The sequence below is a fragment of the Talpa europaea genome (assembly GCF_964194135.1).
Source record: "Talpa europaea genome assembly, chromosome: 10".
NCBI classification, from domain to species: Eukaryota; Metazoa; Chordata; class Mammalia; order Eulipotyphla; family Talpidae; genus Talpa; species Talpa europaea.
The window spans coordinates 110,282,543-110,426,307 of record NC_140077.1 but is presented as its reverse complement, the minus strand read 5'-3'; the positions used below and the strand labels follow the sequence as shown (position 1 = coordinate 110,426,307).

Here is a 143,765-nt window from a genome sequence, read left to right as displayed (position 1 = left end):
AGAGGTCACCACGGCGGCCTCCGGCCAACTGGACATAAACCACCATCAACGAAAGGCATTTTAGACTCAGAGTTCAGTACTGACTTGAAGGAAGCCACTCCATTTTTTAAATAAAAGAGCTCTTTGATCATCTGCCCTACAAAATCTGGGGAAGATTCCTCAGTGGGTCAAAGCTGATGCATAAATAAGTTGCAAAAAGAAATGTGAGCGGTAACAGAATAAAGGGGACAGAGAGGCACAAAGAAGAGAAGGTGGAAAGAATGAACAAGCAGGGAAGAAGGAGAAACAATCTAAGACCAAGGCTGAGACCAGGTTTTAAGATTATTTTTTCTTTATTTATACAATAGCTGGGGTACAGGCCAGAGGCACAGGACGGTGAGAGGATTCACCAGAGACAGAGCAGGGAGCAGAACAGACAGATGGACCAAAAGCACTGCTGAGGGGAGCAGCTGGCAAGACAGAGAGGTCTGCCGCACCATGTGGGTAGCTCCCTGGCTGGCCCAGGATCGAACCCGCACTGCAGAGGCTGCACACAGCTTCACAGCGCTGCACTCAACCTGCTGCGCCATCAGGGAGGCCAAGACCAGGTTTTAAATTAAAGTCATAATATCAGGCACAGCCCCCAAGGGAGAAACAGTTATGAGTCCAGATAAACTCTACCGGATTAATATCACTGATGTTCCTTTTGTCTCCAGCTCCTAAGTGTCTTGTCTGGCAATGTTACTGAGCCTGTGTATTTAAAAACTCAAAATGTTGTTCACATTTTGGCTTTTTAATATTGCTTTAAAGTATAATTTACCTTGATCACTGAGTTCTTGGCATTCCTTAAATTTTATACCCAAGGCAAGTATCTTATTTGCAGTATCTTAGTCCCAACCCCATGGGTCACATTTTTCCTCAAAATTTGATTTGGCACTGTCAGAAAAAGGATAGAGGAACAGAACTATTTCTTTCAAATGTAAAAGCTAAGTGTCTAGGTTCAACTGAACATGGATTTTGAGGCTGGCATCTCTTAGGGAGCTATTTTCACAAATTCTGGGGTTAGAGAATTGGGTGTACCTTGAAGGATTAGCTTCAGACTTACTGTAAAGAAAATTTTTCCCCCATTTCTCACCCCCTGATGCTCACTGACACCAACTTTGCCAACGTCAGACAAAAAATATTCTGCTGGTAAGTTCTTGCTCGTCCTAAACACAAAGCCCTAAAGCGAAACCAAAGCCTCTTGGCCTGCCAAGTCTGATGAGGACAATCCAGAAGCACAGTAATTCCTCCAGTTCTTCATTGCAATTTGAACCTGACGAGCTTCTCCCTGGAGCAATGTACAAGGGTTCAGGGAAAAAACATGTTTTCAATGTCAATTCATCTGTTCTTGTGGGAAAGGATAGGCAGATGGGAGTTGGACATATTAAGTCTGGACTTGCAGACTGGAGCAGGAGACCACAGAAAAAGAAGCTCCGTACGGAATGAAAATAAAGTGACCCACTTGAGAAAACCTGATCTTAAGTTACCTGTCAAAGAAATATGTCATGGTATGTTCACAGTGCAAACTGGGATGACTCAGAGCTGGTACACAACTAACCACAGTTTTTATTATCTCGTTACAATTTGTTAAGGAAGAGCAGACAGTATCAGGCATTTTATTCAAGCTGCCTTTTTTAATACTCAGAACAACCATGAATGGTAGACTTTACGATCCCCATTTTCATATGAGGAAACTGAAGCTTAGAAAAGTGATTTGCTCTCAGCTAAATCAAACAACTTGTTAGTCATGGGTGGGGCCATATTTTCCACCTAATTCCAGAATCCTATTTTCCTCTAAACCAGGAATCTGCGTGTGGGAAGCCTGCCTCCTCTGCCACCTCAAGGTCTGAAACTAAGATAGTTTTTACATCTTAAAATGGTTGAGAGAAATCAAATGAAGAATATGCTTTTGTGACATGTGAAAGTCATGTGAAATTCAAATTTCAGGATTCACAAAGTTTTATTGGAACTGTCCTGTCCATTCGTTTTCTTATTCATTAGTTTGCTTATTTGCCTAAGTTGCCATCATCCTACAAGACAATGTGTATCTGCACAACAAAAGCAGAACTAAGTAGTTACTACAGAGACCAGGACAGCCTGCAACCCGAAATATTTACCAGCTGGCCCTTTCAGAAAATGTTTACAGACCCCTGTTGCATATCACATTGCATCCTAGTTTGGTAGTAGAATTTCCTTATGATGTCATTTAAAAAATATAATAATAATCCCAACATTAACAGGCTCTCATTCCCCACTATAGATTTAACCAGTACTCCTGGAACACATTTCTCTCCTCTTTTTCTACAACAATTGAATCTCCCTGTGTGCACCTCCAGCCTACAGGGTAAATCTCATTCCTACCTAACCTTCTACCAAAGACATCAATTCACTTTCTTCTTTAATTTCATTCTGGTCTATAGGGATGAGAAAAATCTAAACAAGCACTACTTGTGACTGCTGGCTTCTTGATAAATCACAATTTTCTGCCAACCCCATGACTGGTTTCTGGAATCATGTGAAGCAAGAGAGTGCTCACACTTGAGTAGCAGCAAAAGATTATTTTCTAAACTATATAATTTTATGAAGAAAGGCTACCACCATACCACAATGCAAACAAAAGGAAGAAACTGATGCAAAATTCTCTGTTTAAATATATTGCTTTTACCCTTGACTTCCAATGGATTTCTACTGTCTGCATTTTTCTCTGACAGTCACTTTGCTGACTTGGCATTGTACAAAATATTCTGGGAATCCAGCAGGCAGTTCTCAGCATCCTAGCTAGGACTAGCCCCCAAGCATTATTCGTAATGCTAATGTCATCACCCTGAGCTGGTTGTATTCCCATAATCCTCTTCCAACAACGACAGGAAGAAAACTAGAGAAATGTCCATCCCAGGACCTCAAAGGCAAGCCTGAGAGCAATGCTGCCAATCAGAATGTGGACCTCAAGCAAAAACCATCAGTTTTCCAACAACTGGCAGGGATTATTCAGAAACAGAACCACAGAAGAGAGGGCAGTTTGGAAAGTGTATTATGGAGATACCCACACACACCTCCCTGAACCCAAGGCTAACCCCTAAATAACATTCGGAGGGCAACACCCCTCCGTTCAACTAGAAGGGGTACAGCATCTTTTCTTGACGGAGTTGCAAAACTTTTGGGGTCCTGTAGTTGGATGATTTTGTGCCGGCACACTTTCTAGCCTCCCGACCTCATTTAAATAGGGTTCTAAAGATTCGTGTTTGCAACAGTATTCCTTGGGGAGCTTATTTCTCAGCTCTTGTCTCTCCAGCTCATGATCTTCCTTGGCTCCTTGGCTCTTCCTTAGTGCCTTCCCATGAGCCTTCATGATCAGGAGACTTTTTATGGCTCTTGCCATCCACTGAAGGACTTCATTGAACTAATAAGCAGGGTGGGCAGGATACTCTTCTGAGTGATGGGGTAGTAGTTTCTGTGCCAAAATAAATTTTCCTAGGTACAAACTCTATTCATCTGCCTGATCTTCAGTGCGTTAATTTCCCCCCTAATCTTTGCCATAGTTAAGTCATCTTTTCACAGGGAAAATATTTCAGCCACCTAAGTACACAACTGACTTTCCATGAAAATAAATGCATGTCTCCATTTCCCTGACCTCTCAGAATTTCTGACACATTTGATATTTTCTAGAGTTTGCCAAAGTGAAAGGAATCCCAAAAATATCTCATGCACCAATCTGGTTTTGAGAAGAACTTGATATGACGCAGTTGAATTTTGACAGGCTAGCACAACGGAAGTGACAGAAATCAGAAGCAGCCTGGGTTTAAAATTGTCTCCTCTGTGTGGTTGCTTTCTTTTTAACTAGATGGTTCCAAAAAAAAAAAACACCAAAAACAAATATGATTCTTGTGTGTCTACTGTGGAAATTGTTTCTTTCCTTTGTCATTCTCTGTGTGAATCCCAAGGGGCTGCTGAAGAGACTATTCTAGAAGCAAAAAGAAAAGAGTCCGTGAAAGACTCTGTGTACTCTGAATAGCTTAACTCTTTCTCATGTTGGGTGAGCTGCTGAATCAGCCAGCAGTGGGATCTGGGTAGAAGGATCCCTGGCCCCTGACCTCAGCAAATAAGCTACTCTTTAGTCTAGAACTAAGAACAGTTTGGAAAGTTCTCCTTAAGAATCCTGATAACCAGGCAGGAAATGGCCTAGATAACTAGGTGGTTCAGGACCAACCCTTTAAAATTTAAAATGTCTTAGGAAAGCAAGGGGAGGCAAACCCCAATGAGAACAGAGATAACCCTTTAAAACATGGGAAGGAGCTGAGTCAGACCCTGTCAGCACACTTCACTGAGGTCTGGGGACTTGTAGCAACATGACTTTTTTTTTTTTAACGAACACAGCAACTTTTATCCAAGGATATCAAAGTATTCTACAAAAGTAAAATCATGTGACATTGCCCTGGAGGGCAGAGTTCAGGTAATTTCGTCTCATTAAATCACTGTTTCTCAGCATTAGCACCATGGACATTCTGAGCTGGAGGAATGTTTGCCGAGGGGCAGCCCTACACACAGTAGAGTGTTGAGCAGCATCCCTGCACTGTGCCTGCTCGATGCCAACAGCCATATCTTCCCTCCTCACAGTGTGACGACCAAAACTGTCCCCAGACACTGTGATGTGTTCTTTGGACAAAAAGATTCCCCCTTGAGAAGCGCTGTTCTAAATGACCAGAGGCCAGAGTGGGCAACACCTTCATGCCATATACACACACTGATGCTCAGGATGAATGCTGGATACTAATATAATGTTATGAAGCGAGTTTACTTCCCACATTTAACAAGTGAAGTCAATAATAAACTTAGCATAGTGCCCACCAAAAAGCACGTTGCTAAACTAGAAGAAAACAAATTGCCGAGTCCCAAGCCTGAGGCCTCCATCCCTATGGCTGCCTACAGCAGGAGAAAGTCAGGCTGGTTAATTCTAAAAACACTTTGTGGGCCTCGGACATAAGCAGCCAGTTATTTCAAGAACAAAATGGGTTTCTTCACCAGCAAACCACAGAAAGGGTCAGATTGGAAAGCGCATGTTTTCTGGGCAGGACACTCGCCTCACCCTGTCAGAGGCCTGCCATCCCCTCCGTAAGTCCACAGGGGACCTCCTTCTTCCTTCCACGGGGGCGGAGAAGCCACAGCACAGCCCCAGGGAGCTGCAAGGCATGTTGGGTCCTGCAGTTTGCCACTCACACGTACGTGGGCTCTCTCTTCTAGCCTCCTGACCTCATTCAAGTGGGGTTGTCATCTATTATTTTTCACAGCATTCACTAGGACATGGTTGTCAGGATAAATCTGCCCTCACTCTGCCCTGAATGCTGAGTTGAGTTATGTCGGCTTGGTGTGACTCTTTTGGGACTTCCCAAAGTGAATTCTGAGAATAACTCCTCTCTCCAAGGCGGCAGGTCCACAGGGCACCCGAAGCAGCCTTGTGAGGGGACGTGAGGAATCATTTGTAGTTTAAAGCCTTTGCTGACAGCAGAGCTGCTCCCGGGCAGGGCGGGCGTGACCAGGAGCCCAGGGGATACTGACAGGCCGAGCAGATGAATGCTTTTAGATTCTGTTATCTGTAAATCCCTCAACTCCAAAACTTTTCTCAGAACACTGCTTGGAAATGATTGCAACATGTGCTTGGATTAATTAATTTATTTAAACAGAACATTTCATTTGCATATACACATTTGATATGCCTGTGCTTGTCTCCATGCATCTGTAAATGCCGGCCCTCCCTCTTCTCGATCCACTTCGGCGTGTGAACTTGTTGATCTCCCCACATGAGTCAGCGGACTCAGGCACAGATTAATCTGAGTAATGAACCACCTCCAGCAGTTTGGGAATCGAGACAGGTGTAAAACACTATTTTTAAATCTTGAACTCTGAGACACAGAGAAGGAGAGGGGTGGCATGCTGGTGTAACCATGACACGAAGCTGGTCATAAACCCGCAGCGCCCAGCTCTCTATTCAGGGACCATAGCCTGTGTCCACTGGCTTCAAGGCCCAGTGCTGATTCTGTGGAGAGCCCGAAGAAGCTAAGGGCCAGGCTCTGCTCTGATGTCTTTCTTTCTTTCTTTCTTTCTTTCTTTTTTTTTTTTTTGTATAGCCTACCTGAAGAACTATTACATATGCATAAGTAATTATACTCAGAGGCAGAAGGTAATCAGTGCTTTAAAGAGGGAAAATGTGTGCTTTTGGCATACACAATCTTTGGTCCCGTGATACCACAAAGAATTACGTCTTCATCACAAGAGTGTGGCTTACACGGAGTAAAAGATGCCCTAAATTTAGGGTCAAAAAATCTGGGCACATTCTTAGTTCTTTCATTTTCTAAATGCATACCTGTGAGAATGTTACTTAACCTCTCCTGGCACTGCATTCTCTTATCTACAGAAAGAGCGAGAAAACACCTCAAAGTGCAACTGTGAAGAGCATAACTTTTGCTAAACTTTCCAACAAATGTTACAATTTCTAGTGCAGCATTAGGATTTAGCCGTAACTATGCCTCTTTTATTGCTGACCAGGTGCAAAGCCCTTTACTATGTTATCTTTAACCTACATGATCAATCTGTGAAATTACAGGGGATAATCCCCTTTGATAGATAAAGAAATTGAAGGCCAGAGAGGTTAAATGATTTGTCTGAAGTCACACAGCGTCATTCAACAACTCTGTTCGGTCAACTGCACTCAGGCCTGCTGAACTGAGAAGCAGGCCTCGCTCTACATCCCATACTGTCATTTCACCACCATCTCTATTTTACATAGAAGACAAAAAAAATTAAGGATAAATAAATATTGCACCTGTTGAAATACAGGCATTGATAAAATAACACACAGGAAAATATTGATAAAATAACACCCAGGAAAATATTGATTTACTGTATTTCAAGAGGGGAAAAAAAAAAAAAAAACAAATACAAGCTATCCTCCCAAAGATTCTTAAGAAAATGAGATTCTTAAGAATTTGAGACAGGTCTGGGGATTTTCCAGCAGTCCTGGCCCTGCCCTTTCTTTGGATTGCTCATGTTTCAACATTTGAGCAGATTGAGGGCCTGGAAGCCTGAGAAGCTTCTCTGAGCTCTTGTTTAAACTCAGAGCCTAGCAGCCCCTCTTGTACCTAGAAAGAAAGAAAGGCTCAGCCAATGATTGTACTGGGAAGGGGAGGGACCGTGAAGAAGGAGATAAAGATATTGTCTTTTGGTCATATTTGGCATATCCGGTGGCCATCATCTATCTATTTTTGTGCTTTGCAGATTGAAAGTGTTGCTTTTTCTAGGAAAGAACTGGACATTAAATCAGGAAACCACTCAAGACCAGCGAGGATTCAGCAGGACTCTTAGAAGGTCGTCGATTACTGGCTGCTCGTGCACAGCTATCTCATTTACTCCTACGGGACAATAATGTCGAGGACCATACCACTATTTTGCTGATGAGATAACTGAGGTGCAATGACCTTTGTATTTTTCCCAAGGTGTCTCTAGAATAGTCATCTGTGTTGCTCTAGGAGACCGGCTACCATCAACTGGGAGTCTCTACTGGTTCCACCCAGGTCGCCTTTTCCCAGAACACAGACTCACTCAAGTTGCCTGCTCACCCTCCCACTGTAGGGAACAGCAGCTCTCTACATGAAGGTCTTTCCAGTAGCCTGCGACCTTTGAGCTGACAGACCTCTGACATGCAACTCTCAATTATCTGCAAAAGGCTTGTATGCCTTCTTGGCAAACGCCTGCCACATGGGTGGAGTCCCAAATACAAGGGAGTAAATCCACAATGTCAGGGAATTTTCACCTTGACCTAAGCAAAGAATTGGGAAGCTAAGTCTGCAGGGGCAAAAAGAATCATAGGTGCCTCCCAAGTGGAAAAGAACTTTCTCTTTGGATTATCTGTTGCTCTTCTCCATCAAGACAGATAATTGGGGTTACCGAGAATCTCTAACCTTACAACACTGCTAAAAACTAGTCTATTTTCATAGATGATGAAAATAAGTCTCAGAGGTTGAGCAACTTGCCCCAGGCCATACAGCGGGTCGGTGCCAGGAGTGAGGCTTTTCACCCCCACTTACCTCTGGGAAGGCACTCCCCTCCCAATAAAACAAATAGCAGCGTGAAATGAAGAGGAAACACTCCTTCTTATTAAAGGCGTGAGTACAAGTAAAACTTTTGGCTGCACTATCCAGCCTTACCCTTTGTCACTTACCTACCGTGCATGTTACATCTTATTCTGGTCCTTTCCTTCTAGCCAGAGTAGATCTCAAACCAACAGCCAGTTATTGCACCAGCACATGGATTTATGCAGAAGCAATCATAGCCGTTAGGAACTGCAATCTCGTGGCGAAACTTCCCCAGAACAACAGAAAATACCCGAAAGTCCTTTCATACCTTTGGAAGGGGAATCTCTCATCGACTGACCTGTTGTTGGCACTTCCTCCCAGCCTCCTCCTCTTGGGGCAACAAAGCAGCACCCCTTCTTGTCCCAAGATGCTCGGTTCTCACTTCCCGCGGGGCCTGCAGTGGGAGCTGACTGCACATGCATGAGAACGCCTCTCTGCCCACCTCGTTTAAATGAACTTTCTGTATAGAAGTTTCACACAGGTCATTTTCAGACTTCAGCGTATGTGCCACTTGACTCAAAAACAATTGTGTTAGCCCAAAAATATGCACCGCAAAAAATAAGAAGTGCGACACTGAGATAAGTGATAGTCTGAGTCAAATGGATGTCCAACTTGCAAAAAAATACAAAACAGGGGTCTCCCTGGTGGCACCAGGGGTTAAGTCTCAGCGCTATCAAGCTATTAGCAGCCACTGCAGCACGAGTTCAATCCCCCAGCTAAGCTTCTTAGCTGACCCACATGCCGAGCAGACCTCTCCTGTCTCGCCCACTGTTTCCCTCAGCAGTGTATTTCAGTCAGTCTGCCTGTTCTGCTTCCCACTCTGTCTCTGGTGAATCCTCTGGCCTATACCCCAGCTCTTGTATGCATAAATAAATAAAATAAATCTTAAAAAAAACTTGGGACTATCTGTTTATGAATACCAATAAAAAATGTTACGACTATGTTGTTTTTTTTTTAAATAAATTTTATTTTTATATTCCCCATACAATTGCAATCCCCTTATTTTGACCCCAATCCCTCCCCTCCCTGCCCCCACCCCTCATAGAGTGTCTCTGGTTCATAGTTTTTTGTTGATTTTGATTTTCACTTTCTTATAGTTATTCTTTTTCCTGGTCCCTTATTTAAGTTTTCTAGATTCCTGCTATGAGTGAGACCATCCGGTATTTTTCTTTTTCTTTCTGGCTTATTTTGCTGAGCATGATCCCTTCCAGCTCCATCCATGTTGCTGCGAATTGCATGTGTTTATCTTTTTTGAATGCTGAGTAATATTCCATGGTGTATATTACCACATCTTCTTGATCCAGTCATCTATTTTTGGGCATTTGGGTTGTTTCCAAAGCTTAGCTATTGTAAACAGTGCTGCTATAAACATAGGGGTGCAGGTGCTCTTTGGAATTGATGTTTCTGTGTCCTTTGGGTAAATACCTAGGAGTGGAATTGCTGGATCCTATGGAAGCTCTATGTTTAGTAGGTCCAGAAATCTCCACACAGCTCTCCATAGTGGCTGGACCAGTTTGCACTCCCACCAACAGTGCAGAAGAGTTCCTTTTTCTCCACACCCTCGCCACCATTTGTTGTTGCTAGTTTTTTTAATATGTGCCATTCTCACTGGTGTAAGATGGTATCTCATGGTAGTTTTGATTTGCATTTCCCTGATGACAAGTGATGTTGAACAAAAAATGTTACTACTATGCGCTGGTCATATTAGATCTAACTTGGAAAACTGAAATTATTATTCCCATGAGGCCCTCAGTCTGTTATAAACATTAGCTGGTGGGAAGTCACACTCTGCATGTGCACCTCTCAGCTTAGAAATGGCCCCACTGCAGCCAGCCCACCAGTTGAGTTAATTACTTGCAAGTGCAAGCCGGAATAGGTAGCACAATAACCTGTGACTTTGCGGGGGGCGGACTGAAAGACACTCAGTCAAAAGAGTTTTCAGTAACAGGACTGAGAAGCTACACACAGGAGAGACACCAAAAATGGCCTCAGCCTCTCACATCAACCAAACCAGGGGAGCAAGCCTCGCCCTGCTGGAAGTGCCCCTCATGCGATGCGAGCAAGTGGCTCAGAGTGGACTTCTCAACAAGCAGTGCTTACACCAGAAATAGGCTCAGAGGGCCCAACTGCTAGCACAGACAATAAGATGGGAAGACAGCGCTAGTGTCTAAATTGTGTCTTCCAGAGGCAAATTGAGCCAAAATCCTGATTCCTCTTCAGCCAGATTCTTAACTGCTGATGCAAGGCCCCAAAGGGCACAGAATCACCCCGTGCCTGCACGATCTGTCACCAGCTGAGACTCTGACCCCAAAGCTCTCCTTCTCCATTGAACTGGGAGGCACAGGCCCTGTAGCTTAATGAAGGCCCAGCGCAGAAGTAAATTGAAGCTTCCTATTCCTCAGACTTTAGCCTGCGTCAGCCATCACCACCAGGGCTTGTCAGAACATGGAACGCTGGGCTCTACCCACAGAGTTTTTGATTCAATAGGTCTGGGGAGGGGGTGATGATGTGGTTGGTCTGGGAACCAACTGGTCACAACTATCGTCCCACACTCAGGCCGGGACCAACAAGTCCAGAAGCAGGAGGAGTCAAGGCAAGTTCAAGAAACCTCTATGATAGGGAAAAGCTGGCAGTGCCTCTTTGCCCCAAAGCCTTACTTGGGGCCTTCTAGAACTTTCAAAGCTCCAACAGGCCTTTTTGGGGTGTTCTAAAGCCCTCTCCAATGTCTGGAAGAATCGCCCTACATACCTACCAAGCAAAGCTTGGGCACCAGCTAGCTGTTCTCAATTCAACAACATTCTAACACCATCTACCCAGAGGTAGTGTCAGCTGCCCCACACTTAGGATTCAGGCCCAGAAGACTGCCGGCCCCTTGCCGCTGCACTGTTCAGACTCCAGCCCCAAGCCCAGGCTGTTACCTGAGCTTCTGCATGATTACAAATCAGAAGTTCCACGACCTGCTCCTTGGGATTGATTAATTTGCACAGCATCTCAGAGTAACACTCTGTTTAAGGGATTACCAGTTTAGTATAAAAGGATTATAGTAAAGGATACAGATGAACAGCCAGATGGAAGGGGTGCACAGTCGTGGGGCGGGGGGGTGGGTGGTGGCGTGTGCACTGGGCTCCATGCCTTCGTGCCCCCTCTAAGTGCACCATTCTCCCCAAATCTTCACGTGTGCTCCAGCTGGGCATCTCTCTGAGCTCTGTCTTTTTAGGGTTTTCTGGAGGTTTTGTTACAGGGCCGATGAAATCATTGGCCACTGGCAATTGATTCAACTCTCACACCCTCTCCCCTCCCCAGAGGTGGAAGGGAGAGTTCCTTCCCTCTGACCACGTGGTTGGTACTTCTGGTGACTGCCTCATCCTTAGGTGGGTCCAAAAACCACCTCATTAACATAACAAACACCACCTCACACTTAGGAAATGCCAAGGGTTTTAGGAGTTATGAGCCAGGACCTTTGGATTAAGACCAAATACAAATAAGAAATATTTTTGGGTCATCTTAATGGCCAAATATGTATTGTCCCTATAAATCACAATATCACAGGGGCTACCAATTGACAGGCTGCCTCAGGCCCATCCCCTCAGCCACCTGGAGCAACAAAGAACAAAATGGAGGGCCTCCCCTGGTGGCGCAGCGGTTGAGTGCTGGGCTGCGAGGCTGCCCGCAGCCTCTGCAGTGCCGGTTCGTTTCCTGGCCTCCGGGCGAGGGTCCCACAAAAAAAAAAAAAAAAAAAAAATGGAAAGCACAATCTGAAAAGAAAATAAAGGGCCCTCAGCTTCCAAAGGGAAGTAGGGAAAAGATGCTCTCTTTTTTGCTGCACCCCCCCCCCGCCCCCAGAAACTCTACTCCTTACCCTCTCAACCCAATTTTTGATCTACTTCTGTGGGGGTAGCCACGTTAAGTTTAAGCCATCAACAAGGTTTGCAGCCTCCTATTGCATCAGATGAACTGTATTTTGCAAAGGCCTTTACCATCAAATAAAGGACTTGACACAGCTACTAAAAATATCCTTTCAGAAATTTTCTTTGACCATTCTAGAGAAACAGGCACACAAATGAATCGACTCATCAACACATGGGAACACCCCCGTCACTTTTTTCTCTTTAGATCTATGGTTTCTGAGAGTGCTTTTAACCATGTAAATGAGCAAGGCTGGCGTTCGCTCTGTAAGGCCCCAGATGACTGCTGCAATAAGTATTGATTTTTTTTTTCACCTCAAGCAACATTCAATTAGGGAACATGTACAAGTCATCATTGCTTCCAGTTGAAATGGTAATTTATAAAGCTTTAGGGGCTAGGAAATATATTTTTAGCTTGGGAGATATGTTCCAGGCTGGAATGTTTGTGGGAAATATCCTCTACATGCTCCAAAATGCCTTGATTAATTAACATAAACAGCTTTGAGAGGAAAGGGAACAGCATCTCCCGTGTGGCAGGACCCTGGCAGGGTTCTTTGGAAACTCCAAAGCCAGCCAAACACCCGGAGAAGCCAGGCCTCTTCCATTCGTGGCTGGTCCACTTCCAAGGAAACGCCTCGGACTCGGACACTCTGGAAAGGCTCTGCTCTACTTGGCGGTGAGCCAAGGGCCGTTTCTTTTTCTGCTCCCAAGTCTCCTGAGAGAATGAGTCAGCTGATGGGCTGGAGGTGCAGACTGTGGCTGAAAAGACCTGGAGCACCCTGTCAAGATAACCCCAGTGCCCTGTCAGCTAATCATCCGGCGCCTGCCCATCCAGAATTCCCAAATGGAAGGGAGCATTGTGGGTAAGAAATCCCATCTTTACCGAAAGTTAAAAGCCCAGCCAGCTTTTTAAACTTAGATTATTTTATTAAGTTCTCACAACAACCCTGCAAGGCAGAGATTGTTGCCTTTTGTATGACACATGGGGAAGCAGGTGACCAGGGAGGTTGAGTCATACGCCCAGCATCACACAGCACATTAGTAACAGGACCAGCACAAGAACCAGAGCCTGTTGCATTCCAAAGTAACCATCTTCTCACTCGGTGCCTCTAATTAATTACAGGGAGGTGATGGAATTCTAAACAGCTCCACAATATTTATTTTAGGCCATACAGACATTGAATGGGGACCTTGTAGTCTGTAGGATTTTCTCAGTGTGAACGATTGATTCCCTCCACCAGGTCCTTGGACAAGAAATTGAAATAGGTGATGTGGGGTTCTCAGTCTTCCCGACTCCCAATCTCCCTGTCCTTCCAGTCAGGGCCTGCATGGTCCCCTTTATCAGAGCTTTCCTCCAGCTCCTGGAATTTTCCAGAACCGTGATGTGGTGTCCTAGTTGATGTCATAAACCCATGTAATTGTAATGGTGTCCTCTCCTCTGTACAAGAAGAAACACATCTAGTTACAGCAGGGAGGCGAACACCCCTTAAACATTAACCCTCCTCCTCCCACGCCAAACTCTTGTCAAAACTTCCGGTGCTTCCATATACCTGGGCTCAGCTTGTGAAAACAGAGTAAATTAAATCTGGGTTAAAGCCACTTTCACCACTGGAATGACAAATGAATTCAACTCTTCAAAGAGATGTTTGTATTCTGGAGTGCTTAATGAATTTGTAATGCTATGTGGGGAATTTTACGAGCTAGGAGCATGTTCTAGATGTGTTTCTTCCCAACCCTATCACTTCCATCCATATTCCCCAAGCAGTTGGGGGAAGACAGAGACTTGGCATCTCGACCCCCTGAAAAGTTGTCAAAGTCTGATCTAATATTTCCAGGTTTTGACTCAGCTAGCTCTTTCTGCTGCTGTGGTTTCTTCCCGATGAAGAGATTTAATCTTTCCATAAACAGTCTTCTACCAATGGGTGGGATAATGCAAGAAACCCACCAGAATGTAGGCAGCCACGAGACTGACCCAAACGGTGTTGTTTCCGCCAAAATATTGTATTAATAGTGAATGTCACAAGACATTTACATTATTTTATGTAAAGTAGTCAAAATATTGTTTCTTCAGACATGCTACTTGCTGATAACTCCTGAGCACATAAGCTATAGGCACAGCAATTTTGAACTGGAATGTTAGGCTTGATTCTTACCTTCAAAGCAAAAGTTACATAGAGTTGTCTTTCACTTATTATTAAGGAAAAGATGCCTATGTATTTAAATAAATGCATTGCTATATTTTCCAAAGCAGAGACATCCTCCCTGCCCCCATTTATGTGGAAGGTTATACTGTCTTCCTACACTAGTTAGAAGGAGAGGTGTCCGAGAGGACATGGACAACCATGACATTTGTTCTTTTTTTTTTAAAGATTTATTTTTATTTATACAAGAACTGGGGTACAGGCCAGAGGCACGGGAGGGTGAGAGGATTCACCAGAGACAGAGTGGGGAGCAGAACAGGCAGACGACCGAAGACACTGCTGAGGGGAGCAGCAGGCGAGACAGGGAGGTCTGCAGCACCATGTGGGTATCTCCCTGGCTGGCTGCGAATCAAACCCGCGCTGCAGAGGCCACGGACAGCTTCACAGCATGGTGCTCAACCTGCTGCACCACCAGGGATGCCCCATGACATTTGTTCTTCACCACCTATTCTATATTCTGCACAATCATTTGCTCTTAAGGCACCATGATGGGAGACAGGCTATGTCTGGAATGTCAGGTTATTGCAGACTTTACACACTATAGACTTCAGTCCCTCACACTCCCAGCTGGTCTTTTCTTAGTCCTCCTCCGGGTCCTTCTGTTCTTGGGCCTTTGCTTAATCTGTTTTCTCTTCAGTCTTCCTCTTGTAAATGCATGATGGAGGAGTGCCCAGGGACCCCAAACTGTTAAGGGGTGCATCCTATAAACAACAGTCTGTGAAAACAAAGGCAAAGAAAGACAAGGGCAGACTCTGAGTGCGAAATATTTTAATAGAATTTGTGTGCATAGAGGGAGAGACAAGGAAGAAAGGATTTAAAATAATAGATTTCTAATAAAACTCCAAAAAGTAACCATCCCCTTGTGGGCAAATGCCCAGGCAAACAGGCTCCACCTGCAGCAGGGTGGCTGAAGTCCAAAAACTTGCCACAAGTCTACAGCACTTTCTGGCAATGGGCCACAAGGAAGGGGTTAGGCAGGTCCGAGGGAGCTGGGACAGAAGGAAAGATCTCAAATTCTAAACACACCACGTAATCCGCCATGAGAGCAAGATAATGGCTGCCATTTTCTCGGCCAAAAATGCTAAAGTCTCAGAAGCAGCTTTTCCACGTGTCTCTCCTTCTCAAGGCCCTCCTAGGCAAATGAGGCCCCTCCCAAATGAATGATAATGTCAGTGGTAGAAGCCAGGCTCATTTTTTTTAAACCTCAGCACAATGTCAATTTGGGTAACAATCAAGAAAGAGTCTCCATGTTAAGCTTTTTTTAATGTGGCCGGATTACCCTCGGGGCATCCTATTTGACGAAATCACTTAGTTGTTCTGTTCACATTACAAGAGTGGACTTCCCAGCCACATGGCCTCACCCAGGTTCTGTGGCTGAGGCTGTTCTTTCCATGCCACCACTGCCCACCGGGGGCAGGCACCAGCTTTCTGTACACAGAGGGGCAGTGTTCTCAAATGGCCTGACTGCTAACAACGTGGAGAAGCCCCTTCCGGGCAGTGTGTCGTATCCAGGAGACTGGCCACCCTCCTGGGGTGATGGGAGGTGAAGTTGGCCTTTGGCTCCAGGCATCTGTCCTGGCCATGCGGGGCAGTGTGTTCCAACACAGCCTCCTCCTCTTCTTTCCCTTCCGTCCAGGGTGCCCCACCAACCACGCATCCAGCCAGTCCACTCTCTCTAGTCCCCCTGTATTAAGGCATAAACTCTGGACTAATCAATTTCCATTATCTAAGGTCTAGCTTGGAAATATAAAATGGAGTAGCACCTGCTGCTTCTGCAGGCTTTTCACTAACTCATTCAGATTTTCTTATTGCCCACACATCGTGATTTGCCAGGGAAACAGGCTGTCTGGAGGCTCAGGAAGCAGAGTTAAGGGAACTCAATGATATGGTGGGCCCTTGCTGGAGGATCCAGCTTATAAGTGCAATCCCCACAGACAGGGGAGGTTCCAGGTTCCCTGCCCCACCTGAGGGAGGGTAGAGCTGAGCAGTAAAGGGGGAGCTCAAAAGGACTTGGGAGAGAAGGCTGAGGAAAGAAGGCAGAGGGCAACCTGGAGGAGGCCCATGGAGCAGAGGCATATGAAGAAGAAGTTGCACTGGCTTCTCATGAACGTGGAAGGAGACACTTGAAAGAGACAGAGATGTGGATGCGGCTGACAATGGCAGCCTTTATCTTCACTTGTATTTTGACTTTGCTTTTACCCTTCCAGACTCACTTGGCTCCTTCTGCCTCTTCCCAATGGTTCCCGGCCAGAAGGTACCTTAGATTGTATAAGCGTTTGGACCTCAGTGGTCCTGCTTTGGGCCAACCTTGCTTGGCAGGACACTTACCCACGAGGGGATGGGTAACTTTGGGCATTGTGTGGGGAAATTGTTTTAACTCTATTCTTTCTTCTCTTTTCTCTTTGCTGCGCACTAGTTGTATTAAAGTTCTTTCCTATTGAAGGTCTACACACTGAGAGTATGTTTTGTCTTTATGTGGTGGATGGCAGGACCCATTAAGAGTGTACAGGTTTGGGGGTCCCTAGGTGCCCCTCTTTCTGCCTGCTAGCAGATTCACCCTGAATGTCCTCAGCCATGTGTCTTCTGCTCTTCCCCCGTAATAAGAGCTGGTCACCGAGGTGCTGTCCCGGGAGCATCGCGCCCAGCACACACCAGTGGGAGCACGGAAGAGCCCAGAAGGAAAAATGCCAGCTCCCTAACACCCCCAGCTTCAGCTGGGCATGGCCCTGGGCTGGGAGGAAGGCTAAGAGAGCTCTTCCCCAACCATTTCTCTAATAACACTGACTTTGACAAACTGGCAGGACAGAGAAGCTAAGTGAGAGGGTGAAGTACAGGATCCTGTAAGTCAGAAAATCCTGGTTCAGATGGTGATTTTGCACTTGGCAGGTTCCACCCCCTGGAGCTGGTGGCTTTAGCGTTCTAGTGGTGCTTTCTTCCAGCGAATATGGAAATAGCCTCTAGCCAGCTGGTGCTGTGGAGATGACACACCTCTTCAGCACAGGGAGGACTCAACAATATCAGTAACTAGGATCCTGAAGGAGGTCTGAGCCCGCCAGTGAGGCGCAGGAATTGTGTCCTCCCCCAGTAACCCCAGTGGCCCAGAGCAGTGCCTTCAGGGATGTGACACCCTGTGCTCTACAGGGAGGAGTAAAAGGTTGGGGGGGGCTGGGGGTGGCGTTCAACATTCCCCATAAAGCTGAAGTTGGACAGGCGGTGGCAATTCTCAGCAGCATTAATTACGCTTTCCATTTTGCCGAAGTGTAAATTTGTTTCAGGGTGATTCTAGAGTTAGGGAGAAGAAATTCTTTTTTAATTCTTTTTATTTTTTGTGTATCAAGGGAATATACTGCTATATTGCAGTACTTAAAGGAGAGACTTGCATTTCTTTTTTTTTTTAAAGCTTTATTTTTTTTTAAGATTTATTTATTTATGCATAAAGAGCTGGGGTACAGGCCAGAGATGCGGGGGGTGAGAGGATCCACCAGAGGCAAAGTGGGGAACAGAACAGGCAGACTGACGAAATACACTGAGGGGAGCAGCGGGCGAGTCAGGAGAGGTCTGCCTCGCCATGTGGGTTTCTCCCTGGCCAGCTGAGGATGGAACTCGTGCTGCAGAGGCTGCGGATTGCTTCATAGTGCGGTGCTTAACCCTTTGCTCCATCAGGGAGGCCCGAGACTTCCCTTTCTAATCAAGCCTTGGACTTCTTAAAACAACACTAAAAATAGAAAAGAGCTTTATTACTGTAAGTTCACATCAGGAAGCACTAACTAGAATTTCTGAGTATGTGATGGGGTATTAGACCCAACAGGAGGCATGCTGTGCAATTGGACATAATTAAACACAGTGAATCAACAGCATCTAAACCGTCAAGGAGCATCTAGTATGAAGTGCAGGGATTTTTCACCTGAGGGTAATGGATGAACTTATGAACCTCCTGAGATTGAATACAAATCCTAGATGCATTGTGGGCAATTTCTCCTCAGGAGGTTTCCAGAGCTTTCTTCAGATTCTCAAAGGGATGTCATCTTCCTCCCAACACCCCACTAAAGCCCCACACAAAGAAGTTAAGAGCCTCAGATCAAGACTAAGGAATCAAAACACTGCTCAGCTATTCTTTTAAAAAAGATTAAATCCTGTCATTTGCAACAACATGCGCAGAGCTAGAAGGTATTATGCTTAGTGAACTAAGTCAGAGAAAGACAAACACAGTCTGATTTCACTCACATGTGATACACAGAGAAACCAGCCAGGCAAATGAGAGAACTAATCAAACAAAAGCAAACCTCTAGACTATAAAGTGAATGTCCTATTAAAAAAGACTAGGGAGTCATTTCAGTATAAGATTTCTAGGCAATTCCACAAAGAGAGACTCAGTCCCGGCCATCGAATTCTGCATTTAGATCAAGGACAAGCTCAATTCTTAGCCTGCTGAATTTACAGATAGTCTCAGTTTTTCATTCCTCTGCCAACCTGTGATTTTTCAGTACATTTGGATTTCTCAGAAATCATTCACAAAACCTGTGCCAAGATCTATGGTCCCCTTGGTATTTTGCTGGGGCTGCCCAAGCCTCCCAGTAATTTACGACCAGTCCAAGTGATGTGCCCTCCTCCCGCCGTGTGACTAACAGGAAGAGAAGTTTGGCAGCAACTCAGCCTTAATGAATGAAAAACGCAAACCTTGCAAGTCCCTGTGCATTTCCAATCCCCAGAGCTCTGATGCAGACACATTTCTAAAAAGCCTGCATTTCCAAGATGCAATTTACCACCTTAAGTTTTGCTGTGGGCCACCCAAAGTTTAGAGGCCTTATTTAAAACAGATTTTATCAGATAAACAGAGCGATTTTTATTGTGAAATGGGGAAATCTGTTCAAGTGAGAGCTTTGTGAGAACGGTGAGTCACATGTCATTGTTGCCTGTTCCGATCTGACTCACACTCTGGGTCAGGAGAGAGTAGATTTTGATTCCATGCTGCTTCTCTGATTCTGCCACTGCATCTAGAAGAAAGGAGACTCCCTCCAGCTGGTTGGACCCTGTAGGGTTTTTTGTCATTGAAACAAACCTGTTCCACAGACAAGTTCCCATTGAGGTCTCCGGATAGGGAGCAGCTAGAAATTCCTTATTTATAGAGTGAACTCAGTGAGGTGAAGCCCTTGGGGAGATGCTAGTTACAGAAGGTGTTTTTTAAAAATTATTGATGTAACATTAGATGATAACCTTATACAGGTGTGCATCCTTGTAAGTCAGCTTCTGTGTATAGTACTTTACGTTCATCACTTAAAGTCCATTCTACCCTTCACCATACAATTGACCCTTTTACCTGATTTACGCACTGGAAGTCTGCTTTCCTGGAATGTGTGGGTACTAGTCACTCTAGAAATGGGATTTCATTACCCAATGCAGGATGCAAATTATAGTTCAGGTCCAGGCTCCATTATTCAAAAACTCTTGAAACCAGCTGTATTTTAGAATTTGGAGTCTTTCAGATTTTTAAAGGGTTAATATGGGGCATATATACTACACCTCAGAAGGGATAGGAGCACCCCACTATGGAGCAGACCCCATTTTTTCCCTTCTTCCAAGGTTCAAGTGTTGATCACGTCTGTCCCCATGTTCCCATCAGGGTCATCAACCACAAGAATGTTGTTCTCATACCATGGCCATCACAAGCAGGAAGAGAGGGAGAGATATTTTTTTTTAAGATTTATTTATTTATTTATAGAAGCACTGGGTACAGTCAGAAGCGCGGGAGGGTGAGAGAATTCACCAGAGCCAGAGCAGAGAGTAGAACAGGTAGAGTAATGAAATACACTGCTGAGGGGAGCAGCGGGCGGCAGGAGAGGTCTGCGCACCATGTGGGACCCACCCCCAGCGGCGGGGGATCGAACCGGCACTGCAGAGGCTGCAAGAAGCATTGCAAGCCAGCGCTCAACCGCTGCGCCACTGGGGAGGCCCTGGAGAGATGTTTTTCCTCAGTCTTTCTTTCTGATCAAAGAGAAAAGTTCTTTCCCAGGAACCCGAGAAAACTTTCCCCAAAATCATTGCCCAGAATTGGATCTGAGATGCAGTCTGTGAATCCCAGATGAATATTATTCCCTACATTTGGGAGAGGGGCAGTTTCAGGAATGAGTAGGTTTCCTCAAATGGAGAAGGTCATTTGGATCAGAAGGATGGAGCACACATATGTCCCTCAATTTCAGTTAACATACATTAAGGACAACTTACACACAGCATCCTCAGCACCAGAGCTGGCGAGCAGGAGGACTTCAAGTCCAGGTAGGGGTATCTGACCACCCCACCAGCGATCTTTTTAGATCCCGTTTTACACGTGATAATTCTTGTGTAAGGTGCTCGATTTTCTGGGGGACATGTCACGCACACCTGTCCCACTGAGACCACTAGTGATATGTATGCACCACAGGCACAATTTAATACATGTGAAAGAAGCAGTGGAGAAATTGGTTTTCTTACCGGAGCAGAACAGTTACCAGTCACGGGCCTACGATGGCGTGCATACAAGATGGAGTCACTTTTTTTTTTTTGAGTCACTTTTTAACACAAAATGGAGTCACTTTGATTTTCCTACAGACCCCTGAGCCCAAGGCAGCCATAGTTGAACAGAAGAGTCAGGGCTCTTATTCAAGGACTAAGGAAGCAATAGTGTTGGATGAGGCAACTATTAGTGACTACCACCCGCATGGTATCAGAGTCAAAGTAGGGTCCTTGTTCTTAAGGAAGGTACAGCAAAAGCTGCCTAAGTGGCATCTGATTATAGTATTGCTGAAATCTATATGCCTCCTCTAAGAAGCCCCATGAACACTGAAACAGATTTGTTACTCAGGCACACAGGCTATACTAGTTTTCATTGGTATAGCTCATAGTAACTACTGACTTATCTGAGGATTTGACATTAAAACAAGGAGCTTTACTCTCAGCAATCTAAGTAGAGGATCAAGGTAGAGGAGATTAGAATAAGAGAGTAGAAAATGAGACCACACAGAGACAAGTTAAAGACTAGACTAAGGAGTCAGCAGCCTGTTGCTTATTTTTATAAATAAAGATTTATTGGTACACAATCAGACCCATTGGATTACACACTATCCATGGTTGCTTGTGTGCTACAACAGCAGTTGAATAATTTCAGCAGAAACCATATGACCTGCCAAGCCTGAATGCATGCTCAGTAGCTCTTTACAGGAAGTTCGCTGATCTGGGGGTTGGGCCAGCTCCCCAAAGCAAGGTGATAAGACAACAAATAGGACACTGTATTCTGAGATCCTGATAGGCGGAAAGGATGTCCTGAGCAAACTCCATACAGGCTTTGTGGACTCCACCCCCACGACACTGTGAACTACAAATCCCATGATCCCCAAAGGGAAGGTTGTGAGGACCTGGGGGCGGAGTTAAGCAACTAGGCTCTGGGTTTGGGTATTTAACTGGCCATGTGGCCAGGGGGTCGCAGGCTTGGCCACAAGGCGAGCTAGGTTTTTGCCAGCTCGGTGGGTCATTGGGATTCCAGGTCAGCAGAACAGGTAGGACACATTTACGAACTTATCTCCCTCTTTTTCTTCCTGAGTTATTCATTTCCCATTTCCCCTTCCCTTGTAAATAAACCTTTTATCAACCTTTTGTGTGTTTGTCTGCAGTTTAGCATTCATAAATACCCTTTAAGTGCTCGCGTGAGGACCCACAGTCAGGCAGCCCCATGTTATATGGGGGTTTGTCCTGTAACAATCCCAGAGGAATTAACAGAAATCCCAACAGCTGGGTGACTTCAAGACACTGGCCACTAGGAAGAAGAAAATAGCCAAAACAAAGTCAAAACCTAGAATTCACTGCAGGACTAGAGGATTAAACAGATGACTTGGATGGGGATTCAAAATAAAAGACAAGGTAGATACAGGCTTTCTGCCAAGTGGGCTTGTGAACCAGGGGAGTGGGGAAGTGTGTGTGTGTGTGTGTGTGTGTGTGTGCATGTAAATTTCAAAATTTAAAGGTGACAACCCCCTAATTAGGTTGAGAGTCCCGTAGATGAGCCAACTACAAAATGGGAGCCTGGTAGGTAGTTAGCACAGATTGTCTCTCAGAACCAGAGCATGGATATTAAACTTGGAATAAACCTGCAAGAGAGCTAACTAGTAATCCTTCCCTGGCTTGGGGGCCACCTGAGGTTATGGCAACAATTCCCGCTTTGAAGTAGAATTGTTCTGGGAGGGACTAGAACTGCCTCTTGGGACAAGGCTCCAGCTCTTCTGGAAGTCCCCGGAACAAGTGAGGCAGCTGAAAATGCACATCTTTTTCCACTGGGGCTAATTACCTGACTGCTGATCAAGAACCACCACCCTCTACCTTTGGTAGCACTTAAGCAAAACCCATTATTTTCCAACTCTTTTTTTCAAGGTTTTTTCTACTTGTGTAAGTACAATACATCAGCCACACCCCTGCTCCACTCCAAACTGATGTTGATGTAACACGATGCAACATTATGTTTTAAGCTAATGTTTCCTGGTCTCAGCTGGAAGGCACCTTAACATCAATATTAAAAAAACTTGGAAATTGCATGGTGTGATGGGCTTCCTGAACAGTGAATCTGCCCCAGAGTATGAGGATTTCACAGCTCCTTGAAGAGGGTGTTCCCTTCCGGGAGGAGATGTCTCTGCCTCTTCCTGTGCTTTTACAGCCCAGATACCACAGGGAAGCTTCCCCAGCCCTTGGAGATTTAGGTAAACTTGTTTTGAACTCCCAGAGCTATAGCTTGAGCAAGTTCAAGGCCTCCGAACATTTTCACAGGAATCCCTGGCCTTTTTACCTCCTGGTTCCCTCTATCTTTGCTTCTACATCTGTTTCTGAAATCTGGGTTTCATTCAATTATGGGTTGAATTACATCCCCCAAGAAAGATTTGTTGATGTTCTAACTCCCAGTACCTCGGCATGTGACCTTGTTCCGACATGATGTCTTCGCAGACATAGTCAAGATGAAGTTGTAAATGTGGGGCTTAATCCAGTAGCACTGGGTCTTTCTAGAACAGGGGAATTTGGACACAGAGACCGATGGACACAGAGGGAATATGATATGAAGAGATGCAAGAAGAACACATCCACCTACAAGACAAGAAACACAAGGCCGCTGGGAACTAGGTGCTATCCTTCCCTAGCTCCCCTAGAGGAGATCCGCCGGCATCTTCATTTTTAACTTCTGGATTGCAAAGTTGTGAGACACTACATTTGTGTTGTCCTGAGCTATATGGTTTGTAGAACTTTGTTAAAACAAAGACTCAAGTCCCACAGACCTGGGGCCAAAGCTCTGCCATGTCCTTGGAGCACCTAGAAAGCTGCCCCCGCCAGGCATCCCAGAGTGGGGACCGCACAGCATTCACACTGCAGCCTCTGCTCCACGGCCTCTCCCTCACACACCATCTTCAGCGACCCTCACACTTCAAGGAAGCCTGGGATGTGTGAGCTGGACCATGCCCAGGCACACTGGCCATGGTGAAAGCTTCTAGAGTTCTAGAAAACTCCTCATCTCATTCACTGTCATGTTTCATCGTGGGCTCTAGGGCAGTGGCTGCAGCTCCCACCTGTGGGTCTTTGTCCTCCCTCAACACAGAGGAGCACCATGAAGACCTCAGGCAACACTTGTGATGCAGACAGAGGAGAAAGGCAGGAACTTTCCTCGAATTCAGAATCTCTGAGCCACATGCAGTGCTGTGACCACAACAGATCTAGGCAGGCCTGGTCCTCAGCTTTCTGAACAATAAACTCCCAGCATGTGTAGGTGGGCGCGATCTTGGTGCCAAATGTTAATCCAAGATCTTACTTAATTTGCAATAGGAAATAGAATTGCCAGACACACTGAAATACTCGGGTTATCCCCAAAGAAAAGTTATTTTTTTTCTTTCTCTCTATATAATTGCACTGAGACAGGCTGAGCCAAGATATGACCTGGATTCCAGATAAATACCAAATAAGCATAATAGTGGGCATGGAGCTCATGGAGCTCAAAAGCATGACCTCTAGGTACAGACAGATGGGCTGCATCAGAATTTGACCCCTTATTGACCATGTTCCTACCATCAGGCAAGTCCCAAAGTCTCTGCTTCTTTATATTAAAACAATTATATTACATTAAAATAATAATGTTTAAAAAATAAATAATAATGTTTCTCTCATAGAATTATTATAAAATCACCTAAGCTAATGCATGTCAAGAGCTTAACAGAAAAATGCCTATTTCTTCTACAGTTATCTAGAGTATCTATTAATCACTTTAAAAGACTATCTCTCTAATTCATGGGGTGGGGAGTTGCCAGCTGATGTCAGGACCTGTGTTTGTTTGCTGAGAAAAGGAACCGAAATAAAAGTTTAAACAAAATAGAAAATTTCTCTCTCAGAAGAAGGAAGAGGAGAAGGAGCAGAGCACTGGGCAGCCCAAGGCTACGCCATCTGGGCATCTCTCCTCTGGTGAGGCCTCCTTGTCGTGCTGCCTCCTTCCCCAGGATCCCACCGTCATACAAGATGGCAGTCCGACCATTACATTCATGTCCCAGAGAACTGTGTCTCCTTGAAGGAACCGGATCCTCAACTAAAAGCTCCTGCTCTTCATTTGCTGCATAGTCACCTGTCCCCGCCTCCCTGGGGGTGTGCGTGGAGAGAAGGTTTTTTAGGTGCTCACTTAGCTTTTCCCAGTAAAATCAGAGTTCTCTTATGGAGGAGGAACAGGAGAATGGGTTTTTATGGGCAGTGCTGGTCTCTGGAAGAGGAGCCTTTTTCCTTCTCCAATTAAACTTTTAGGTTTGATGTTGCAAAGGACCTGGGATTCCGCGGTCCGGAGATAAAGAAGCATCACGCAGAGGCCCAAAGCGCTAAATCTAGGAGACCAGCCAGATTACTTTTGTGTGACCACACAAGGTTTCTAGAGAAGCATCCTCTCCTGTTTCCTACTGGGGTTGTTGTCTTGGTGATGAGGGGAACATGCAGATGCCGAAAAAGGAGGCATCAAAGTGAACTGCTTCTGGAAAGCACAAAATCCTGCCTAAATACTTTAGTTTCACTTAGTTCAATGCAACATGTTTTAAATACTCCATTTTATTAACTGTCATAGTCTTCCATCCAGTTACCCACATGGAAGACTCTCAGACATTCAACACTCCCTCCCCACACACCTCCTCACTGGCCACCACCCTAGCTTAAGTCCCTGGTGTCCCTCATGGGATTTGCAGCTACCTCATGGGATTTGCTGCTTCCTATCTTGCCCCATAAGGCCACTTTCCATATTGTTTTCTTTTTAAATAATAAATGTTTACCTTTTTTATTTTAAAGATTTATTTTTATTTATTTATACAAGCACTGGGTACAGTCAGAAGCACGGGAGGGTGAGAGAATTCACCAGAGCCAGAGCGGGGAGCAGAGCAGGCAGAAGGACCGAAGTACACTGCTGAGGGGAGCAGCGGGCGGCAGGAGAGGTCTGCGCGCCATGTGGGACCCTCCTCCGGTGGCCGGGGAGCAGCCAGGGATCGAACTGGCGCTGCAGAGGCTGCGGGCAGCTTCGCAACCCAGCGCTCAACCGCTGCGCCACCAGGGAGGCCCACTCTCCATATTGTTGAAGGGCAATCTCAAAATATCTAAGTCATGTCACTAGGCAAACCCTTGAGACATGGCTCAACATCCTTCCCTTGGGCCTTTCTCAGCCTGACTTGCTAATGCTACAGTCCAGCCACAGGGAAGCTTTATCAGGTCTCCGAATGTTTCATCCAGCTCTCCTCCTGGCCTTTGTTGGTGGTGGTGCTCGCTGTTTGGCCTAGTCTTCCACTGCTTCCTCTCTGGTCAAGTCTAACTTTCTTCAAGTCCCAGCTGAAAATTCCTTTCCATCAACCAGGGCATTCCCGGTACTGGGTTCCTGGCTATTCCTCTTGTCTGAACTTCTCCTGGCAGAGCATTATCACTGGAAATACTTGGTTTAATACCTGCCTCCTTACTACAACAGGACAGGTACCCATTTACTGCACGGCCCCACCCCACCTAAAGCCCGGCGTAGCCTAGGCACTCACGCCACATTTGTAAGATTTTGTCAATTGATTCCATTCATTTGACAACAGACATCCTTATTAATTAATTTATTTATTTGCATTAGCCTAGTCATTTTAGGAACTAGTGCTCCATGTGTTACAACTGAACCAAAACCCCTCTCAGATTTAACCTCTCCCGTGGAGCCTGCCTTGCCTGTATAACTTTTACACCAGCCTCTCCCTTCTCTGAATACTGAGTAGAGCACGAAAAGTCTGTACTAGCAATTTCAAACCTTCATGTTCTTGGTCTTCTTGTTTGCCAGCGGCATTTTTCAAATATCAACCACCATTCTCCCTGGCTGTTCCCACTTCTTCCTTCTCCTTGCCTGCTGTGGGCACACAGAGAGACCTGCGGGCTGGCCACACGGAAGGAAGCAGGAAAAAGCAGTCTCTGGGGCTTGTTCCATAAGACTACATTTCCAGTGTGATGTTAAAAATTAGATCAAAGCGCCAAACAGATGAACAAAGCGCTCCCCCAGGGCTCCCTTCGGCAGCACATGGACTAAAATTGGAACAATATGGAGGTTAGCACGGCCTGCCCCAGGATGACACGCTCCTTCGGGGAGCGCTCCTCACTTTGCCTTGGTAACATCCACGGTGGGGGCCCCGAGATTCCGATAAAGGAGGTCCAGTAAAGGACCTTTCCTGATTCAAACCTCATCCCCAATTCCTCCTCCCAGACCTCCACCCACCGGACTGGGGACAGAGGGATTCCAGAAAGGAGACAGGATACTAAGCCAAGAAACCTGAGTGGGCTCCAGGGCTGAAGCCTAGGTGGGTAGCAAGGCCTCTGAGAGGCGTGGGCACTGGAGCTACGGCAGCTGTGAGATGCTCGCTGCGAAGGCTCCAGGGAGACACCGAGACCCCAGAGAAGTCTGCAAGATGCATCCCAGCAAATAAAGACATGAAATACGAATACTTATGTATTCATTTGGCAAGAAGGAAGCAGAATAATTCTGGGCCTTTCGGACGCTGCACGGGAGTATGGCCAAGATGGACAGCGCCTACGGGGCAGTAGAGACACCCTTTAGGAATGGAGGACATCTGAGGTGCCATCTCTACGCCTAGCAACTAAAGCCAGGCCTGCCTCCCAGACACACCATTTGAAAACAGATGGCTCCTTGCCCCACACCTTGGTGCTGTGTCTGCCCACTAGAACTCAGACAACTCGGAGACTAACTCCATGAGACTGCATGCTCCTTGGTGACCGAGATTTCTTAAAATTTCCATTCAGCATCTCCCCACACAGTGGTCTTTTCTAAGAAAGATAAATGAGTAACTGAATAAAGCACGTTCTTTAGAAGGGAATTCCTGTTCTCAAACGGGGATTCTAAGAGAAATATATTCCTCTCAGCCAACCCAGTAATATTCTGACTCTAGGTTATGTGCACCAAGTGTGGGAACTCAGGCGGGAAACTGGTTCACCCCACTGTGGGGGGGAAAGGCTGTGTCAGCACTGAGTGGGCCCCCAAGTGCTCCATGGAACGGGGGATGATGAAGGTATCTGGTGCCTTAAGTCACCTCATCACAACAGAATCTTCATCATGGGCAGTTAGCTGCGGGCCCTGCGCCCTGGCAGCCACATTACGGAGGCCTCAGGGTTGCTACGCTTGCCCCAGGCCCCTGAGGAAGTGGATGGTGCGTCTTTACTGGCTGTTCTTCAGTTTTCTATATGTTGGTAATGGATGAGTTTCTATCAACTTCCTGGATTTTTTTTTACTGCGGCATCTAAGTGTAGGGATAAAAGAGAAGAGGGAAAAAGATGATCTTTATTGAGATACATTAGTGCTTGAGTTTACATGATTTTAGGGAAAAAAATTATAAAGAAATCCTGAGACAACATGAACAGGTTCTAATAGTTTTATATTCCACTGCAAAATCACAGCTAGTTATGTAATAATTGCATGGAAACTCTTAAACTAAGAATTTCATGATAAAACCTTGACTTCAAAGCAACGCCAGTTTTGGACTTTGCAGGTAGTATGCACACTTTAAATATGTTAGATCACAATTGTAATAAATAAAAATGATAGATTTGTTTTACTCTTTGTGTATCATCAGCTTCACCTTTTTGTCAGGCAACATGGTTCCTCTTAAGGAGGAACTCAAAGATGCAAGCAACTGTTTCTGCATATGCACATCAAAGTCTTCCAACAAAGAAATCTCTGGACTTAACATTTCATGAAAAGAAAGAAGAAAAGAGAACATACAGAGAAACACCTGAGTAAACCATTAGCTATCATTTTCGCAAAATAACTGACATCAAATACCAGTGGAAGTGAGCTCAGGAAACCAGACTTTTAAACCCAGGGCTTGGAAGTCTGGGTGCAGGAGCCATACAGCACATGTACCCCCACAGCTACAAAACTGTCAGGGTCTCCTGTGAGCACTTCTCAAACTATTTTGATTTGGCATCTCGGTCTTTTCTGTCAGTCTTCCTGATCTCAGCTTTTTGCAAATTTCTCGGGCTCACAATCTTTTTTTTTTTTTTTTAAAGATTTATTTATTTATTTATACAAGCACTGGGTACAGTCAGAAGCGCAGGAGGGTGAGAGAATTCACCAGAGCCAGAGCGGGGAGCAGAGCAGGCAGAAGGACCGAAGGACACTGCTGAGGGGAGCAGCGGGCGGCAGGAGAGGTCTGCGCGCCATGCGGGACCCTCCTCTGGTGGCCGAGGAGCAGCCAGGGATCGAACCAGCGCTGCAGAGGCTGCGGGCAGCTTCGCAACCCAGCACCCAACTGCTGCGCCACCGGGGAGGCCAGGCTCGCAATCGTCAGGTCTTTATTGGCTTTGGTTCTGATGCTGTCCTGATCAGCATTTTTATCAAACAACTTGGAAGAAGGCCAAGGAGAGGGAGTGGCTACTCTGGGTGACCAGCCAGAGAGGCCAAAGAGGCAGCAAAATGTCATTTGCTCACATGGACAACAGCAGCTTGGAGTCGAGCCCAGAACTCTGACTCCATACTTTATCAGTAGAACCAGGTTCCCCATCCTACCTTTCTGGGTTGTTCGAGACCTGGATGTGACTACGCTACCACATCTACAACCCCCCTGACATTTCTATCTGCAGTTGCTTCCAATGCCAGTAATTCACTTTGCAACTCAGCCTGGCTCCTGGGTAGGCTGATTTTGACATCTCCTAAAACCCATCTCAGCAACACTCACAAGAATGCCTATTGCCAACTCAGCTATCAGACCACAGCCCATCCTTCTAGATATTGGGCAACATCTGACACCCAATTGAGACACCCAGTCTCTGACTGAGTAGGCCCCAATACCGAATTTCAGACAAGTCTAATCATGCTAGGGTAGAATAAAATTTCCAAATCTGTGAATAATACAAAACCTGTAGAGATGGCTAATGTGATGGAGACTTCTAGAAGCACTTGAAAGGTTGGCAACCTGGTTGAAGAGCAACAGGACTAGATTTAACTGCCCTGAGTTTGGGTTCCAAATACTACTCCATAAATACAGATGTTGGGAAAAGTGACTTATTTTATAGCAAAGGCCTGGTTGTTTTTGTTGATCTTAAGTTCAGTGTGATGTGACTTAGCTGCTCCTCAAGCTAATCCTCTTGTGGGCTGTGTTAATAGGATTGTGTCCAAATCATGCAAGGCAATAATCTCTGTAGACTCACCTTTAACTGGTCAGGCAACAGCTGACTGCTGGGTTATGACCTCCACTCCACAAGGGGGTTGTGAATGACCACAGACGAGTCAGGGGAAGCCATCCGGGTGAAAAGGTCTGGGCTCTCCAGTGCACTGGGAATTGTCAGGACAACTGTTTAGCAAGAGCAGTGGCTATATCTCAGTTATAACTCTTGTTTCAACAGAAAACTCAGCTTGCTTAGGGATGAAGGTGTCGTGAGTTCTGATGCTATGGACAGGGCAGCCATTCAGATAAGGCACCTAGATATGGCCGAAAGATCTATGTTTATCTCTGGCATCTGCTCTGAGTCATTGGTTCCCATAGAGTACCAACTTTAAATATTTTGAATATCCCTGGAAACAAGAGTGCCTCATAGATTCCAAGGGTAGGAATACAGCTGAGCCTTAAGAAGGGCTAGAGCCAGGAAATGGGAAATGTCACTGGGAAGTATTGACTCTGCTTCGTCCCTCTGTTTCATTCTTCTTTGGGAAAGACAGCTTTCTCCAACCCCTCGTCCACTTGCCAGAAACTAGCTCTGTCGCCATCCCAGCTCCAAGTTCCTGATAGGAGGGATTATGCTTGGCACAGCGTGGGTCAAATGTCTACCCCATCTTTATCAATTGTGGCCAAATGGATGGAGTACATTAGATAAACATGTCTGGCTAGAAAGCCACTGTATGACTTAAAGTGGGGATGATTAACAAGATCATTCTGTGACTAAAAAAGCCCAAAACATTTCAGATCAGGTTCTTCACCTTCTTTGATGTCAAAGGTTCCTCTGAAAACTTGGAGAAATTTATCGTTTCCTCTACAAGAAACATACAGATAAATTTTGTTTATGCTTTAAAGAGGTTCCTAAAAACTTGGTATGTATTCACTGATGCCAAAATAAGAATCCCTAGCCTGGGGAGAAAATAGGAATATCTGTCTTTGATGGCTAAAAAGGGGATTAAATTATGCAAATGTATGCATAGTAAACAGACTAAATGCTATATAAAAATGGATAAGTGGTTCTCTCTGGATAGTATAATGGATAATCCTTACTTTAGTGTGTTTTCCAGTTACATATCTGGTTAGTTTTATGATCTGATAAAGCTTCAGATAGAGTTCAGAATAGTGCATGAAACTGATAAGGACACAGATTTTTGGCTCAAAGGTACTAATTGCCTTAGGACTAATCACAGTGTGCCTGAATTTATCCCTGCATTCTGTAATCTGTAAACAGAGGCCGGTTGTGCTAAAACACAGTCAGGGTGTGTCTCTCTGCCCAAAACCTACAATGGCTCCCCGTCTCTTTCAGAGAAGAGCTACTAGTCCTGCATTTGTCTACAAGGTTCCATATAACCTGGCTTCTGTTATGCCTCCACTTCACCTCCTACAACTCTCTAATTCCTCTGTCCTCAGATTCCATCATCTCCCTAAGGCTCCGCAAATGGCCTGTTTTCAGTAGGGCCTACCCTGTTTTAAATTGATTCCTCCTACCCCTTCACCACTGTATCTCCATGTTGTTTAATCCTACTCATTTTCTTTTAATCATAGGACGTAGCACCATCTAACATAATGTATAAATTTCTTACTTATGTTCATGTTTGTCATCTAGTTCTCCTTGAATGTAATTTTCATGAAGGCAGAGGATTTTGTCTTACTAATTTTTTGACTAGTTTGCTTAATTCCAAGCACCTGGAGCAGGGCCTGGTTTGTAGTAGACACTCAATAGATATTTGTTGTTAGGAGGGAGGGAGCTTAGGCAGGAGGAAGGGGGAAATTAAAGTGGCCAAATAGGTGAGTGGCTCTTTCATGGAAGAAATTCCTGAAATGGGGGAGACATTTGACTTGCACAATTTGAAGTGTTACTGCAATTTCATATTCTCTTTCTTTCTGCCACCATGACCCAGATTTTTACTTACTTAGATTATGTAAAGAGTATCTTAGGAAGCACGTGGTTGCAAGGAAGAGAAACTATCCAAGATACATTAAACAGAAAGGTAAGTCCTCATATAAGGCATCATGGCTACATTCTCAAGGTAGCCCCTGGAGAGGCTGAACCCAGATCATCTCTTTCTTTCTGCTACTTCATGAGCACTGTCTCCCGGCCCCTTAGCAGACATCTCTTTCCTCCTAACTCACCTTGCAGCTTCAAGACATCCCAGTTCTAGGACCCAAGCTAACTAATTAGGGTTTTTGTCTCAAATCTGAAGTCTTTCAGATTAAACCTCTGAAAGCACGGCCTATCATTTGCTTTTCCATTTGTCTAGGGATACCATCAGCTATTCCTGGAGCCCATAGCACTTGAGAGTATAGCCATGAGCGAAGAACCCATGCTGGAGGGCCTGGGAAGAGAGGCAGTTCTCAGAGAAAAAGCATTGAGCTAAAAGGGCAGATTGGCCTGCACTCCCAGGCACCACCCCCTGGAATTTAACTGCATTAACATTCTGAACAATCTAATTTCATTTCCCCAGCAACTTCCTGTCTGGAAGAGGTGGCTGATTTCTTTGAAGCTAAAATAGGCACATCCCTCACTTATAAAAATAATAAACAGCTTTCTGAGAAACTTCTGAGGAAATTTTTCTACCACCTGGAAAAGCAAAGTAAGAGGATGCATCTCCCAGAATCACAGCAACACAGACATTACCCTGAAACAGAGCTGCAACATGATGAAAAATTCTGCACAATAGTCACAGGTGTTTATAGAATTGTTTTTTTAATTATAAATAAGTTTTTTAATTGAAATATAATCTCAATATAGAAATGTGCACAAATCATAAATGTCCAGCTGTATGAATTTCCAAAAGTAAACACACCCATGTGATCAGCCTCCAGATGAAGAAATCAACATTCCATCCTACAAGAAGCAATTCCTTCCCCCAACATCCAACAAAGGTAAACATTCTCCTGATTTCCATACTTTAGCTTTGCCTAATTTCTAAATTAGCTCTTTTTTTCTCTTGGGTTGGCTATCTTGTTGTTGCTTTTTTAAAGCAACTTTAGTCAAGTGTAATTGACATGTAATAAAGAGATCATATATAAAGTGTATAATTTGGAACTTCTGGCTTGGGGAATACATGGAGGGGCTGATCCTCAGAACCAGCATGGAAGTTCCATGTCCCTCCCCCATACCTTGCCCTACTCCTCTCTCCATCTGGATATCATCTGTATCCTTCAATGTTTTTGTAATAAGTCAGTAATCCAAGTTTGAACCTCCACTGCCTCAACAAGATTCTGCATGTCAAAAAGCAGTGTCTAGTAAGTTTGAGGACAGTGGGAACTTTGGGTAACTCTGTTTCTCTACATGAGGCCTCTTACAAAGATTGGCAGAGAAGACACTGGATTCCTTAACAGAATTTTTCAGATAAACCTTACTCAATGTCTCCTTTGAGAGTAGTGTTTAAACAATTAAAATTGATAGAGATCAAGGAACCTACATGATCAACAAGCAGACCCCCAACAAGCAACTGTCTTGTTTTAGCTAACGCTCCAATTTTTTTTTCTTTTGGCTTGTATAATGGACTATTTTTCAGAATGTAAAACTGTCATACTGGACATTCATAGACAATGCTGCTGACTAATTGTTGCTTCTCTTACACACATTGTAACCCTAAAAAAAGACTGTCTCCTAAGACTACACCCTGAGATTGTGCCACCATAGATATGGTGGAATAAAAATTAAAAGGGGGGATTGTAACAGGGTGGTCCCCAGGAAAGGGGGAGATTCCCTGCCCCACCCAAGGGAGGGTGGAGCTGAGCAGGAAGAGGAGAAGCTGCAGAAGAGACTGAGGAAGAAGCAGGATGGAGCCAGGAGACCTGGAGGAGGCGCATGGAGCCTAGAGACATGTGAAGAAACTGCCCTTGTCTTTTGGTCTTGGACTGGGTGACACAGATGTGGGTGAGACCTGTGGGGAGGTGACAATGGCAGCTTTTATCTTGATGTTGATTTTGCTCTTTTCCTTCTGGGCTTGTCTGATTGTTTCTGACCCTTTGCTGTGGGTCCCCACTGGAAGGTGCTTTAGACTCATGGCAGGCTTTGGGGCCTTGCTCTGGGCCAATCCCATTTGGATGGACTTTTACCCACGAGGGGATGGGTAACTCTGGATGCTTCACTTAGAAACTAGACTCTTTGCCTTACCTGTATTGTTTCCTAGTTTTATTAAAGTTCCTTCCCATTAAAGTCTCCTATGTTTTGTGTTGATGCGGCGGATGGCAGAACCCATGTAGAATAGGCAGGTTTGCGGGGTTTGGGCTGCCCCTCTCCCTGTCCTATAACACTCTGCCCATCCAGTGGACTCAAGCATTATGACCTACTAGGAGAAAATGCTTGCATTCCCACAATGGAATGTCCCTCCATTTAGCTGCTGGTTACAGAGCTAAGGAAAATCATAAAAACCACACTGGACTGATATTACTTGACCTATTCTGGAAAAGGCACTTGGCACCCAGCCCAACTGTAAAAATAAAACACTAGATAGCCAAGAACCTAGCTTTTTCTCTGGCAGCTGAGTGTCTACTTTTTTCCATTCCTGCTTTTGAGGACAGTTGCAGTGTGTGTAGTAGATCTGTGAGAAGACCATGTCACCTCCCACCCTGCACCCACATTCAGATTTTAACTCCCACAGGATTTTAATTTTGGATTTATTGTGTGATTCCTGCCTTACACGATAGCCCTCATCTTTTAAAATGCCATATATTCATGCCTTTACATGTAAACTTACAAGAAAGAAAAATAGTAAGGAAAAATTCTGAGAGGGGAAAGGATTTGGTTTCACTATTCATTCTTTGAAGGATTTACCACAAAACTCCATGAAGAGAGCTGGGTGACCTGACTATTCTGTCTCAAAATGAGACTCACTAAAGGCTAGCCTGTCAATGTTCCTCTTGAAAATGTAAATACTTCTCAGCCTTTAAGTACTTTTTTTTTTTTTTTTTTTTTTTTTTTTTGGTGGGACCCTCGCCGGTGGCCGGGGAACGAAACTTGGCAGCCCAGCGCTCAACCTCTGTGCCACCAGGGGAGGCCCATCAGCCTTTAAGTACTAAAGTATCAACTATAACTTGGGAATTCTCAAAAATGAAAAAATTAAAAGATTCTAGTATACAATTTGATACATTTTGGCAAATGTATAGAACATAAAACCATCACCAGAATCCATACAGGGAACATTTACCTCCCTCCCAACCAACCACTTATTGATCTTCTGTCATTATAGTTTTATTTTATCTCTCTAGAATTTTATCCAGTGTATCTTTATTTTTATCTGGCTTCTTTCATTCAGCATCAGTATTTTAAGATTCATACAGGTCATCACATATATCCCTAATTCATTCCTTGTATGGGTATATGACACTCTTTATCCATTAACGTATGGATGCACATTTGAGGTGCTTCCATTTAGGCGCTATTTAAAATAAAGCAGCTAAGAACATTTGGGCACAAGTTACTGAATGGATTTATGCTTTCATTTCTCTTGGGTAGATATTGAAGAGTGGGATATCAGGGTCCTATGTTATTGAAAGGTCCATGCAGGAAGCCAGAATGCAGGAGCCAACCAGGAAGCCCACCTGGGGGGCAGGAATGCAGATACCTGCCTGGAGGACTCAGACAATGAGCCTCCCCCGTCCCCCTACGAGTCTCATCTCAGACAAAGAACCTCTACCTGCCCTACAAACTTTTCCCGCCATATGAGCCCAACTACCCACCTGACCTCTCCTCGCCCTATAAAACCCTGCTTCCCCCTAACAACATGCACGGCTTCACTGACCCCCACCTTGGGTGCGTGAGGTCTGCCCGGGGCGCAATAAACTTTCCCTCCCTTTGAGAAATGTAGCCTGGCTCTCCTTTTCTTTACGGCGCCGAACCTTTCAGTTATGTGTATGTTTAACTTTATAAGAAGCTGCCAAAATGCCCTCCATTTCATATTCTCACAATGTGTAAAGTTTCAGTTGCTCACTAACATTTGCTATGATCCATCTTTTTAATTTCACACATCTAAGTGTGTCTAGTGGAATCTTACTGTGATTTTAACTTGTATTACTCTCATAGTTAATGACCCGGAGCATATCTTTAGTTGTGCTTGTGATCTTTATTTCTTATTTTTGGTTAAGTTTCTGTACAGTATTTACCCATGTTTTAATTGGGCTGTTACTTTCTTATTATTGAGTTTAGATGGTTCTTCATATATTCTGGGTACAAGTCCTTTATCAAATGTTATGTGATTTTAAAATACTTTCTCCAAATTTTTGACTTGTGTATTCATTCCCTACATTATCTTTCAAAGAATAGAAATTATCAATTTTGATAAAGTCCAACTTATCATTTTTTTCTCAGAGATCTTTGTATAACTCAGTCACAGATTTTCTTTTGCTTTCTTCCAGAAGTTTTGTTTCTATCAAGTTTTACATTTAATTTTTAGATGTGTTACAAGTACATTTGTGCTTGTATTGCAAGGTATGAATCAAAGTTGTTTTGATTTTGTGGGGTTTTTTCCATCTTCATATCCAATTAGCATCAATTATTGAAAGATTCTTTTTGAATGACCTTTGCACCTTTATCAAATATCAATTGATTATATCTGTGTAAGTTTATTTCTGGATTATCAATTCTTCTCCATTAGTCAATGTCTGTCTTAATGCTAATACTACACTGTCTTGCACTATCTTTATTATTGCTGCTCTGTATAAATCTTGAAGTCAAATAGTGTAAGTTCTCTAACTGTTCTTTTTTAAAGTTGTATGAATTATTCAAGGGTTTTGTATTTCCATATGAATTTTAGAATCAACAATTTTGCAAAAAGAAAAAAGCTTGCTTGCTGGGGTATTATTTGGGATTATGTTGATTTTACAGAGACTTTGGTGGAAAACTGAGAACACAATATTGTCTTTTTAATTTTTCTCAGCATTGTTGGCTTAACTCTAGGGTTTTATAGTTGCAACAAATTTGTATAAGTTTTGGTTGTTATTGCTTTTAATCTTTCTCTGTGTGACCCACCTTAGAGAACCGGGCTATGGGTATATTGGGGCATTAGAAGTTGCCAAGTTTTGATGCTTTATTGATACCTTCTTAATTTTTTTCAATTTTGTTTCTCTGTTGTTTCAGTTTCTTATTGTTCTGTGTTCAGATTCCTCATCTTTTCTTAATGTCTAATCTGCTGTTATTTGCATGCAGTAATTTTTTCATGTCAGTCATTGCAATTTCCATCTCCAGAAGTATGATTTAGGTCTTTGTGTGTGTGTGTGTGTGTAGAAGAACTGGAGTGTAGGCCAGGAGTGTGGAGGGTAGAGGATTTACCAGAGGCAGAATGGGGAGCAGAACAGGTGGATCTACTGAAATACATTACTGAGGGGAGCAGCGGGGAGACAGGATCGGTCTGCTGTGCCATATGTGGGTTAGCTCCCTGGCTGGGGATTGAACTCAGGCTGTATGGGTGATAGTGCTGAGACTTAACCCCGAGGCCAACAGGGAGGCCCCATGATTTAGGTATTAATAATCTCCCCCAAGTCTTTCCTTAATATGTTAAGTCATTCCTCTACCTCCATGAACATATGGGATAGAGTTACAACTGTAACAGGGTGGTCCCCAGGAAAGGGGGAGGTTCCCTGCCCCAAACTGTTCTTCTTGTTAGCTAAATTTACCAATTGTGTCATTTGTGGGTTGGTGTCAATTGATTTTTCTCTTCCATTGGGTCCTCTATTTACAAATTCTGTAATTCTTTTGTTACTGGAATATGGTTGTTTGATGTTTCTATCAATTAGTCTCTGGTAACTTTGTTTCACTTAAAGTCACAATTTCCAAGAACTCATCCATGACCTTAAATGAGACTATACTGTATTCTTTTCCCTTAAAAGGACTCTTAAAACTGTATAAGGTTTGGGTCCTATAAACCAAGATCTACCCTGGCACTGAGGTCACTCACTGAACATGAATTTACAGTGACACCACTCATTCTGTTGTATGACTTGTTCTAACAGCAGAAGAAATAGTGGGGTTCCTTCAGATTTGGGGGTTTGTGATTTGGGAGTATGTTATTAAAAGTATGGAGCACACATTTAAACCAGGAGTGAAGAAAACAAGGTCTGATGACTCATGGAAGTAGACTTGTCGCTGGGCTAGAAGAGCTGTCGAGATTACATCGGAAGAACTTTAAAGAAAGGTAGTTAAAGACCCGAAGAGACAGGGTTGAAGTGCGATCCTAGAGATGAAAGACCAAGTCTGGAGCAGTAAGGGATTGAGGTGAATTAAAGGTCAGAGGAGATGAAATGATCGCTTGCTCGAGGGAAAAGACTAAACTGGAAGATGATCTTCAAGCATCTGTCCCCTGTCGCTCTTACTCACCCAGCCCCCTGTGTCCCTCTTACTCACCCCCCTGCTGTCTTCATTCAGGTCCCCAGAAACCCATTCCAGCCTGAGGACTTGGGCACCAGTCGTTTCTCTTTTGTCTGGAATATTCTTCTGCACCAGGTCACTAGGCCACTTCTACTCACCTTTGGCTAAAGTCTTTTCCTCATATAATCTCTCCTCATCTACCTGCTCTCCTCCCAGGAGTAGATTCTATTTTTCTTTCCAGTATGTATCGACTGCATTGCAGAAGTGGTGGGTTAGTTACTTGTAAATTGTGTTTCTACAACATGGGTGGGGGAGAGGTCAAGATTTCTTCCTATCATATCCTGGGTCCTCAGGACTTGCACATTCTAGATTCCATAAATATTTGTTGTATGAATAAAATTTAAGATATTTATGTGTATCCGGGTATCCTGCATACCTTTTTGTGTATAAAGGTACAGATTTAATAGATAATCTAAAAATGGTATATAATGTAAAAACAATGTAAATTTCCTTTCTAAAATGCAATGAATCTATCTTCAAACCCTCTTCAACCCTTATCTGATCTCTAGAAATACATATTTAGAACAATACAGATGATAAGGGGAAATATTCAAAGATTTCTTATATAGAAATGAGATCAGTGAGTATCTTACTTGAAATAAAAAAAAATTATTGCAACTTCCAAAAGCTGAATAGTACAAGTTACATTATAATTTTCCATTAGTAAAGACTTTATAGGGCCTCCCCTGTGGCGCAGCGGTTGAGCACAGGGTTGCGAAGCTGCCCGCAGCCTCTGCGGCGCCCTTTCTATCCCCGGCTGCTCCCCGGCCACCCAAGGAGGGTCCCACATGGCGCGCAGACCTCTCCTGCCGCCCGCTGCTCCCCTCAGCAGTGTCCTTCGGTCCTTCTGCCTGCTCTGCTCCCCGCTCTGGCTCTGGTGGATTCTCTCACCCTCCGGCGCTTCTGACTGTACCCAGTGCATGTATAAAACAAAACAAACAAACAAACAAATAAATAAATAAAACATGCCTCTATAAAAAATAAATAAATAATATTTAAAAAAAAAAGTTAAAAAAAAAAAGACTTTATAACAGGATGGAAGGAATGGTAAATCTGCTAAAACCAAGTCACGCGAAGTTGGGCTAGTCTCACCAATGTTAATTATGAATACTTTTGATAGAATACAGACACACTGCTTTATTGAAGTAATGGAAAACACTCAATTATTTATTAAAATGTTATTGAAGCCACTTTGGTTGATAACGTACAGGTTTCAGATACTCATTATACTTTGACATCCTGACATACAGCTTTAAGTGCACCCCCCAAAATCTAGTTTCCATCCCCCAGCACATGATCCACCCCCTTTACCTGATTTACTGATTTACTCCCACCTTCTTCTCCCTTCTGTTCTGGTAACCACTATTTGATTTTCTTTTTGTTTGTTCATTTATTTCCTGATCTTCCACATGAGTGAAACCATGCCTCACTGTTGCATGAAACATACATACATCTCATCTTTTTCACTTAACATAACACCCTCAAGGTTCATCCATCCAAGTTGTTGCAAATGGCAGGATTTCAGTTTATCTTTTTTTTATAACTCAGTAATATTCCATTGTATAGTCATCACATCTTCATCTGCTCATCCACGGATGGCACTTAGGTTGTTTCCAACATGGGCTATTGACAACAGCTGAAATGAATATAAAGTTGTGTATCTTTTTGAATCCGTGTGTTCATAGTCTTTCTCAGAAGAATAGCTGGATCGTATGGTATTTATTTCTATTCTTGATTTTTGAGAAATCGCCACACTGTTTTCCACAGTGGGCTGCACCCGCTTGCATTCCCACCAGCAGTGTAAGAAGATTCCCTTTTCTCCACGCCCTGGTCACCACTGGTGGTGTCTGGACTCTTCATCCAGGCCATTCTCACAGGAGTGAGGGGGTATCTCACTGTAGCTGTGATACACATTTCCCTGATAAGAAATGACCACCAACATCTTTTCATGGGCTTATTGGCTCTTTGTGTCTCTTCTGGAGAAGTGTCTATTCAGGTCTCTGCCTAAATTTTAACGGGGTTGTTTGCTTTTCTGTTGTTAATGGTTTGTTTTCACTTGGAGGACTTGTGGCAAAATCTTTGCTCACATACTAAAGAAGAATTGCTTTGCTTTATTAGCTGCCATAAAATTTACACCCACATGTTCTCAAAAGTCTTAACATTCAAGAAAAACAACAACAAACAGCCTCACCTGGTCTTTTTCTCTACCCCCCTGATAGGACCTTTGTCTTTCCACAAAACAAGTCTGAGTGTCCTTTCCAGACATTCTTTGAGACCCCTGGTAAATGCCTCCTCCAGGAAGCCCTCCCTCTCATCGGATTGACCTAGTCTCACCACAGTTGTTCAGTCACTTACTGTTTTGCTTTGCCCCAGGAATGACCAGTCACAATCCGTTTTGCGGGGACCCTCCGCTTCCTATCCTAAGCCTCTGCTGGAAGGTCACCTCCACCAGTGCAAGACCTTTGTCGCCACCGCAACCCCCACTGAAATTGCACAACGAGCTCAAGCCCAGGGACTTCTGAATGTGAAGGTTGGGTTCATCTGCAAAGGTGGAGATTATTTATCTCCTAGTATTTCCAGTGCTTTTATCTGCTTTATTGCCGACTAAAATACTTATTTGGGCGGCTTGCTTTTTCATTGAGAAATTAGAAAAGATTTCTCTTACAGGATCAGGTTAAACGCAGGCCCAGGTATCACAACTGCAAACACACCCAAGTTGGCAAATGCAACTAGGCCACCCAGTTAGTTTCCCTTTTCTAGTCCAGCATCCCAAGGGGAGAGGTTGAGGCACAAACACAGTCGAGGGGGAAGAAACTGGCAACTCATGGAGGCAGCGCGAGCCTTTACGGTCTCCAGAGAGCGGCTGCCCCCCAGCCCCGGCCGCGCCGGGCGCGCCCTCCACTCGGGCCGGGGCGCTGCGGGGACCCGCCCCGGGGGTCGCCCTGGTTCTCCGCGCGGGCGGGTCGCCATGGCGCGCTCCCCCGGCGCGCTCCGGCTGGTCCTGCGGCGTGTCCTCCACCGGGGCCGGCGGGGTCACCGCCTCCCCAAGGCGCCGCGATCCCCCCCGGGCTTTGCAAGCTGTCAAGGAAAGAGCCCCCCCCCCCCGACTCCGGCCTCCGGCCCCCGACCGGACCCCCGGGCGCGCCGGGATGGCAAACCCGGGCGCCACGGCCCAGCCGCCGCGCGCCCCCCGCGCCCCCCGCGCGCGCCCGGCCCGAGCCGAGCCGAGGCCGCCTCCCCGGCCAGCACCGCTGGGGGCTCCCGCCGCCGCCCGGGCACCCCGCTCGGGCCCCGGACTACAGATCCCAGGGTGCCCCGGCCTCGCGCCCGGCCCTCCCCCCGGCCCTTGTTGTTTTGGCTGGAGCGCGCGGCGGAGTTTCTGAGAAAGTCTGGGCAGAAACCCGAGCCGGCCCGAACGTGGGAAGGGGCGGGGGATCGGGAGGAAGCGGCGCGGGAGGCGGCGAGGGCGGGACCGGGCCGGGGGCCGGGCCGCCCAGAACCGCCGCGCGCCCCGGGTGGGGGAGGCGGCGCGGGAGGAGCGAGACGGGGCGCGGGACGGTCCCGGAGTCCAGTCCCCGGAGTCCGGCCGCCGCCTCTGCGCTCGCCGCTCCCGCCCTCGCCGCCGCCCAGCGCCGCCCGGAGCCGCCCGCGGGACCCTCGCGCGCCCCCGGCCCCCGGCCCGTGGAGGGGCCCCGCGCCCCGCGGCGGCGGCGGGCGAGGACCGCGCGGGGCGCAGGAGCCGGCGCGGGCGCGGGGCATTGTGTGGCCGAGGGCGCGGGCCGCGGATCGGCTCGCGGGCGCCCGGGGAGGTCCCGTGCCCCGGGGGCGGAGCGCGGGGACCTCGGCTCCCGCCGGCCGGGCGCAGCCCCGCGGACCCGAGCGCGGCCGAGGCGGGCGCCCGAAGCCAGGCCGGGGCGGCCCCCGACCCGAGGAGCCGGCCTGGGCCGCGCCGCCCGCGCCCGCCCCGTGCGCGGACCCGCCGCGCCGCGGAGCCCGCCCGCCCCGCCCGCCGCGCCCGCCCGGTCCGCCCGGTCCGCCCCGTCCGCGCGGCGGGAGAGCCGGGTCGGGACCGTCGCCCGCGGGCAGCCCGGCGCCGGCCGGGTCGGGAGCGCGCCCGCCGCCCTCCGCCGCCCGGCGCGGAGCCCCAGACACGCGCCATGAGCGGCGGCGAGGTGGTCTGCTCGGGATGGCTCCGCAAGTCGCCCCCGGAGAAGAAGTTGAAGCGTTATGTAAGTGCCGCCGCCGCCGCCCGGCCCTCCCCGCCGCCCCTTCCCTCCGGCCCCGGCGCCGGCGCGCGGACCCCCGCGCCCCCTCCCCGCGCCCTGCGCGCGCGGCCCCGGGCCCTCGGCCCGTCGCGGGGTCGGGGCCCGCGGGGCGCCCCGGGCTGTGCGCGCCGCGCCGGGCCCGGGTGGGGAGAAGCCGCGCGCTCGGCGCCTCTCGGCGTCGCCTCTGGTGCTCCGCGGCCGCGGGGTGGCCAGTTCCTGGCCCCAGGAGAACGGCCGCGGGGTGAGGGGTCTCCAGCTCCCCGTGGATCCGCGCCCCCGGTCGCCCTTCCCGGGAGGCGGGGTGCGCAGACCCGCCCGGGACCCGGGGAAGCCGCGCTGGAGCCCGGCGCCCCCCTAGCCCCCCCAGCCCCCCCGCGCCAAGGGGAAAGAATGAAAAGTCGTCGTGCGTCCTGCGGCCGCTCCGCCGGGTTCGCCTTTTCGCGGGGTGCAATCGAGGGACCGTGGGGTTCGGCCCCGAGCCCGGGCAGCTCGCTGCGGGAGGAGGCGCGGGGGAGCCTGCTGGCCGCGCTCGGGGCGCCCGGGGCGCGCGGTCGAGCCCCGCAGGAGGGCACCGCGGAGACCAGCAGGGACTTCTCTGCGTGCCAGCAGGGTCGCTGCCGCGGTGTTGGTGTAACTGGTGCAGGATGCGGATTGTGTGAGATTTTGGAACTGTTGGGAAGAAAAGATTCCTTGAAAGGATCCACCTCACTGGTCTCTCGCCTCTTCAGGGGCCTGGGGTCCTATCCCTTCTCTACCCCCGGTGCCCCCTGCAAAGGAAAGCAGTGACACCTTTGCCCTGTAGTGGAGCAGGTGTTTTTTCTAGGAAAATGTGATTTGAAAGTAAAATGCATGCCCCCTTACATGTCAATGCCTGCCAGGGACCAGCACCTCTCACGGAACCTGTCCCTGTTCAAAGGGTTGTACACCCAGTGGCGGAGCTGAGCGTAAGCGGTTAGTCACTGTCTGCTGGTCTCCAGCCCGGGAGGTGCAGTGTTCAGCTTCACCTGGGGAGTCACCAGTGAGTTTCTGCTTCACTCTGCCAGAATTTCTTATAGACAAGGAATTCTCATTTAAATACGTGTAGCCACCAACCCTAAGAAAGTTCTCCAGGGTTTTCGAATTCTTCCAAAGCCTGTCTCCACCTGTCGCAGGTGACCTGAAGATTCTGGTGAAGATGCTAAGCTGACTTTATTCCAAACATTGGGCAGAGGCAGTCGTTGTTTTGTCTGCTCTTAGTTCTAAGAGGTTGAGGTCTGGGGCGTGAGAACAGGGAGAAGGAATAGCATGGATGGGTTTGGAGAAGGCACCGTGTAGATGAAAGGTCCAGGTAAGTGGTTGAGTTTTTAGGGGTGCTGTAGGGTCCTGTCGCCGCCAAAGTAGCGATGGAGGTTTGATGGGTTCTTTCACATGATGATGGGTCTCAAAAGATGTAACCAACCACTGAACCAGGCACCATAGGATTAGAAAATACAATAAGGAAGGGGGCCCGTGGGGGGGGGGGGAAACTCTGCCTCTTGGACTTGGAATTGAATGGCCAAAAGGATTGTCTTAACAAGGACCAGTGAAGGGGTAAACCTGGATTTAAAAAATACTTCTGTTGATCATTACAACAGTTTTATGAGGTGAGCATTATCTCCGTTTTACAGATGAGAAAACAGTCTGTAACGAGAGCGTGCCAGAGGTAGCATCTGAACTCAGGTCTGCGGACCTGCTGGGCCATAAAATCAGGTTGATGACTCTTATCTGTCCCCTCCCCACCCCAAATGGAGCGCTGATTTGCACATTTTGAAGGTCTTTTCAGAGTCCCTGTGACTGTGTGTTTGTTGAGGGTGCTGGGAAGAGATGTGGACCCACCTGATCTTTGCCTTCAAGTAGCCTGAGTCTTCAGGAAGATGAGGCACGTGTACGTGAAGAAGCAAAAGGCTCTATGATTGTTGTCCAAGATGAATGGTGGGGTTAGGGTTTTTTTTTTTTTTAATAGGTGATTTGATGAATCAGTTCAGCGTAGACTGAACGTGCCGTAGAGAGAAAGCAGCTCCCTAAGTTGGAGGAATATGCCTGGCAGTAAGGGAGGGGGGCGCTTTCTTGCCTGGCTGAGCCCTGTTTCTTTGCACACCTGTTCAGTTATGGGGGCTTGGCCCTGGAAGACATTGGGCCGGGTGGCTCTCACAGTGGGCTCTCGCCGCCCAGAGGGCACCTGGAGAGTTCTGTGTTAAAGGGAGGCTTGTCTTGTAGTTCACCTGTCACATTGACTGGCCAGAAGACTTTGACACTCTGCTTATTGGTCTCCTGGCTTTGGTATCCAATTTAGGTTGTTTTTGCTAAAGCAGCTTTGACCTTCCAAGACAGAGGCACAGAGGCATTCATTTCCAATGCTTGTTTTCTTTTCATGTAAAATCTTTATTTTCTGCATGAAAGGAAACATTGTTGGCCTCCCAATAAGCAAAGTGTTGCTTGATAACGGTTTTCAATGAATGGATTCGCTGTGAAAAGCCATGTTGGAGCCCTGGTACTGTAATTGTTCACTGAGACTTCAGGGAGTTTGAGTGTTGATTCTGTTGGGAAATCTTTGGTCCCCTGAGACTTTGACAGTTGGCTGTTTACATTATTCACAGGGTACTCCAAACAGTGATGAAGATGATCCTTATGAGCTTTCAAGTGACAAAAAATTCTAGCTTTTAAAGATGTGTCCAGGGAGTGTATTTCATCCGCCTGTGTATTTCATCCGCCTGTGTATTTCATCCGCCACTCTATTGTAACTTTTCCTGTTCCTTTGCTTTTGCAAAACAAGTGTTCATCTGATACGTGAAAGGTTTCCTCAAATTTCCAAAAGAGAGTGAAAGTGACATAAAAGAAAGTGAGAGAAAGACTGGGCGGGGGAGCAGCTGCCCTAGCCTTTTTGTTTAATTTTTTGATATTGACTACAGAAGGCAAAGAGCCTCTTCTACCACATGTTTCTTCCGCTGACTCTTCAGTCTCTTAAAATGGAGGTGAACGTTGTCATGCTTGCTTTCCTTTTGTTACCACTGTGTTGCTGCTCTGTCCTGTTATGTGTTAAACAGCAGCTGCTTTTTCACTTTGTTAAGGACCTGAGTGGACTCCTGGAGGTCAGAGTTCTGAGGGCTGCAGAAAGCAAGTGGACCCCTGGCGGTCAGCACTCAGGGGCAGTCCTCAGGTTTGTAAAGCATTAAAGGCAAATCAGCCATTTGAAGTAATGGTGGACTTTTCCTTAGGACTTGCAGTTTTAGCCAAGATAAAATGTAAATCTGAAAACAAAGGATTGCTTCAAGCCAGCTGGCTCGCCCCATAACTCTGCAGGAGAAGTGTCCCTGCTGCTGCCTCAAACCTGGACACCGAGTTTAGGCTCCTCCAAGGCCCAGCTGTCAGCACCGGGTAGGGGCGCAATCTCAGCAGGGACCTGCCTCCCAGACCAGGGCAGGGTGGCCTGTGAGCTGCCAGCGCCCCAGGAGCAAGACCTCAGCTGGTTCTTGGGTGTATAATCTGCACCCGGCGTGTGCTCTCCTCTTCAGCTGTCAGTTAAATAGGCTGGTTGTCTGGACTTCGAGAACACATTCTCGTTCTGGAAATGGAATTAGAAATAACCTCCTCCACCAGTGGGCATCTTGTATTGGGCGGGGGCGGGGGTGGGGTCCAGTAGGCAGATATCAGCATCTCCCTGGTTCAAGGACACCTGGGGTCTGCCCTGCAATGACACTAAGTCCTGGCTCAGTGGTGTCACCCCAGAAAGAGGGCTGTGGTGGTGTGGAGCCTGCAGGCTCGTCTGCCCTTTTTGGGCAGTTTCCAATAGCAATTCACTTTGCTTCGAGTGACTGAAGGAGTGTAATGATTCCGTTGAAGGCAATTTCTTCTTGCAATCCTCATGCTTGTAAACATTCTGTTCCAATTCCTGCTGTTTTTCCCATTTACCTTTTTCTGTGTGGCAGGAGCAGTTTCTATTAACAAGATCATTGACTAGCAATTACATTAAGCCTTTAGGATAGTTATAGATAGTTCATTCTTTCCTTGTGCTTGGGCTTAGTGGTAAGCAAAAAACTCTCCATGTGAAGCTGGCTGACTCCCTACACCTGACTGTTGTCTTTGGGGATTGAAAATCACTATTAGTTTGAAAGGTAGTTTTAGAAATTTTGCTGTTTCAAAAAAAATTTTTTTTAACTTTTTAAAAGATCGTCTTTGAACAAAATACAATACAAGCAGGAGTTAGACTTCTGTAATCTGTTGACAGCTGAATTGGGTATTTCAGTGTGCGAGGCTGTAAGAAGACTTAAAAAAAAAAAAAAGGAAAGAAATCAAATGATAAAACACCTTCTAAAAGACCAAGTAAAATTCCATACTTTGGAGTCGACATAAAAAAATAGGTAGATAAGATCGTGAGTATTTGGGGATTAAGGAATTTCAAGAGGTGATAGAATCTGCACATCCAGTGCCCGCTCTCTTGATTTTCCTGCAGTTGCACACAGGATGGGGGCTTGGTCACAGGTGGGCCCATACCTTATTTGAAGGGTTTTGGGTAAGTTTGTGCTACATTGGCAGGAACCCTGGACTGAGGGTCAGGACCCTGGCTTCTCCTTGAGTGTCCCTCCACCTCTTACAGGGCAGCGAGCCGGGCAACCCAGAACTCTCAAACCTACCCTCTCTAAATAGCTTCTTGCCATCCACTGCATCAAGACAAAACACCTACAACCTTTAATGGAAAGGAGCTTTAATACAATTAGTGTGCAACAAAGAAAAGACAAAGAGCATGGTTTCCAAATCCAGTACTCAAAGTTACCCATCCCCTCGTGGGTGAATGCTCAGCCACACAGGGCTGGCCCAAAGCAGGGCCACTGAGGCCGGAAAGCCTGCCGCGAGTCTAAAGCAACTTCTGGGGCGGGGGGTGTTGGGAAGGGCAGAAGGGAACAGACAAGTCTGGAAGGAAAACAGCAACATTAAAATCAATATAAAAGCTGCCATTGTTAACCTCCCCAAGGGCCTGTCACCCACATCTGTTTCAAACAGTCCAGGACCAAAAAACAAGTGCAGCTTCTTCACATGTCTCTGCTCCAGGTGCCTCCTCCAGGTCTCCTGGCTCTGCATCCTTCCTCGTCCAGTTTCCTCTCCAGCTTCATCTGCTCCCTGCCCAGCTCTACCCTCCCTTGGGTGGGGCAGGGAACCTGGAACCTCCCCCTTTCGTGGGGACCACCCTGTCACATGCCCTCTTGATCTTTTGACCTTTTGATCTCGGGTTTTCTCATCTGTAAAACGGAGAAGGGGTGGGTAATACATCCAAATAGACCTACGCATTCTGGCTTAACCCTCCTGGGGCGTTTTCCTGGGAGGGTGAGCAAATGGGGAACCTCTCAGTTGGCCTCCTTTTTGGGAAAATAAATCTTGGTTTATTGTTCATCTTAAGTAGTTTCGTGAACCTATTAGGAAGGGCTTAAGCAGAATTTGTGAGAAATTCTAGTCACCAGCACCCTGAGCAGTGCCCGGCTTGGGATTGACACGCTGAAGAATTTGTTGACTGAAAAAAGAAACAAGTCTTTCTGGAGCTTTTGCAATATGCCCTGCATGGAATACAATGGAGGGAACGGCCCACTCCCCGCCCTGAAGGAGTTTCTAGTCGATTTGTGAAGACAAGCTGGGAATGCAGGGCCCTCCTTTTCCAAGAGAGATGGTGGTGGGTCCTCCGTGATTAAATGCGGAATTAGTGGCACAGGTAATGATGGCTCCAGAGTGCAGGCTGAGAGGGCCTGCCAGGGAAGACCAGGGGTTTCAGGCGCTGCTCTTGGCAGTGCTGAGATAGTGCTGGCAGAAAAATCAGGGTTTAAAGGAAGGACAGAGACGGGGCTGCATTCAGATGTCAAGTGAAATGAAGCGCTGGAAGCACCTCTGTTCCCCGCCCTGAGTGTGGATGTCAGCTCCTGCTTCTTGTTGGATGGGTTTCCAGTTCTGCCTTGATCCGGCTGCTTCTGAGGGGCTCCTGACCACGAGCCTGGTTCTGTACCAGCCTAGAGAGAATCAGACACCAGAGCAGTGGGCTTGGTCACCTGAACTGATTAAGATTCCCAGGGCTGTGTGTTCTTCACAATTTCTTGATGTCTGTTTTGAGCTAAATAATTCATTCTGGCAAGCACTTCGTTTACAACAGAGAGGGGGCATGTTCAGGGGGAGGAAGAAGAAAAGAGCCTTTGATTCCTTTGAGTTCCAGCAGGAGGGCCAGGCTGCCTTGGGCTAGCTTCTTATTTTGGACTTTGGAAACCATCTTAGCCCAGCTGTGGGAGTGCCAGCCCGCGCTGGAAGGAAGAGAATATGGCCCTGGATCGCCTTCACCCCCCTCGGCCTGCGGATGGCCAGCTTCCCCTTCTTGCCCATCCTGTCCCTTGTCTCTTGCGTGAACGGGGTCGCTGACTTCCCCCAAGCCGGGGACCCCACCCATTGGAACTCCACTGAAGTCATTCTTATCTTGGTGGCTCCTTTTATCGCAGCCTGAACTTTTCAAGTCACAGGTCTCTTTATTCCAGCCCCTGCCTTGGGCTACCAGCATGAATCAAATTCAGTTTTTTTTTTTCTTGTTTAGATTTCTGGTGTGGGCTTGTGGGAAAATGGCTCACTGTACCAAGGATTTCCACTTTTATTTAAAAAAGAGGAGCCTCTTCAGTGCCAGCTGGGCCAGGAAAGCTTGCAGAATTGTAGCTGGCCACTTAGGGCTGCAGATTTACTGGGAAAAGTCATTTTAAGAACTGAAAGTTTTGCACGATGCCAGGTTGGTAGGTGTGAGCTCTTTAAATCTGCCTTAATGGAGAAAAAGAATCATCAGTGTTTTAAGCCATTCTTTTGTTGTTTTGCCTCTCACTGAAGGGAAGCGTTTCCAGGCTGAATGCATATGAAGTCAAACCCTGACCACCTCCCTCCTTCCACAGCCGGCTTTGTAGAAAGTGGTTAGTTAGGGCTGTCCCGAAATGCCTGCTGCTCTCCTCTGTTACTCTTCGCGCTTGAAGCCTTCTGATTACAGCAGTGGCTGCCAAGCCCAGGCCCTCAGTTTTATCTGGAACAAAAATTTTCCATGTGATCGTTTTTTTAGCAGCGTTCCGACATGCAAACCGCACACGGAGAGGTGAGTGGCCAGGGACAGGGCTGCGAGAAGGGGAAATGTGATTTTTTATTTTTTCTACCACCTCATTGTTCTTTTCTTCTTGTGTGTTTCAGAAATTTTTATCATACTTCTAAACTGGGTTCACTTATTTTTACATACTGGAAAGAATGCCAGATTTGCCCCGAGTTTCTCTAAGGGGGACTGTTTTTTTGCTTCCGAGCTTTTCACTTTGAATTCAGACTTGGCCTAGGTAATTCCCTGTGTGTTCAAAAAAAACAGTGTCCTAAAAGGAAAAAAACAAATGGCTACATTGTTCCATGAATTAAAAACAATATACCTAGGGTCCAAACATTTTTCAATGTAAAAAATCTAGGTCTTTTTTTTTAAAAAAAAAAAAAAAAAAGGGAAGAAAAATACTAAACTTTGCTCTAGCTAGCCTGCTCATTGTTTTCCCTTTCCTTTTAAAATTTATTTTCCTCTGTTTTGAGTCATGTAGTTGAATTTTGTTTTGAAAACAGTTTTATGTTTTTTTTTTTTTTAAGATTTATTTATGTATACAAGAGCTGGGGTGTAGACCAGAAGTGAGGGTTGAGAGGATTCACCAGAGGCAGAGTGGGGAGCAGAACAGGTGGAGCTACTGAAATACACTGCTGAGGGGAGCAGTGGGGAGACAGGAGAGGTCTGCTGTGCCGTGTGGGTAGCTCCCAGGCCAGGGATCGAACTGGTGCTGCAGTGGCAGCTGATAGCTTGATAGCGCTGTATCGTGTTGCTGTATCGTTAACACCTGTGCCACCAGGGAGAGCCTCCATTATGTGTGTGTGTTTTTTTTTTAAAGAACATCACCCATTGGGGGTTGGCGGGGACAACACCAAAATTCCATTTTGCATTTCAGGAGAAAGTGAGAGAACATCCCCTGGTCTGGACAGGGGAAAACATGTCAACAACAGGCCTTTGCAACTTCCTTTCTTGTTGCTTGTGTGAACTGGGTAGTGTGTGATTGATCATCATTTTTCTGGAGATGTTTAGCTTTTATTACACATGGAGTAAGCAAGTGAATATCCTTTTAGTCAGGAGGCGTCTATGACATGAAGATGCAGGAGAGGGTTGTCAGAGTTGCTTATTCCGTGTTTCTTGTTTTTATTGTCACCTTTAATGCATAGCTTAGCCAGCTGCCCTAAACTTGTTTGCTAACTTTTTCAAGTGGGAGTTCACAGCTCCCTTTGGCCAGGGGATGTGTTCCCTTCTCTCTGTTTTTGCTCTTCTCCATTTCTCCTGGGTCCTCTGTGTCACAAGCCTGGCCAGCGACTTCACAAAGTGTCATGTCCAGTTCTTCACACGGGCATTTTGCCCCCTCTTCTCTAGAAGGGGGGAAGTTATTTATGCCCCTTATGGGGTAATTCAAGAGAAGGACTAATAAGGTTCCACCCTGCTCGGAGGTTGTTTTTCCCTGGTGAAATGCAGTTTTCAGTCCCCGCTGGATTGGGCAATGTGGTTAGGCCACTTTCTGCCGAGCAGAACTCCTCCCTGAGATGACTGCCTGATTAAAGAATTAAATACCTGGTGTGCTTTCCCAACCCCTGCCCATCACGCATTCCCATCAGTGCCCTGGCCAGAGGTCTTGGCAGCCCCGATGGAAGTTTCTAGGTGGAGGGATGAGCACTTGATCTGCGGAGAGAAGGGCTTTCATCTCCCACTCTGGGAAGAGAAAGAAATACCTGGTCAAATGTTGCCTTGCGTGTTTTGAATTCCGACAGTGTTACGGAGCGATTGGTCAGGAATGATCGCCCCATTCTGTCAGGGAGATATTATCTGAACCCCCTGCTCTCTGGCCAAATTATAATTGACCCTAAAGTTATATAGAAGGACTGGATTTTGCAAGTGCTTCCTGACCATGTCAAGTTTAAATATTTGAAGTTCTGAGAAAAGGTAAAAGGAAATATTGAACTAGTAAGATTTGGGGGCTTCCCTGATGGCACAAGAGTTAAGTCTCAGCGTTATCAAGCTCTCCCCAGCCACTGTGGCTTGAGTTCCATCCCGGTGCTGGCATGAGTTCGATCCCCTGCCAGGGAGCTGACCCACATGGCGAGGCAGACCTCTCCTTCTCCCCACTGCTCCCCTCAGCAGTGCATTTCAGTAGATCCACCTGTTCTGCTCCCCACTCTGTCTCTGGTGAATCTTCTCACTACCCCCCAGCCCCCGCACCTCTGGCCTACACCCCAGTTCTTGTATGCATAAATGAATAAAAATAAATCTTTTAAAAAAAAAAAGAATATAAGACATTTGAGAGCATAATTTTTTCATGCTGATGCTGCCACGTAGAGCCAGCACCTTCTGAGTAAAATTCACTGGTCCTAGAGGTGGGTTGTCTCCAAAGAAAAGGGCATGAAATTCAACCCGGTATATTCGTTTTTCCTTTCTCTTCATTTGAACATCCAAATAGCCAAAACAGGAAAAGCAGCCATAATGTGTTTTTATTTTTAATATATTTTTCTAGGTGATTTTTATCATGAAGTGCAGTATACACAGTCGAAGGTGTACACAGATGCTCTGTTTATAGAGAAAATCATGGCCTCATTTATCATTCTTTGGTGTTTGTAATAGGATATTAATTTCCCAGGACAAAGATGGCATTTGTTCTTTGTGTCTGAAATGTACCATGTGGCACCTTACTCAATCCCTTAATCAGCCTGACCAAATACTGGTAAAATTTTAAGCTTAAAATTATAAATCATCTCTTACAATGTTTCTCAACCTTTCTAACCCATTTCTGTCTCACGTTGTTTGAATGTTCTTTGGCTTTCCAGCCCATTTTTCTTTCTGCGGTTTGCATCACAAAAATAATAGCTAAATTGAATCTCTTCCAGTTAACACAGATCTCCTTCCCTAGGCAAGAGTCAGCCTCTTCATTTTACAGGGAATGAAAATCAGCCTCTGGAAAGCTAAGTGATTTGTCCAGGTCATACAGTTAACCCCTCACCTCTCAGGTCAGGTCCCCACTCACCCAGGCTGTGAACCCCCCACTTTGTGAACAAGGGCCCCAGGAGAATTCAAAGGAAGCCCCCCAAGAGGGCCCTGTCTTCAACCTTCATGAGACATGTGCGACTAGGGACATAGGCACATAGGCAGTCGGCCCTGCAGACTCACTGTGATCCGGGGTGTGGAGCCAGCAGAATTCAGCAGAGAGAAGTGAGTCAGGGACCCCACGTATTCTCACTGACGGTGCCAAGAGAGATGGCACCAGGGCCTGAAATGATGATGCCAGTTTTCAAAGATGAAGCCGGAATCAAGGTCTTTCTATTCCTCCCTTCCCCGCCCTCTCGAGAGGGTGGTGTACACTCAGCTGTTCCCCACTTCCTTGTCTGACACCCCCAATTCATAGGGGACTCCACCTGGGCTTTTCCATCGCCCTTGTCTCCTCGACGCCCACTGAGGTTCTCAAGGGCTCCTAGTTCCCAAGTCCTGCAGAACAAGATTGGAGCCTTTTGCGGCTTTCTTTTCGTGAAACTCTAGACTGCGCTGGTGGACACGACCAAGCCCTCTTCTCAAGACGGGCTCTCTCCTGTGCCTGCCCATCGGCCTCGTCTCCCGTCGCAGACTGTTGGTGGTGCTTCCTCTTTCCTGATTCCTGACCTCTCTGCAAATTTCCTAAAAGCCCTGGGATCTCCGTGTCCGCGGAATTCTTACAAACCACGCACGCGTTATTATAACTTTACATCCTTTGTAGCCTTCAAGGCCGTGCAAGGATCTTCAGACCCCGCTGAGTGCCCCTGAGTTCTATGCTGATATTTCGAAGACCCTGTCGCGACCCCTTTCTAACTCTGCGCCTGTGGATGTAACTGCTTGGACCCCTGACCCCAGCCGCCCAGCCAGCCTCTGGCCCTGAACCCTTGTCTCCCTGAATCTGGTCCAACAATAACGTGCCGCTCCCTCTCAGCTCATTCCACCGCCACCCCTCGTCCTGTGGCCTAAGCCAGAGGTTGTGTGTGGCGTCCCACCCTCGTTGGCTGCACCCAGCAAGCAGAGCCTCTTGGTTTTCCCTCCCCAGGTCCCCTCGTCCTTAGTGATCCCTCTGGTGCCTCAGCTGCCCTTGCTTCCTTCTGGCTGCTGCCGGGCCCTTGGTCTCCCCACTTTCATGCCTGCACTCTCCAGACTGCCTCCAGGCAGCCAGCACTTGGCCTTTCTGAAGCACATACAGGGTCACAGCATCCCCAGGGTGCCGCCTTCCCCAGGCTTCCCTTGCTCTGCGAATGCCCACACCCCTGCTCTCTGCCCCTGGCGGGCGCCGGTGAGGGAGGCTGCAGGGGCCTGGTGTTTGCGGACCCTTCTCCCTCCTCTCCACGAAGCTCTGCTGAACTCTGCAGAACCAAACCAACCCCAGGATCTCTCCCTTCGGCCTGGGCCCCTCTTCTCTCCCCCAGGAGTTCCTGGTACTTGCTTCCCTGCCTCAGCCTCTGGCAGGTTCTCTGCATCCCTGGAGCCTCCCAGAACTCCCTCCACCACTTCACTCACACACGGAGCCCTCTGACCCTGCAGAGGTGCTCAGGCCCCTGCACTGTGGTCACCAGCTCCTCCTTGCTTGTTCCCTGCCCTCGAGTTGGGGTGGAGCGGCGGCATCCTGCCGCTTGCACCCACTCGGGCCGCCTTCTTTACAAGGAAAGTAATAACTCTTTTGCAACTGTAGAAAGATGAATATGTATCAAGCTAGATTTATTATTATATATTCATTACCATAATATCATTTTTTAATTCGGGCTTTTAAAAATTAATACCAAAGCACTTTCTGTGGGCTCCTAAAAGCCTTCGGCCGCGCCCGGCTCTTGGCCTCCCATGCCCGAGTGGCCTTGACCGTGGCAGGGATCTGAGCTCTTTGGAGCTGACTGCGGACCTCACTGGGCTCACTGACCAGCCGGGGGTGCGGGGTGGTGGGTGCGTTGGGCTGTTTTGTTTGGCAGCGGCTTGCTGGTCCACTAAAACCCTATTTTGTGTGTTAGTCCCTGGGAATGGAAACAGGTAGAGAAAATAGGGTGATGGACTTCACAGGTGTGGATTACAGATAAGTGAGTAATTTGTGTGTGATACGTAAGAGCACAAAAGCCAGAGATATCGTGTGTCAAAATGGGATCCTTAGCTGTTGGGATGTGACTATTTCTTCATGATTTTCTGAGAAGAGCAGTGGTTTTTAGTGGGGTGGGGAGGTGATGTCGCCTCCACAGGGGACCGTCTGGGGACATCCTGGGTTGTCCCAGCTGGGGATGCGCCTGGTGGCTGGGGTGCTGCTCTAAGCCACCTGCAGTGCTCCTGGCAGTCCCCACACAAATGATCCGGCCCCAAATAGCAACGGTGCTGACCCTGGGGACCCTGGCGTGGGCTCCTGACGCCCGGACCCTACATCTGCATTATTTACTCTGTGTCTGCGCCCTGGTTTCCACTCTAAGTCAGCACCCAGGCGCGGTTGTGTGATAGCGCTGGAACCAGACTTTCATTTTTCTGAGGTTTTGAGCGCAGAAGTGGGTGCTGAGTAACCTCTCCCCTTTGTTGATGTGATAAACCAAATCTCTTTCAAACGTCGATTGTTATTTAAATCATTACCCAAATAAGCGTTTTTTCTCTCTAATCCTAGGGAGAGTACAACCAATTGTTGTCTGGGTGGGAAGGGGGGGGGGCTGCTGAGTCATTTATTCATGCTTTTTATTACCTCTTGGCTTGAATCTCACCATTCATTGTTCGCAAGCCACCCAGCTTGTTTACTTTTTATAAATTACATGTAATCGGGCCTCTTGCAGGTCTGGCTACTGTCATTGGCAGTAGCCACGGAGCAGGGCTGACGAGTCTGGGTTTTTGCTGATGTCTCACATTCACTTTGGTTCAGTCTCCAGCCGGCCTGCCTCTGCCGTCTGTGTTTTAAAAGGCAGGTGAGGGAGAACTGCCTCCTTGCTCTCCTCAGATGCTTTGAGGTACTTATTCACCGCTCGCTTAGTAAGAGCCCCTGTGTGTTTTGGTTGGGGAAGAGTTGAGGGTTGGGGTAGCGGTTCCCAAACTCCAGGGCCTCACCTGGTAACTTCTAAAATGAAGAGTGCTGGGTTCCACCCCCTCCTGAGATTGGTAGATGGAAGTCCAGAAAACTTCTTTTTTTCAATTGATTCTACTATAGGTGGGTTGTCCTTATGTTGTGTTTGGAGAACTGCTGAGTTGAGTGTGGAGGTGGAACAGAAACCTGGTGTAAGTACCTGGGTATAAAGAGTGGGAGGGAGGCAGGAGCCCAAACTTAGGAGTGTAGCCTCCTTCCTGTGAGATAGGGAGAGATGTGGTGATGCTTCTAGTGTTTTCTAGCTGTGTTTTCAGCCAAAGTGTCCCCTAGAGAGGGCTTATTAAAGGATGATAGAGGTGAACAGGAAAGGTTCAGAAAGGTTAGACTATGAGAAAGGAAGAAACTCAAAAGACTTATTGCAACAAAAGGAAGGTATTATGCAGATGTATCGGTTTGAAAAAGAGTGTGTGTTCGTGCATGGAGTTTGCGAATGGCTTAAGGATGAAGACGAGAGATGAAAGAGGATTAGATCTTCCAGCAAAGTTCTGGTTATTCTGGTTATTGGAGCAGAGAGCATGTTATTAAAGTCCATTCCAGATTTCCTGGAGTAGTTCTGATTTCCTATACTCTTTTCATATATTGTCTTTTTAAATGCACTTCTGCTTTGCCTTCACTTTTACTTGAGATGTGGTTGGCGTGTAAAGAGTACCCAAGTGTACTTCTGCTTGACTAATGAAGTTCTCTTGTTTTAAAAATCTCTCTCTTCCCACCTTTCATATTGTATTCTGATCTCTTTTAACCCAAAATTTTATTTTAGTGCATTTCAGAGAAAGAGAGCAAGAGAGAAACAGACATCTATATTATTTTAGAAAACTGAAAATCCCAGCAGAAAACTAAAGCATTCTTATTTCCATTGACCAACTGAACTTAACTCTGCTTCTAGAAAGCTATCTTTTTTCTTGACATTATTTCTTTCAACTTCTTGGTAGAGAGATCTTGCTACCCTCCCTCCTGTTTCCGCCCAAATAAAATAATTTAGGGAATCACTTATAAAACGACAGATGGCATCAGCTTCTGCTAAGTCATTCTTTACCTGCCCTCACCACCTCCACGTGCTAGGAACCCGGGCTACTTTCAATTTTCCGACATCGTGGCATCTGCATGCTCCCTCCTTGCTTTCTGCCACCCTTTCTAGTCTCTCCCTTCCCCATGTGTTGGCTCCGAATAATTCAACCTTTTAGATACTATGCCCATCTGTCCACAGAATCTTCCAGAATCTTCATATCTGCTTTGTAAGTGTTGAGTATCATCGTTATTATGGGAACTGTCTACCACACCCTCCTCTCGCACCGGCCGTCCAGGTCAGTTAGACTGGTAGATCTCTGTGCTGCCGAAGCAGCTGGAAGGGCTGCTGTGGGTGCATGGGACCCAGACTAGCTCCTGCCTTTTACTCTGGGAACGAGGCCCCTGTGCCTTGTCCCCTGCCTGAGAATGGAAGGATGAGCTCCAAGCACTGAAGATGCCTGTCTTCATTACAGGTGACCTCCTTTCTTTGCTCTCCGGGATACTTTAAGTCATACGCTTGGTAGGTCTCTTCTTAGGAGTCTTAATAGTTCTAATTCTTTTTTCACATTTTTTTATTTGGCAATTTATTCTAATTCATATGCTATCTAACATAGTGATAGATTTTTCCAATATTTATATTTTCTGAAAACAAGTGCAAATGCCCTTTGGGAGAACCATCTCACTGAGTGGTGATCCATGCATTAAAAAGATCTCTGCCTTATACATTTTCAGGAAAATACTTAAATTTTTCTGGTTTGGGCTTAACATACAGAAAAATAGTTATAAAATACACTAGAGAAGCAGATTAATTGCCCTTTGCATACGTTACTAGAAGAAAATGTAGAACACATTTATATGATTTATCATTAAACTGACTATAAGTATTGTACTTTATAATATTTTTATGTTTATAGTTGAATAAAATGCACACAGATTGACTTAGAATTTATAGTAAATTGGTACTTCATTTTTGTGTTTCAGATTATAATTTTTAATACAGATATAATTTAAATATTTAATATTGTCCTGCTTATTATAAGAATTATACTAATTCTTAAACAACTAAAAGATAATCTTTTAAGGAAGGTTTTATGCATACTGAATTTTTTAGCAATGTGTTCCCCTGCCCTCAAGTTGGAGAAATAGTTGTAGGTTGATAAGTCCTTGCTCTTACTAATCGAGGGAAATTGGAACGTGGGTGTTGAAATATTTTTAGTCTTTCTTTTTTTTATTTTTAAGATTTATTTATTTATGCATACAAGAACTGGGGTACAGGCCAGAGGTGCAAGGGTGAGAGGATTCACCAGAGACAGAGTGGGGAGCAGAACAGGCAGATTGACTGAAATACACTGCTGAGGGGAGCAGCGGGTGAGAATCTGAGAGGTCTGCTGCGCCATGTGGGCTGCTCCCTGGCTGGGGATGGAACTTGTGCTGCAGTGGCTTCAGAGTGCTGTGTCTTAACCCCTTGCGCCACCAGGGAGGCCCTTTAGTCTTTGAAATAAGGATGTAGCCTTGAAAACACTCATGTCTCTTGTCCAAAAGAACCTGTTGTGTTTCTAAGGCATGTGCTTCCAGAGCAGAATAGATTTTTTACAACTTTTGAGATTTTGGTTGAAACACTGGAGAAGAACATGACTTGATAAGATAATAAAAAAGTTTTTCTTAAAGTCATAAAAGGAGAAGGACCTTTAGGATTCTTCCTATTTTTTTTTTTTTTTAATAGAGGCATGTTTTTATTTATTTATTTATTTATTTGTTTGTTTGTTTTGTTTATACATGCACTGGGTACAGTCAGAAGCGCGGGAGGGTGAGAGAATTCACCAGAGCCAGAGCGGGGAGCAGAGCAGGCAGAAGGACCGAAGTACACTGCTGAGGGGAGCAGCGGGTGGCAGGAGAGGTCTGCGCACCATGTGGGATCCTCCTCCGGTGGCCGGGGAGCAGCCGGGGATCGAACCGGCGCCGCAGAGGCCGCGGGCAGCTTCGCAACCCAGCGCTCAACCGCTGCGCCACCGGGGAGGCCCCAGGATTCTTCCTATTAATGAGAAAAACAAGGCTCCAGAATATGGGCCACAGAAGTGCCTGGGTCCATGGCCAGTGGTATTGTAACAGGGTGGTCCCCAGGAAAGGGGGAGGTTCCCTGCCCCACCCAAGGGAGGGTGGAGCTGAGCAGGGAGAGGAGAAGCTGCAGAAGAGACTGAGGAAGAAGCAGGATGGAGCCAGGAGACCTGGAGGAGGCGCATGGAGCCTAGAGACACGTGAAGAAACTGCGCTTGCCTTTTGGTCGTGGACTGGGTGACACAGATGTGGGTGAGACCCGTGGGGAGTGACAGTGGCAGCTTTTATCTTGATGTTGACTTTGCTCTTTTCCTTCCGGGCTTGTCTGGTTGTTTCTGACCCTTTTCTAAGGGTCCCCACTGGAAGATGCTTTAGACTGTGGCAGGCTTTGGGGGCCTTGCTCTGGGCCATTCCCATATGGATGGACTTTTACCCACGAGGGGACGGGTAACTTTGGGTGCTTCATTTAGAAACTAGACTCTTTGCCTCTCCTGTCTTGTTTCCTAGTTGTATTAAAGTTCCTTCCCATTAAAGTCTCCTATGTTTTGTGTTGATGCGGCGGATGGCAGAACCCATTTAGAATAGGTAGGTTTGCGGGGTTTGGGCTGCCCCTCTCCCTGTCCTGTAACAGTTTCAACTGGGCCCAGGCTTCTTCCCTCCCAGCTCAGAGCATTCCCATCTGCCCCCCCAGCCTCCCTTCTCACTGGGTTGGGGTAACCTCTAAAATTTTCAAACCTTTTCGCAATCTGAGAGCATTTTAGCTGCCCCTCCAAACAGGGACAACAGCATAAGTTCACCTCAACTTCTCTTCTTAAATTTTTTATATTTCATTGTAACAACATGCGTAACATGGAAGTGACCGGCTCCCCCATTTGCAGCACAGTTCAGTACTGGGCAGTGGTCACTGTGCTCAGCTGCAGCTCTGGGACTTCCACTCTCTTCCCGTGCCCGGAGCATTGGGGATACTTGAAGGGGCATCAGACTAGCACCTTTTGGAAGGGCCTGTGCCTCACCTGTGTTTGCTGCAGTAGGAAGTCAATTATGTGGGATTTGCTCACCTGATGAAGATCCTCCTTCATTGCACATTTGGAAATTCCACACCCCTTTCTGCCCCAGGGAAAATTCTTTCCTGGTCCCAGATTCTGGGCTCAGTTTAATCTCCTGCGTAGGAGAGTGACTCATGGGGGTGGGGGGAGGGGACAGTAGGGGAGTGAGTGTGTGTGTGTGTGTGTGTGTGTGTAATCCCATTTATACCTCCTTCCAACCTCCCTCTCATTTTTAAATTTAAGGTGCTGGATCTTGCTTTCCTGCACTAGGTCTGGTGATCTGGAGATTAATTGAAGGGTGGGGAGACTGAGTTTTGGGGGAACCAGCATTTTCTGTTCCACTGAAAAGGAAGCCGAATGGCCTGGGTTTTAAAATTCAGACTATGTGTGGAATGTCTGTGAGAGTGAGGAAACACTTTACTGTTGGGCGGGCGGGATGGCGCGGCAGGAAAGGAAGAAAGAGCAGTGCAAATGTAAGGAGAGGGGTTTTGTGACGTCAATCTGGAAGTTTTCAGAAACTGTACAACTCCAAGCTGAATAACGAGTGACTTTGTGATGGATTTGTGTGTACACCAAAGAAATAGTTGATTTGAGGCCAAAGAGCTATTGCCCAGCAGGTGTGCGGAGATTTAACAACTGAGTTCAGCCTTTGATTCCAGTACCATTGTGGATACAAGGTGTGACCATTCCTTCCATTTATTCATCTGTAGAATGAAAAAGATTTCACCGGGAAATTATTTTTAAAAGACGACTGTACCTTTAAGCATCTTCAAGTGACTTTGAATATGGTATTTAGAGAATGTGCACCATTAATGCCATGTTTTCACACCAACAGAGGAATATGGGCTCAGGCGTGACTTGAACATCGATGGAGCTGTTTTATTTTTTTATTTTTATTTTTTTAAACTTTTTTTTTTTAAAGATTTATTTTTATTTATTTATTTATTTATTTATACAAGCACTGGGTACAGTCAGAAGCGCGGGAGGGTGAGAGAATTCACCAGAGCCAGAGCGGGGAGCAGAACAGGCAGATTGACGAAGCACACTGCTGAGGGGAGCAGCGGGCGGCAGGAGAGGTCTGCGCGCCATGTGGGACCCTCCTCCGGTGGCTGGGGAGCAGCCGGGAATCGAACCAGCGCTGCAGAGGCTGCGGGCAGCTTCGCAACCCAGCGCTCAACCGCTGCGCCACTGGGGAGGCCCCGATGGAGCTGTTTTAAACACAGCATCCTTTTCAGCAAAACCGCTCTCCCTAAATTTGTATTTTCAATCAGCAGGGGTTCTGACAACACTGGGTAATCTCCCCTCGCTGGCGTTTGGCACGCCTGTCTTAACCTGCACAGGTTCGGTTCACACAAACAAAGGGAAGGTGGGGCTCCATGGAGGGAGCACCACATTAGCCTCATTAACATATTTTGAATAACTGTATTTGAATATTTGCCAGCTCAGTCAGGTCTTGGAGGCCTGCCAGATGAGCAATGGGAATTTCTGAGAGGCGTGTCCAGATTTGAGCCTGTAAACTTGCTACTTTTTCTTGGAGGAAAAAGGCCCTGGGAGGTGCTCTGTTAGGTATGGTCCTCACCCTCTGAACAGAACCACCTTTTTCGTTTTTTTAATTTCATTCTGCAGAAATTTTGAATCTTCTCTTCCACCAGCCCTTTTTCTTTTTCTTTTTTTAAATAGCAATGCCTTTGACATAGGACATTATTTTCGTTCCAGATGTACATCACCACCTGTTTGCTTTTTTTAGAATATGTGTCTTAGGACTGGTCTCAGAAACACCTTCTGGTAATCTCTCCTGGGTGAGTTTTCGTTGTTATTCAGCCTGTTTGGGGTCTTTGCAGAATTAGCCCTGAAGCTCCTCCTGTGAACCAGCTGAGCACCTCTTCTGCAAGCTTATCCAGCGAGCATAGTGTCTAGAACCAGACAGACAGGATTAACTAGGTGGCTGTAGAGTCGACTCCTACCTATTGGATGCTCAGGTCACGAAGATGCAGTCTGGCTCAGCTGTGTCATAAAGAAATGATCTTTCTGAGGCTCTAGTTTTGTGGCCGGTGCCTTTGTCTGCCCAGAAGTACTTTTTTGACTTTGCATTGACACTTGTATGGCTGAAAGTACTTTGGATTTTAAAACTAGGCAAGGGAGTTGCTGTTTAAACCAGGGGTTTTTGGATATTTTGATGTCCTGGGTTTTCAGGGTGAGGGGATGAGAAAGCAAATCTACTGAGTGTCATTTGGGGGAACAGGTCAGGGACAGGGTCATATCAGATCACTGGGGAGCTTTTAAATATCCATGTACCTGGATTTATTTTTCTGATTATGTATCTCAGTGAAGGGTGGGAGGTGGTGCTTGAATCTGGAGGGGCTGAGCTCTGGGTGTTGTAGCAAGTGGCACTCCCTCCGGTAAGGTCATTTTGCAACCCTGCCTTCTGCTTACCCTGTGGGATGGAAAGACACAGCTTGGTGACACCGGCTCCCTGGACTACTAGCGAAATTTTGAATTACCTTGAATGTACAATTGGTAAGATTACCAAAAGAGGGCTTTTTTCCCCCTTTCTTGAAGTTTTGTGGGTTTTTTTCCTTTAACTTTTCAAATATAATTCTTAAGATTTGCTTTAAATGCACAAATATTGATTCTCCATAGCTTTTTTTTTTTTTCCCCCCCAGTTGATTTGTAACAGCCTGTTTAAAAGAAAGTAACTATAGATGATTGTAATCATGTAATTCATGAAGCAGTATAGGGTCATATCTTTGGTTATCATTTCAGCATTTTTGCTCTTACTGTAAAATGTTGGATATTGTATTTGTAGAGATATTCTACTGTGTTGGGTTGTTGTGTTGTAGGAATACTTATGGGGTGTTGCCAGTTTCACTGTTAAGTACATCTTCAACATCTTTGAGGGTGGTAGATATAAAATCTATTTCTCAAACAAGTACATGCATGAAACAATTTTTTTAATTCATGCAACGCTAGCACTGCTTGTATCCCTGTGCTAGTTCCACATGTAGGCAGATAGCTTATGCATGTGGGAAGAAGATAAGAATTACTGGTGATCTTTTTAGGGTGAGTTAGTATTTTTAGGTCCAAATGCGAGTCATTCGGGAGGGTTACCTGATTTTAAAAAATGAAATGAAGTGTAAATAAGGACTTTTGTGTCCCTTTTGATTAATTTTAGTGACTTAAGCGTTGGTCTTTGTAGGGGTACATAGGACTGCTTTTTTATTGGCTTCTGTGTTCTCTATATTTTAGTTACAAAGTGCTAGGACCGAACAGTGAACAACAGGCTGCCTTCAGGTGTTGTGAGGTTTAGCTCATTTCGCCATTGCTCCAGCCTTACACAGCTGCCAGCCCGCTCCTGGCTTATTTACATGTTATAAAATCCAGACTGGCTTGTCCTGTTTGGTAGGTTTGTTATAAACTGCAGAGTGAAGTAAATGTGTGATAACATTTTAAATGGCATCAGAAGCTCAGGAGTTCTTGAGGAGGGATGTAGCAGAGCCCCTAGCTGTCAGGTGCCCCCACGTTGGCCTCCTTGGTAGCCACTTCTGGTTTCACTGAGTAACAGGAAATAAATGTGAAACTATAGTAACAGCTGGCCAGGGGACCACTCCTTTATCCAGATGACATCCAGCTTGCCATGTTTGATGTCAGCAGTGTTTGATACTGAAAGTAGATGTTAACTGTGTCCTTTAGTGAGTTTTGTTCACGGGCCAAAACCAACACACCCAACCGGTGGAACAGTTTTCATCTCACTGTGCCCAGGACCGACACAGTGCAGGGGGACGGTAACTAGCGCAGTCTGTTCCTCTCCTCCCTCCTCTTGCTTTGTGGTGACCTTTCTCCTGTCTGCACGCTGCGGGGGCAGCTGACATCGTGCACCTAACTCACCACTAACTATAGGGTCACCTGATTTCTAAAGCATCCCCTGTCCTTATCTGTTTGACCTGTGAAAGATGGGCCTTGTTCATGAGCAAGCCTTAGCGCTCAGGCCTCTGGGGCCTCTGGTCCTGTTCACAGTTGAGTAAGTCCTCATATTCACTACCTATCATGCCCCCAGCTAGAAATCGGGGTCCCATGTGGGTGTGGCTGTATTTCCAGAACTAACTTCCCCTATTCTCTTGCCTCCCCAGAGCTTCTCAGACTGGCAGGGGTTCCAGTCCCAAAGGGTGTTTGTTAAACCGAGTCTTAGTCTTGAGTCAAGTCTCCGTGACATCCCCTCCCAACCCTGTCACACCTGCTGTCTCTCATCTCACCTGTTCCAATCTCCACGGAGACTGGGAACCTGACTTAGAAGTTCTCAGGTTAACAGCAACCTACTTTTTCCCCATGAGTCACTCTTGGTTCAAATATTCCCAAAGTGGTTCTCACTTCTCCAGGTCAGGCAGGTGGCAGCCTGCGTGGTTTTTGTGTACCTCTGGTTACTAATGATTTTAGGGAGAAGAGGAAATGGCTCTTTATGAAGGCTGGTCTAGACTATGTGGCTTTGTGCAAATGATCCAACTTCAAATGAATCCTGGCTCGCAGAAACTTCTTTGTCTAAGTGGATCTGCCACTCTGTGTCCAGGCTGACATCTTGAGATTTCACATACATTTTCCCAGAATTCAGAACTGGAAAAATTTCCAATAGTTTGTTCTTATTCTGGTTTCTTTTTTCTATTTGCTGTTTTAAATTTGCTTTTAGTGTTTGAGATTTAAAATAGCTTTTCTAAACTGACGGTTAAAAAAACCTATCTTTGTGGGCTTGCCATTTCTTCAGTGGTTAACTCCTGGAGTTTATATTCAGAAGATGATAAGTTGGAAAATTCAGGAGAAGGAATTCTACTTGGAAAATGCAAAAATAGCAACAAGAAAATAAAAGGAAAGGAATAACTGGCAATGTAAACATTTTTCCTGTAAGTTCCCTTTTCCCAAAACCCTTGCCATCATGCTAAAAAAAATTATTTGTGGGTTGCTTTTTCTCAGAATCCTGTTGCCTACTTTTTGTAAGAAGTTTTTTTTTGCATTCCAAGGTTTTATTTATCATGTGATTTCTCCAGCAATTTGTGGCTAACTGCAAGTATGTTTTTAAAAGCACAGTGGCAAAAAGTTATTGATAATAAGCCAAAAGGAAAATAAATAAATGATAAACTTCTGTACCATTTGGTTAGAGTGACAAGGGGAAACTAAATTATCCAAGGAGGAGATTATTGTAGGAGAAATACCAATTCTAATTAAAGATCACATACAGGTACTTACTTCCAGTTTCAGAGAGCCCCTTTTTCAATTCCTCCCTCATCTTTTCCCCAGGGATGCATATTTTTAAGATTTTATTTTTACCAGGCTAAGACAAGGCGATACTAGGCCACCTCTTAGAGATGAGGTCCTCTATTCCCTTAGGAATAATATAGTAGAGAGATAAAAATTCAAGATTATGGGAGGGAGCTGTTGACTTCTGGAGCAGCCTGCTACTGTAGGGAAAGCATTGGGCAGTAACTGTGGTTGCTGTGTCAGGGATCACCAGTGTCCTGCACCTCCCAGCCTGCTAGGAGAAGCTCAATTGCATTTTAGCAGTGAGAATAGCCTGGTGAAGAGTGCATCTTATCTTTTTTTTTTTTTTAAGATTTATTTTATGTATGCATACAAGAGCCAGGGCGTAGGCCAAAGGTGTGTGTGTGGTGGTGGGGGCGGGGTGACAGGATATCCCAGAGACAGAGTGGGGAGCAGAACAGGCAGATCTACTGAAATACACTGCTGAGGGGTGCAGTGGCGAGACCGGAGAGGTCTGCTGTGCCTTATGGGTCAGCTCCTTGGCCAGGGATCGAACTCATGCTGCAGTGGCTGCTGATGGCTTCATAGTGCTGAGACTTACCCCCTTGTGCCACCAGGGAGGCCCTCTTATCATTCCTTTTAAGAAATGATTTCAGAAATGCTCAGTAACATCTTGTTTGCTGCTCACTCCGATTCCCTGACTCATCTGGAGGATCTCACTGTATTTGTTTGCTCTGTAAATCCTGCAGTGAGTGGCCTTTGACCAAAACTAATAAAATGTTACCTGACTTGGTAGCGTGATCAGGATTTGTTCATTGTAAGCAGCAGAAACCTTGGGCTCATAAGGAGTTTATGGAGGATGCTAGTTAGCTCCAGGCTCTGCAGAAGCTGAGAACTTAGTCAGCTAGGAGCCCAGGCTCTGAACCCGCCAGGGGACTCACCCCGGCTGGCTCCTGGGAGGGACCAGAACCCTCCATCAGGCACCAGGGACACTGGGCTGGAATGCGACCACTGCCTCCCCTAGAGCCGCCTTCCCTCCTCATAACCTGGACCCGGGTTTCTGTGGTTTCTTGTAACTGCTTGATATTCAAAACGGGATGAATTTCTTTGGTGGCACCGGTGTACCTGGTCACGTGCCTGCCCTCTGTTCCACAGGCGGCTAAGAAAACAATGATCTGGAATTTTCTGCTTTTGTCACGTTAGGGTTAATGATTGCCCCAACATCAGAAAGGGAGTTCCCATGTAGAACAGCCCAGAGGAATCCTGTGAGTCTCTGCTCCATGGGCTCTGAGGTGGTGGTGAAGGCATGAAAAGCCCCACCACGGCTGCCCTTCTGCAGTACTGAGAAGCTCTGCTATTAATAGCTATTGGGGGCAGGGAAATGTCCCCCAGGACCCATGATTTCTCAGTATTTTCACTGCAGCAGCCTCCATGACATCCTCAGAGCAGGTGCCGTTTGTTGAACAGCTGTTCCACGCCGGGTGGAGGGCTTTTGTTGCGTTTTTAAAATTTCTGATGCACACAGCAATCTTGAAAAGTTGACACTGTGCCCTCATTTTCACAGGTAAAGACCTGTGTGGTCAGGGCCCTTCCCCCAGGGCATAGCAGTTGTGCCCACCACACTTTGCTGTGAAAGACCCCCCACCTCCCCCCATCTAAAGAGGACACGGCCTGGTGCTCTGCACTGTTCCTGGGAATAATCCATACAATCCATTATGAGTCGGAGACCCGTGGTTCAGCTACAGATTCGGGGCTCCTGAGAATGCAAGTCCTGGACACCTTGGGTATCCCTGAGGTCATCTGGGGGAACGTTGCGGTTAGAGGAGCAGGGCACACGGGGCACTGGTTTTGGGTATGGACCAGGAGAGCAACCAGCCAAAGACATGGGTGACTGTTCCTGAATATGAGGCCACCCAGATGGGGTGATCCAGATAGGGTGATCCAGGTGGGGTGGTTGCGAGCCAGGGGAGCTGAGGATCATAGTGGTAGTGGGAGGGTGTGGTTGGGAGCCAGGTGCTCTGGAATCAAAATAGGATGAGGTAGCAGACAGGCCGTGGGGTGGACCGGCCAGCAGGAGGTCACCCAGGCCAGTTGTGATTTGTGGCAAAATTCTTGGAATCTCCCTCTTCTCTGTAAATGTGGGTGAAGTCCAGCCGCGGCTGCTAAGAGCCCTGGGATGCACTCGGGGCCACCTGCTCAGTGGACACAGGCAGGTGGGTTGTTTTTATTTATTTATTTATTTTATTAATTTTTTTAAAAAGATTTATTTATTTATTTATACAAGCACTGGGTACAGTCAGAAGCGCGGGAGGGTGAGAGAATTCACCAGAGCCAGCGCGGGGAGCAGAGCAGGCAGAAGGACCGAAGGACACTGCTGAGGGGAGCAGCGGGCGGCAGGAGAGGTCTGCGCGCCATGTGGGACCCTCCTCCGGTGGCCGGGGAGCAGCCGGGGATCGAACCGGCGCCACAGAGGTTGCGGGCAGCTTCATAATCCAGCGCTCAACCACTGCGCCACCGGGGAGGCCCTGTTTTTATTTTTTTAACTTTTGCTCTCTCACCTTTTCCCTTCTCCCCCCACATGACCATCCCTTACGCCCCTTTGGCTTTGCCTCCCTCTTCCTCTCAACACAGGAGCCGCACTTCCTTCACGCGTGCCTGCTGCCTTATATAAGTATTTTGCTTTGTCTCATTGTTCGCTATGTAAACAGCCAGTGTTTGTCATTCTGACTTGCTTTACTAGCATTTCGTCATTTTTTGTAGCTGAATGGTATTCCATGGTGTGTTTAGCTCACCTCTTCTTGATCCTGTCAGTGGGCATTTATGTTGCACTCTTAGGATTTTGTGTTCACTTCCTTTTTTAATGATGCTTTGGTGTGGATGGCCTTTGGGGCCACACCCATGTGTGGCCAGGCTAGATGGTGGCAGCGTTTCTTACATCCCCTGTAGAGTCACATTTTTGATTGTACACTTTTGTACATTTTTGAATGATTTGATCATTGCTCAAGAATGACCTGATCCTTTCCCCCTGTTGTTTGACACCTGCCCACATGGAAGCTGACCTGCCATTTCCTTCCCACTCGAGGGACCCTAGAACTCCTCCAACCACTTGTGCTCTTGTCTTTTTGCAAATCAAAGGAGCTTCCCCTCACCTTGAAACTGTCATTGTAATTAAACTTCAGAAAGGATGAGTGATTAAAATCGAGCTATTTATAGAGTATTTAATTTCTCCCCCTTTAGAGATCCTTTAGACCACACAAACATAGGAGCAGAAATAAAAGTATTCCTCAGTGGGGAAACAGGAGAGTTGTTGGACTAGCTTTTAGTGTCTACAAGGTTGGCTAGAGTCTGCCTCGGGTGGGGCCTGAGCAGGATGCCCTCTCCTGCTTTGGCTGCAGCCCTGCTGTGCATCCCTGAAGACATCACTCTTTCCCCTTTGCTCGGGGGCTATGGGACTTCCCCCTCAGTCCTGCTACGCCCCATCGTTTTCTAGTCTACTCCACCCGCCCCACACCCACCCTGTCATCCCTGCCCTGCATCACTGGGTCTGTAAATAGAGGTGCAAATAAGGGGAGTTGAGAATGAAAGTTCCCCCTGCATTTTGTTTTAGTTATTTGTCTCTGTTCCTCATCTCCTGTCCCCCCAGTGATGAAATGAATGCACACGGAGGACAGAGGAGGCAATTTCTAATATTCTCTTTTTTGCTCATCATCATCTTTTTCTTCCACCTCACACACCCTGCCCCATCCTCCTTCCTAACCCTTGCCATCTGTTAGACTGTAAGCTCAGGGGGATACAGACCACGTTGGTGTTGGTCTCTAGAAGATGCTCAGATGTGCTTGTTGAAGGAGTGGGGATGGGAGTCAAGTGGGCATGGAGGCGGTGATTTCTGTCTATATCGTGCTTGACAAATTGACCTGGTCCTAGTTCCTATTTCTCCCACCCCGATCTCTAATCTTGAAGGAACCTGGGCAGCCCTCAGAAGATGGTTCCCACATCGGGATGCTGGACACACTTGCCCATGGCATATTCTCTGCTTGGTGGTCTGGATCCTTAAGGAAACTTCTGAGTCTGGACAGAGAAGGAAACTCTATGTGCAAACTTTGTTTCTGTGGGAAAAGAAATGCATGCTGAGTTCCGATGAGTCCACTTACATGCAAACCTTTGGAGTACAACCTTCCCGTCAGTTGGGGAGTGTCGAGGCGCATTCTCTCCTCCAGGCTTCGATTCATTGCTAATCTATAAATGAACAATAAGCCTTTTCTTCATAGAAGGAGCGGAGCCAGAAGTCTTTCCTTCTGAGATTATAAACTATTACATTATAAAATGAATTTCATTCATCCAGCAAATGTGGTCGTTTATGGCAAATGTATTTATAGACTGCCTGGCACATGTTGGGATTAATACAAAGTCACACGTGAATAAATTAGGGACGCTGGCTCAGCGAGGTCATTTCAGTGGGATCTGGACTCCTATAGCCTGCAAGGACATTTTCGGCTCTGAAACTCAGTCATTCTGTTGTTTTTGAATTGCTCTATTCATCTGCTCCTTGTCATATGTGATTCATTTATAAAATGTATTTTGAGATAGTGATGGAGGAGGCATATTGACATTCATGAGCAACAGTTCATAGCAAGCAACCCCACCTCTGTAGCTTTTAAGTAATTCTGTATTTGTCTCTATTATAAACCATGAAAAACCCAGGAACGAACAATTTGTTTTCATTTTAGCTTTTTATCATAAAATGAATGAAGCCAGATACATCATGAAATTGTCATCAAAATAGAAGGATAGTGGCTTTACTTGAAAGTATAAATATTCCACAAAGATAATATATGTGGGTGTTGGGGTTACAAATATTTTTGTTAATTCTGCTTTTCTGTCATTTTCAAACCTTTTACAGTGAAGGTGTGACTCCCCCCTCCCACCATCACATATATACACACACATGCACATGTGTACAAAACAGAAGTTCTTCAGATAAGTAAAAATAATTTGGCAAGATATGCTTAATTCCCCCAAATCATATTCTATGTGTCTTAATAAATATTTGATGCACAAAGCCTAGTTTCTAGATGCTGGAATTTGGGAAATCTGCATGTTTATATGAAAAAAATTTCTACAGGCATTTATAAAGTATACTTAGGACTCCCTGGAATGAAAAAATAAGCCTTTGTTGAGCTTGCTGAGTCGTGACTTGGGAAATAGTGGGAATAATCTCATTCTGCTTTGTAACTTGGAAAAGTTACCTGGTAGTTATTTTCAAATCTATTTTGAAACACATACTTCTTTATTGGTGGATCGCTTTTATTTTCAAAATGAAGTCAGTAATTCAAGCAATATATTAACTATTCCTGCCAAGAGAATTAATTACTGTTTCCTCCCACGACTTAGGAAGAAGCAAGTACTGAATCTAACTTGTAGAATTCCAGTTAGTGATCACTGTAACAGAATAATCCCTGAATTAGTACTTAAACTTGAATTTGCCAATACAATTTAGAATACTATTTTTCTTCTCTACTATAATTAAAAATAAACTAAATATTTAAACGCCTTGTAGATTTCTTATTCATCATCTTAGCAGTGTCTTTAAATGTGAAAGTCAGTCTTTAGCTAGAATCTGGTCCCCATAATTATGGAAAATTAAAAACCCACATTTGGTAGTTCAGCTGTAGTGAAAGAACAGTTAATAAGCTATTCAATAACTTGCCTCTGTGGTCCTTTATTCTTTTCTGTCCTATTTAGTACAGATCAATATGTACCAGTGTTTATGTCAGTATATACCAGTTTTTATAGTGACAAAAATAGATCACTATGTAGAGTTGGGCAGAGTCCTGAATTATTAAAACAGAGTGGATGCACATGAACTTGGTTTAATCAGTACTTGTGATTATATTATCATTATAGAAATTAAAAGTATAGAGGCACCTCCTCAAGATTATTAGAGGATTGTTTTTAAAATTTCCATTTTAGGAGAAAATTGCATTATTGCTAAGTAATGGATCAAAATTAAGAATGCTTTGCTTAAAAATTGGCACACAGTAGGTGCACAACAATAGTTTCATTGATGATAAAGAAGGTAAACATTCAGGTATAGTGTTAAGGTTGTACAGTGGGGGGAGGGGCACTTTCTACTTTTGCCTTAAGTGATGCATCTTGTACAGAATTATTGTTTTATATGATTTGATGTGCAGTTGTATCTTTTTTCACTTGCATTTGAGTTTCCTCTTAAACATTTAATTAAGCTAGATTTTTGTCTGTGAGAGTCATTTGGATTAGATTTGAGTTTTTCCCAAGTTCCTTATGTATAGCAAATTTATGGTATATACAACTCAGAGGAAATTATTAATTTTTTTTAAGTTTTAGTTTTTCTCAAAGACAGAATAAATGAAATACTAATTTCAGGTTCACTTTGTATAGTTACAAACAAATAAATGAACCATCCACAAGATGAAAACCAGCATTTGGAAGTGCAGAATTGGTCTCTTATATATGGTCTTAGAAAGCATACTATATAGTGGAAGCCAGAGTTTAAAAAAATCAAGGCCATTTGAAAATTATACCAGACGTCATGTGAAGGACCCTAATCCCTTGTACTCAGCTCTTTGCTTGTGTTCAAATATTGAACTTCAGGTAACTTGTGTATATCATTTAACTCTTTTTTTTTTTTTTTTTATAGAGGCACGTTTTTATTTATTTATTTATTATATTTGTTTGTTTTGTTTATACATGCACTGGGTACAGTCAGAAGCGTGGGAGGGTGAGAGAATTCACCAGAGCCAGAGCGGGGAGCAGAGCAGGCAGAAGGACTGAAGTACACTGCTGAGGGGAGCAGCGGGTGGCAGGAGAGGTCTGCGCGCCATGTGGGACCCTCCTCTGGTGGCCGGGGAGCAGCCGAGGATCGAACCGGCGCCGCAGAGGCCACGAGGAGCTTCGCAACCCAGCGCTCAACCGCTGCGCCACCGGGGAGGCCCCGTATATCATTTAACTCTTTTCTAAAATTTATTTATTTATTTAAATTTTATACATTTTTTACATCATTTTTCATTTTTGCACAATGTATGCATTTTCATCTTGGTTATAGTCCCCATACAATTCCCACCCCCCTTGTATACCTGATGTGAACCTGGTGGGGAGTTAAGGAGAGAGCAGATTCATTTCTTCTTGGGAAGTTCTAAGGGAATGAGTCTTAAACTCTTGGACACTTAACAGGATTGAGGTCTTGTGTTCTGCACAGATGGGGCATTCTCTGTACATAGTCCCTACATATTTCTAAGTGGGGAATATAGGCTTCTAGTCTAGCTATTCAAATTCTATATAAACAAATATTAAAATGAGCTAATTTCATTTTTATAGATTTCATATACTGTAAAATTCACCATCTTATGTGTACATTTCAGTGGATTTTAGCTTGTTTTATTCTAGGTGTTTCATAGGATGCGCTTATATAATATGTAGCCTTTTGTATCTGGCTTCTTTCACTGGGGATAAAATATTTATTTATTTATTTTTTGTTTTGGGGATAAAATTTTTAAATGTCCTCTATGTTGTGGCATATATTAGAACTTCTTTTGTTGTTATTGTTGAATGATATTACATTGTGTGAGCGTATTGCAATTTATACAGTAAGACATTTGTTGTCGAATTGGGCATTTCTCAGTTCTCAGGGCTCTGGAATTCCCAGGCTCTGTCTCTGTCCATCCTGCGGCTTTCAGGCTGAGTCTTCTCTGTACCAGCTTCTCAAGGGCTGTTTCCTTTCCCAGTTTTCTCACTTGGTCCCTGGAATAATATGTAACCTCTCTTCTCTCCAATTGTCATGGTTCTTTATGCCACAGTTTTCAACTTTTGCTTTTTGCTTGTTTATGTACTTGTCTCTCACTTCATATTTTAACCAGAGTCGGGATCATGTCCATTGCTATCATCAATGGCCTTGCAAAGAACCGAAAGTCAATAGTTTTTAAATGAATGAATGAGGTCTGGTCTTTGCAGATCACTTGCATGTCCTAAAACTAAGACTGTTATTGATGGCTAGCATTTCTAGTTGGGATGCCAAAAAACCATCCCAGGAATTGAGGAAAATCTACCTTTTGGGAAAGGCCTGTCTTCATTCTTAGCACGATGGCCTAGTGTCTGGCACATAATTGAAACTCAGTAAATATCTGTTGAGTTAAACTGAGTGTCTGGTAGCAGGACTGAAGACATTTTCAATGTCTTTAGAAAGGAAATTCCAGATTTATTTATAAATATACTTAGAAGCCCTGAGGTTATGAGAGAGAGAAAGTGAGAGCATATGTTGGTCAGATGAGAAAAATGTTTGGAGGGAAACTCTTTGCAGGAGAGCCCCGAGCAGCAGCTTTTCTCTTTTATATTCGACATGTCACATTTGGGATTTGACATTAGTCCATGTTTGCTTTCTTTTCTTTACCGCTCAGAGGCATAAGTACCGTTACCATTAAAGCCTTAATAAAAAATTCTCCTTCAAGTTCAAGGGAAACATCTGGCACGGATGTTATAAGAGATTCCTGTATCAAATGGGATGCCCTGTCATCCCCACCGATGCTATGGAACTCATTTTAGGGAAGATTCGAGTTTCAAAAATACTTGGTTACCCAGTTCAGGAATCCAGAAAATGCAAACTTATTCACCCAACATCTGGCTTAACATTTCCAGTTAGGGAAAACAAAATCCTACTTCAGGAAGCAGTTTGTTCAGTTGTCGAACAGCTCAAATTATTAGGAAGGATTTTCGTGCATTGAAAACCTGCCTTCCTGCACGTAACTCGTAGTGCTTGCTAGTGCTGTTCTGGAGCCACACAGAACAAGGCATTCTCTTGCCCTTTGTGTTTTGCTTCCACTGCAACCTTTTCTGTGGTTGTTGAACGGTCGTTCATTCATTCATTCAACATGTGGTTGTTGAGCGTTTGCTATGGGCCAGGTGCTGGGTCTTGCTCCTGGTGCTGGCTCTTCGGCTGAGTGAGACAGAATTCCTGCAGCCGTGAAGCTTATGTCCTCGCAGATTGAGATGAACACAGAGCAAACAAGTTTATAATCTGACGTCTAGTGATTATAACTGCTGAGACTGTCAACTGTTCACCATCGTTCACAAAAGAAATTTCTTCATTTTCAGCTTGATGTCTTGCAGACATGAAGATACATTCTGTTCATGGCATTTCTTTCTTTTTTTTTTTTTTTAAACTTCTGTTACTTTTTTTTTTAAGATTTATTTTTATTTATTTATTTACACAAGCACTGGGTACAGTCAGAAGCGCGGGAGGGCGAGAGAATTCACCAGAGCCAGAGCGGGGAGCAGAGCAGGCAGAAGGACCGAAGTACACTGCTGAGGGGAGCAGCGGGCGGCAGGAGAGGTCTGCGCGCCATGTGGGACCCTCGCCGGCCGTCGGGGATCGAACCGGCACTGCGGAGGCCGCGGGCAGCTTCGCAACCCAGCGCTCAACCACTGCGCCACGGGGGAGGCCCCTCTGTTCATGGCATTTCTTTCTGATACCAGGCTTATCAATAAGCGTATTAGGATAATTTGACCTGACGGTGGGAATGCAAAAAGCTGTTGCCACCCTTCATCTTTGTAGCCTGTCTACTTGGAAGCCCCGGGTAGGACGTGGGTTGAACTGCGCCTGCTCTCCTGCCTCTGCCTTACCCTTTCTGGATTTACCCTTTCCTTCTTTGCTGGGCCTCTCCTTACGTGGGTCGGGAGCTTGTGGGTAGTGAGTCCCTTGGTTCCTGAGGATGAGATGAGGCTCAGATTTCATGGTGGTCTTTGTTCTCTCTCTCATGGTGCGTGGGTCACTGTTTCCAGCTTTGTCTCTTCTGTGACCAAGTCAGAACGCTGAGTTAAAACCGAACCATTCTGCCTTCTCGCTTTCATAGAGGTTGCGTCATCTTCCCTGGGATTTTGATCTTGCTTCTGACAAAGTGGGCGAATGGAGGTGTTGGCTCTTTGTGGGCCCCTTCTGGGCCAGCGATGTGTTCCTGAGCTCTCTCTGGACCATTGCTGGCCTTCCTGAAGCACCCGCAGTGCGTGCGGACTCGTGTCCAGCCTGATACGTGCCCAGAGCGCTAGTCCATGATTTGGTCAGTGTCCTACTTGCTCGCTCCCAACCACAGCACTGTTTTCTTTAGAAGCTTCCTTAATTGTAGGCTAGGGAAAAGTACTGATTTGATTCTCTTCAAAGATTTTTTTTTGTTTTCCTGACAGTTTGCTATCCTGTTTTCTAGAATTTCCTAGACTAAATGGACCCCACTCACGTGCTCTTGCTGCCAGGGTGACTTCAAGAGGGGCAGTTGCTGTAAGCTGTCTCTTGCCTGTGGTCCCACATGGGCTTAAACACAGCCAACATGGACGGGCTGGTGACTTACCTGAGAGTCCCCTTGGACCCTGATTGGAGGGTCAGCTTATTTGCTAAGTTGGAAGCTGAGAAGCTATTGAGCGGTTTGTCTTGCGTTTCACGAGCCACAGAGAAAGGCTGAGTCCCATCTGGCATGTGCTATTGTGGGAATCTTCTACTTTAGATTCATAAACACAGTCTGCCCGGGCTTTCCAGATTTGGCACTTGTTGGAGTGTGTTCTGTGTTGACTTTATACTGTGTCGAGTTTCTTTCCCTTTGACGATAACTGATTTTAGTTGCCTGGAAAAGTAGAAGTCACACTTAGGTTTGGTCCCCATGAAAAGTAGAAGTGACACTTAGGTTTGGTCCCCATGGCTACTGAGATGTTTGTGTGGACCTCATCGCCTTTCCGGGGGGCTTCGGACGTGCCATCAAGCCCTCCTGCCTTCCGTCGACACCTGTCCTGGCTTCTACCTATGTCCTGGTGGAACTCGCTCCTCAAAGTAGGTTGATTTAGAAGAAAAATTTTATGGTTCCCTGGAATACATACCGCTGTGTCTTCCCTGCGCATCTTCCTCACCAACAAGAATCCAGAGGACTTGTAGGACCAGAGAATGCAGTCTTCCGTGGCATTAGACACCCTGAGGGAGCTTTGTTGACACTGTGGCTTAGAGGGACAGAGATACCACATGCAGCATTTTGGTAGATCGAAAATACAGTTTCTTAATGTAACTGAACTTCTCTAGTTGGATTGATTTATTTCAAAACTTGCCAATGAAGGCTCCTGAGTGATGGCTGCTATTAAATGAACATCTGGTACCTCCTGGATCTCTGAAAGAACTGGCTTCATCCCAGGACTGACCACGGTCTGGTTTTCTGTCTCCCCTGTTCCATGTAGTGCCTGCAAAGGAGGGGCCTTTGCTTCTATTGCTTCTTGCCTCTCAGTGTTGGTCATTCAGTAGGTAGGGGTAGGAGAAAGGGTGGGTAGGGGAAGAGAAGGAGCTGTGACTCGGCCCTATTTCTGCTTCCCTTTTAGGGGTTGACATGCCCGAGCCACTGTCTGGGACTCAGAAAGGCGATACATGTTTTAGGAGAGAGTCTCCTTAGTTTTCTGAATGTGATAACTCACTTCATTGCCCCACTTTGCTGCTGGGCAAAGCTTTCGTCTTTGCTGTGGGGGCGGCCTATGTGTTGTGGGGTGTTAGCTGTAGCCATGGTCTGCACCCACGTAGTGCCAGCAGTGTACCCGGCCCCTGCCGTGATAAGGAAAACTCACCAGATGTTGCCAGAGGTTTGGGTTGGCGGGCAAAGTGGAAACCCTCCCACATCACTGCTGTGCAGGAGAAATGCAAACCCGAGGAACCAGCACAGAGTGGAAGTTCCTCGTTATAAGGGGACTTCAGAGTCACCCCAGCCCCCTTACCTCTCCCTGCTCCAACCCACTCCGCCATTTTACACCTGGAGACTCTGAGAGCCAGGGGATGAGTGGATACCAAAAAGTGAAAATTCCAAGCATTTGAGGAATATTGATTTTGGACTTTAGGCTAATTCATTTTGAGTTTGTTAAAAGATTATGAGCGTCTGTTTCCTTTCAGGTGACTCAAGAACACACAAGCCTATAGAAAGAGGAGAAGGAGGGTCAGAACTCATTAATGAGAAGGCTGGCAGCACTAAAAAATGACAGTGAGAAGTACTTTGAACATTTTTCAGGTTAAAAAGAATAGAACCAACTCACTAACTGGTGCAGGCCTCGTGTTAGACTATTTCAAGAGTATGTATCTAAAAAGAAACAGAAGGACTATTATTTAACAATAATTTGCCTTTTTATAAAAACGTCTTGGTTTTATTTTTAGATCATCGAGATAATGGCCTATCTGAGATTTTTGTACTGTAGTTGTAAAGTTGTTTTATAAGGGCGTGACTAAGAATTCTCAGGTGAAACTAAGAATACCAAATTAAATATTAGTGGCTGGTGGTTATTTTAAGACTCATCTCAATAACCAAGGCATTTGGTTCTCACTCTTTGTACCTTTTGATTACAAACAGCTTTAAATGGGTTTATGTTGTTCTTCATCAAAAATTGCAGCGGCTCGGCAGACTGAGACGATTTGGGGCTGAAATCAGGTAATTGAGACTTTCTCATGCGTGGAAGCTGCCTTTGGTTTCAAGCCCAGCCCTTCTTAGTCTGTCTCGTCTGTGATGCTGCAGGGACGTCTGTCCTGAGTCTGGAAACTGAGCCCCTGGGGCCACCACTACCTGCTGCTTGAGGTAGGGTCAAATCCTGATTTTTTGGCACCAACATCATATTTAGATTCAACTGATGGTCCTTTCTTGTTTTTATCTGGTTTACCTTAAGCATAATACAGTCATGTCTGAACTGAAGCAACAGGAATATTTCTGAAAAGCCATGGATACATCCATTTTTAATAGATCAAGTGGTAGAAAAAAGCTTCAGTACATTCTCATAGGCATCTCCTGACAACAGTACTTAATGATAGCTCTGGTGGAAATTTCTAAACCGTAAAATACACATCCAGAAGCAAAGAAAAGAGCCTCAGGTAGGCTTGTTAACTGAATTTATCCTAATGTTCTGGTCACGTGTTTGCTTTCATAGATTCATCATCAATCACGACCTTGCTTTGTCGCTTGAAGCCCATGCTTTAGAATTTCTGTTTCTTAAACTTGCCACTTGGATTCTCAGTGAATAACTTTCAAACATGTATGCCAGCGATTTGGTGAAGATTCTTAACTAAAAACCTTGCCACTCTGCTTTGGTATTCGAAATCCTTTGGCAGGGAGACATTTTTCTCAGAAGAAAATCTTTTGGAGGACCTGGAGAAGTTAATCATTCTGGCACGAAATCCTTTCTGAACTTTTTGGATCGTTACAGTATTATGCTGATTTATCTAAAGAGTAGATTCTGACTTGAATGCTCTGGAGTCCTGGCAGACGCCAGCATGTCAGATGTCTTGGCAGTGTTTGAGGGTGGAAGGGGACTTTCCCACTTCTTTATGTAATCCACAATCATACTATGTGGGAGTTTTATGAAATTTCTTCTGTTACAATGAAATGCTTAGCTTTTCATACCGTCCTTGTTGCTCGGTGAAAACAGGCTCTGTGTGTCTGTAGATTTAAATGAAATGAGAAAGTGAAATCCAAGAAATTCCTTAAGTTTGCAGTGGTGATTATTTCGAGGCCATGTTTATTATGTGTTCTCAAAATCTCTTCTAAAAGTGAATTGACTGAAACTTGGAGCTGAGCTTCCCATGGAAACGGCATAGAATATGGTGTGGCAAAGCCTTGAAGCTTGTTAGCCCATCATAGACTAACATGCTGTATAGGAAAGGGGTGATGATGTGTTGGGCATCCCAGCACTGTTTACTGATGTTCAACCTGCAGCTTGCTTCTGTGCTAGAAAGGAAGTAAAATTGAAAATAAATTAATTGAATAAGAATAAGGTTTTGTTTGTTTTTTTTTTTAAATCTTTTAAATAGTGACTTGGAGGAAAACTAATTTTCAAGAGACTTGGTAGTTTGTTGGAGGAGCCCTAGGGAGACCTGAAGGTAGGATGGGCATCCTGGATAAGTAAACCAGTCTCCCGTGCCTCAGTTTCTTCAAATGTCATGAAGGAGTTGTGAGATTCAGAGCAGAAAGTGCACACGAAGGGAATTTGTGAAGTTCTATCCTATGTATAGTTTAAGTTCTGGTTCTTTCCTCAATTATGAAAGCCTGGTCTTGTTGACATACATGTATTAGTGGCAAAACTCCTTATGCCGAATAATACTTAAGATTCCCTTGAATGGACCTTGGAGGGGAATCATGCTGAGTGAAATAAGTCAGGAGGAGGAAGATAATACAGTGTGATTTCGCTCATTCGTGTAATATAAATTAAAGCAAGAAAGCAAAAGAATAAACAAAACTAAAGCAAAAACAAACTCTCGACTCTGATAGCAGAATGGTGCTGAAGTTGGGAAAAGATGGCGGGCATTGATGGGTGGGGGTGGTGCCTGGGTGTGGGTGGTGGGCACGCTGCTGAGGTGAGAAACTGCCCCGAAACCTGTGCCATGTGGTAAGAGAGATGGAGTCTCCTTAAATTCACAGACACAGTGATGCATGCTGTTTTGACCCACTTGGAAGGCCATAACATTGCTTTTGGGGAGGCTTGAGGGGACAGTGGGTTGGAACTTCCAAACTTATCTCTCGCCTGCACTCTCCTTTTTTCTAGTTTCTGCCAGTGCTTCCTTGTCTAAGAATCCCCATCCTTAATCACCTTCTCAGGTTACGCCAGGGCTCGCTCTCCTGGCTGGCCTGCCCTGGCCTCTCTCTGACCTGTGCCTCTGGCCTCAGACCAGCTCGCAGGCTGGAGACTCTGCCTGCAGTAGAAGCTCTGGCCAGGCGCCCCTCCCTCCCGCCTCCCTGGCCATTCTGTCTGGGGGAACCACCCCCAGCAACAGTATTTTTGATATGGCAGGCCTAGCCTTGGGCCCTGAAGCCAGGAGGGAAACTGGGTGTCTAGAGGATCCCTAACCCTGGAGCTTTTCTGGTGGCAGTAGGGGCAGGAAAGGAAACAGTCTCCCTGGCCATCAGCAAACTTGCCTGCCTTGCCCTGTGCGTCGGGGCAGGTGTGCGTGGAGACTTCTTGTCTGGGTGTAAAATTCTCCTAAACGAGACAAATCAGTCAAGGAGACAAGAGGGCCTTACTGAAGTCTTGGGTTTTGTGTGTCAATGTTGTATTTTAAAGAGTAAACAGAACAGTAATACTTAACACTGCAAGAGACCTTAGACACCAGGCCGCCTTGCTCACTCGTGGGAGGGGAAGACGCCTAAGCTGGACAGGTGAGCTGATCTGCAGGTGGCTGGTGTCTTCCCATCCCGGGTGCTCTCACAGGACGGCCTGCAGGCACCACCTCTGGGCCCCGGGGATGGTTGTCCTTTTGCACAGCCGTGCCCCAAGACCTAGGAACTGCGTAACAGTCGACAAGACCAGAAATGCGGTGGGGGGTAGGGGGAAGGTTGTGCCCCCTCCATCCAGCCCTCCTCCCACAGCAGGATTAGTGACATCTAGGAAGCAAGAACTGTACAAACAAACAAACAAACAAACAAATCGGCCACAATTCCTGCGCGTCTAGATTTTATAATCGTATATGCTCTCACAGCATTAGGGGGATGCGTTCTGGACCAGCGTCTACTGAATTGGAGGTTGGCACCTTGGCTTCTGAGTTTTCTTTCTTCCGCTGATGCTAGCTAAGACTTAGAGAAGGTCATTTAATTGGTGGATGTTAGTTTTCTTGTCCATAAAACGAGGAGATGGAATTGTGTACAGATACACAGGCTTTAGGCCTGTACCTGTTGTGTGCTGAAGTGCTGTGCTTGCTTCCTCCATTTAAGCTTCCTTTTACCTCATTGGGAATTTTCGATGCGTTGAGAGGTTTTCTTCTGTTGTGTTGGAATTTTCCTAACCGTTCTTCCCTCTCTCTGCCCCATCACTGGATCTGCATTCCTGGGTGAAACAATCAGCTCAACTGTGGACAGTCCCCTCTGACTGTTGGATGAGTCGCCCCTTTAGACTCCAGGGTGTGACAGAGGAGGTGGGAGGCTTTCTGCGGTGGCAGAAACACGGACCATGGGCAAACCCATTGAGATTCAAATGTGAGCGCTACCTGTACACGTGTTACAGGAAATAGTTCCCATCTGTAAAGTGGAGTAATGGTAACCGTGCTGATATCACATGATAGGTGAGAACACTTACCTTACTGAAGGGGTTGAGACTGACAGCTCCCCGCACTTCCCTCCAATCCAGGCAGGTGATACAGTTACGCCCCGGAGCCCGTGTCCAGGCCGCAGTCAGTTGCAGAGTGGGGCAATCTGGTGTGGCCATTAATCTCATGGCCTCCAGACCCAGAGAGTGTGGGGTTGGCTGCCCTAGCCCCGCCATCTTGGAAAAGTCACCTGTCTGCTCAGTGCCTCAGTTTCCTGATCTGTAAACTACGGCTGACCGCCCTCCCTCCATCGGGCTGCCGGAGACTACGTGCGTGATGTGCTCAGGACGGTTGCTGCACATTTTCCACTGGTGTTCACTGCAGCCCAGTGCGGTGTTTCCCGCTGGAGCTTACTGCAGGCTTTGAGAACATCGCAGACAAGAAGATGGACTTTATAAAGAACAGATCCCTCCCTTGGAGAAGGCTGTTGATTCTGAGCAGTGCTTGCCAGCTTTCTCTAGCAGGAGGCAGATTTGCTTTTCGAGCTCCGCACCAGTCTTCATCCTCCTCTGTCCCTGACGGTCCACCCTGGACTGCTTTTGTTATGAATGTGGAGCAGTTGAAGTCACTGATTTGGGCGCTGGCCAGCCCAGCGTTTCACTGGGTGTCTGTCACTTTCCTGGACGCTGGCGGCCAGCAGGATGGTGGATCAGAGGCCCGGGGAGGCTGCCCTTGCAGGCGACCGGCGTGAAAGGTGTGTTTGCCACCTTCATCTTGGGGACGCTGACAGATCAGGGTCTTATGGAGAGTCTTAGTGATGCTCTTTTCTCTTACCCACAACCTTGACCTCTTCGTGTGGTCATTTTGCTTGTTCTAGTGCTTGGACAGACTGATGCTGTTTTGTTATGTCTTTCTCCATTGTTGTGCCATTGTTGAAAATCTTCTCTTTGGTTAAGTAAATATTTATTGAAGGCAAATGAAATAGCTCCATGAAGCTTGATGTTTCTGCAGGTGGGGTGTGTGTGTGTGAGTGTGTGTGTGTGTGTGCGTGCACGCGCGTAAAAACATTGGGGTTATTCAGCCTATATTATCTTTTTCCTCTGTAAATAAAATAACCTTGTGAAGAAAATACTCGTTGAAGTAGCAAGTACAAGTATTCTTCCCTCAGGAATAGTGTCATCCAAGATCGCTTACTTTCTGCTCTGCTTTTGTATTTGGGGCTTGGGAAACTGTTTTTGTTGTATTGGAAAAGCAGAGGAATTTTATCAGGCATTTTCCTGAATCCGCCTATCTTACCCTTTTCCTGGAATCTCTTTCAAAGTCCTGGTTTCCTCTGTGAAGAGGCTCCATCACTGAAAAAGTGAAGCATCTGGTTAGTGTGGGCCTTTGGGGTGCTCTCTTGGCCTTGTAAAAGAGGCCCCCCAGTCTGGGACAGCTCTTGGAAACCCTGTGACCGTTTGTGTGAGGTTGGGCCAGGGATGTGTTAGCTTGAGGCATTGAAGTGGTTTTTTTTTCCCCCTCCAAAACCTTCAAATAAACGCACAACCTCAGACCCTCTTGTGCTTGTTTGCCCCTGGGGGTGGGCGATCACCCCCAGTTTCAGGCTTCTTTCCTATGTCTCTTCCCCACAGCTTTGCTCTGATTTTAGTAGCTCCCATTATGCAAGAGGAGCCGATGTCTAGTTGATTTTTAGCCACTGTTGAATTGTGACATGCACATATTTCTTTTTAATTTAGAGGTTGTTTTCTCAATCCGAAAGCAGTAATTGTGAATTAGAATTCCTGGAAATACTCTCCATCCATAATGATATGGCACAGATGTTTCAGCGCTACGCCCACTCCCGCTCCATTTTTAATGTCAATTTAGTGGAGCTGAAACATGGATAATAGCTGAGTGTGGTGATCAGCCTGTTTGCTCCCCAGCGGCTCTTTGCCGGCCCCTCCCGCCTGCCTGTGGTGCCCAGAACAGTGAGACTTAGGCACCAGTTTACATGTGAGCCTGTCTGTGATTTACACACAGACCAGCTTGGAGGATCCCCCAGACTGTGTCCTCTTACTGAGCGCAGTGACGGGAGAAAGTGCGTCTGTAGTGTCGAGATGTTCTTCAGACTCCAGTTCGCTTAGAAATGTATGCTTTTATGATATGTTGTGAAAGATTTGGAGAAAGCTGAGAAGAAAATAAAAATCACTTATAATTTTACCATGCAGAGAAAAATCTGCTGTTAAAATGGTGATGTATTTACTTTCAGACTAATTTTCAATGCATATTTTATATAGATGTGTAGTTTTTATGAAACTGTAAACCTTTTTAGAAGCTTATGTTTTTTTTTTTTTTTTTTTTTTTTTTTTTTTTTATAGAGGCATGCTTTATTTATTTGTTTGCTGGTTTGTTTGTTTGTTTTGTTTACACATGCACTGGGTACAGTCAGAAGCGCGGGAGGGTGAGAGAATTCACCAGAGCCAGAGCGGGGAGCAGAGCAGGCAGAAGGACCGAAGTACACTGCTGAGGGGAGCAGCGGGCGGCAGGAGAGGTCTGCACGCCATGTGGGACCCTCCTCTGGTGGCCGGGGAGCAGCCGGGGATCGAACCGGCGCCGCAGAGGCCGCGCGCAGTTTCGCAACCCAGCGCTCAACCGCTGCGCCACCGGGGAGGCCCTAGAAGCTTATGTTTTTTAAGCATAACTGTATATGTGAGTGTACGGGTATATACATATATACATATATGTGATCATTTTCCACTTCCCAAAATGTTCTTTGAGAATGCGGTGGCATCACTTGCCATCCCTTATAATTTGGCTCTGGAAATACCTAAATAATGTGCCAAATTAAAAAAAAAAAGTCCATCTGGAGGGCAAGGGCCTTACTTCCTAATTTTAAAAATAATTAGTTTTAAGAAGTAATTGAGAACATGTGAATTTGTGCCTTAACTCGAGACAGACTTATTCTTTGTAACAAAATACTTTCTTTATATAATCCCCTATGTAGCAACAACTAATTATAATTCATTTTAATTAGTCACTCATAACTGATGAACAAGTGAAGTTTTCAAAAGTCAAGTTACTCCATGGAAAAAAAAATTCAAACTATTGTTGAAACCATTATTTCCTTTCAGTTTGAAGTAAGGTGTTTGCAGCTGATTTGGGGGTTCAGCTACCATGATCATTGGTGCCATTGGCTGTGAACTGTACTTTCCTTGAGCTTCCAGGCTGGATGGAGCAGGAAGGGCTATGCAGTCAGGGAAACAGAGCCAGATGGTTTCCATGGCAGGTGCCAAGCCCCCAGCAGAGGATGCGACACCTGACAGATGAGGGTCTTGACCACAGCAGATGTCAGTGGCATTGCTCACTTTCACCTGGAAAGGAAAGAAGGCCTTCCTCTCTGCTGCATCTTTTGAAAATGCTGTGTAGACACTGCTCAAGCTGATAAACCAGATGTCTAGACAGCCAGCTTCTAATGGCCCATCGAGGGGGATGTGGTGGTGGTAGCTGGAGCCTAGTGGGCAGTCCCTCAAGCTGTGTCTTGAAACCCACGTTCTGGCATATCCTTCTGAGTGTCTTTCCAAGGAATCTGCCTAAGTCATTTAACCTGTGTCATTTGGGTTTACTTGGCTCAAAGAGAGTTGTAGTTACACCAAATGGAGCCGTCCATCAGTGGATCTTGGTGTTGCTTTTCAGTTTGTAAGTTGAAACCTGGGGTCACAGAGCCATCTCTAAACACCACCCTAGAATTGCTCGCTCTGGCTTGTCATTGACATGAGGGAGTTGATTTGGGGAGAAAGTATAAGGTTGAATGACAGATACCCCTATGTTTATACATCTGTGCAGGTACTTAGGAGCAGCACAATTTTGGGCATATTTCTTGACCTCTCTGACCCTCATCTGCAAAAAAAATCTTATTAATAAATGCTTTCAGGATGAGCGAGAGTTTGCATTTTATATGAATATGGCACAAAATAAGTTTTCCCTTTGTATTAGTTCCTCTGATGAAAGATTCATGCAGAGTCATCTGAGTACCTTGTGGGTATGTGATTGACTGTGGGTCATCCCATGCCCTGGATGAAAGCCCCCTTTGTATGCAGCCTTAGCCCTGAGCTCAACTAGAAAATGCAACACTTTATAAAAAGATGGCCCCAAATACAGTGACCTCACAAACTAAAGGTTAGGGGCTTTCCTCTTCTTTTTCTGTCTCCAAACAGCCCAGAAGGTCCATCTGTTCAGGATGAGTGTAGTGCCTAAATAGACAACTTGCTTTTGTCTCATTTCCCTCCCATCCCAAGGATGTTGTTCCATCTTCACAGTTGAAGACAACCAGGGCCCATGATCACTTTTCAGCCCAAGAGATCATTTTCACTTGCAACCTATTAGCCAGAACACGTAAGCACAGCTAGCTGCAAGGGAGGCTGGAAACTGTCATCTTCAGCAAGCCAGACACCTGTGACAGCTTCTGTTACCATAGGACAGGGGTCTGCCAACATTGATCTGAGTGTCCAGCCAGCCTGCAATCTGTCATTGTCAGTAGTTTTATTGGAACCAGCCACAGCCATTTGTTTATGAATTGTCTGTGGCTGCTTTCACGTGACGGCGCAAGAATGGAGTGGTTATGACAGAGACCATATTGTCTGCAAAACCTAGTTTCTATTGACTCTTTATAGACATTTGCTGACCTCTATATAGAAAGGGAAAATGAGTATACAGAGGGTAGCTGATCTCTGCAACAGAAAAGGGTCTGCTAAGCAGGGTGGAAATTCAGTTAGGACTTTGGTTTATTTGTTAATTTAAACTTTATATTATGGAACTTTTCAAACACAAAAGTACAGCAAATAATACAATGAGCCCTTCTATATACACTCTCCAGCTTCAGCAGTAAAAATTCCCCCTTTTTTTATACTTTCCCCAAACTATTTTTCTGGAGTATATTTTAATGCCTGTCCCACTCTGTGCATTTATTGCCCCCATAAATACTTGAGTATTTGGTGCATATTTGGGTAGTGGAGTTTAGGGAGGGGCTGGAGCAGGTTTGTAGACAAGAGTGACCTGCTCGAGGGACACCACAGACCTGGCGGCTGTAAAAGGACAGAGATGGGACAGAACTGTACGTCCTGGGGGTCTGTGACCTGGGGCTCGGCCAAAGGTGAGCGGGTCCTCTCTCATGGCTGGGAAAGGACTTTGCTCTTCTGAAGCCTAGTGACCCCTGGGGGCATGAGTTGGTAGGCAGGCGTCTGTTGAAGAAACAGCCCAGGGGAATACATTTACAGCTGCTGGAAGTGAAGGGGGAGGGAACTGCTTACTGAAGTGAGCTGCCATCTTCAAAATGAAGCACCGTAGGTCAGGTCCATGCCCTCTTCCTGCAATTCACGCCAAAGGGCAGCTGCTCCTCCTCTAGGTCAGTCTTCTTTGCCAGGGTCTTTTCTCTGCCCCCTCCAAACCCTTCCAGCTGTCCTGTAAGTGTGGCTCTTTGCCCCTATAAACTGCGAGTGGGGGGTCCCGGTCCTTACTTACAAAGCACCCCCTCCTGGGTTTGCCCCTGGTATTCCCACTCTGGCCCTCATCTGAATTTCCTCTCCCATTTTCTTTCCTTGACAAGCAGAAGCCCCTCGTGCCACGGCCCTCTGCCAGCTCTTGTGCCCACTTGCTCCTGTTGTTTCTTTAGCCTCACTCTGTTGAAAGGCTCCGGGGACCTAGGGCCACGGTGGGCATGTTCATGGCCGGGGCGGATGTGGTGCTGATTTCCTTTGGGCCCCTCCCACACTTCTGTTCCGTATCTAGTGGGGGCCCCATCGACCAGCCCGAGGATAGGCTCGTCCTCCTTGGACCTGTGCGGTGCCTGTGTGACCTCCGTGCCCCTCGCCCTGTGCTGCTGTCACTGTGGCCGGGCAGCTCCCGCCGTGCAGAGAGGAGGGTCTCCGACGCCTTCCTGCTGGAACTGTTGGTCACTGTTAGCCATGAGGCGGCAAACTAAGGCCTGTCACTGAAAATGGAGCTCACCGCCTGGAGGAATGAGGTACCAGTGAAAACAGAACTCAGATATGCTGTTGGCATGAGTGCCACTTCAGAGCTTACCAAAAAAAAAAAAAAAAAAACAAACACAATTTTTACCTCATTGTTAATAAACTTCAAAAACTAAGTCCCCTTTCAAGGTGTTCTCCCAAGACCCAAAGCAGCCTTTCACTGCACTCGTACTGGGGAGTTTCCAGGGTTCCCTGAAAAGCCAAGGCTGAGCCAGAAGCCAGTGGTGCTCTGGGAGACAGCTGATGGCCGCTGCAGGGGGACTGTGTTCCCCCAACTATGTCCCCCTGTCACTGCCCCAACCGAGCCCCCGGCTGCCTACCCATCTCTCCACAGTCACTCTGCAGTGTTTTCGCAGCTTCATCTGTCCACACTTGGGTAATCAAACGTAAGAGGAGCTTTTAATTTTACAGAAACAGTTTACTCTATGGAATGCCAACTCTTTCTTCTCCCCTGTCGTTGTAACTAAGCATAGAATGAGGAGACCAATCTAAATGACGAAATACTTGCTTGTGCTGGCAAAGAGGCCGAGCTGCTCACTCGTCTCCTGTTAATTAAAGCCTGGTGAGGCTGGCACGACATTGGAAGCAGATGGGTAGATGGATAGGCGTGAATTTGGAATATATAGGGCGGCCTTCTGTAAGGCTTCAGGAAGGACACTGCCCAGACAAGTGGTCGCTGTCCCCTGTGAGTTCAAGGGTTGGTGCTGGAGCTTCAAGACAGAGAGTGCTGCCAGCCTGCGAGGTGGGCATGCCTGACAGCTCGGGCAGAAAGGGGAAGGTTTCCTGTTGTTCTGGTGTGTGCATTTTGAGATTATGTATTTTTTAATTTGGGGATTTTAAGCTTTAAACATTTTATTAAGGTAGAATTATTTGTACACCATAATGATTGATATTTAATACACTGTGGAATGACCCCAGTGTCTAGTTAACAGCCATCACTTCCCATAGCCATGATGACAGCCTTCACGAGCTGTTCCCCCAGCACTTTCAGTGTACAATATGGTGTTAGTAAAGATGTCATTTATGGCGTTTTGCAATAATTAAGGAAGGAGACAATTTGTTCTCAAATTTTTGCTCCTGTTTTAAGTGCACATAAAAACTATTACCATTATTTGAAGTTACTGCTTTTCTCTGTCCCCTAATTCTCCATGTGTTTTTACAGTTGGCCTCCTTATCTGTGCTTTCACGTTGCACAATTTCAGTTACCCATGTGGTCAACCGTGGTCTAAAAATACCACATACAATTAGATATCATGACAGAGAGAGATTGCACTTAAATGACATTTATAGCTGTATGTTGTTATCATTGTTCTGTTTTATTGTTTGTAAATTAAACTTTATCATAGATGTGTACAGGAAAATATAGTGCATACAAGGTTCGGTACTATCTGTGGCTTCAGGCATCCTCTGTGGGTCTTGGAATGGGGGGGTACGTGAGGAACTCTCGCATTCTGTGTCCAGTGTCCGTCATTGTACTCAGCAAACAGTAAGTACTTGCTCCATGCGCTGTTGAATGAATAAAGAGGTGGATTCTGACAATTACTGAATGTGAGAGGTTTGTGGAGGAGCACATGACTTCTTAAGCAAATTGATTGTTTTAAGGGGAGAATTGTAAGGACAAAAGAAATGTGTTTTTCTAGTCTCCCTTCACCCTGAACCCCCCCCCCATCCTGCCTCCCTGGCAACTCTCCTGGTTTTGGCTTAAAACTTTTGGGGGTGGGGTTGGGGAGGGGTGAAGGTGTGCGGCCTCCTATTACTAAAAGGAAAACCCCACTGCTGTGTGTTTCATGGGCCCTGTTATGATAAACATAACATTACACACAGCCAAAATGGGCTTCTTATGAATCAGCCTTGTGTCTCACAGCTGAGTGGAGGGAGGTGCAGACTTTGTGGGTCACATTTTGGAAAGGGAGTAAGAAGTTTCAACTAGAGTCTATTTCAGCCTGTTGTGTGACTCTTTGAAAGTTTGGGGATTTTATACAGAATTAGATCTTCAAAAAACGGATTAAGGGTATTTATGACCAAAACAAATACAATTTATATCCCCCTAATTGGAGCATATAACACATTTCCTCTAGGTATATAAGCGATAATAGAGGAGAAAAATCTCAATTAGAGTGAGATAATTTGTGAGGTGATTAGGTGTGTCATATCATTTGAACTTGGTATGGTGCAGCTCCCCGGTTGCACATTACTCTCTGTCCTTGCAAATATCACCCAACCCTCCAAGTCTGTGTTTCTTTGTCTGGAAAATGGGAATAGTAACAGTACTTTCCTTAGAGGCTCATTAATGAGATCATTCTTGTAAAGCACTCCAAACAGCGCGACAGTAGTATTTGTACCAGTGACTATAAATCTTGTGCGGCTGGAAGAAAGAGACCCTAAAATACCGTGAAATAGGAGAGAGGCAACTTTAATTATGGCTCACACAACAAGGTGAGGGTTCTGGGCTTGCAGCCTGGTACAAAAGTTCAGGAACCCAGGTTCCTTCTACCTGTTGCTCCACCATCGTCAGAACAATTTGTGTCCCCTCCATGGGCGTATCTGTGTCCCGACTTGAGGCGAAGGCAGGAGGAGGCATCTTGCTTAGTGTTTTTAAGGCCAGACCCAGGAACGGTACCGCTCCTGCTATTTTCTTGCTTTCTTTTGGGGAGAATTAAGACACCCGCTGGTGCCTGTCCGCCAGAGGCTGGGACATGTGATTTCTAGCTGGACCCCAAGTCCCCAGTTTCAGCCCGTTCACTGTGGGAGAAAGGAAGAGCCGATTTGGGAGCGCTACTGAGGTCCTGTACTGAGGGCTTAATAAATGCATCCATTGTTTGCTTATTTATTTTTAAAAATGATCTTTCTAGTAAGGCTTTAAATATCCACCTTCAGGGACGGAGGAATTCGAGGGCTGCTGCAGGACAGGATTTGCTGTCTCCTTAGATGCTCCTTGTTTGTGGGGAGCAGGGCCTTTTAAGCACTGAATTGCAAACCCAGGTAAGCCTGGAGTCGCAGAGTGGAGAGGGGGTGGAAGCAGAGGGGTGGGGATGTGATAAAAGGATCCTGGGCTGATTAGATGTGCTGTCCCTTTCCCACCGCCTGCTGCTGCCCAGAAAGGCCTGCTCTGTAAATGAAACTTAAACCCTTATCTGGCTTGGCCAGGACAAAGTACACGAGCTGCTGAAGAACCTGTTTCTTGGAACCAGGTTGTTATTGCAAAGTGCAGAAAAGAAGGCCAGAAGAGGGGCATTGTACGGGAAAGCATTCCCTTCGATTGCTCTCGAAGAGATTTACTTAGTGCTGTGTGCAGAAGACCAGTGTCTCCTTTCATTGAGAGTATCTCCTACTTGTCGCTGCTGCCAGAGGAAAAACAAAGGTCGAATCCATGAGTTTCTGCCTTTAGAAGCAAGCACTCAGGTAAAAATTAACTATTAAGTAAGCAACAGCAGAAGAAACACACTCATTCTTAAGGACATCCAAGTTGTAAGTAAAGATCTAGTGTTACAGCATTTTGTTCACCGAAGTGGCATTGCATTGTAAATGATAGAGGTCTCAGGCGTGCTTCGGTGTGGATCGACTACCTTAAGTCACCACTGAAAGCCCAGTTCCATCCCACCCCCCTTGTGCCAGATTTACCCACCTACTCTTCCCTTCCAGTAACCACTAATTGGTCTTTCAGTCTAAAAGTTTATTTTTGTTTTATTTGGTTCATCTGTTTTATTTTTAAATGGCTTATAAAAACAACCTCCTCGCTTCTCTTATTCTTGGGTTTTATCAATCGCTAAGTAACAGTTAGAAGGACTGAACTGCTATCCCGAGATGCCCCACAGATCTTTTTTAAAACCTATGATTTAGACTTACGAGTCACATTCCCCGACTCTTGTGCGCACGAGTAATGCTCATATGTTTGATAACGGGTGATCGTAAAGAGCAGGCATCTGGTTTTGCCTTTATAAGTAACCCATTGCCTAACTGCTGAAAATAGCTGCAGTTATTTTAAACAGATGGTCCAAAGTTGATAGGAAAGAAGTGTCTGTTTCTCAGCTTTCATTCTCACCCCACCTCCCATGGCACAAATAATGAACAGAATATACTCTAAACCAAATTTTATCTATAGTTTACCTCTAGGGAGTAAGTCTCCTAAGAGGTGGGGCTTGTATATTGACCTGCTTGACTTGGTAAAGTCAGAAATACTTTAAAGCATGTGCATTCCTACTTACTGATTGGGTTCATCAAAATGGTCATTGTATTACTGAAATAGTGCTTTTGATTCTTTAAAATTAAGTGGTTGCTAAATATACGGAGCCTTGAATTTATTTCAAAAATTCTGAAATCCTCAAAAGTGGTGGTGACATGTTAATATTTTATGAGTAGGCCTCTGTCAGAGGACCAGGAAGGACACAGATGGCCGAAGTTCATATTCTTACAATTTCCACGTTCCTCAGGGGTCTTAAGTTAGTAGTTAATTAGCTTCTCTTTAGTTTCTGACATTGAAGATTTTGATAGTGCAACAATGAATTCTTACTGATGAGGGACTTTGAAAAAGAAGGCATTCTGACTGCTGTCGTTAGGCTTCAGTGAACAGATTGTAAAAGTAGTTATTTTGTCCCACAGATACAAGGAGGGTGAGCATCAGGACTTTTCTATTTGGGAAGTGCTAGGTTGGCGAAGCTCCTTATTAACTCCCAACAGTGCCCGTTTGCTCCTGGCTCATCTCTTCAAGCTCTGTGTCCTTATGTCTGTCCATAAATCCTCACACACCCTGGATTTTATTGTTTTTTACATTAACTGTTTCGGGGGGTTAGTTCTTGGGCAGTCACAGGCTCTGGCTGGAAGCCTACCTGCCTGGGGTCCTTCTCTTTCCATCTGTCAAGACTGTCTAAAGGGAAAGTGTCAGACTGGCTCTCGAGAAGTTAGGGGTACACACCGGGGTCTGATCGTGACTCAGAAGTTTCTTCCCATTTTCCAGCATGTAAGAAGAAGAGGAGGGATATGAGACAAAGACCATGGGTAGCCTGCGAGATCTAAAATATTTACTCTCACCCTTTGCAGAAATTCTTGCCCTTCCCTGTCGTGGAGAAACAGGTTGAGTGGTTAAGGGATGGGCTTTAGGGCCACAGCCAAGTGGCTTCACCACTTACAGTGTGATCTTGGGCAAGTTACTCAGTCTCTCGGTTTTTTTCATGTGTAAATGCAGGATCACAGCGCCCACCCCATGGCGTTGTGGTGAGGACCACACTAATGTGTAAGGTGCTAGGAACAATGCGTGCTATTTTATGAGGATGCAATAAATGCTAATGTTTGCTGTGATTGTGGTAGGAAAAAGCTTTAGAGATCTTGTCAACTAGTTCTTGTTTTCAACTGGTGAATGTCCAAGTTTTCAGCGTATTTTCTGCATTAAGAATAAAGGCCTTTTCCTTTTAAGTAGTGCCTGCTTTACTAAAGAAAAAAAAAAGTCAAGAATGAGCTGTCCTCAAATGTCTTTTAAAAAATTGCTTGGAAACAAAAGGAAATATAAAGATAACTGCTTTTTTAAGTTAAGGAAAGTTAAACAGGACCCTTGCAAAAAGCAAACACAAAAATTGTTTGATACACGTATGGCAAATGGAAGAAGAAATGAAATGGAAGAGAGATGCAGAAGAGAGGGTAACAGCTAGACAGAGAAAGGCGAGAGAAAGGCGAGGAAGCAAGACGGAGAAAGGTAGTCAGCAGAGGAGAGAAAGCTTGAGATCAAAGGCAAGGCTGGAGCTCACTTCAGTGTTAACCTCCCTCCTCCCTTGGGAACCCACCTCAATTATTCTTTGTGTCTGATTTAATTGCTCCCCTTTGAAGGAGGCCTCTCTCCTTTTGTTTGATCCTTTTTCCCTTGCAGAAGTAAATGCATCATCTTGTTTCCCGAACACACTGTTCCCTTGGAAAACCTGTCACAGATACGTCTTGTGTATTGGGGTGGGGGGCATGTGATGTTGTTACCTTTCACCACCTGCCTTCATCGTCGGCATCACCCCCACACATTGTGAGACCCTTACACACCTCTTGTTTGCTCCTCTTCTCGATACCTTTTATTCACTAGGGAGAAAGCAAACTTGGTTCATGACAAAATGTAGAAAATGTTAGAGACAAAAAAATTAATGAATGAAATGTCATTCATCCTGTCCTTTTCTTCCTTTACTTGAGTGTCCTGTTCTGTTTGTGGATATCGGCTGGGAGAGACACGCCCCTCCATTGGTACTGGGTGATGTCAAGGGACTGAAGTAATGGCTTAGCCTGGAGATAAGACGGGGCAGCCGCACATTGATTATTACCTCATCGTATTAGCTGATGGAGGCCTTTGTGAAGACAAGTGCTTTCAAGATGCCTCTCCCAGGACCTGATCCTAAGAGCTCGGTCGTTGTGTCTGCCCAGAGGGACTGTGTTAAGAACTGTGGTGTCTTCGCGCACTGAGGCACATTTTGTGAGAGTGTCACAGCAGTTGCCCCAGACTTGCAGGTCAACACACGTGGGCCTTCGTAACGTTGGGAGAACTCTAAAATCAGCCTTGCTTGTTGACTTGTTTTTGACTTCCCCCACTGGAATTCAGGTTCACTGCGGTGGGTGAATTTGTATCTCTCCAGTAGCAGTGCTACGTGGAGGTGCGTAGTGAATATTTTGGGCGAGTGAGTAAATAGATTCAATACAGTTACTCATTATTTCTGCCAAAAGATCCTCCCTGGCGCATATGGAATGCCCCTGGATGTCCTTTTAACTTTTAAACGAATCCTGTTTAGCAAATATGGTTGATGCATAGAAGGGAAATTGAGCATGAAATCCACGTTTTCATGAATTATATTATTGCACCTTAAATACTGAGCAGTACGGTTGTTCAATGCTCATGACTCAGCTCAGACCCTTGAGACCTCTCATTACAACTCTTGACCCCCAGAATGTTTGTGTCGTTCCTTTCTTCTAAGAGAATAACATAGTAAGTAAATTTTTAAAAACTTTTTCCAAGGAAAAGTGAGTTGTAAATTATTATTAACCACCGTGCTGTGCCGCCTCCTCTGACACATGCCTCCCAGATTTTAAACTCTTAGACGCAACCTTTAGAGCAAAAAAATAATCATAGAAAATTGAGACTGACCTTATAGAATGTAAATTCTCAACCTCCGCAGTGGAGAGCAGATGAGTTAGGCAGTGGAAAGGCACTGGGAGTGGAAGGTGGAGGGAGAGGATGGAAACTCTTTGTTCTAAGGTTCCCCCAATGCTAAGGAACCAAGACAGCAGCTGAAATCTGTGGCTTGAAGTCCTCTCTCTAGTCAGAGGACTGGGGCAGGTGGGGTCACTGTGTTGGGAGGGGAGAGGGGAGAGGCAGCAAGGGGGTGTGAGCTGAGCTAACCTGACCACCAAGGCCAGGTGTCCACAGGTAATGTGCAAGTGTGATAAATGGGACACAAGCATAGTAATTGCACATGTGGGATGTCTCTGAAGTCTCCCAGAAGGAAACTAGATTTGGTCCATATGGTTTAAATGTAGACTTTAAAAGAGGCCTAAATAAATACAAGGACTTTAAGAGGACTACTTTGGACTGGTTTTAGATGAGGGTGCTTATCCCTGTAGGTCTAGAGGAACAGAGGAAGAAATGATGAATGATTTAAAAACTGCATACCCAAGACCAGGGGGTCTAAAACCAGGGAGGATGGAGCACCCAAGGGCGCTGAGGTCAAGAATTAGGCAGCTGATGCTGGAAAATGGGGTTAGAGACAGCAGACTAAAGACATTCACTGCTTCTTAATGCAGAGACTGTTGGGGGTAGGGAGATCGTTCTATCAAGAATCACCAGCAGATAACCCCCCAGAAAAGACCAAATCTAGAACATGCTCACTGGGGGAGGATTGGTGTGTTGTCTGATTAGCTCTATTGTACAATATGATGTTTCAGTATAATAGGTATGAATTTAATAACACTTTTTAATATAGTTTTCTCCAGCACCTGTAATATCAATCTAACGTGCTAGGAGCTTTTGAAGGACCTGATTGCTTCAGAGTCTCTGCCTGCAAGTTGCGTGGGATCTGCTCAGAGAGAGACAATGCTAAGGACAACCCACAAAGGAAGCAAATTGTGATCAGTACTACACATTTAATGTCTTAGCACACAAGAGTGAGTCCTGTGTGTATCAACACTTTAATCATGATATAGCTCTGGCTTTTAAAATACATTGGGGCGTGGGAACCATTCTTTGTGGAGCTGCCTATTTTGCTCTATTTAAGTATAAACATGCTGAAAGTCAGATATACAAGTAGAACAGCTGCCTCTTCGTTGTTTTTTTTGTTACTCATTTTAATGAATTATTTGAACAGACTCCAAAACATTAAATTAGATGTATAAGCATGCTTTGAGCATTGTATCATAATGTCACTTTATTTAAAACTTAGGAATGAGATCATCACCTAAATATAGTAAATTTTAAGAAAGTCAATTATTTGAGCTGCCTTAAGTCCCCATCCCCCTGACCCCCATAAATAATTTGGCAGTGGAACAGACCAGAGATTAATGTTTATCGAAGGACCAGCAAGTATGGAGAGCAGGAAAACACTCCCCATGACATAGGGACCTGGATGATTAGAAGAAACCTTTTGGAGGCCTTGTTTGAAATTTACCTTTCCTTGCTGTGAACAATAGAGAAATTGGAGAATGCATTTCATTTTATTCTACCTTCTCGAGACTTCCTGTGGCTGAGGACTTTGTCCAGAGTGGAAGGATGAGATGAACGGAGGAAGATGGATGTCAGCTGCCTGCTGCTCCCTCCTACTTCCCTTAGCAGTCCCAGTGGTCTGAGAACAGAAAATTTTAAGTCTCATCTTCCCATATCCTGAGGCTTTGCTTATTGCAGTAAACCTTTGACTACTTAATCCCCCCATATGCGCTGCTGTTTCCGCCATGGAAGAGCCAGGGAGGGTGTTTAAGCTGATAGACCTCATACATGTAAGATGTGGCCATAAATCACTTGACACTAACTGCTTTTAGGACCTGTCAGAATTACCATAGTAATGCACTTGTACAGAGGGAGTTAAAAATGACAAATTATGTGTGTGTGTGTTTAGTGCCTTTATTCATCTATGAATTTTTTTTTCTTTTTTTGTTCTGAATTTTCTCATTTGATTTTTATGAAGTTCTGGAAACAGTTGTTACTAAGACAGGGATTTTATATGTTCAAGACTTAATCTGGAAGAACATCTAGACACTACTCTATACATCATGTTGTTTACAATGATCATAAGTCATTGTGCATTCCATCCCATGGCTCTGGAAGTTAAGGAATGGAACCCACGAGTCACTGAAGCCCAGAAACTATGTGATACTTGCGTTCCTCTCCAGGGACCAGCCCTGGTATCTTGTTCAGTGAGTGTCATTGGTGCAGCCCTGGCTCTCTTGTGTGTCACCGGTCACGAGGGGAGGGGATCACGTGATTGCTTGTTTATGTAAGTCAGCAGTATCTGTCATCTTCATATTTAAAGATCTGCGTGTGTTAGTATGAAACTCTATGTAAAATGGGCAGCCGCTCTAGAGGAGAGACAGCTCTTGCTGGTGAAGAGATCGTAGACAAACCCACCCCCCTTTCTAATAGACCGAAAGCACTCACGGCAGTAAGTGAGCTTCCAAGAAGAGCCATCCCTGTGCCTGGGTCTCCCCGGCTTGCCTTCCCGTGGATGTGAATGCAGAGACGTCAGAACCTCCTTTGTGGAAATGCTTTTGCCTTAGCTCTTTATGCCCAAGGCAACTGAAAACCACATAGAAGTGGCCACATGTCAACTTAAAACTTAGCAGTCAATAAAACTTTTGTCCTTTTAAATATCAAGGAAGCTGTGTCCTATCGAGATGCAATCTAAGGAGCTGACTTTTCCATGAAAAGCAATGAATCAAAAAAAAAAAAAAAAAAGCAATGGTCAAAGGTCCTCAAGGAAATGGTGAATCTACCTCAGTTGAGCAAAAGCTTTGTCTTTGGGACAGAAGTATCTCATTGGAATTCAGAAGTTAACTTCTGCACCGTGTGGTGGACTTCTAGAAGTCCAAAGTATGCTCTCTGTTTTGTTCTATTTTTGTTTGCTTTTCCTGATTTTTGTGGTGCCCGCCTTTTTCATGTTGCCTCTGCTCCACTAGGGGGCAGATGGGAGGACGGAGAAGAGCGGAAACTCCCATTGCCTTGAGGATGCCCCAGGCCCTGCCTTTGCTGCTCCTTCTGCAGACATGCGGGAACGTTTTCCCACTTAGTTGTCCTTTGCATCCAGCATCTACATGATTCTTAGTAGACTTATTCTCCCCTTTTAGAGCGGAACATATCTATATAAATTTATTGGTGATTTTTCGGTACATTCATTGTCAGAGTATTTCTTTTACTTTCCTGGCATGCTCCATCAGACCCCCTGGCAGTGAATAGCTCATAACTGGTGTGGAAGACAACGGTGATGAACTAACTAGTTAGGTTCACCTTACACTTCACATCAAGACTCATTGGTTCGTGCTTTTGCTCAGACACCACTCATAAAGTCCCTCCCTGTGGCCGCACGTGTCAGGCTTGTGTGTCTTAGACTTTGAGAGGAGAGCAACAGAAAGGAAAAGAACTTCAAAGTCTGAGTATAAAAGGTGATCGTCACAGTTGCCTCCAGGCTCCTGCTGAAGGAGGAGGCTGAGCCCAGCCACAGGGGTCTGCATGGCTGCAGAGCTAGGTGGTTTTTTCTATTTGTTTTCCCAACTGCTCATAAGGGTGGAGTGGGGGCCGTCAGCCTCTCTTAGGCTATGCCATTTCTAGGAAGCTTTGCTCTCCCTTTGTTCTTGCCGCCACCAAGAGTTGATTTAGTTACTAGAAGTTTACTTCATTTACCTCTGCCAACCTAGGGTTCCATAATCCTAATCTTTCAGTGAAAATCTCATTGTTTTTGCCTTTTCATGGTCACTATTCAACAAAAATACAGAGTGGTGGTTTGATTTTTAGTGCTTTTTTAACTCATAGTTGAATTTTCACTAGGGGTATTTTTGTTTCTCCTCTGCTTCCCCTCTGTTTTTGCAACACACTAGCCTTTGTTCATTGTAGATAACTATAGGTAGGTAGGCTGCCCCATCTTGTAATATTTAAGGTATAAACATTTCAGTGTCCAAGAAGTAAAGGTATTTATTCTGAGAATGTCTTAAGGTTACAGCGCTTAATGTACGTCGACGATTCAAAGACCTTTTATTCTGGAGTAAATTCTTCATCTTACATGTACAGTGTAAGACTGCAGTTATCGGGAAACAAGGTGATAACCTTTCTGTTCAGAGGATCATGTACATTTCTCTTAGTCATTATTCAGTAAGGGCTTCATCTTTCCTTCCATAATTCTAGCAATTCTGGCAAAAGTCACAAGAAGTGAAATATTAATATATTAAAGTCTAAACCTGAGGATTTGAACCATCAGAAAATTAGAAGTGTGGCTCTTGAAGCCAAAAATAAATTCATTTTTATTTAGCAAGGTAACTACAATACTTAAAAGTATGCATGTATTATGAATACAGTTTAGATGAAGATACAGAAGCATTATTTTTTATGGTGATGTAATTCTATATGATTCCTCAGTTGACTTTGTTGTTGCTGCTAGTATATTAAAGCTAAATAAGTTAAAGAAAATTATTTTAGTCTAGACAGCATTGTGCTTGGATATTGGGTAACCACAGAAGTACAGATTCTAGGGGCCTCCCCGGTGGCGCCGTGGTTGAGCTCTGGGTTGCGAAGCTGCCCGCAGCCTCTGCAGCGCCGGTTCGATCCCCGGCTGCTCCCCGGCCACCGGAGGAGGGTCCCACATGGTGCGCAGACCTCTCCTGCCGCCCGCTGCTCCCCTCAGCAGTGTACTTCGGCCCTTCTGCCTGCTCTGCTCCCCGCTCTGGCTCTGGTGGATTCTCTCATCCTCCCGTGCTTCTGATTGTACCCAGTGCTTGTTTAAATAAATAAAAACAAATCTTTAAAAAAAAAGAGTACAGATTCTACATAGAACTTAACACAAAGAGGCGCATGACATAGACGTACGAGACTAAGTCTGTGGCTATAGATTTTTCTTCTTTTACTTCCTTAACAATGGTTAAATTAAAAAAAAAAAAAAGCCTTAGCATTGAAGCAGAGGATAAAGTATTAGCCAGTTCTGTCCAAAAATTAACATCAAAAAATGATTTCACATAGTTTATAGAACCCAAAAAACATATTCCTCTACACTAAGGAGCTGCTCCTTTGAATAGTAGTAGCCAGAGGCTCCAAGCAGTGCCAGCTGGTGCGAGCAGTATGGTTTTTAGTTGGAAAATTTTCCTGGTTTTGGTTTAGAATTCTCTTTTCAGGAACTGGCATTGTCCTCAGCATGCCTACACTTGTGTGCCGGTGGGGACATGGGGCCGTGCCCCTGTGGGCACATGTTCCCCTGGACTCTGCCCGTGTTTGCATGTGCAGCGGCCGCAGGCTGGGAATGAGGATGGCACGGGCCTCCTGGGAGGGATGTGTCGGTGGAAAAACACCGGCAGGATATCCCCTTTTGGAATTTCAGGAAGGTCAGGTCCCACCTCAAAGAGTTGGGGGTTTGTGGCATCCTGAGGCCCACTTATTAAATGGGGTTAGAGGCACCTCCTGCTGGCCTTCCCCGTTCCAGGGCACCCCTCGGTCCCTCTCATCAGACACCGCCAATTGCACATTTAACGCGAAATACTGGACAGTGTGGTGAAGTGTGGGATGTCCCCGTGACGTCTCTGCAAACCCGGAGCCCAGCCCTGAGCCCTGAACTCGAGGCTTATATTTAGAAGACAGTGTGGATCCTGTATTTTTAAAATGCTGTAAACATGTTTGTGTGGTTATTTTTAGCTTTCACAGACTTTAGTGAACTTCCAAGTTGGCAAGTCCCGGACCCAAGTCCGTTGTGTTGTCGTAACCTCAGATGCCAGCAATCCGTGAAAGGCTGGTTGTCTCCCGGGGCGCTCACGCTTCCCAGCAGCCAAGTGGCTAAGGCACCTGGCAGCCTGGCCCGGGGTGTATCTCTAGTTGTGTTATCACACCTCCTGGACACACACACAGGTGACTTGCTGGTCCCGCCAAGTGCTCCTTGGGCAGAAACAACGAGTCCTTTTCTCTCCTCAGAGCAGCTCTCCTGCTCCTCAGCATGAAATCCCGCATCCACACATCCTCGCAGCCTGTGTTATTTCCAGTCCATTGTATCTGCTTCCTGTTGGTCAAAGGTTAGGAGGCACAGGGGGTGCAGAGGGAGATAGAAGCTGGCAGGAAAAGGAAAGCAGGGCCCGTTTTAGGGCCGAGACACCCTAGAATGGGCAGGACAGCAGTGGGTTTGTTGAAAACAAAAGGAGGCCAGTGATCAACAGCTTTCCTCGTGGGATGAGATCATTGTCTGCATGTTACATGCATGAAGAAGTGTTTGCCTCCAGAGATTCAGGTTTTCGGAAAGGGTGGATGCCCCTGTCCTGAGGCAGAGGGGAGGCCGGGCTGAGTCCTTTACGCTCGTAGCAAGGATCATCAGCTCCTCTCTGCATCAGGTTATTCCTCCTCGATCTCAGACTCCATGAGTTTTGGGATCAGTGACTCCAGAATGCAGAATTTACCTCTTTGGAAGTACGTCTGTCTGAGGAAACCTTTCACTGCCCCATAGCTTTTGTTCTGGAAGCTTGAGACTGAGCTTTATGTTTAGAAGAAATTATACTTGGACATATTTTGACTTATCGCCCATAAATGTAATTATGGAAATCTGAATTTGTTTTTGTAACACTTCAGTACTTTTCAGCTACTGTTAATGTGAAAGTGATGTTTAGTTGAAAGTGTTTTCAGCTCAATCTTAATGCCCCAGTGTTATATTTTAAATTGTGACTGTTCAGTATGAAATGTAGAGGAGAAAATGAGAATTTTTTTTTAATGTTCTGCTGGAAACACAAAACACCAGCTCTACGCCAGAATTAATTATTTCAGATTGCATCACTGAATAAGAAGTAGAGTTTAGAAATTTGTTGGTCTTATGGAAGATAAATTTTTATTTGAAAAATTCCAGGTTGTTATTGGTATTATGCTTTTTAAAAATATCTATTGAAGCAAGCATGTTCTTTTCAAAAGAATTTAAAAAAAATAATAATCACCACCACAAAAATAATCACGTCCCACATAGGGGACGTACGTACATTTGTGGGACAAAGTAAGAGTGTGGATCACAAAATATTCAACAGGTTCGTATAACTGCTAGCATCTCGGTACCAACAGCTTCCAGGAGCACCACACAGTTTATACATTTGCTGTGGGTTTTATTATTTAGAACTAGCTAGCTTTCTAGTGGTTTGGTTTCTCCCTCACACTGAAGAAATGGCCTTTCAGCTGGCACTGCACCTAACTACAGGCCACATGTGGAGAAATTAAATGAATTAGAAAATCACTTCTTCGGTTGCTCCAGCCGCTTCACGAGTTCTCTGTGGCCACCCTCTCCGTGGCCCAGGGAGGGTCCGTGTGATTATGTCCGTTGTTCCAGAATATTCCCTTGGATAGCTGTGCCCTAAAACACAGTGAGAATTATTATTTACATCTGTGTTGGAAAACTTTAGTGACTCTATTACCATATATCAATAATTCTGTTCAACTAGATAAGGATCCCTCAGTAAAACTTGCAGACATTCCCGTAACCCTGCAGGTGCGTCTAAAGTGGTAGGAGGTTCCTCTTATTAGCTTGTGGTTTCGTATTGACTTGTTCCTTCATTGAAGACGGTTTCACTTTTTGTTGACTGCCTTGTGGAGCTGGCGAACTGATAGGATTCGGGCCGAGCTCCCCCAGCAATGAGAAGCCGCTCTTGCTTCGTTGTATTGTCCTTTCCCGTGAAGCCCGAGCAGCTCGCTCAGGGTCTCCATTCATTTGTTCATTTACTCTGGTAACAGCTATCACGTGTCTTGAGGCCGCCAAGTCTTTGCATATGAAGCGGATTACAGAGCAATGACGGGCCTCGGGACAGGCATGCAGCGCCACAGAGGACTGATGCCCGCAGGAGAGTTTGCACGCGGTGCCCTGGATGCCAGGAGCTGTCATCTCTACCTGCACGGGGGCCAGGGGCTGGAAAGTAGAAAGGAAGGTGTTACCTGTTCCTTCCTACCAGATTCCACCTGCGCCAAGTGGAAATGATTTCATTCGTCGGCACGATCTCTCGGAATTTTGCAAATTTTGTGAAGCAGGATCTGTGTTACACGCCTTTGTGGAGATTTATTATAATTCATTTAGTCGACTTTCTGCTGTCCCCAGACATCCTGGTTAGCGCAGGGCAGAGGGGTTTCCCAGGATGTGGAACTTCCAGGGTCCTGGAACTGGGGGCCATTGGTCACCCTGCCTTTTGAATATTTAGATCGTCTCAAACATTTACCGATATCAACACGTCTGGGTGCATGTTTGATGCTGACATACCGGCTGCAGTTTGAGCTCTTTCTTTAGGTGAGATTCTTAAAAGTGGAATGAGTGACTTAATCCACAGGCACATTTGCTCCCTGCACTTTAGCTCTGCTTTTGCTGATTCAGCTGGATGGGTAGGGCCCGGCCCGGCTGGGCGTCTGCCTCCGCCTCCTTGGTGCTCAGGAGACCTCAGGACAGACGCAGGCGCGTACCTGCCCTGTCACTAGCTGTGGCTCCCCGCTTCTGAATCTCTAGCCAGATTGCATTGAGGCTGATTTCAAATGATGGAGGAGAGCCCCCCAACCCCGTGGCCCTGTGGCCATGCACTGATGTGAGCTCACTGTCTGTTACTGCACAAGTGGTAAGAAAAAGGTGAAATTGTATGAAACCCACAGCTAGTGGTCTTTTCTCCCCACTGCGGGTGTAACTACACAGCCAATAGCCTCCCTTCCTAGACATGCAGGATGGGGCTGGTTTCTCTTGGGCCCTTGGTTCACCAGGCTTTTGCCTCTCTTCTGCCTCCTCCTGCTCAGAGTAAGGAAGGCTGAAAGCCCAGAGTTGAGGACATGTCCTTGTAGCGCCCGCCGCGGGAATGTGATGAAAGTTGAGCTAGTATTTGCAAGTAATGATGGGCCCTACCTGGTGCCCCATGATGCCATGTGGAGAGCTCATGGCACCAGGTGACCTGCTTTCCTGAGGGACCTTCGTAACCGAGTTTCCCTGGCAGGGGTCCAGGTATCAAAGCAAGTTGTTCCCAGCAGCAGGAGGGATAAGGGCAGCCCTATTTCAAGTGTTCTTGCCGTGTCCCACTGGAGTCCAGTGAACCCCTGAAACCATGTACACTTTTATGTTATGTGCCTGTTTCTTTTCTTTTTTTTTTTTTTAAAGATTTATTTATTTATTTATACAAGCACTGGGTACAGTCAGAAGCACGGGAGGGTGAGAGAATTCACCAGAGCCGGAGAGGGGAACAGAACAGGCAGAGTGACGAAGTACACTGCTGAGGGGAGCAGCGGGCGGCAGGAGAGGTCTGCGCACCATGTGGGACCCTCGCCCGGTGGCCGGGAATCGAACCGGTGCTGCAGAGGCTGCAGGCAGCCTTGCAACCCAGCGCTCAACCACTGCGCCACAGGGGAGGCCCAGTTATGTGCCTGTTTCTAAGTGAAGCTTCCTTTGCTTGTATCCCATCCTCAAAGCAGCCCATGACCCAGAAAAGGTGTTAGGGCTGCTTGGTGTGTGTTCATCATGAAGGAGTTTTTGTCCTCGATGCTTGTTTGTTTGCTGTGGGACTTATCCCAGGCTTGGAGCAGGGGTTTAGTAATGAGCTCAACAAGTAAACTGCAGACACTCTTCAATCATTTAAAATTCCCTGCCTCTCCCTCCTCTCTTCCCCCAGGTTTGGTAGAATTTATTTCTGATTTAATTTGATTGTGTGTTTGTTTTGCTGTTATGAAATTGTTTAAGGTCCCGCTCATTTGTTTCCCAGCAAGGTCTGTAAACTCAGAGGACTGTGGAAGGCTGGTGAGCCCACCCCGAGGCATTTGCAGCATTATTTTTGGTGTATTCTGTTGTTTATATTCCTAAGCTAAAGTTAGCACAGATAGCACAAGGCTAGAAAATGGTGACAATAGTTGGAAAACAGGAAATTTTAGGCTTGTGTGTGTTTGGAACAGATGATCATAATGATAGAGCCAGTGGAGTGGAAACTTCCACCGGGCCTGTTTTTTCCTTATTTTTGCTCTTTGAGAAAAGATGGTGCTTCCTGGAAAACAGCTGAAGTATTTTCAAGTAAATGGCTTTCTTTTGTCCCAGCTGCATGGTTAGTTTGTTTTTCTTTATCTTATTTACCCTGGTAGTAAGTAGTATTATGGAAATTTAATATTTTCAAAATAGGTAAAGACATTCCCAAAGGGCTTGTTTTGGATATTTAAATAGCTTAATTATATCAGCGTGCACTGACATGGGTCTTAAAGAAAATTAAAATAACATGAATATTAATAACATGACTATAACCACTGGACTTTGTGGGAAGAAGAGGAGAAATTTGTCCTATTTTAAGGGTTCCCCGTCTTCTTTTTTTTAACCCCCCAATTTCCAGTCTTTAAAACAAAGTTAGCTGCACTGTATTTGTCCAAGCTGTTTCCTGACCGACACCCCTTCCAGGTGTATCCTGGAATTCTATATTTAAAAGGTTAAGTTCATTCACTAATTGCAGAGTTAAGACCATGCATTTCCATACCTGCATAAATCTTTTTTGTTCTGTGTATATCCTGCCTAGATTTCAAAAACTTAATTGATTTCTGTTTGGAGTATTTTTAGGCATACATTTTTAAAATAATTTTTTTAACTATGAAAGTAATTAATGGAAGAAAAAGTTAGGCTATACGATGAAAATACGAAACACGTCTGATCCTCCCATCCGTGTTTCTGGAAATATCACAGTCAGTTAACACTTTTGAGTCTCCTTTCAGACTGTTCTCTGAACATAGTTTCTGGGTGTTGTCTGTGTATTATACACAACCACCTCATACAAATAGAATCCTGCCATATGCAAAATTCTGCAACTTGTGTCTTTTCCTTTAACAATTATCCGTGGGCATTTTTTCACATAGTCAGCTCTATCTCACTTTTTAAATGTTATGCATAGATTTATGATTGTATAAATGGCCCTTGATTTATTTAACCATTAACCTGCTGATGACATTTAGATTAATAGCTATCTTACTAGAAATAGCAGTTTTATCTTGTGAAACATCTATCTTCAACCCTAACATTTCACAGATTACTGAGACTCTACCTCCATTTTGAATCCTGCCAAAGAATAATTAGCAGTAACGATCTTTCATTAAATATCAGTCATGAAATACTTCTTAAGAGATAGCCAAGTAAGCAAGTCCCACTGAACCCCTCCCCCATTTCCTAGGCTATTGTGGGGTTAGTAAAATTACAGTGGCGATGCTTCATGATGGAAGGGCACTTGGCTCAAGATTGTAGGAAGAGCTGTTCTTCTTCAACATCTGGGGTCAAGGTCAACTTGACTAGGGTTTTGCAACCATGGAGAGACCCAAAGGCACCATCAGGGCTCTGCTGCAGGACTACGGGCCAGTGGGCTGGCTCACCAGCTGCTTGGGCTGTGTTGGACACTCAGTGGAGAGGGAGGGGGAGCTGGTGGGCACCTGAACTTGGGGACGCTGAGGAAAGCTTCAAGGGAGTGACCTTGAGCTAGGTCTTGAGACAGTAGGAACTCATTGGTTGGAGACAGGATGTTTTACACGAAACACAGAGCAAAGCAAAAGATCAAGTCTCTGGGAGCCACCGAAGCCTGCAGGGAGGTAGAGCTGGAGGCGGTGAGCATGGCTTGATAACTGCTAACTCTGAAAGGAGTTTGGACTTGGTCCTAAGAGCCACTTTGGACTTCTTTTTTCCTTTGCCCTGAGATCATTTCAAAGTGCACTGGCTCTTGGAGATATCCTGATGAACAGAAAAACCTTCAAGGGCCTCCCTTGTGGTGCAAAGGGTTAAGTCTCAGCACTCTGAAGGTGTTGGCCGCCTCTGCAGCATGAGTCAATCCCCCCCGCCCGGCCAGGGAGCTGACCCACTGGCGCGGCAGACCTCTCCTGTCTCCCCGCTGCTCCCCTCAGCAGTGTATTTCAGTAGATCCACGTTCTGCTCCCCACTCTGTCTCTGGTGATTCCTCTTACACACACCCCCTCCACACACACACACCTCTGGCCTACACCCCAGCTCTTGTATGCATAAATAAATAAAATAAATCTTAAAAAAAGAAAACCTTCAAAGCGTCCCCTCAAAGCTTTGAAGGCATCACAGCGTGTGACCCGCTGCCGCAGATACCAAACAATTTCAGAAATGGTCTCGGCTTTCAAGGAACTTACTATCTAGTTGGGAAAAGAATTCACAAGCATTTGGAACATTTGGAAATGTACATAGTAAAATAACAGATGGTACCAAAGTGTCCTGTGGCAGCTCAAGACTGCAGAGCAATCAGCGATGGGCTGAGCAGAGTCCAGAGGGGAGTTGTGGCTGGGACAGGGACAGCCTGGGAGAATGAATTTGCTTTCCAGTAGTAGGAAGAAGGGAAACAAAAGAAGCAGCGTAGTCAGGTAAAGATGGTGAACAAAAACAAGGAGGGCAGGGAAAACCACACTGGCCAGAGAAAAGTTATGAGAAGCTATGCAGGGAGACATAAGCTTGAAAAGGACCTCTCTCTGGTTTTTCTTCTACTCTAATTCTTTCTTAAGGAACACCCTAATTTTGTCAGTTGGGCCAATGGGTGTCAGTCTTGGTGGTGCAGAATCACCTGCAAAGCATTTAACGCTGCCTGTGTGGGGGCCTCTCAGGATATGATCTAGTTGTCTGAGGAAGGACCCCAAACCGCGCTTCCTTTAAATGAAGCTTTCCAGGCATTCCTCCTGGGCTGCAGGACTGAACTCCCTGAACTGAAATCTCTCTCTTCTCCTTTTCTCACCCATATCTTGGCTTAGTTCCTCAATAATGTGCTTTTCCGGCAAAAGCACATATGGGGAAGAAGTTAGAGCCTTGGCAAGCATTGTACCATGTTTGTACTCCATGGGAAACTCAAGAAATGAGCTTTGAGTAACTACCGTGATTTTCTTAAAAATCAAGCTTGTTGCTTATTGATAAATCAGATCAGTGTTGTGGATTTGTTCATATGATTGCAGGTCGTATTATTGCCCCAGATAATGGGTCTCCATCTGTCCTTCCTAGCCCATCTACCCACACCTCACCCTCTGGAGGGTGCGTGAGGCACCCAGACAGGTGTTCTAAGACAAAAACCTTGTTCCATTGTGGCAAGTCTGATCATTTTACCGTGTGCCATTTGTTTAGATACAGAACGTATTTAAACAGAGCAGTTCTTTTCAAATGAAATTTAAAAATACCCCAGTCAGATTTTTATTTTTTTTTATTATTTTTTAAAAAGATTTATTTGTTTATTTATTTATGTATTTATTTATTTATTTATTTATACAAGCACTGGGTACAGTCAGAAGCGCGGGAGGGTGAGAGGATTCACCAGAGCCAGAGCAGGGAGCAGAGCAGGCAGAAGGACCGAAGTACACTGCTGAGGGGAGCAGCGGGCGGCAGGAGAGGTCTGCGCGCCATGTGGGACCCTCCTCCTGTGGCCGGGGAGCAACCGGGGATCGAACTGGCGCTGCAGAGGTGGGGGGCAGCTTCGCAACCTAGCGCTCAACCGCTGCGCCACCGGGAAGGCCCCCCAGTCAGATTTTTAAATTAATGTATGATAGTCACATCTCTTTCTTGCCTGGCAGTTCTTGTCAGCCAGATCGCAGATGGGCTGGGCGGATTGGGGTGGTGTCAGGACTCCCATAAGGCCAGGCTATGTGTGAGGACCTCAGTCTTTCATCCTTGCCCCTGTGCTTGGCATAAGCAGCAGACAGTGACCGAGTGCCCCTGAGGCCAGGCGAGGGGGACAGAGGATGACAGGTGAAAAACATGAGTCCCAGCCCTCGAGAAACTCAGACATGGAACTGGGAATGAGGTGGAAATGGAGAGCTTGCAGGGTGCCTGCGGTGGATGGTGCCCCGAGAGGTGGGTGCTGAATCCAGGGGTGGCTGTTGTGCCCAGCGCCAGCGTGTGGCAGGGCCAGAGGTGGGACGGAGCAGTGATGCATTTCCAACGTCGGAAGACTGTGCGAGGCAAAAAGGGAGGCAGGATTTGTCGGGAGGGGCTTGGAGCCTCAGCGGGCTGGGTTTCATCCTGCAGGCAGAGACAGTCCCTGGAGCTAAGGAATCTGGTAAATGGGTTGCAGAGTCTCCCCACGAGGTGGATGTTGAGTTGGCAGTGCAATCCAGGCACACTTGCACTGGGTGGTTACAGTAGTAACCAGCACAAATCTGGAACCCGGGAGGAGAATGCTGCAGTTCAAGTGTGGGGCTCTTAAGCTTCTTCACCAGGCAACTGTTGATGGAGTCTTACGACTGCATTGCTTGGTCAACTCGACATTGAAGGTGACTATTGCATATCAACAAATGGCAGCCACATAAATGTTTGCACAGTTCCTCTCCAGCAGATCTACTGGTGATGGGAGTCCACTAACTATAGTGATTTTTCACATGAATTTTGTTCCCAACTACACTGACTGTTGGCTTTTGAAGGTTTCTGGAAAACATGTTCCTTTTTGTCTGTGGCTGCTTCACAGGACTAGGAAGGCCGTGGACAGCTTTCTCTAGGGCTACCAAGGCAGCAGGGATAAAAATAGGACAAACTTTAAGAATCCCAGATATTTTCAGATAACAAAGACTGATTTATGTGGGCCCGTTTTGTGTTCTGACAAAACATAGAGAAGCTTTTGTGCTGTGATTAGCGAGGGAGCTGATGTCAGTTCTCTTGTCAAACATCAAGCTTTATCTGTGGCTAAATTGTGCTTTGTGCCATAATCCAGAGAACCTTTGTATCTGCCTTATTAATGTGTGTAGTTTATGTAATTGCTTTTGTTTTCCAGTTTGATCTGTGCCAGATTCAATGAGAGTGACTCATTTTGTGACTGAGACAAACATGCACATTTGGACCATGTGAAAAATAAATAAATAAGTGGCAGGTGCTACTTGGCTAAATTCGGTGTTTTCATGCTGCAACTTCCTGCTGGAAGATTCATTCTTGTATCGTGTCTGCTCAGCCCCTGTAATCGCTGGCCCCGTCTACCTAGTGCACCTAAGCTCATGGCGACTCACTTTGTGACTATTTTCACTTCCAAGGGTCTTTTAAATTTTCACAATGTCCTTCCAACAGGATGCACAGAAGCGGATGGGGGCGCTACAGTTGACCACGAGACAGAGTGGCACATAAGCTGTAGCAAAAAGTTTTTCCATTTTCCCAGAGACATGTGTCTTAGGAAAGCTTGGTTATGTTGCTTTATTACATAGACGTTTAGGATGGGAGCGCTTTTCCTGAAGTGGAGGATGTTTTGTAAAAGTGCACCTTTCTATTCCACATGGTTCCTGTATTTAATGTTCTCAAAAATGTTTCAACTTTATAGCCATTAGTGGAATTCTATTGTTTGTATAAATATTCTATGTCCCAGCCACTGCACTACATACATTAGTATGGGATGTCAAGTAAAAGAGACGCAGTCATTATCTTTTTTGACTTTACTATCTGCTAGGAGAGTTACATAGTAAATAAATAAATGCAAAGAAAAATTGAATTGTAAGATCACCATGTAGATAAATAATGAGGCACCTAAAACCATTCTCTGCTTTATATTGGGGGTGGTCGTGTTGAGGGTGGTCAGTGCAAAGAAGACCTCAGGGTCAGAGTCAGCCAGGGGTGTCAGGGAAAGGATACTGGCCTTAAGAAAAGGCACGTGCAAAGTCCCTGTGGCAGGATGTAACTGGGCGTCCTGTGAAACCACATTATTAGAAGGGAGGAGCGACAGTTGCTAAAACTTGAGAAAAAAGACAACTGTTTCAAAGATTTCTGGTGAACGAAATAAGCAGGGTGGGATAGCTGTTTGGGGTGAGAACTGGTGATGCTCCCCACAACCCCACCGGTGCAGGGGCCTCCTTGGAGCAAAGCAGAGAAATTGATGTCTGCAGTACTTGGTCCGTGTCGTTGGGGAATGGATGAATTATGTTTAATGAATTATGTAGTAAGGCATTTTAGAAATATTTCCATGCAAGACATTAAAATTTTAAAAAGCCATTTCTGTATTTAAAGATGGAACTTTCATGATCTGGAGAAATCACTTACTAAAAGATTTGATTCCTTGATGGCCTTGGATAAATGGCATAATAGGGTTTTTCTTTTCTTGTTACTTATTTTTTCAAGCCCACAGCTTGATAGGGAGATTATCTATAAAGGCATAATTTTATTAAGAGATGGTATTTGCTTTGAAGTAAACAGTTATCTGTTAATGAGATGGATTTTTGTAATCCAAAAGCCAGTACTAAATTCATGGGAACGTAGCACTTTATAACTTCACACCTTCTCTGTATTGTCTGTGAAGACTCTGAGAGTCTACACTGCCTTCTTCTGGACACGAATTGCTTACTTTTTGTTTGAGCTGAATCCACTGAGAGGTTAATTTAAAATTTTGATGATATTAAAAGACTGTATAATGTTTTGAGGCCTTTGTGATTTTTCTAGTAATCTTGTTAAAGGATTGCTCAAATTTTCCACGGAGGAGTGCCTCTTCATTTAGCAGTAGTTCTGCAGATATGTGCCAAGGTTGCTGTGGTCTCAAGTATTTTTGTGTATGTAAATATTTTTGTCATCATGAGTAAATTCCTTGAGGGCTGGAATCATGAATTACATATTTACATTTCTTCCCACAAAGTACCTAGCACAATATTAGCAGTATAATCAGTAACGTGTTGACTGGCCAACACATTGAGTTACTTCTTAAATTTTTACAAATTTTCTTGAATGTATACAATTTAAAGAATTTATTCGAATGTTAAATATGATGTTATCACCCAAGTTAACTCAGTTATCGGTAGAGTTGTCCAAATTAAAGATCAGATACGCTGGTTTATGGACCACACAGACCCCTTAGTTTTCATTTTCTCTATCTCTGCCTCAGACCATTGTCCTCACTCCCCAGACCTTTCATCAGAAAACGCCAAGTCAAAATTAATTCATGTCAAAATTTATGATAAAATTTGTTGAAGATAGAGGCTAAGATGGATTATCTGTTGGAAAATTGTATGTGGGTTTTAGTTAATACTCTTGTCTCTCTGCTCACATGTATTTTGTGGGATAAAATGAAGCGATTTCTACTTGACATTACAGTGCTTTTGTGTTATACATGCCAAATTTTGTAAAACATAAAAAATGAGACGCTATCATATCATCCTAGTTTTGATTTTGGTGATTATAAATTTATTAGATTTTTCTTTTTTCTTAATAAATTTACTGATATATAAGTGAAGACACAGAAATCATGTTTTAGGGAAAATCAGTCTATGTTACAGGACCAACATCATGAGCATCCTTGGTTTAATTAGACTGGTGTGGAGAGCACCACATTCCTACTGTACTATGAGTAACATTTCTGAAAATACCCTAAACATAATGCCGTCATTGCCCCAAGTTATCATCATGGGAAAAGTCCCACGCTTTGTGTCTTTAACGATGGTGATGTTGGATATCTTTTGGTGTGTTTATTGATGACCGTTTCTCTGTTTTTTAATTGGGTTGTTTCAGTGGTTACTGAACTAGGATGGATTTATACATATTCTAGGCATTAATCAATTACCACATATGTGATTTGTAAATATTTTCTCCCAGTCTGTGAGTTGCCTTTTCATGCTGTTGAGTGTGCTTCGGTGTGAAAGATTGTTGCTTTTAATGGAGGCCAGTTCACTTACAGTTTCCTTTGTTTCCTGTACTGGTTGGTGACATAGCTAAGAAATAGATCATTGCCAAGCTCATTGTCAGGAAACTTTTCCCTATGTTTTTTCCCTAAGAGTTTTATAGCTTTGGCTCTTACATTTACATCTTTGGTTCATTTTAATGTTATATAATTTTGTATGGTAGGAGTTTGACTTCATTCTTTTGTTTGCAGGCAGACATCCAGTTTTCCCAGCATCCTTTATTGAAACCACTGCTTTAAAAAAAAAATATTTAGTAAAAACTGAACCTTCTCTGGTTTGTTGGCTTGCTATCATACATCAATGCCTTCTGATACCAATCAGTATCTTCTAATAGAAGATCTAATAGAAAACATACACAGGATGAAGTTAACTTTGCTTTTCAATAGTGACAGCATTCTGTAGAAACAAAGAAAACATAGACTTAGCCTAGACAATGCATTGTAAAATTGGCGTGATAAGTGTGCATCTCCTTGTAAGATTTCTCTCCACTTAATACTAAATGGAGACTGTTGTTTTGTTCTAGGCGTGGAAAAGGAGATGGTTTGTGCTACGCAGCGGCCGTCTAACTGGAGACCCGGATGTCTTGGAATATTACAAAAATGATCACGCCAAGAAGCCCATCCGTATCATTGATTTAAACTTATGCCAACAAGTCGATGCTGGATTGACATTTAACAAAAAAGAATTTGAAAACAGCTACATTTTCGATATCAACACCATTGACCGAATTTTCTACTTGGTGGCGGACAGCGAAGAGGAGATGAATAAGTGGGTCCGTTGTATTTGTGACATCTGTGGGTTTAATCCTACAGAAGAAGGTAAGGTCAAGATTGAATTGTTCAACCTGATGGCTCCTTTATGGCTGCATTTTTAGAGCTGTCATGACATACTTTTATTATTTTAGTTACATAATATATAATGCAATTTTATTTTCCTATAATATCAGCAACATTTGTAAAAAGGCCTGCACCCTTTCATCAGTTTAAGGAGAGATTTTTTTAAATGTGTTATGGGAAGAGATGCTTTGAGCACTGTCCAGAAAAGAGGACCAGAAGATGTACTTAGTTAAGAGCATTTGTCGAGTCCCTCTATAAATACTAAGTTGAACCATATAATACTGCTGTTTGACCATTTTTGATCAATTAAAAACAGTATCTTCATGAGACTCTATATAACCCTTTAGGTTTTACTTTTAGAACTATACTGGATTTTGAAGTTAGGAAATAACCCAGGAGACTGTCAATAGCTGCAAAAAACAAAGGCTCCTGGGCCACAAAATGTGATGATTAAGTACCAGAGAGACGAAGGATAGCACAGAGCATAGCCAAGAAATAGAGGGGGCTCAGGTGTGGATAAGAGGTAGTACAGAAATCGTCTTCCACGAAGACAAATGGTAAATTGCTCTCTTCCCAGAAGCAGTATTTCTATGTAAGTAGGAGGAGGGGTGCAGACCCTTTCAGGCTTAGGGGCTGAAGAAGGGAGAGAAAGGTCTGAGAGGTAGAAAAGAATTCTACTTGCCTGGAATAGAAGGGTATGAATGATAAAGGCAAGGGGAGCTTGACTTGCAGATCTGAGATGTAGGGTGTCCATGCTGGGGAGAGCTGCCTGAGTAGAGGTCTCAACCTGGGCTGTGCCAGCAGAGTCCCTCTTTGGGTGCTTTGACGTAGCTGTCCTGACCCCTTACTTCCTGTCCACTGCTGTTTTTTTTTTTTTTTTAAATATTTACTTTTTATTTATACAATAGCTGGGGTACAGGCCAGAGGCACAGGAGGATGAAGGATTCACCAGAGACAGAGCGGGGAGCAGAACAGGCAGACACCAAAAGCACTGCTGAGGGGAGCAGCGGGTGCGACAGGAAAGATCTGCCTGTACCATGTGGGACTCTCCCTGGCGGGGAATCGAACCCATGCTGCAGAGGCTGCAGACAGCTTCACAGCGCTGTGCTCAACCCACGCCAGTACAATTGAGCTTTGCAGAGCCAAGAATCAGAAGGAAGGGTGTCCCGGTGTCTTTGAGCTTGTGGTGGTCATGACTAGGCTCAGGTTTACTGTTGTGCGTTTCTGTACACCTGCATTTGGGAGAGCTGAAGGTGCAGTGAACACTGGAAAAATTGTGTCAGCTGTCAAGATCAAGTTTTGGATTGAAGTGAAACGACAGTCAGCTCTAATTAGCTCGGGTCAGCCTGCGGCTTCCTCTCTGGCCCTGCTGCAGCCCAGGAGAAGGAGCCTCTCAGGGCTGGGATTGAAAAGTGGGGGCTTAGGGGAACCCCCTGGTGAGGGGCTGCAGAATTGCCAAGGCAGCCGCTCTGAGAAGGGAAAGGAGGGACCGAGCTCAGCCAGAAGGCAGCTGGCCCACCAGGGCGCTTCCGTGGCTGGTGTGAAACCCAGAAAGGATTTCACATAAGGAGCTGAGGCTTCCATTGTGTTTGTGCAGTTAATAAATATGTCCACATTTTAATTGGGCTTGGGCTGCTAATTCTGACTCCATCTAAATGCTTCTCCTTTCTTTATTTGTATGTATATTTTTTAGTGCAATAGAAGATTTTAAAGTTAAATCAGAAATGAGATCACTTTCTTTCTAATGGGTAGCTAACAACCAGGCAATGATAGTAACTACTGCATTTAGATAACTCGCTAGTTTTGTTATATGATGGATTTCCAGTTAAAATCATTGAAGACATTTTATAATTTTTCTGTTGTTCTTTCACTGACTGCCTTTTCAATTTAGAATTTGGGGGACATAAGGGCAGACCTTCCTCACTGATAACCCCTAGAGTCAGAAGCCCTGCAAGGTGAAGGAGTAGGTGTTCTCTGTTTCTCTGTTCTCCTTGTAGTTCTCCTAAGTACATTTAACAAAGAAAATGAGATCCTTTTTAGAAGAGGTACATTCTTCAATTAGGAAACGTATCTAATTTGGGGAGGCCCATTCAAGAGTGGGTCAAGTTGAGAGCTCCCAATACAAGAATTTCTTATCCTCAAGTGAGTGTCCTTGATAAACTACATTTTAAGGCACACATATAGACATAGAACTGAATATCTAGTGGGAGAGGATTCATTCCCAAAATAATTTATTACGGTTGCTGATCAATGCAGGTTATATATATAAAACATGCATATATACATACACACAGATATATATATATATATATGTGCACAGATATGTATACACATATATATGTACACAGGTATGTGTATAGACACACACACAGATATATACACAGAGGGCTTTACACACATACACACACACACACACAGAGGGCCATATACATATATATATGGCCTTCACAGAGCTCCCAGTCTAGTAGGAGAGACAGGCAAATAATCTAGGAATTATAATACTGTTCAATATGTATTCTGCTAAAGAAAAAATAAAGAATCCTAAGATGGCAGTAGACTTAGTCTTCAGAAGGTCCAGGAAAGCTTAGGTAGTTGTAAGTAACTCTGAGATTTTAACTGATAGTGTACTGAGAACCTTATTTTTGTACATAATGGAACATTTTCATTAATATTGGTAGCCCAAGTTCCTCACAATATATTTTCACTTTATGTACCTCCTACCAGTATAGGGTGGAGCGAAGTTTCAAAACTTCAAAGCTACAGTGACATTTTTGGTTACAGAAATCCTGAATTCTTATAAAACATTGGAAATATATTTGACTTGAGTAAAACATCCAATTTATGAACTTTTTGTCTTCACAATAACCATAAAAGGAGCGGTTGTAAGGAAATGAATAATGACTAATCAAATCTGATATCTATACTATGTGAGCTGGTTACCAAGAACAGCTATGCTAATCACAAATCATTTTTATCTGTTCTTTAAAAATAACCCCTAAGGACTTTCTTTTGCCAACATGTCCTAAATTTAGTTCCTGAGCTATATCTGAATGCTACTTCATTTATTTTTTAAATTCTGCAACTTAGATTTTTTTACAAGTTTATCCTGACCATCTCCCAAATAGCCAAGTTAAAAATATCTCCCAGTATGTCAAAAATTTGAGTTTTTGGAATAAATCAGCAAAAGATGAGCAGTGCTTCATTGTATAGTATCAAGGAGCCATGAAAACATTTTATCTTGCTCTGTAATTTTGTTTTTATGATGCGTAGTAGCAAAACCACATGGATTACAAGTCAACCACCAAATTTCCTTATTCATTTGTAGTTGCTGACTTTGCTTAGATGCCTTTAAAAACGCCACATGTTAAAGATTTGTATCAAATTCTAAACCACAAAGAACTGCTATTATCTTTTGTAATCACGTTTGTTGAGTTTAATACGACAAGGTCCATATCAAAATGCCTTTGTCTTCCATTAACCACTACCTGTTTATAGTCTCCTTTCTAAATAGAGCTCGGCACCATCACCAAATAATGGGTGTTTTTGTTTTTACGTCCATCTGTCCCCGAGCCCCGTACTTTTCCCATTTCCTAGCATTGACTTTGCTCCACTCTTGACTTCAAACTAATAACACAAAAAGGGCTTTTCACTAGACTGATTTCAGGCCAGACGTGGAAAAGCACAGACTCTGTTTGGATAGCACAGTAGGAGAAAATAACTCTCCCCAGTCCCTAGGAGAATAACTAGTTTTCTCCCGAAAACAAAAGGAAAGGGGAAAATTCTGACCTGTGTTTTGATTCCAGGAACCTCTTAAAATACCGCTGCCGTGTCATTTCCGCTGCCCCAGGTGACGGCGGGTGGCCGAGTGGGCAGCTCCGCAGCCCGGCTTCACCTTCTAGTCGTCGGACCGCGTGTGGCTCCTGTGCATGCTTTGATTTAGTGGGTTTGAGAATACAAGTTAATTTCTTTTGCTTTTCTTGGAAATGTGCAGATTTATATTCATTTCTCCACGCAGGTGGAAACTGTTAAATCTGCTAAACAAAAACAAATGCTGAGAAATGCAGCCTCAGGCTGGTCTGCAGCTCAGTAGCTGAGGGTGACACCCCAACCTAACTCTAGCATTATGAATGTTGACAGGCATTATCTGGGCACCCCAGCTTCTGTGAGGGACGCTAATACCGGCCACTGAGACTCCAAATAGGGTAAAACTATGCTTTAAGCTAGAGCTCTGGTAGCAATATATTATTTGTAGTGCTCACATAATCTCTTCACCGAAAGCTCCTTAAGGCTTTCCTTAGCAGTACTTATTAGCTTTCTAAGTAAAATTCAATTAAGAGTTTGCTCCAACAGCTTATTAGGCCTTTAATGGATGCTAATTATACTCTTCATGCCTTCTGAATTAAGAGACAGGAAATAATTTTACACACATAAGCAAACCCTACACTGGGGTTGGCTCTCAGAAACTTGAGACCAGCCTTACTTAGAAAGAGCAAGGGAGCAAGGCAGCTACTTCCAGGATAGAATAGGGGCAGATCACCTGTCTTTTTAAGGTGGGACCGAGGTTTCATAGTGTGAATGGTTGGTTAACTTTGGCCAGAAATGTTATGTTTGAGAATATTTACACAGTGTCATGCTTGGTTGAAGTATACAGAGCCGAGTGAGTGTGTGCATATATAGTCAAGTCAGCACAGGTTACGTAATCCCCAAAAGTCCAGCTTGTAAAGACATGAACCTCGGTGATAGGGCGGCCTCCTTACCTTTTAAAGCCTTTGATGCAGTGCAGTTTGGAATGGGTTGGTTTGCTTTTCTCTGCTGTTTGAAGGTCTTTTCGTTCATAAACCTGCTAGTGAATACAATGGAAGTTTTTCCTCTAGTTCTTACCTCCTAGAAGATATATGAATCTTTCCATATTGGGAATAAGATATTAAAAGTCAGGGCCTCCCTGGTGGCTCAGGGGTTAAGCACTGCGCAATGAAGTAATCCACAGCCTCTGTAGCATGAGTTCGATCCCCGGCCATCCGGGGAGCAACCCACATGGCGCAGCAGACCTTTCCTATCTCGCCCGCTGCTCCCCTTGGCAGTGTTTCAGTCAGTCTGCCTGTTCTGTTCCCCACTCTATCTCTGGTGGATCCTCTCACCTTCTCCCCCACACCATTTCTGACCTGTACCCCAGCTCTTGTATGCATAAATAAATCTTAAAAAAAAAAAGATTAAAAGGCAGTGGTGGGGAGAGGAACCTTTGAATCCCTGGCCTCTTTTCAGAAAAATCAAAGGATCTGGCAGCTGTAAACTTTGTCGAGGGTCAAGGACTTATGTCATTCACAGGTGGGAGAACAGGAAGGTTAAAAATGCGATGGTCCCATTGTGTTAATAAAACAAGGTCAGACAAATGTGATTGTGGAACTGGGTGATTCCCCAACGCGCGCCATTCCCCCTGGCTCCCCATCCACCTCCAAGATGAATCACTCAGTATATTTAGTGTATAGACATCAAGTTTAGGAAGACATTAAAGGAAAAGTGTATTTATAAAAGCAACCACCTGGAAAAGTGACTTTAGGAATCAAGTGGAAAATGTAAATCCACATGATATATTCCATAGTGGTGTATTATTTCCTCCTGGTGTTTAGTTTCATTTTGTTTTAGTTAGAACTAAATTGAACTGGATTACACCACTGTTATCAAGCTCGAGGCTAGGGGAAAGGAGAAATATATAAAGTACAGGTCCTAGGACTTAGGAACTGCTTCCTAATCCCTCAGCTTTTTTGCTTCTCGATGTTGTATAGATTTTTCTTAAGCTCGTCCATGGAAGGTAAATATTTTTCCGCAGTTTCTTTCATTTAACAATGGCAGAGATTTACTCTGATTCACAGTTTCATCTGTGGCATTTTTTTAATCCCCTTAAATAAATCTCCCATTTATTTTGCAACTGAATCAAAACAGGAAAACGTTTCCTAGCGTATGTTATATACACTCTTTAGAGTCGACACCCAGCAGACCAGACGGGTGGTTTATGTGTTCTCACTGAAATTATGGGGTTATGTTGAATAAATGTCCCAAGATTTCATTTTTGTATTCTCACCATGCTCTCTTCTTGCCTTTCGCATAAATAATAAAGAAAGAATGAGCTTCTGGCTTAAAGTGTGAGCTATTGTTAGTTGAGCTTGTGTGAAGACTTGACATTGACATAACAAAGATAAAAATTAGTTCAACTTCCATTTCTATCCTCCAACAGGAGGACGGTTTCCAATGTAATTAGTATCACATATTTCTTGGGGAGCAAATTTGGAATTGCAAGTGCAGGTGAATGAATGGGTCTTGTAGGTTTGGGGGTGCCCCTTGCATTCTTCTCTTCCAAACTGATGCAGAGAAAGTGCCTAGTATGTTCCTGCTGGTGATTGAAATATTGTTTGAGCATCTACTATGTAAATTCTGTTCCTTCTTGTTTGTTCTGGGGAACCAAAGTTAGAGAGAAAACTGTTATTTTTAGCCATAGTGCTATCTTACTCAAGCTTTACAATTAGGATGTGAGTATCTCTGACAAGGGAGATGAAGTTATAAAATCAGCCAAGTAAACTTTACTGTGGTGCTTATATGCATATTAAAATTGAATATATCAAGGCATCAAAAACAGGTGGTGTTATTTTGTAGTACCTGGTGAAGGGACAGGACAGGTGACCTTCATTTGAGTCTTTTGATAGAACATATTAATAATTTCCTCACCATTTTTCAGCATTTTGGGGTTATGTTTTATTATACAAAATCTCAGTTTCACCCCAATCTTTTCTATTTCAATATAAATAGACAACAAATTTGTTTATTCATATGTGAACATTTACCTTTTGCTGGATTATGGATAGCCTGTCTTCCTAAACAGATTAACAGAACTTTTCGACTGGGCCCTTGAAATTAAACTTAGTTGATTCAGTGGTTATTACAGGATTTTATTTCTTGTTTTCAAATGACGTTGTTCAATTTATTTTCAAATGAACTCATTCTATACAATTCAGCTGTTTTTTCTTTTAATATGTCTTCTCGGAGCATAGTTAAGTACTTGATAAATTACTTCTTTATTTGCTCACTCCTTTTCCATGAAAATATTGTAACAATCCACACCGTGGCAGATGAGGCTGTCAATCGAGGGAAGAGATGTTGCCATAAGATTTCTTTCCCTGAACATGAATAGAGTTTCTTTCCGCTAGTTCAGGAGTTATGAATATTTTCCCCTAGTCTGCTGAGTAGAAAGAAAAGGATGACCAAGTGTAGTGCCAGCGAGGCACAGAGCAGGTTCTCCATGATCTAGGCAGACAGATAAAGGAGAGTCCTGGAGTCCTTGGTGGCTTTTTCAGGACTTTTATTGAGCTTTTTACATGTAGTTCAGTAACCAGGTACACGGAAGGCAGGTGACCGGGGGGCCAGGAAGCTGGCAGGCCCCCGGTGAATCTTCACTCTTTCTGGGCTCCCTGGCGTTGTTTTGTGGTCTTTATGCTCTGCTATCTCTCTTCTGTCTCTGCTGCTTTTTTCTCTGCCACCTCTGGCATCCCGGTGACGGCACCCTTATATACCCAGCCTCTCAGCCCAGACGTGCCCACTTACACATGCCCACACCCTACTCCAGGTGTCTGCCTTCAGGCACACGTGCAAGACCACAGGTGACGATCCTTGATGCCAGTGGCGGGAGGGTGGAAAAACATGATCACTTCCATTTACCTACATCCAGAAAATACACAGAAGGTCAAGAGCTGACTGTGGTACTTACGGCTCCATGGACTGTAGATACAACTTAATAACTTGGTCTCCTTGGAAAGTGGTCTTGACTCCAAAAAGTACTTCATTATTATCCTGGGAGGGAAAAAACCTGTCCTCCTAAGATTGAAATACATCTTCATTGCCAGTACACTCAAAACTAAAGACTCCTCAAGGCATCTGTAGAGCCTTAGGAAGAGAAAGGGGCTTATTCTTTGACAGGAATCAATCATTTCCTGTCAACATGTGGCCATGAAGTGACATTTGTTTGAATGACATGTGTCCTCAAGACGCATGATTCTGTTCTCATGTGTTTCAACGATTTATCTCCATACATTCACGTAGCTTTGTTACAGAAAAGAATTCCTAAAATGGGAGAGTCAGTGATCATTCTTCTTGGGTGTTTCAGATCCTGTGAAGCCACCTGGCAGCTCCTTACAAGCACCAGCTGATTTACCTTTACCTGTAAGTACAGCACCACTGTCCACTCAAGTGGAGTCATCGTCTGGTGTGCCACCTCCCCCGTATCAGCTCATCAGCTCTCCGCCACACCTAGAAACTCTTGGCCTCCAGGAGGATCCTCAAGACTACCTCTTGCTAATCAACTGTCAAAGCAAGATGCCTGAACCTGCCAGGTAAGAGAGTGTGTGGTGTGTGTGTGTGCATGAGCGCGTGCATATGCGCACATGGGTTCAAGACTCTTATCTATAAAATTTATAGCCCTGATCTGAAGGCTTACAAGAAACCATCTGCATAGACTGACCCTTGGGTTTATATTCCTCCACTCTTGAGTTCTGAGGGTTTTTTTTTTTTTTTTTTTTTGAAGAAACGCGATTTCCACCATCTTGGTCACAGAACACGGCTCCCTGCTAGGCTCTTTGGGAAATATGCCTTCCTGTTTCATGCTCTTTGTTACAGACTCACAGTATTACTTGCTTAACAGATTTCACTGATTTATAAATGGTGATCTTGCTCCATTTCTTATGTGATTGTAAACCAGCCAAGGGTCATCTTTTGTTTCTGAAGAAGGAGAGGAATACCTGCTACTGGAAGATTTTGAAAGCAAAACGATTCCATTGCAGTGAGTGTGTTGTGGTTGCTTTTGAACTGTGTGAGAAATTAATCGTACAGGTAAAATCCCAATACAGCAGATGCTATGGATATACATAATGGTTTTAGTGACATTTGATGCAATCAAATATGTCGTGAAATCCACGCTCTGAAATCTTTGAACGTAGCAGTGAAGCAGAGCTTACCCCAAGCCTTGACTTTAGAAAGCTTTAAGTAGAAAGAAGTAAACGAATGTCAGTGTTTGCCAGAGGCCTTTCCCGTATCCTTGGTTGCCCCATCACAGCCTCTTCTGCCTCCACCTGCCCCTTATCTCGTAATCTGTTGAATACTTTAATGTAGTCCTTGCCATTTGAGGCTGAGCAGTTGGAAGGTCCGAGGTAACAGTGAGAACTGAAAGGCAGCTGCTTTGCTATTTGAAAAAGAAACAAAAAAATTACAATGGGGCTGCCTCTGCCATGAACAGCTATGTGCCAGCTGGCACTGGTCTTGGCGGCAATTTACTACCTGTTGGTACAGACTGGAAGTGGGATGAGCTGTGTGTAGATTGAAAGATGTTATCACAGTTATCAGATACGAAGTTTTATAACAAAAAACTTTTTTCCTGTGGAAAGTGAATGCTACTGGGTTTGGAGCACAGGAAACACTTGTTCAGAGATTTTATGTAGAGTTTGTTAAGACACACAGGATCCTTTCTGTGACTCTGTCCCTACCTGAGCTGATGGAAGCGCCTCACAGACACGCCAAAGATGGATTTCAGTATATTTGTTGTAATGGAATTTTACCTGTAAGAGCAAAAAAAATTTTGTTATAAATCCACAGTAGTGAATAATATCAAATTCTAACTTGATTTTGCTTGTTTGCTGTGAGTAATTAAAATTACACACTGGCAACTTGGTTACCTATACTACTAACGACAGTTTTGTTTTACGGAGATTTACAATTTTTTCGGTATCAACTAGTTAAAAGCCAGCGACTAAACGACAATTTTCAGGACATTGTATTTTGTACCGAGTATGTTTCATCGATTTGATGGTATCACAGCTTTCTTGTTATTGTAAAAATTAGGCCTAGAATCATCCCCTGATATATTTTGTATTTGTATCTTGCAAAAGTGAGTTAAATTACAAATATTTATGAAGTACCTACTATTCCGGGAGATGCTATGAAGGTACGAACTAATTACATGAGGTGCAGTGCCCTCCTGACAGTCACCTTCACAGTTTGCAGGTAAAGTAAAGCTCATGAAGAAATTAAAACATAAGACATTGAGAGTTTCTAGACAGCAGCAAGAGCTGAGAATTTATGGCCATGCACACTCTTGTCCATCCCACCAGACTCAACTCAGAGGTGTGTTCCTCCTGGAAACATCCCTCAGACTTCCAGGTTGGATTAAATGCCACTCTGAATTTGCACAGCATCCTGGTCATGCCTTCTTATCTGTTTGATGACAGAATTGGAAAAGGCTTGAGAATTTCATTTATTATCCATGAAAAGCATAAGCTAATAAGAGCAGGAACTTCGCTTATAACTCATGATACCTCTAGCTTCTTTTAACTTTTTTTTAACTCATGAATTTGAATGAAATGATGTGCAGACTTTCAAATTTGTGTAGTTGGCACCAGCAATTTCTAGAAGGGACAGTGCAGGTGTTCTTTAGATGGAGGGTGAGAATTGTATTTGGACTATATCCGGTATATGGTGGGAAAACATCATTTGTGATTTGAGCTTGAGATCGATTGACTGATTTAAATTAAATTAAGCTTGAGGGAAAGGAGAGGTAGAATGAGCCTGGTGGGAGGCAGGTGATGAGAAGAGCCTGCTTTAGTGAAGGTTGGGTTGGGGGCTGGTAAGACACACGATCAGACGTGGTGGAGTCAGCTTAGCAGTAGCCTCGATGGCAGTGGAGTAGTTCCCACAGCCTGCAGGGACCCTGATAAGGTTTTCTCTGTGCAGGTGAGTGATCTGAAAACCACATTTGAAATCACTGGTCTTAAAGCAGCACTGCAGTGTGGTCCCAGGGATAGGTCAGAAGATGGAGAAACCCGTGGAAATGAGGGCACTTATGAGGGTTCTGGGGTGTAGACCCCAGCAGAGACTTGGACATGAAGTTGGGATGAGAACAGGACAGGAGACTAGAAGCTTGGGTGGGAGGCTTGTCCCCTAATGATGGTGGAGACCAGAAAGAACAAATCCAAGTTCATTTTACTTTGAACTTAGAGTATCTGGATAAAGACATTTCTTTTAAAGGCAGGGTGGGGGGGACCATCCATCGAGGGAGCTCTAGAAGCCAGGTAAGACTGGGGTAACCAAGCAGAAGTGAAGGTGATGGGTTTGAAAGATGAGGTTCAGCGTTTGATGAGAAGATGGATTGTCAATATTCATTGCAAAGTGAAGTTACAAGAATTTCAATGATGTTTGTGGTAAAGGATTAGAGAGCTGGATTCTCTTGTCCATTTGAGGGGGAGAGACAGGAAGAAGGTGACAGTCAGTGAAATAGGAGGTTAATCCATGAGGGAGAAGGAAAATCAGGATCTACATGTCAGCATGGAGTCTCTGATACTGGGGTGGGTGGAGGTGGGGGCTTCAGTGAATAAACACAACACAGATGTCACTAAGAACTCAAGGGCGTGAGCCTGTTGAGAAAACTATCTCGAGTTGTTATTTTAATATTAAGTTCCTCCCAGACTTCGGGCAACACGCAGAGGTGATTAGATATGTAATTTAGCATTAAGGGGTGTGAGTATGCTGCATTCTTAGCTTCATCTTGGCTTATAGCCCAGATTTTGTGATACCATAAGATGCAGGGATTGATAATGTACCCCAAACCTAAAATATACGCTAAAGAGATGCCCCAAGGTTAATTACTGTTTGGAGTTGGTTGCCTCTATAGCTTGTGTTTTCATCCTCTTTAGGGTACTGGCTAAATGTTCATTAAAGAAAGTGAATAGAAAGGAAGCTAGGGAGAGCCTATCAAGTGATAGGCTCCATACTGAATAAATCAATACCAGGTAATCATTAGACTTTTAGTTTTACAGATCAACAGTTTGCCACAGGTGGGCCCAAGCGCAGCGGGCAGGTGCAGCAGTGGTGCGGCCATTAAGCTTCTGCGAGCTCTTCAGAAAAAGGCATTTCCTCATGTCAAACCCCCGACCTTTCTCAGAGTTGTGTCTCTAACGCCAGTGCTTCAGGGATTGTGGTTTTATGTGTGGATTCATTTAACAGGTGGAGTGGGGGGTGTGGGCAGGGACAGGACAGAACTAAGAAGAATGCTTTTTTGGTGGTTTTGTGGTGGTGGTTTCGTTAGCTGCTGTGCAATCATAAAAACCAAAGAACATTCATGCTTTGAAGCTTATGGATCACACATCAAAAAATCGAATGAAAGAAACGATGCATTTTGATCTCTAAGCTATAAGTGCATGTGTGCAAAGGTTGTCTTGTGTCTTCAACATGTTTTCTTGTCATTAACCATCTTTCTTTAGAACACACATGGATTCTGCAAAATCCACGTCTTCTGAGACAGACTGCAACGATAACGTCCCTTCTCATAAAAACCCCACTTCCTCCCAGAGCAAACATGGGGTGAATGGCTTCTTCCAGCAGCAGGTGACATACGACTCACCAGCATCCCGCTCGGCCTCGGTGTCTGTGGACTCCAGCCTGTACAACCTCCCCAGGAGTTATTCCCATGACGTCTTACCAAAGGTGTCTCCGTCAAGTACCGAAGCAGATGGAGAACTCTACGTCTTCAATACCCCGTCTGGGACGTCCAGTGTGGAGGCCCAGATGAGGCATGTATCTATCAGTTACGACATTCCTCCAACACCTGGCAATACCTACCAGATTCCACGGACTTTTCCAGAAGGGACCTTCGGACAGACATCAAAGCTTGACACTATTCCCGATATCCCTCCCCCTCGGCCACCGAAACCGCATCCAGCCCACGACCGGTCCCCTGTGGAAACCTGTAGCATCACACGCACGGCCTCAGACACTGACAGTAGTTACTGCATCCCTAAGGCGGGGATGCCGCCGTCACGTAGTAACACCATCTCCACCGTGGATTTGAACAAACTGCGAAAAGGTCAGCTCCACTTGGCTTCTGCTGTGTTGTCAAGGTTAAGGATAGAAAATCGGGTTTTCTGGATATTTGTTCCCTTAGGCATAAGGTGTCGTAAAATGGGAGGGTGTTGCTGAATTTCCTTTGGCTCTGCAGCAGGTGTGGGCGCAGCGGGTCCAGGAGGGGGCCTGTGCACACAGCCCGCGTCTAGGTGCTTGTTCCCAGACCGGGGAGGAAGGGCTGGACGTGTCCCTCTCTGAAGTGTGGCTTCGCAGGCTTCACTGCAGCAGGGAGAGCACAGCTCGTTCCCGCTCTAAATATCCTGGGTGGGCAGAGCCGTCTTGGGGCAGAGGCGCAGCAAGTGAGTCAGCCCCCCAGGACCCTCTGCTCTTACCCCTTCCTGTATTTGTACGCCCTCCAGCCGTTCCAGTGTCCCCTTTGTTGGGATCCGTTTCCTTCCCTCCCAGATGAGCCATTCTTATGTTGTGTGTAACAGGTGCTACTCAGTCCCCATCACACCTTTCTGCTTTCTGGGTGTTTGTGTTATTTCTCTTTAAGGCTCTGAATCTTCTCCCACAGCTTCTCCCAGCTGCTTCTCTTCTTTCTATGCCATCTCCTGAGCCTGTCAGAAGTTAGAGACAGACCTTGAGGAGAAAAAATGTGGGTTACCCACAGAGTTTCACACAGTCCCAGAGACAGACCACAATGCTTAAACTGCACGTCCACTAACGGCCTTATGCTGACGTTTCTGTAGTCTGTGGTCAAGTTATGTAGTAGTCTTCAAGAAGATAAAGATTAATGCATTGCGAATAGTCCTTCCTTACTGAGTTCAGTACTTATTCAGCCATGCCATTCCCCTTTCTGACTCCCTTCTTGAAGTAACCATCTGCCTACTTATGAATGAGGTATAAGTTAGGCCCAGGGTTATGCAAAAGATAAGAAAATAGAAGTTATTCTTCTCTCCATCTTGAAATAATAATATTTCATCCCAGGTTTGGGCATTCACTCACTGTCGTCATCAGTAATGGTATTGATTAGCCAGCGAGTGAGACTCTGCATTTTCTAGTGGTTAATGTGTGAATTCTGAAGACTGTTCTGTGAGCATCCTTTTAAAAATCTTGTATGTGTGCATGCGAACCTGTGTATATCTGTGTAAAGAGAGAGAATAGTTGATTCCGAATTATTCTAAAAGCTTGGCAAAGATGGGAAAAAATGTTGATAGTTTGTTCTCTGTTTTAGATGCTAGTTCTCAAGACTGCTATGATATTCCACGAACATTTCCAAGTGATAGATCTAGTTCACTTGAAGGCTTCCATAACCACTTCGTAAGTATCATTGACCTTGGCACCATCGAGCGTGTTTCATTGTCAAAACCTTCACACTTACTGCCCTGAGACTAAATGAGATCTTGACCTAAGAGTCCCTCTAGGCTACATGAATAGAAGTGACTTACAATTGTATTTTCCTGCTTGACAGTAGTCATGTTTATTAAAAGAAACATATGTGTGTTTTAGAAAATCAAAAATGTGTTGACAGTGGGAAGTGTATCAAGTGAAGAACTGGATGAAAATTATGTCCCAATGAACCCCAACTCGCCCCCACGACAGCATTCCAGCAGTTTCACCGAACCCATGCAGGAAGCCAACTACGTGCCGATGACTCCGGGGACATTCGATTTTTCCTCATTTGGAATGCAAGTTCCTCCTCCTGCTCATATGGGCTTCCGATCCAGCCCAAAGACCCCTCCCAGAAGGCCAGTTCCTGTAGTAGACTGTGAACCACCCCCTGTGGATCGGAACCTCAAGCCAGACAGAAAAGGTAAGGAGAGCTCAGCTTAAGCTGCCGGGCTGGAGCTGCGTTTGGCTGTCAGTAAATCTCAAGCAGAATTAGGACCAGAAATTTTGGAGCATATCGTGTTACCTTCGTTATCAGCTTGCTAAGTAACGTGGTCTTGCTGCTTATAGATGCTTAATTATTGTATCACACACGGATGTCCAGCTATGATTTTTTTTTTTTTTCAAGTCTCCTGTCTCTCGGGCAGAGTTTACTCACAAGGGTTGGCAAGCAACAGGAGAAAATGAGCAGACACTAGACTGCCCTTGCGCCATTGAAATGCAGTGGTTAGCTGCCCCTTCACAGCCATCCTTTGGTGACTTGGAAAAATAATATAGGCAAATCTGATACATCAAAAGAACCCAGAAATTGCAAGTTTTATCTCTAGATTATCTTGTCATTTTTAAGTTGTATTAGCCCATTTAATTGTTTTTTAAAAAGGAAATTAGAACATTACAGATCAAACCAAATACTTCTGCAACTAAATAGGGTCTTTGGCAGCTTTTTTGTGCCCACCTGTGAGTAGATGCCTTCAAATCAGACTCAGACGATGGTGCCCTTGACATTCTTGTAGGACAGTGAGGGTGCCTGGCTCATCGTCCCTGTTCCATTCGTGTAACAACTTCTTAAAAGTGATTCTGCCTTCGCTCGGGTATAAATAAGGCCTAGTTTATTCTTTCATGCTGGCCCTCCAAAGTAACACTAAATTCGAAGGCAGCATAGCTTGTTAAGATGTCAGTGTGAAGAAGGAACTTCTCAGCCAAATGAGTGATGTGGACCCAAGTTTTTAAAATGTGAGTTTGAGTAGTTAAGACTCAAACAGCCAGCTGTGTCGGAGCAGGCTGTGAGCGTGGTTTAATCCTGACGCCCATGCACGTTCGTGTATGTGGGCTGTGTGATGAGAGGCACTATTGCTGGGGATTTTATAGCACACTTGCATTAGCTTTTTAAAAAGGTGTCACATTTGTGTACATTTTTCATGCACCTGGGCTTAGATCGTTAATATTCTAGTTGAGTTCCAGCTGTGGGCAAGAGACTGAGACTTACCTTAACAAAGTGAGTTTTGCTTCATTTTGCTTTAAGCTCTGTCTTCCATGTGCTGAAGGGGGCCGTGACCGGGCCCCGGGGCAGCCTGGGGACAGCCTCCCAGCAGCTCCCGCTGCAGCTCTGTCCCTGGGAAGGCGTTGCTTCTGCTGTGTCTCCCTCACATCTGTCCTCCTCTGCTGTGTTCTGCTCCGCGGCTTTTGCTCAGCTTCTGCTTTCTGAGCGCTCTGGACTCCCTTCCCCTCAGGGGCCTCCGTTCTGCTCGTGGCTTCTTTTTTCTGGGTCCTCGCAGCCCCCACATCTGTCACTAAATGCCTCCTACACCACCGATTGGTCTTTGTCTTTGCACACCAGGCACAGGACAGAGCATAGATGGCCCGCGGCACCCACCTTCTGGAAACCTGCATAGCATCAGCCTGTGGCCCCAGCAACCAATAGCAGGGCCTTTGGGAGGGAGGGAGGTGGCATCTTAGGAGGAGCATGAGCATCTCAGCCTCTTTATTTGATGACTTTTTTGTTTCCCTTTGTCCCCACTTGTCTTTAAATCTATTTTCGACATCCTTAGTCACTTTCTTCTTTGTGGCAGAATAAGCACAGTTATGTCTGGACATGTATAGATTTATCAGTGAGTTCACAGAGTGCTAGGGATTAAGATACAAGTGTCATGAACTCTTTGAGAGTCTGAAATGTTTATTTTAATGCTAAACTGGTTCTTGGCTTATTTTCCTCTGATCAGTGCATGTTAGATCTCTACATTTTAACCTCAAATATAACAGGTTCACATCTTCAGATCCCAACATAAATTTGGAGGTGGTGTCCTTTGGTTAGGGTACAAAGCTCAAAGTCCTCCCTGCTTGTGCCTTCCTGCCCTTGGGGTCTGCAGACATAGTTTAAAAATTCTCCTTCGAGTTCATATTAATGGTTCCACATAGGAAACGATGCAGTATCAGGAAATCTTTCCATTGACATTTAGACAGGTTTTAAGATCGCAGTGCTGTGCTTTTAGCATCGTAGAATTCATGTACCCTGTATTATATATTATATTGCATATATATTATAATAATATGGTACATGTGTTACACACAGGTGTAGCTAGGCCTCCCTGTGTGTGCAGTGGAAGTGCTATATGCTCCACTTACCAGGGATGAATTGCTGCTTCTCTCCATCAACCTAAAGTGACTGTACACTAGAACAGAACAACAAATGTTCTTGGTCACTTCTGGAGATGGTGCTTAGACTTATAAAAATTAACTGAACCGTTGAAAGACAATCCTGAGCACATTGGCCTGGCTTGCTCATTATTCATTTGGTATCTTTGCTTAGATATAAAATGAACTGAGAATGAAATACCAGACAGAATGAGATATCCATCTAGTTTTTGGCAAAATCAAAGAGAATAGGTTTAGCAAAGCAGTAAAGAAACTACTAAAACCATAAAATTTTAAAAAGGTTTTTGCTTTGCTTTGGTACTGTTCCACTTTTCAAATAAATATGATACAAGAAGGCTTTTAACATTGCAGGGAAAACTTTGTCAGCTCACTTTGGAAGATAAATACATTTTAAAACCCCACTTTACATCTCAAAGCAAAGATCATCTTGAACAACTTGAACTGTAGAATAATCGTCCTCTTTGCTCATGAATTTCTTCTAATGGATAGTATCAGATGTGACTGTTTATTTCAAATTGTGTGACGTCAGAGAGAGCACTCAATCTGTTGTTATTCTGGCGAACTCCTAATAAGTAAGGCTAATTCTATCAAATATGACTTAATTAGTGTCAAATCCCAGTATAGCTAGTTCAATACCCAATTTCTGTGATTGTCTTCTTTGGATGGGTCTGCAGCAAATGAGTGACATTCTAGCCTTGTTTACACCCCCAATTATAGATGTCAGCTGCTATAGTTTGTAGGACAGATGAGTTTTTCAAATACTTCTAAGTAATCGAGGCTGCAAAAATACATAGATTTCCTGATCACTTAGGTTTAATGTATTTCTGGAGCCCTTTACCCATCCCTCCCCTACTGTCTCTGTCACTCTAGTATTTGTTGTGAACCGAGGTTTATTTAAATTAATGGAGGAGAAACACTATCTGGACAGATTAAATATTAGGAAAGCAGGTAAGTCCTTGGAAATGCACACCAAATTATGTTTGGATTGCTTCAATCAAAAAGTTCATATTTTAATAGAAAGTAGTTTTGTCAAGTTTGGGACATCTTTAGAATGATTGCAGCTTCTCATTTCATAAATCTACCTTATTTCATCGATGCACTTATCTTGTCCTCTCCCCACCCCAAACTGTCTCCTTCTGATATAACGGAGCAGCTGTTTGAGACTCTCGTGCTGTTTTTAGGTTTGGTTTGATTTGGTTTGGTCTGTTCCTGGCTTTGTGCAATAGTTCTGGCCACTGTTGTTTTAGTCAACAACACATGGTGACTTGGTGCTTGGCATGTGCATTGGTTTGGCTAAAGTGTCTTCCACCTGGCTCATCACTTTGGTGTAAGGAGCATCTGGAACATCTATCCTTGGAGCTTCCGTAAGTGGATCCTTCAGACATATTTTCTCTGAACGTTTTTAAGAGATCATCTACAGAAGTTTTTGAATGTGATGAAAAAGTACCATGTTTTTCAAGACGTACTTTTATCCTGTAATAAATGTTTGGAAGAGAGCTGAAAGATGCCAAGTCTAACCGGCTTAATAAACAGGTATTAAAGTTTGAAGCTGAAAACAGATTTCTGGTTGGGTATCGCAGCGTCAGGGAATCAGGGTAAGGGGTGCACGTTCATTGCATAGTCTTCACACGTGCTTGTGTCCTCCGAAATAGCCTCAGCCTTCTAGTGAATTGGCGTTACTATGTTTTTCTTTATACAGTGAGACCTTAAATTGAATATAGAAGATTTTCAGGATGCCGCCTTGATGACATTTTTGAATTAACAGAGAATAATAATGTTGTGAATTATTTTTCTTCTTTCCTGATTTTTGTGACGCCTACTGGAAATAGTAAACCTTTGAAAGAGTAAATCATGTAGGCTGAGTTAGTCTTGTCATATGGGAAGTAAATGTTTCACATTAAGCTGAATTTTTACAGGCAGGGCCTATTCAAACAATGCTGAGTGGTATACAGACTTTCCAGAAAGGGCTGCCTAGGTGAAGCCTGACCTCACAGGGTGGTCTTGGCCATATTTGGAATCACCAGCAACACTCAGTCGCCCTTTACTCCCTTTTAAAGTAGAAACAAGTTATGATACTGATCAGATTCAACACGACCATGTTTAAGAGAGAGGGTGGCCGATGTACCCAGACTTGATGCCTGCCCTGATGGGTCGGCCATACCTCTGCGTGGCCTTGGGTCTCCAGACACAAGGGAGAGGATGTCACCTCCGAAAGAAGCTCACCTCCGCAGCTCGGAGGTGGGAAAGTAAACACATTATCATAGTTGGCCTGGCAGGGCTGTGGCTGAGGTAAGCTCTTGGCACTCTCGGTGAAGCTCCCCGGAGGAAAGTCTGAGAGGTTGAGTGCGATTAAATGATGGCAGAGGAGGGGAACACCAAGGGCTGGGCAGTCAGCGGGCAGGCAGCCGAGTGGGCCTCTTTGAACAGAATGGAGAGGGACTGACTCAGTCATGCAGAGGCGCAGGGAGGGAGAAGTGTGTAGAGGGAGGGTGCCAGACGCCTTGCAGGTGCCTGCTGGCCTGGGTCAGGATCCATGCTAATGAGCTTGCACTCTGCCCTGAGCATACCATTAAAAGGTTTCTGCAGGCAGAGAATACACTCTAATCCCCTAGAAAGCTCATTCTGAGATTTAAGGAAACCATAGAAAAAAAAAATTAATTCTTTAAGGTAAAATATTATAAAATCATACTTCTTACAGCAGCTTCCACAGAGAGTACTTGGCCCACTTTTCCAAATCTGGACTTTTCACTGGACTTTTCAGTGCCACTGGGACATGGCAGTGGTTGAATGAGAAGTCAGTGACGGCAACTGCACTTCTGCTTTCAAACACTAAAGTTAAGGCCAGACAACATGCAGGCCCAGGACCTCGAGCCTGATGCTTGCCAAAATGATGTCATTGAGTAGCCAGGGGAAACTGTGGGTCTTAGTTTTGATCCTGGGTTAATAAACCTTGTCGGTTCCACCTGCTTCTCTAGAAGGACTTTGGTCAGGAGGTACTGGAATAGTGACATGAAGGTTTTTAAAATTCCTGCCTCGAATGAAGAAGGTAATTATAGGGAAGTAGACCTTAGGTCTTCATAAGATGCCAAACCTCCAAGAAAAGATGTACTTGGAATCTGAGGGGGGTTCTGATTTTTTTCATTTGATCCAGTTCTGTAGACATGTTAGAAAAATAACTAACATGGCACATGTGTTTCCTCCCTTCCCACAAATCAAGCTAACAACTAACCAAGCTGGTGACCCCAATATCACCCGACGCCCTTTCTTAACACCTGGCTTATACATTGTCGCATGTGGCTTCCTTCTTCCCCATGTACTGAGCATGAATACACCGCAAAATGGGAATATTCTCTACAAACTTGTTAATGCTTTTGAGATGTAACATGTTAACATTCCTGCTTAGAGCTCTGTTGCTTTTTTTTTCTTTTTTAAAAAATCCATTTTTTTCCAATTAAAAAACAACTATTAAGTGAGTCTTCTTTTTACCAATTAGGTCAGAGTCCTAAAATTTTAAGACCCAAACCCCAAGGTTTAGAGCGAACTGATTCACAAACCGTAGGGGACTTTCCGACAAGAAGAAAGGGTATGTACGTTAGTAATGCATGCTGGATGGGGCTTTGGGAGTTTATTTTGTGATTTTTTTTTTCTTAAAAAGTAAAGGACAACAGCCTTAAATGCTACTGCTGTTGTAAATAAAGCATCCCAGCATGTTATTTCTAAAACAAGTGCTCCCCATAATATACACCGAGATCTAGCTGTTATGCCATGAACAGCAGCATGCTAAATATTTGATAATATATGTTTAGTCTTGCCCTTCTGTGTTATTCGTTGAACCTTTCAAACATCAATCCATTGTTTGCTTTAAGCTTGTGGACTGCTTATGAGTTCCGATTGTCGCTTGTATTTGTGTGTGATGTGTGTATCCTATCCTGACACAGAAAACAGAATCTTTCCCATAGATGAGTTATTTTATGCTGTGACTTAGAGTTTGACAGTTAAACTGCTGTTCGTCTTGGGATTTCAGAAAAGTTGAACATACCAGTTAAGTACTTTCAGTCAACTTATTACTCAGTACATGTCCATTTAAGGGCTTCGATGAGCAAAGTTATTTCAACTTGAATTTAAATAAGTACATCTGGTCTTCAGAAAATTACTTTGAGTTTTTTGTATTTGCCTTGACAAAAATAGTGATAAGCTTCAGTGAATGTTCCTGGTCCTTGGAAGTGACCACCTATTTTATAGTTTGATGGTAATTATAGTAGTTGGTTAAAATTACACATCTGTGAACAAAGACCAAAAGGAAATTTGAAAAAGTGAACATTTTTCTTTAGAACGGCTGAATGGAATACAGCTAAGATATTTATCTGCTGTGTTTTTAATCGTCTCCTTTAAAATACAGTGAATATTAACAAGCAATGTTGTTTCAATTCTCATTCATAAATTTCTGAAAAATGCGTCAGTCTTTACAGAAAGGGCTGAGAATATAGTTTATACTAGTTAATAATTATCTACCATAAATATGCAAAGATCCCTTATAAACAATACTAATAAAGATACTGGCATTTGTTCTTACTAATTTGGTAAAGGATGCTGTTGATTAAATTAAACTAAAAACTTGAGATGATTAATTATGGCCTTTTCTCTGAGCTGAGTTTGAAGATGAAATTATTGTTTTAATTTGTTTGCTTCTAGGTTAACAGAAATTAACTTAAGGGATTTCATCATTAATTTTTTTTCAGCTTTTATTTTTGATAAACTTGTATTTAATACTTTTTATGCATAATTTTTATATATAGTAGTACAATTGATGCTTTGATATTGAAGAAAAGGAGTGTTTTTACTTAAATCTCCATATGTGAGGATAAAATGAGTGAAAAAATAAAGTAAGGAAATAATAAATACTGTATGTCAAGTACTCTTTAAGGAATGGGATCACATTACTCTTAGGTAGTTTACATTATAAAACATTTACTTATATAAGAAAGCTGCATGTTGTAATGGAGCTTTGGGATTTGATTAAGCAATCATGAACATCTGATTTAGCTTTTGCTGTGAATTATTCTATTATTTATTATTATTTTAACTTTGTGATCATGGTCCAGCCCCACAACCCTTTTGGCTCTTATTTTGTGTGTGACACTCTGGCCTTCACTGTCTTCTGGCTCTAACCCATATGTAGAGATAAACCAGAGGGGATCTTGTTCATTCTCCAGATTTCTTTACACTAAAATATCTTTCTCTCTCTTTATTTCAGTCAAGCCAGCACCTTTAGAAATTAAACCCTTTCCGGAATGGGAAGAATTACAAGCCCCGATTAGATCTCCCATCACCAGGAGTTTTGCTCGAGAGTAAGTCTTTGTTTAAAGTACGTAGCTTTATTATTCACACCGATGGAAAAGGCCTAAAACAGTGGTTCTCAAAGGATGGTCTGGGGAGCCGCCACTCTGGTTCTTAGAAGTCAGAACTATTTTCATTAAGATAATCTCCTTAGCCTTTTCACTCTCTTCTCATGAGGTTACACTGGAGTTTCCCAGAGACCACATAGTAGTTGATGATGTTGTGACAACTAGTAGAATGGATGTATCTGTATACTCTTGTGTTTTAAATGCTTGCTATTCATTTATAACATGGTAAATAATCATAGATATAACTCACAGAAACAAGAGTTCTTTGGGGTGCACTGTAATTTTTAAGAGCGTTCATAAGACCAAAAGTTTCTGAGAACTACTGATCTGGAAAATTGGAGAAATTTCTTGATTAAAGATTATGTAATCAACATTTATCTAGACTTGGATATAAGAGTGAGAAGACTCTGTGAAGTTATAAACCTGTAATGAAGATGTGTTCATATTTTGTGTGTACATATACCATAGGAATCCTTAAATCTTTCTATATCCATGACTGTCCACTTACCCCCAGCTCACTAGCAGTCATCTTTCTTGTGTTTTACACAAGATGATTGGATGCCCCAGGTACCATTGTTTACAAATAATAGGTGTGCATTTGAATGTGCTTGATCAGTTGTGTTATGATATGTGTACAATAAATGATCGTAAACCTCAATGAGCATGTCTGAATGCATGTCAAAGCTCTCTCATGTTGTTTTGCAAATGACCTTAGAAGTTTTGTCAGGATTATATTTGTGTTGTAAAGGTGGTTTCTGTATCAGCTCCTCCAGGTTCCCCCTGTCCCCCCGGCCTGACTCTGTGCACAGCACGACTTCCAGCAGCGACTCGCACGACAGCGAGGAGAACTATGTCCCCATGAATCCAAACCTGTCCAGTGAAGACTCGGTACGTAAAGTCTTCTTAACTGTCTTCCTGAGCAGCCCTTCCTGGCACTCACCCTGGAGGCTTTTTTCCATTCTATAAATCTGGTCTTTCCAGCTTTCATTATATACTTAAGGAAAAGGTAGAAGGCCACTTTTTGTTTTTCATTGAGGTGACTTGGTTCACAACACTGTATACAATTTAGGGCAATTGGTTCAATCTTCAGATGTAGGTCACCATACCCAAAACCAAAGCCCCCCCTAATCCTTCACCACAGTCTGCAGGTGTCCTCCCACCTCTGCTCCCCACCCCACACTCTCCCTCTGGTAGCCTCAGCTCTACACTCAGATTTCTAGGATTTGTCTTGGTTTAGTTTTGTCTGTTGTTCTGTTTCTCCCTACTTTTTTTTTTAAAAACACTTTTTTTAAAGATTTATTTATGCATGCAAGAGTTGGGGTGCAGGCCAGAGATGTGGGGGTGGAGGGGTGAGAGGATTCACCAGAGACAGAGCAGGGAACAGAACAGGCAGACTAACTGAAATACACTGCTGAGGGGAGCAGCAGGCGAGGCAGGAGAGGTCTGCTGCACCAAGTGGGTATCTCCCTGGCCGGGGATCGAACTTGTGCTGCAGTGGCTGTGGATTGCTTCATAGTGCACTGTTTAACCCCTTGCACCACCAGGGAGGCCCTGCTTCTCTCTATTTTTTAAAGCGCTATTCCAAAATAGTATGGTAAAGTCCAACATGGGTAAATATGCTGGGTGTAAATATCCATACGCCACTTCACATAGAAAGTCAATGTGTCTTTCTGTCTCCTGCTGCTGCTACATCAGGTTCATCCCAGCTGACTCTTCCTTAGAAAAGAAGGTCAGAGGGCCTCCCTGGTGGCGCAAGGGGTTAAGATACAGCACTGTGAAGCTATCTGCAGCCACTGCAGCATGAATTCGATCCCCGGCCAGGGAGGTGACCCACATGGCACAGCAGACCTCTCCTGACTCACCCTCTGCTCCCCTCAGCAGTGTATTTCATCAGTCTGCCTGTTCTGTTCCCCACTCTGTCTCTGGTGAATCCTCCACCCCACACCTCTGGCCTGCACCCCAGCTCTTGTATACATAAATAAATAAATTTTAAAAAAAATAAGAAAGAAAACCAGGTCAGAGTGATCATGTGATGTCCCAAAGCCTTTGGAGCTTGGTGTCAGGATGAGGGAACATGGGCATTTTTACAGGACCTGGTGTGTGCTGGGGCTGATGGTGTCAGTGAAGAAATAGACTCAGAAGTGGAGACAGGATCCGATCCAACGCGGCCCCAAAGCACAGGCAGGATGGTCTGGGCACAGAACTGTCTGCGCACAGGATGTGGGGGAGCAGGGGGTCTGCCGAATCAGCAACTGGGTTGCTACTCTGGTTTATATAGAGAGCTGCAATCCAGCATTTGTGACCTGAAGCGTTGAAGTGACCCCTGAAATCGAGTGATGGTGAGGCTGTACTCCAGTAACATCAACAATAGGTTTGATGATTTGCCTCTTTTTAAAAGAATTTTAGGAAAACAAAACACTTTTTTTTTTAATTCAAAGAATACTTAGAGGAACTTCTAGAAACTTAGGGTTCTAAACTATTTTGGGAACATGCCAAATTTAAGGCTAGAACAGAGGCAGGCTGTTCCTTGTTGGGATTGTATCAAGAATAAAGTTTTCCTTTAGGAAGGAGGAGCCAGAGGGAGGGCCACAAATTTTAACATTTTAGTGATGAAAAAATGTCCAGTTCTACTAATAATTAGACAGAAAGCAGTTCCGAGAAACTCCAGAATGGCTTCCTGAGGTGCGGCATGCACGTGCTACCTGCAAGGCGCCCTTCGTGTCCCTGGGCCGTGCTCATGAGAGAAATTCCAGGCGTGGGTCCTTTTGTCTATCACCTTGGAACACAGAATGCACACACACACACACACACACTCCTGCGTGATTTTTTTTATGTGAGAATGAAGCATGGAATCATTTGGAGACAAAAATTTCAGTTTTTAACTGAACTAGAGAGCAGGGGCTGTGCCACATGAGCATCCACACCTATTTCCACATTTCATGCCCTGCATGAATTTATCCTCCTCCTTTCTGTAAATGTTTTAGTAGCGTTGTTGATAAATGCGATCTAAAAATCTGTTCCGCAGGGCCTCCCTGGTGGTGCAGGGGTAAAAGTCTCAGCGCTATCAAGCTATCGCCCAGCCTCTGCAGCATGAGTTTGATCCCCGGCCAGGGAGGTGACCCACATGGCGCAGCAGACCTCTCCTGTCTTGCTGATGCTCCCCTCAGCAGTGTATTTTAGTAGATGCACCTGTTCTGCTCCCCACTCTGCCCCTGGTGAATCCTCTCACCCCCAGCACCACTGGCCTGTACCCCAATTCTTGTATTCATAAATAAATAAAATAAATCTTTAAAAATCTGTTCCCCAAAATTGAAAGTCAAAAACCACATTAATAGAAATCTGTCTCTCCACCTGGACTGTCGCGTTCAGTCACGCAGGTTACTCACTCGGAGGAGACTGAAAGTCCAGAGTGTGCAGCGAGCATGGCAATGGCCGTGTGCTGGGGAGTGTGCACCAGGCAGCAGCAAATATAACAGACTCAGTGGAACTAGATTTAAGCAGTTTGCAAATGGGTTTGTCCTTCATGACAAGTACAAATGTTTGACTTTTTACATCATTTTTATTTTCTTCCAAAGGAAATAAGATGTGGGTGAAAATCTCCATATCAAGCAGTTTGCCTGTGGGAAGCCAGAGACACTTATCAATGGGGTTGAGAGCGCCCAGGCTTGGAAACAAGTCATTTGTTGGGACACACCTAGAAGACTCGTAGTTCTGGGAGAGGGTCTGTGTTCCTGTCGTCCATTCCTTTTTATTCATTGTCAAATTCCTACTTGCCTGTTTCTTTTTCATTTTTCTATTCTGAGCTTTTCCTTCTTGTTTATAAAACAGCTCTCTTTTCTCTCTTTTTTTTTTTCCTTCAGTCTTTTTTTAGAGAGTCGTCCCTCTGTTACACAATTCCTGCTAGGACAGAAGGGTTCAGGCTAAGAAGACCAAGGAAATTAAGTGATAAAAATTCCAGATGGTTGAAACAAAATAGACTTTGCCAATAGAATAACTATTCACAGCCTTCAGCTAGTGTGCTGATTCTAAACTAATTTTAGTGTAAAGGCCTTTAACAAAATATGGAATTTAAACATTTATGTGAAAGCAAGGCATGTAACGATTCTGTAGTTACTACAGTTGAGTAAAGATAGCACTGAGATAATGTTCAGATTATGCTGTCAAGTGAACGGTGGTGTGATGTCTTAGTTTCCACCAGGTTTAACTTTTGAAACAACTTTGAGCTTGCTCTAAGCTAAGTTTTATTCAGTTTTTAAAATATTAGTTCTTTTCCCCATCCTAAAAGATTATTTAATTTTCTAAGCAGACATTTCTTCAAGCTACATCCTATTGAAATAAATATTTAGTCTTCAGTCGCCAACAAGATAAGTATTATGTATCACGACTGTCTGAGAGTTGGTTTTGTTTTCCAATACTTCCAGAATCTTTTTGGCAGTAACAGCCTCGACGGAGGAAGCAGCCCTATGATCAAGCCCAAAGGAGACAAGCAAGTGGAATACCTAGATCTTGATTTAGATTCTGGGAAATCCACACCACCACGTAAGGTAAGTGAACAGCGTTCAATGACGTTGTAACTCTGAAGAATCCTATCTCCTTTGGGGGAGTTTTTTTAGTGCGGTTAATTTATATTTAGGAAAGGCTACAATTTAAGCTATTTCATAACCACAAGTTAGAAAGTTATGGAGCACCTCCCTGGTGGACTAGGGGTTAAGTCTCAGCGCCATCACTTTGCTAAGGCATGAGTTTGATCCGCAGCCAAGGAGCTGACCCACAGGCTCAGCAGACCTCTCCGCCCGCCCCTCAGCAGTGTATTTCAGTAGATCCACCTGTTCTGCTCCCCACTCTGTCTCTGGTGTATCCTCTCACCTGCCCGCACCTCTGGCCTATACCCTAGTTCTATGCAAAAATAAATGAATAAAATCTTTTTCTAAAAAAAAGAAAAGTTATGGAGACTAGTACATTTTTTCTTCTCTAGCAGAACGTGGAAGTGCTCTGTCTTCCCTGCTCTCCTAGTGGTCGCCATTGCAAAGCTTCCTTCACAAATTCTAAAGTCAGTCAGTGTCTTTACTCTTTTTCCCGTGTTAGTTCAAATTATTCCCCTCTGATTTATGTGCTATTTTTATCCAAAATTTTAGTTTTTTCTTTTTGTTAAACCCACAGAGATAGTAGTAGTAGTAGCAATATTCTGTTTTAACTCTATAGATGATGTTGTTTTACATTTTCCTACATGTTCAAAACTTCTCTTTTTACTCATTCCTTCTTGTATCTTAAACCTGCCTTTTGTAATCATTTTCTTTCCTCCTAAAATACCTCCTTTGGACGTCCTTTTTGTGGAGGTCCATTCCTGGTAAATGCAGTTTTTGTTGAACTGAAATGTCTTTATTTTGCCCTTGGTTTTGAAAAAGAATTTTGTTGAGTTGACAGTTCTTGTTGGACAATCATATTCTCTCAACACATAGAAAATACTGTTCTGTTATTGTCTGGCGTCTGTTGTTCTGGCCGAACGGCATGGGTCAGTCTAAGCCTTTGTCTTTTCTAAGATCTTTTCTGGATCCTTGGTTTTCTGCAGGTCACAATGGTGTGTCTACACATCTAGACTTGGATTCTATTTATTTTCTCTGCTTTATTTTTGGATTCATACTTTTTGTCAATTCTGGAAAAGTCATAATCATTATCTCTCTAAATTTGGCTCCTCTATCGATCTTATGATTGTCTCTTGAGGCTTCTAGCTAGATATTGGTGTGCTGTTCTCTGCTTTCCACACCGCTTCTCACTCTTCCATGTTTCTGTTTGATTTTCTTTGTTCTTAATTGCTTTAGTTCCTTCACCAATCTCAGCCCTCTCAATCCTTCTGTTTAATTAATATTTCAATTAGGGGGCCTTCCTGGTGGCGCAAGGGGTTAAGGCACAATCTGTGACGCTGTCCACAGCCTCTGCAGCCTGAGTTCGATTCCGTGCCGGCCAGCGACCAACCCACATGGCGCAGCAGACCTCTTCTGCCTCACCCGCTGCTCCCCTCAGCAGTGTATTTCATCAGTCTGCCTGTTCTGTTCCCCACTCTGTCTCTGGTGAATCCCCTCACCTCCCCCCACGCTTCTGGCCTGTACCTCAGCTCTTGTATGCATAAATAAATCTTTTAAAAAATTAATATTTCAATTATTTTATTTTTCATTTCTAAAATGAAGTTTTGTTTCTCTTTTTTCAAATATGTCTGGCTGGCTTTAATAGCTTCTTCTTCCTTATTATTTTATTCCTTTTATTTAGTTTTTTTCTAATTCCTTAAACATTATCTATATATAAACAGTACTGTGTATGCACTAATTTTGGTAGCTAAAGTCTGTGAAAGTCTGACTCTGTGTGATTGTTTCTGTTAACCCAGATTCTTGAGTGCTTGTTTCCTTGTGTTTTGTTTTTTTTTAAGATTTATTTATTTATGCATAGAAGAGCTGGGGTGTAGGCCAGAGGTCCGGGGGCAGGGGTAAGAGGACTTACCAGAGACAGAGGGGGGAGCAGAATGGGCAGATGGACTGAAATACACTGCTGAGAGGAGCAGCGGGCGAGACAGGAGAGGTCTGCTGCACCATGTGGGTCAGCTCCTCTGCTGGGGATCGAACTCATGTGCAGTGGCTGCCAATAGCTTCATAGTGCCAAGACTTAACCCCCTGCACCACCAGGGAGGCCCACATGCAATAATTTTAAGTGCAAAAGAAAAGCCCTTTACAATTAGGAGGGAGTCAGCAATGTAAAATTGAAGTAACGGTATGTTTTTGTGACCCAGTAGATTTCCCAGAGTACGCACAGCACGTGTGTGTGTGTGTGTGTGTGTGTGTTTTAAGACTGAATTTCGCTCAGAAGTACATCTATTTATATGGGACTTTAAGGTTCGTTTCCTTAACTTTTTAGCAAAAGAGCAGTGGTTCGGGCAGCAGCGTGGCCGATGAGCGGGTGGATTACGTCGTGGTAGACCAACAGAAGACCCTGGCCCTGAAGAGCACCCGGGAAGCCTGGACGGACGGGAGGCAGTCCACGGAGTCCGAAACACCCACCAAGAGCGTCAAGTGAAAACACTGCTTTGTTGGCTTGAACAAAAGAGAACTCACTTGTAAAGATGAATCCCGTTTGACCGAAGATGGCTCGAGACATCTACTCCAGGCAGATCCTCGACCAAGAGGCGTGGACTGTCCAAGAAGTCTCCAGGCATAATCAAATAATCCGACTGTCAATGGTGCTTTGTGGTATCTGAACAATTCATCATATGTAAATAACGTGGGAAAATAGTATTGCGTGGCTCCCAGAGGAAGCATTTGTTCCATAGTTAACACACTTGTAGTATTACTGTATTGATGCACTTTTTCATTTAAAACATTGGTTTTCTCAAATGTACCTTAACATAGTTCCTTTGGGAGTTCTTGTTTTTCCTCACACTACTCCATATAACGAGTTAACTAAGCTACTTTTAGTTTGGGAAATTGCTCTTTAACTACAGCCTAACACCATTAAGAGGAGAAGTAGAGACTCAGTTGACATGTCCACCTGAAACCTCAGGTGGTGACCGTTAGCTTGTCAGCTAGAGTGCGGTCCACTTCCTTCATTGCCTTCCAAAATGCCGACGATAATATATGTACTGGTGTCAGGAGCTACTCCTCTGCTTCATGTACATTTAATTTTCAATGGTAGAACTTTGTTCCATGTTGTCAATTCCAGTTTTTTTGGTTCATTGAGTGAAGATTCTGCCGGCTTACACCTCAGAAGACAGAATTATGCTATGGAGTAAGCCTGCACGTCACTGGGGGCATGCAGTGGTGACATGCTCTCACACTTGTTAAACTGTATTAAGCTTTACATTTTTGGCAAAATGTAGATTATATAACTAATCAGGTACGTACCAGGCACTGATGTGCTAATAATACACTGATCAGGTTTAGGCAATGAGCTTTAGTTTGTTCTTGTTAGTCCTAATGTTGGTTTCCAGTTTGGAATTAATGATACAGTTGACACTCACTGTTAGTTATAGCAACATACTGTGATTTTTTAATTAGGCAGTAATTCAGATTTATTACTCTTAAGAATGAAATTCTATCTTTTGACACCATAGTGCCCTTTCTATGATTTTTTTTTAACTTTACTTAATATTCTTCTTGGCCTTATATTTAAATCCCTATGCAATTAATATTTTATATCTGCATTAAAAAAATAGATGTCATATAAGTGATTCTCGTATGTAGCACCTGTTGCTTTTCCAGTAAAAGAACTAAGAGTTTTGTACTGTGATTTGTAGTCACTGCCCCATTCAAGAACTATTGGCACTTATTATAATGTGAAATCTTAGTGTCTTGGACTTCTTCCAACCAGATTTCCAAAACCACGAGAGGGATTATAGGATTCTGTCCCATCTGTAACATGGTCCCGTGACATGGACGTCAGGACCACAAATTAGATATAGTGAGGCTACAGCTATATTTATCTTGGCTTCACAATGTGATTTCAAAAGCAGGTATGACTGGTTGTTTTTTTGACAAAGTTACGATCTCTTATGTTGATTTGAGACTTACTAACAGATTTTGGAGGGGGCATGGATGTAGGATACCCACAGGTGAGGTGGGACCCGTCCGTGCAGACCCTAACTGTTGCCTAACCACACACAGGTGCCCTGATTTCTGGCCC

At 44.7% G+C, this 143,765-nt stretch overlaps 1 protein-coding gene across 3 annotated transcripts; it reads left to right on the top strand.

Annotated features, from left to right (window-relative positions):
* Window positions 1-42,491: 42,491 nt before the first annotated feature.
* On the top strand, window positions 42,492-142,163 carry GAB1 (GRB2 associated binding protein 1; the record flags this gene model as incomplete). 3 transcript variants are annotated; one of them, XM_084244960.1, is made up of 11 exons in its annotated part: window positions 42,492-42,563; window positions 112,467-112,761; window positions 120,932-121,157; window positions 125,073-125,674; window positions 126,890-126,975; window positions 127,165-127,468; window positions 133,190-133,279; window positions 134,951-135,044; window positions 135,866-135,989; window positions 139,523-139,645; window positions 142,005-142,163. In XM_084244960.1, the coding sequence occupies 11 exons, from the start codon at window positions 42,492-42,494 to the stop codon at window positions 142,161-142,163; spliced, it is 2,175 nt and encodes a 724-aa protein (XP_084101086.1). The 3 variants fall into 3 exon arrangements, with proteins under 3 accessions (XP_084101086.1, XP_084101087.1, XP_084101088.1); XM_084244961.1 differs by lacking the exon at window positions 133,190-133,279; XM_084244962.1 differs by lacking the exons at window positions 112,467-112,761; window positions 133,190-133,279 and having other exon boundaries at window positions 42,521-42,563.
* Between the last annotated feature and the right edge of the window lie 1,602 nt (window positions 142,164-143,765).